Source organism: Cricetulus griseus, chromosome 7 (assembly GCF_003668045.3).
Source record: "Cricetulus griseus strain 17A/GY chromosome 7, alternate assembly CriGri-PICRH-1.0, whole genome shotgun sequence".
NCBI lineage: Eukaryota > Metazoa > Chordata > Mammalia > Rodentia > Cricetidae > Cricetulus > Cricetulus griseus.
The window spans coordinates 128,911,867-129,016,866 of record NC_048600.1 but is presented as its reverse complement, the minus strand read 5'-3'; the positions used below and the strand labels follow the sequence as shown (position 1 = coordinate 129,016,866).

Below are 105,000 nucleotides of genomic sequence, written 5' to 3'. Positions count from 1 at the left end.
TAGTTCCAGGACGGCTTCCAAAGCCACAGAAAAACCCTGTCTTGAAAAACCAAAAACAACAAGAACAAAAAGGAGTCAATCTTCCATCTAAAGGAACTTGACCATTTTTGAAAAGAATATACACAAGGGTGAGGTGACAAGCCATGCTTACATACTAATGAAAGCACAGTAGGCTGAAGCTGGGTGGCAGAGCTTGCCTGGCGTGCAGGAAGCCCTGGCTATCTCCCTATTACCACACAAGACAACAAAACTGCTTTGGGCAGTAGAATGAGTAGTCTCATTTGTATTTTGTTTGTTTGTGTGTTTGTTTGGAGGGGATAGGAGTACTATAATTATTCTCGGACACCCCAGAATTCCCATGGGCTGAGGCCATGAGTGTAGTTGGGAAGCCAAGTATAGTCCAACCCTACACATCCGCAGATGCTACCAAAATCTGTGGACATTCAACTACTTTTCTACAGCGTACTATAACACAACATAGCGTTTGAACATGACCCTACACAGCCTCCCATATACTTTAAATACTTTCTCTTTTTTTGCTGTTTTTTTGTTTGTTTTTTTAAGACAGGGTTTCTCTGTATTGCTTTGGACGTTGTCCTGGAACTAGCTTTGTAGGACAGGCTGGCCTGGAACTCTCAGAGATCCACCTGCCCTCTGCCTCCTGAGTGCTGGGATTAAAGGCGAGACCACTGCCCGGCTTAAACACTTTCTAAAACACCCTATAGTGGCTAACAGAATATAAACATGACTAAAATAGTTGTACTGTGTTGCTCAAAAAAAAAAAGAAAAAGAAAAGCGTATGCCTGTTTAAAGAGTCTGTACAGTCATGGTTGTCTGTCTGAGTGTTGTTTGGCGCTGTGGGTAGAATGCAGAGATGTGGGTACACAGGCTAGACGGTACCCATAGAGCTCCTAGCTCTGCTCTCCCAGTAATTGCCAGGTGAAAACAAGAGGAAGCAGCCGGCAGCCTGCACTGCCAAGAGCTGCCCCAGAACAAGGAAGCACTGTCATTGTGGGCTCCAGGTTTCCACAAGTACATACAGGTGTCAAACATGCCAGGGTGGTGAGTAGCAATGTCTAGCTTGGGTACAGACATTTAAAAGAACATGCCTGTAGCCTCCAGGTCTTAATTTAAAAGTTCTCACGCCCACCATGGTGGTGTATAAAGGCCTGTAATCCCAGTATTTGGGAGGCTGAGTCAGGAGTCGGAGGCTAGCCTGGGTTATGTAGGGAATTCAAATCCAAGGCTCAAGGAAGACAAAAGCTGGAAGCTGCCAAATCTGTTATTTCCTGGACATCAAGGCAACTTCTCTCTGAGGATTATCTAATGTTTTCCCTGTGCAGGACACAGCTGTGGACAGCTGGGATAGGCATAGCAGGCAAGTCTCCTAAGCCAGAGGGGCTGGGGCTCAGGTGATCTTCTGTGGGCAAAGGTCATCCCAGGAGGAGGCAGGAGAGCTGCAGAGCCGTGCCTGTGACCTGAGGTCCCGAAGGGCTTCATCAATGCCTGGGCAGGCTTCTGAGAATCTGGCTGAAGATGAATGGCTGGGAGTGGAAGGAGTGCCCAGCTCCCTGGACCAGGGAAGAATGGATGAGGTCATGTTTGCAGAGGACTTTGAGCTCTTGAGATGAAAGCAAATCGAGTGCAAGGTATTATTAACTGAAGGTGTTATTATCGTAATCTGAGAGGACAATACAAGGCCAGTGAAATACTGCAATAAAAACATGCCCATTAACAACAGACGAAACACAGTGGTAGCCTCAGAGACAACAAAATCCTTGTTGCATGGATGGCAAGCTAGCAATGATGCAGCAGCTGGGAAAGAGAAACCGTCTGTGTCTGTGTATGCATAACAGGATTATTGTGAGTGAGCCCCAAAGCAGGCTCAGGGTTGCTGGCTCACAGCAGCCCTGTGCTAAGCACTTCCTGGGAGCTAGGCACCTCTCATTTTCATCTGGGGACCACCAGGGATCCATTTCCCAGGTGAGGCCGCTGAGGAACAAACGAGGAAAGGATTCTGCCCAGCCAGCATCACAAAGCAAGTGATGCCACACACTGATACCCCCTTCACTACCAGTTGTCACTTCAGTGGGGCTTCTAAGCAAGTGTTTTCACAGGCTCTGAGCTATCCCCTGGGGAGGCTGGAAGTGCGTGGGTCCTGAGGGGCAAAAGTGTACCAACTGTTTTAGGTAATGATAAGAAAGGTAGAGAGCCCGCAGTCCCACCTTGCCTTTGTTTATTTGTTTTGTTTTTTGAGACCGAGTTTCTCTATAGCTTTGGGTTTTGGAGGCTAATCCAGGAACATACTCTGTAGAGCAGGCTGGCCTTGAACTCACAGAGATCCATCTCTGCCTCTGTCCCGAGTGCTGCTACTAAAGGTGTGCACCACCACCACCTGGCTTGACTTTTTGAGACCAAGTCTTCATAACCCAGGCTGGCTTTGAACTCACTAGGTAGCCCAAATTGAACATGTGATCCAAGTGCTGGGAGTAGAAGCCCACACCAGCATTCTAGGCTCTTCTTTCTTTCTAGCTCTTATGCCCTGGACCCAAACAGCTCCAACAAAGCTGAGGGAAAGAGAGAATTTGAGGTGCCAGATTCCTAACAAGCCTAAAGCTTTCTCTCTACTCTCCACTCCCTCTTCCCTGCCTGCCTGTGTTCCTCTGATACCACCCACTTTTTGTTTTTAGACAGGGTCTTCCTGTGTAGTTCTGCTAGGCCTGGAACTTGCTGACTTCAGGGCAGAGCCTGTGACGTGAGTCCACACACCAGCTGTGCTCTCTCCGGAGCCCTGGCTGTTCTGGAACTCAGTATGTAGGCTCCCTACGTGTATGCTGTCACCAAGCACATTCTACTTCAGTCCAGCCAAGTCAGCCTGCTGGACTCTCCCAAGACAGCAATGACAACGTAGGAAACACCTTTCCCCTGTGGTTGGAGACAGAAAAGCCAAGGCAAATCCCCCAGTGATGGGTCCATGCTGGTTTATACCAGTTTATGTTTTCCACAAACTGTCACATGCCTCACCAAGGACAAAGGCCAGACCACTCCCAGCCTAGTTAAAGGCATTTCCCCAAAGCAGCACTGTGGTCTGGACACCCTGTGCCATACCTGGCGGCCAGGTGATAAGATAGCCCCACCTCTGGTTGCTAGGTGTGTCTTAGTGCACAGGGGAAGAGAGACAAAGGGAGGGTTGAGGAACAGCCTCAGGTGCAGTCTCCTCCTTCTTGGGCAGGACTCTTACTTCCTGCTCAGAAACCAGGCTCTGCTTGGGAAAGGAACAGGGAGGCCTGGAGCTAGCCATTCCAGCTCCCCAGTGACAGCATGTGTCTACCGAGAACAGACTACAGGCCAGCCCAGTACTAGCTCTTTACATGATCATTTCATAGAGAAACACAAAGACCCAGGCCTGTGCATCACACACACTGTAAATCTAAAGCCAGTGCCTTTGAGGTCCCTGGAAAGAAATGACCCTTCCCAAATTCATACCCTGCTCTCTTTATCAGTTTCTTTCTTTCTTTCTTTCTTTCTTTCTCTTTCTTCTTCTTCTTCTTCTTGTTCTTTTTTTTTTTTTTGGTTTTTCGAGACAGGGTTTCTCTGTGTAGCTTTGGAGCCTATCCTGGCACTCGCTCTGGAGACCAGGCTGGCCTCGAATTCACAGAGATTCACCTGCCTCTGCCTTCTGAGTACTGGCATTAAAGGCGTGCACCACCACTGCCTGACCCAGTTCTCAATTCTTGACCACCTATCCTTCCAGAAATAACAGTGGGTTTGGTCTGCCTATTGTGAGACTCAGTTCCTCTCTTGTATCTACCCCTGTGGGTGAGCTTAATGGGGACCTTGAGCCATGTGGATACCTCTCTGAATGAACTGGCTTCTACTTTTTCATGATTCCATGAGGCAGTTCTTATCAAGTTAGCAATTATAGATCATAAGGAAATAGTCTGAGGAGGCTCGTTAGAGCATGGAGAACCGAAACAGGGATGGATTTGGGTAAATAAAGGAACTGGAATTGGGTTGTGAGAAGCAAGGTCATATCATACTAAGACCCATTTAGGAGCTGAGCATGGTGGAATACACCTGTAATGCCAGTATTCAAGAGCCTGAGGCAGGAGGACCACTGTGAATTTAGAGGCTAGCCAAGGATACATAGCAAGGAGACCCAAGCTCTACCACTCTTGCCTGCGTATTTACTGGAAGGACTCAAAGACAACACATCCCACACACTTACACTTCCATGTTAACTGCAGCACTGTTCACAGCAGTTGAGCGATGGACCCAACCTTGGTGTCCAACAGCAAAGGAACAGTGAAAGAAGATGTGTTGTACACTCACAGTGGAATTAAATATATTTATGTTTATCATTCCACATGTATGAATGTTTCCCTGCAGAACAGTGCACCACGTGTATGCCTGGTTTCCACAGAGGTCAGAAGACGGCATTGGATCCTGTGAAACTGGAGATACAGGTGGCCTTGAGCCACCAGGTTGGTGCTGAGAATGGAACCCAGATTCCCTGGAAGAGAAACAAGAGCTCTCTCTCTCTCTCTCTCTCTCTCTCTCTCTCTCTCTCTCTCTCTTGGTTTTTCGAGACAGGGTTTCTCTGTGTAGCTTTGGAGCCTATCCTCGCACTCGCTCTGGAGACCAGGCTGGCCTCGAACTCACAGAGATCCAGGCTGGTCTCCAACTCACAGAGACCCACCTGCCTCTGCCTCTGCCTGTGCTGGGATTAAAGGAGTGCCCCACCACTGCCTGGCTAAACAAGAGCTCTTAACTTCTGAGCCATCATGGCTCCAGCCCCTCCACAGTGGAGTGTCTGTCAGCCATAAGGAAGAACAAAGTTATATCATTCGAAGGAAACTGGAGATAATCACAGTAACTAAGTCAATTTCAGAAGAAAGAGTTCTATGTGTGACCTCTTCTTTGTGGTTCCTAGATTTTTATATAGTGCATATAATGTATAAAAGAAGGTAGAAGTGCAATTGTCCAGGGGACCGAGGGGACTGACGGGGGGGGGCGGGGGGGGCGGGATGGCGGGAGTGCAGTGGGTGAGGTGGGGTGGAAGAGAGTACAGAACACATCTGTACAGCAACTGAAAACAAAAGGCAAAGTGGGGGCTGGGGAGAAGGCTCAGTTGGTAAAGAACCTGAGATGCAACCGCAAGGCCCTGAGTTTGAGCCTCAGTCCTCACATAAAGGAACAAACAAAAGCCCCAGTGGGGATGATGTCCAAAGCACCCTCCTGAAGCCTGTGCTGGGAAGGTGATGGTGTTGGAGTAGGGACTGAGCTGGAATAGACCGGGGCTGGCAGGCTGTGTGGAGCAGTGGTTCTACCTTTCTCTGGGGGGAAAAGCACCAGTGTTGTCAAATTGGCCCCAGGATTCCTCAGGCTTACCAGATTAGACTAAGCTGGGTTGTGGTGACTCGCTTGTACAAGTTTTACTTCTCACCCGTGCCAAGGTCATTGGGTCAAGAAAAACCACCCTCAGGGCAATGACATCATTTTCTATACTGTGAACTCTTCCATTTATGTGGCAGCTTCCAAGCTGGCAAGCTAAAGCCCTGGGGCCTGTTTTTGTAAATAAAGTTTTATCCACACACAGCTGGCCTTATTTGTTTGTCATCTCAGACTCCTTGGTGCTAAGGCTGAGTCAAGCAATTGCTCCACAGATCACAACAGCCTAGGATGCTTTCAATAAGTTCACAAGTAGCTACTCCTTTCTGTCCAAAAGAGTCACGTGACTTCTCTGAAGTAGAGGAGGAAGGGTGTGGAGACATGAGCAAGATCTGTTACCAGTTTCACAGACAACTAAGCTATTGGGCAACGGTATAAACTCAAGATCGTTCACTTATCTCTGAATCTGGGAGTTTATTATTAGCTAGTTAGTTAGCTAGGTAGCTAGTTGACTTACTTTTTTTTTCCCCCCCTCTGTGTAGCTCTGACTGTCCTGAAACTCTCTGGAGACCAGGCTGGTCTTGAACTCACAGAGATCTACCTGGCTCTGACTCCCTAGTGCCGGGACCACAGGCTTGTCTGTTATGACCAGCTACTGATTCAGTCACTTTTATTTATTTATTTATTCATTCAAGACAGGGTTTCTCTGTGTAGCCCTGGCTGTCCTGGAACTCCCTCTGTAGACCAGGCTGGCCTAGAACTCAGAGATCCACCTGCCTCTGCCTCCCGAGTGCTGGGATTTAAAGGTGTGCGTCACACTGCTGAGCTTTTTTTTTTTTAAACAAAGTCTCCCTAGGTAGTCCAGGCTGGCCTCAACTGTGCAATTATTTTCCTGCTTTTGTCTCCTGAGTACCCCTGTGGGTGATGTGACCCCCTAGGCAGGTGGTCCTGGAGTGTGGCTCAGGGATGTTAAAAGAGGGGTGAAGTTTCTCATAGGACAACAAGGTTTCGTAGCTTTCAAGGACAGAGAAATAGTCATGGGATGAAGAGGGGGAGCGGGGGAGACAGAGAGAGAGATTGATTTTGGAAACTTCAGGCATGGTGGCTCACATCTGTAATCCTAGCTCTCAGAAGAATGAAGCAGGAAGACTATCAAGAGTTCAAGGTTAGCCTGGGGTATAGAGCATGTTCCAGGCCAGCCTAGACTGCAGAGTAAAAGGAAAGTGTCTCACAAAAGGAAAAGAAAAAAAAAAAAAATTCCTGGGCTGGGCGTTGGTGGCGCATGCCTTTAATCCCAGCACTCAGGAGGGAGGCAGAGGCAGGTGGATCTCTGTGAGTTCGAGGCCAGCCTGGTCTCCAGAGTGAGTGCCAGGATAGGCTCCAAAGCTACACAGAGAAACCCTGTCTCGAAGAAAAAAAAAAATCCTGAACCACAGCTTATTTAAGATAAAGCCCCTGACTGTTTTATAGTTTGGTGGTGGGGACCCTCCTGTCCCATCCACAGTGAACAAACAATGAAGTCCGGTTTCCTGACTCCAAGACAGCAGACCATACTGGTTATTCTCTGGACCCAGCGTGAGGCTGTTGATAAACACAGGGCAAGGGTTTGGCCACAAGAGGAAGGAAGTGCTTACTGTGCACGGAGCTCTGGGGTTGTACGCATCACAGATGGGAAACCCCCAGGATGTGCCCAGTCAGTTTAACATGTGCACCAGGCTTGGCCAGGCTTGCCACGCTCTGAAGCCTACAGGCGGCTAGAGAAAATCTGTGTCCTGCCTTCAGCAAGCTTCTCGGTCAGAACAGAGCCACTGACAGGGTTGTGTTTGCAGCCCAAGGTCGGAAGCAAAAACAACCCCCAAACCCCAGACCAAATCCAAATGGAAAGAACTGAGCAAAGATAGGGCAGCTACCAGGCCCGGCAGGTAAATGGTTTCAAAAGTACAGGGTTCTAAACAGCATTTCAAGGTAGTTCCATTACTCCTCTGCCAGAGTTCTTAGAGAAGGTGGTGGTAGTGCCCAGCTAGAATACCAGCCTTGGTAGACTGAGGTAAGAGCATTTTAAGTTCCAGGCGGAAAGAGGCTTTGTCACAAACAAAACAAAACAATCAAAAAAGGCCTTCCATGAATCAAGGCAAGGCAATTCTTGATCGAGATCCCAACATCTGGGACCTTCCATGAACCTGGGAGACCTAGGCGGGAAGGTCAGGAGTTCAAGACCAGTTCTATTATATTGCCAGTTGGAGGGCAGCCCAAGTGTGTTGGTTAGCTTCTCTGTCATCTTGACACAAGTGGAGTCACCTGAGAGAGGACTCAGAATTGAGAAAATGTTCCCATAAGATCAGCTTGTAGGAAGCCTGTAGGGCACTTTCTTGAGGGATCATTTGGGTGAGAGGGCCCAGCCCACTGTGGGCGGAGTCACCCCTGACAGGGGGTCCTGGGATGTGTAAGAAAGCAAGCCATGGTGAAGCAAGTCTGTACACAGTGTTCCTCCAAGGCTTCTGCTTCAGTTCCTGCCTCCAGGGTCCTGCGTTGAGCTCCTTCCTGTGCTGGCTTCTCTTCATGATGGACTGCGAGCTGCAAACTGGAAGAAATCCTGTCCTCCTCAAGTTGCTTTTAGTCTTGGTGTTTAACACAGCAATAAGAACCAAACTAGGATTCTGGGCTAGATGAGGCTCTGTCTCAAAGCAAAAACAGAAAGGAAGCCAGGTGGTGGTGGCATCCTATGCCTTTAATTCCCAGTGCTTGGGATGCTAAGGAAGATAGATCTCTGATTTCAAAGCCAGCCTGGATTACATGAAGCACTATCTCAAAACAAACAAACAACCCCAAACTAAAAAGAGTAGGACTAAGATTTTAGAGCTTGTTTTTGCCAGTGTTAGGGTTTGTGTATGTGTATTGTTGCCCTGATTTTTGCAAAGGGGTCTCATTCTGTATCCCAGGCTGGACTGGAACTTACCATGTACCCCAACTGGTCTCAAATCCACGTTCTTTATCCTACCTGCAATGCTAGGATTTCAAGTGTAACCCACTATGATGAATTCAGGACTTGCTTAAGAGGGGGCGGGTGTAAATTCAAATACAGAAACAAGGCAGCAGCAATTGAGTTAGAGAAAAGAGAAGAGCCGGGTTTCTGTCCAGCCCACAATCCCGGCACTTGGGGGCTGAGGCAAGGGCATTGTGAGTTCACCATCAGCCTGGCCCTATGGAGGCTCAGCCTCTGAAAACCAAAGGAAAAAAAACAAACAAGAAACCCCCCCTCCCCCCCTCGGCTAGCCTGCTGCTTAGGTTGGCTCTGTCATCCTACCACCTGAAGAAGCTGAGACAGAGGGATCATTTGAGCCAGGAGCTTGAAGCCTGCCTAAACTACCTAGAAAGGACCTGTCTCAGGGGCTGGAGAGATGACTCAGTGGTTAAGACAGCTTGCTGCTCTTCCAGAAGGGCCAAATTCAGTTCCTAGCGCCTATGTTGGACAGCTCACAACTTGTAACTCTAATTCCAGGGGATCCTCTGTGGGTGATGCACACACAAGTACATACCCACACATACATAAACAAAAAATAAAATCTTAAACAAAACCAAAAACAGACCCTGTCTCAAGAATGAAGAGGAGAGAGGAAGGTAACGGTCACAAGAATGGTGAGGCAACAGTGAGTTGACCTGAGTCACTGGTGGGCCGCTGGAATAGGCTTTCCCTTTGAGGCCAGTGGGACTGGCCCTGCCTGAGGAAGAGCTGGCTGCAGACCCATATGAACCTCAGGTGAGCTCAGGCTTCATGTGCCTGGATGCACTGCAGTGTCTTCCACTAGGAAATGAGAACAATAATGGGTACATGTCACTTACTCCTTTTGCTTTCAGAGGCTTGGGGACACCTACATATAACTACCCCATGAATTAGACAGAACGTAATTCCTACACTAGGCCTTCTGAGGGAGAAAAGGCGGCTGTGGGCTGAGGACTCACCGGTGGTGTCTCTGAGCCAGTGGGATTTGAACTGAGATGGGATTCACCTTGACAAACAGGTGTTTTTCCAAGCAATACCATGAGCGTGAACAGCAGGCTGTATTTGGGATTCAGGGGAAGCAGAGGGAGGACTTGCCTGGGGGTGAGTGTCTTCCGTAATATAGGGGAGAGCCACCCGAAGCTATTGGGTAAAACTATCCTAAGAGGACTCTTTTCAAAATCTTTTAAGATTTATGCTGCATGGGAGTGTAATCTGGGATTAAGGCACATGTCACCGTGCCTGGCCTTAGAGGACTCCTTTTTGAGAGAGGGTCTCCTGCTGGCCTGGGGCTCCTTGTGTAGCCAAGGATGACCTGGAATCCTCCCACTTTCTGCCTCAGCCTCCTGAGTGCCGGGATAACAGGTGTGGGCCGTGTCTTGCTCAGACTCCTTTTCATATATAGATTTCATCTTGAAATATACCAGATAACCACAGATGACTAAGCAAATAGTAAATAGACACCTCATGGTGCGTAGGAGGAGCCTAAGGCTTCCAAAAGCACCTAGATGGTAAACATTAGGTCTGTTTATTGTCCTGCCGGGCTCTGCCCAGTCTTTGAAGGCCCATAACCGGACAGTTATCGCTTCTGTAAACAAGCAATTAGCTCAGGAGTAAATGTGTCATGGTAGTGAACTGCCAGTTGGTCAGCAGTGGACTCCCCTGGGACAAACTGCCAGTTACACGATGGTGCTCACAGAGCACTTGGTGAGCCTGAAGTCCTCGTCCTCAGTGCAGGCTCACCTTTCTGTTTTCTCTTTTGCTCTTTGGTCTGGGAGGGGTTAATGACTGTGGGGTTGGGAGGATGGGTTAATGAGTTCATGTACTGCAGCCCTGGCCTTTGCTCCAGTTCCAGATTATCCCCCCCCCCCCCCCCGCCTCTGTCTCTGTGTGTCTCTGTGTAAGGACACATGCCTGCATGTGTAAGGGCACTCTCTCTGAGTCTGTGTAAGGACACATGTGTAAGGGCATGCAGGTGAGTCTGGAAGTTGCCATTTCTCAGGTGCTACTCAGGTGCTACCCACCCTGTTTTTTTGAGGCAGTCTCTCAGTGGGACCTGGTATTTGCTGGTTAGGCCAGGCAGGCTGGGATTGCCACCCTGTACTATGACGTCTGGCTTTATAAATGTGGGTGCTGGGGATCAAAGTCAGGACCTCATGCTTATTAAAGACAAGTAAGTCCCTTACTGACTGAGCTGCATCCCAGCTTCCCCTCCCCTACACTTCCTTTTGAAGACTAAGTCACATGACATAGCCTAGGCTGATCTGAAACTATATAGCCAAGGAAGACCTTGAACTCCTGATCCTTCTGCCTCTGCTTCTGAATGAACCTTTCTTCCTCCTCCTCTGCTTTCGCCTCCTTTTTTTGAGACAGGATCTCACTAGGTAGCATAGGTTGACCTTGAACTCACAATCGCCCTGATTTGACCTCGTAAGTACTGGGATCACTGGTGTGAATCACCACACACACCTCGAAGCAACCTGGCTTTCTTTAAAATGTTTACTTGTTTTTATTTACGTGTATGTGTTCCTGCATACATATATGTACACAAACATGAACCCAGTGTCCATGTCTCTGTAGTTAGAGGTGGCTGGGAGCTGCATTACTCCCCAGTGCGTGCTGGGGATCAAACCCAGCTCCTTTGCTAGAGCAGCCAGTGCTCTTTTTTTTTTTTGGTTTTTCGAGACAGGGTTTCTCTGTGGCTTTGGAGGCTGTCCTGGAACTAGCTCTTATAGACCAGGCTGGTCTCGAACTCACAGAGATCTGCCTGCCTCTGCCTCCCGAGTGCTGGGATTAAAGGCGTGCGCCACCAATGCCTGTCCAGCCAGTGCTCTTAACTGCTGAGCCGACTTTCCAGTCCCAAGAGTGGTTTCCTTATTTCAGTTTGAGCACAGGCATGGGGAAGTTGGTGGGAGTGGAATACACCACTTGCCGACACTGTGACGAGGACAGCTGGGCATGGGACACACTGGGATTGGGTTTCTGAGCTCCTCCCTTGAGCTGACCATGAAAAGGAGGGAGGAAGGCAGGCAAACAAGAGCAGTACACAGGGAGACTCCTCTGTGGCGCTTCTGTCACCTGGCTGCAGCTCTCATTTGTCAGGACTGCCTCTCTAAGGTTCCTTCCAGCCAGAACAGGCTTTTTGAAGAAAGTCTAGGAGAGCCTGGGGGCCTAAGAAGCCCTGTTTGGTGGGGGTGGGGAGAGTGGGCAGGGGACAATGGAAGGTGGGGGAGAACAGAAACACCCTGGGAGAAGGAAGAGAATTTGTTCTCACTTTCCCCCTTTGATCTTCTGAGCAACCACAGTTGAGTATTTATTTTGTTAGAGGTCTGAGCCGTCACTACACTGCCTCCCCCAGACTTGGGCTTCTCTGGGTAAAGAGAGACAGATGCTGGGCTCCACGCCTGCCTGTTCTGTTTCCATTCGAAGAGTGTGGAGGCAGATGAGTGTGGATGGATACCGAACTGAAACATTTGTAGCACATTCTTTGCTCATTGACTTGACTGTGTAGAATGTACAGCCCCAGGTGGGATTAGCCCCAAACCGCCAACGATGAGGGAAGTGAAGACAGACGTGGACACCGAGTACAGAAATAAGCTTACAAGGTCTGGTATTTGATTGAAACCATCTGTCATGCCAGTAAAATAAAACAGAACCAATCTCCTAACATTTTATTTTTCTTCCCTCCCTCCCTCTCTCTCTCTCTCTCTCTCTCTCTCTCTCTCTCTCTCTCTCTCTCTCGTGTGTGTGTGTGTGTGTGTGTGTGTGTGTGTGTGTGTGTGTGTGTGTGTGTGTGTGTGTGTGTGTGTGTGTGTATGTGTGTGTTCCAGGGCATACATGTGGAAGCCAGAGAACAATTTCCAAGAGTTGACTGTCTCTTTCCACCATGTGGGTTCCGGCGTTCACACATAGGTTGTTAGACTTTGCACATCCCCCTTTATACACACATTCCTCTTTTTGGTTGAGACAGGGTTTCACTTGGTAGACCAGGTTGGCCTGAAACTCACAATGTAGCTCAGGCTTTCCTGAGCTTGAATTCCACAGAAATCTTGCCTTAGACTCCCCAGTGTTGGATTAGAGACATGAACTACCATGTCTGGCTTTATTGTGATGTTCTCATAGATGTATTGATTACATTCACCCTTAATTTCTTCCAAGTAATCCCTGAGCAGAAATAATATCTGAGGACCCTCACTTTTCCAATGTCAGCTGCCTGGGCAACAGGCCAGAAACACAGCAAGGCAAGAGGGGCTTCATGGGGACCCTTCATGCATCATCTTCATGATGCTAAAAGTGAGGTCTACCCTGGATGTCCACCTTGGAGGCGCCTCACTTACCTCTCACTAGTCCCTGCCACTCAGAGCTGTATCGACGCCATTGTTGATTTACTCTAGACTGGAAAAGTGAGTTAAGTTACAGACCCACCTGAGGTCTACAGGCATTGGAACAGCTCTGTGCTGGAGGGTCACCCTGACCACCACACTAACCAAGATGAATTCATATCTGACAAGAGAAAAAACGGGATCCAGGTATGCGGTGCATGTTTGTAACCCCAGTGCTTGGGAGGCTGAGGCAGGATAGGATGATTCCTGCGAGTCAGGGCCAGCCTGAGCTGCATGGTGAGCTCCTGTCTCAAAACTAATCAAGCTAAAAAGGACAGGCCAATTGCTGGCATGCTGGCATCCTGCCACCCTAAAATAGTGTGCCTTAGTCAGAGGTCGTGAACCCTTTAGAATTGGCTCTACTGCCAGTGTCAGTATAGATAGGTTGCTCACCTGAGCAAGAAGTACAACGATCTGCAGACGGCACTAGGAATGTGAGTTGTGTGTGTTCCTGGCAGTGCAGGGGTGTGTGTGCTCTCGTAGGCGAGAGAACAACCTCAGTGTATTCTCAGGAGCGCCAACTGTCTCCTGTGAGATGGTATATCTCATTGGTCTGGGGTGCCTGGCTAGTTATCTAGGGTTACTCCCGTCACCTTCCTCCCTGGCACTCGGACAAGCGCTTGTCACCATGCTGGGCATTTTTATGTGGGTTCTGGGAATCAAATTCGTGTTCCAGCTTTGGAGTCGAGGGCTCTACTAGCTATACTATCTGCCCAACCTGATGTGGGCTTTAATAAAACACTGAAGCCAATCACCAGGGAAGGGGTCAGTGTGTGTGCTGCTGAACAGATCCTGGCTTTGGGAGAGATCTGTTTCTTCAGAGGGACCCGGCCCCTAATCTTCTGGCCCAGTGGCAGGGTCCTTCATGAACTCCTACGTATCTCCTGAGGCATCAGTTATCTCCTGGCCCTGCTGCCTGGGGAATGCTGTGCTCCAGGGCAGCATCTGTCAGTTCTTGCCTGCAGCCTCCCAGTTCTTCCTGTTGGGGGAACTGTTGAAATGAGGACACATGTTGTGAGTGTGGAAAATGTGTTTCTGGGCTGAAACCAGGACAGTCAAAAGGAACAGAGTGGAAACTCAAAGGAACTAGCTGTCCTAGGGTTCACTTGTACCGTGTGCCCACCATTGACCATGACTGAGAGGGATTTGGACCAGATGGAATTCTGGGCTTTTACTTCTGTCTCCCATGGATGTTTAAAGGAACCTGAGACCCTGGAAAGCTGGGTTCTCAGGAGCATTCCCTCAAGGGATGGTGAAGAATGGATATTTACACAAACAAGGCAATATACCACATACTTACTTGCTATTCAGGCATAATTTCCCTAAGCACAGCTCAACCCACCCTGGACCAGGTTTTCAAGTTAAAAGCATTTTTATGGCTCACTTGATAGCAGTCACGTCTGGGTTTTTCCTCTCTCCAGTTTTCTCCCTCAGGCATTCTCCCTGGCCCAGATCTCCAGTGAGTGGACAGAACGGAGCTAAGGAAGGTCCAGGGAGGAATGCAGGCCTCACCTTTGTCCTAGGCACAAAACTATCAGTGCAATTATACTGTAGACTAGAATTCAAACTCAATTCACAGAAACCCTTGTCGATCCAGAATTTTCTCTAAAGTAGTTATCCCTTTCTCACCATCTCAGATGATCACCTCCTAAAATGAGTTTTTAGGGGCTGAGGAACAGCTCAGTTGGTAGTGTGCTTGCCTAGCATCTGTGAAGCCCTGGGCTCAATCTCCAGCACCCCCAGCACTGAAAGACTGGACTTGACTGTCCATGACTGTAAAAGGACATGACTAGTCCTTGGGAGGTGGAGGCTGGAGGATCAGAAGTTCAAAGTCATCCTGAGCTACATAAAGAGTCTGAGGCCAGCTGAGGCTACCTGAGACCTTCAAACAGAATCCTCCTGCCTCTGCCCACCAAGTGCTGGGATTACAGGCATACACCACAATAGGCTGTGGTGTTTTTAGGCAAAGAATCTCAGATGAAGATGCTAAGTGCATAATAACATGTATCAGCTGGATTTCCATATGAGTGAAAGGTTAAAATAGGGTATGGAGGGGCTGGAGAGACGGCTCAGAGGTTAGAGCACTGACGGCTCTTCCAGAGGTACTGAGTTCAATTCCCAGCAACCACATGGTGGCTCACAAACATCTGTTATGAGATCTGGTGCCCTCTTCTGGTGTGCAGATATACATGGAAGCAGAATGTTGTATACATAATAAAATCTTAAAAAAAAATAGGGTTTGGAGAGGAGGCTACCTGCTTGTCCAGCCAAAAGGACCTCACAAGAGCTTACAATATCCCATGGGAACTGCCATACTCCTGAAATGTAATCTGATTTAATTTGCCTGTTTTCTAGTTAAGCAAAGGAAAAAACAAGCAGGCACAGGGCCTCCCTGTTAGCTATGGTTGCTGTGTCTTTCTAAGTCTGTAGGTATGGTTTCTTCATTAAAGGAGGAATTGACTTCTAGTGTGGAAAGTGGGATAGAAGGTGGGAATGGAGCCAGGCGGTGGTGGTGGTGGTTGCACACTTTAATCCCTGCACTCAGGAGGCAGAGGCTGGAGGACCTCTGTGAGTTCGAGGCCAGCCTGTGTATAGGACAGCCAGAGCTACACAGTGAAACCCTGTCTGAAAAAAAAAAAAAGAAAGATGGGAATGAATCCATGTTATGTTCCAAGCAGGCAGAGGAACAGAATAAGAAAGTTTTTTTTTTGTTGTTGTTGTCTTTTTTTTTTTTAAGATTTATTTGTATGTATGAGTGTTGTCGTGTTTTGTTTATTGGTTGTTTTTCTAGACAGGGTCTCACTATATAGCCCTGGCTATTCTGGAGTTCACTTTTGGCCTCAAAGTCAGATATAAACTGCCTCTGTCTTCCAAGGGCTGAGATTAAAGGCATGCACTACTGCACTTGCGCCTGTATGAGTGTTTTGCTTGAATGTTTGTCTGTGCACAATGTGTATTGCCTGGTGCTCAAGGTCAGAAGAGGGCATCAGATCCCCTGGAGCTGGAGTTACAGATGGCCATGAGCAACTATGTGGGTGCTGGGAATCAAACCTTGGTCCTTCTCAAGAACAAGATGAGCCATCTCTGCAGAGTGTGAGACAGAGGATCCTGTAGTCTTCAGTAGTGAGGCGGGCAGCACAGTGAGACGCCCACCTTGAGAATAAAAACTGAGGTGTTGCTTTCCTTTGTCAGTCTGTCTGAGGTTTTTGTTGTTTTGTATGAGGCAAGATTTCAAGTAGGCCAAGTTAGCCTTGAACTCACTATGCAATCTGGAGTTCCTAATCCTTTCCCCCACCTCCCAAACGCTGAAATCACATGGTTCTAGATTTCAATCCCCATTTTACTGTTACCTAGCACCTGCAAGGAAGGAACATGGCTCCAGTTCTCTCCCTAAGGTACATTTGGAAGCCTAATGGTTAGGGCCAGGGCCTGCAGGGAGAGCTCTAAACTCTCTGCCAGGGAGCCCTGGGACCTGGATGACAGTATCTGGAGCAGGGGCTTAGCCTCCTTCAGTATCAGCCATCCAGGAGACCTTGGAGAAAACCAGGACAATTGTTCATAAGTAACTTTAGCACAGAGTCAGTGGGTTACTACCAAAAAGGTTAGCGAAAACACAAAAAATACACTTGGCAGGCGAAGACAGGAAGAGTCAGAAATTCAAGGCCAGCCTTGGTAACAAGGAGTTCTGGACTGAGCCTGGTGATGGTGGTGCACACCTTTAATCCCAGCACTTAGGAGGAAGAGGCAAGTGGATCACTGTGAGTTCGAGGGCCAGCCTGGGCTGTTATACAGAGAAACCCTGTCTTGAAAAACAAACAAACAAAAAGCTCTGGGTTTTCTGGGGCAGCAAAAACTGCATGATATCTGGTCTCAAAAAGTGGGGGTAGGCAGCAGGGTAAAGATGCCTGCCATGCCCAATGAACCGAGTTCTATCCCCAAACCCACACAACTGAAGGAGAGAAAAGACTTCTGTGAAGTTGTCTCTTGACCTCTGAAATCAGCTGGTGGCCCAGGAGACATCCCCCACAACACACAAATACAATGTAACAAAACCCGCCAAAACTTACACACACACACACACACACACACACACACACACACACACACACACACACACAGAGCCAGGAGACAGCTAGATCTATAAAACAGCTTTACAAAGGTAAACAAGGGAAGCAGTCACCCCAAACTACTCTGTCTGTTGTTGAAAGTTGAAGTCATGCTGAAACAGTTTAAATTCTTGCTGATCAGTCTCCCCTCCAGGGAAACAAAAACAAAAACATAAATAAAAAACCCAAAACCTCATCAAACCCACAAATACAGAAATGTCTGTAATTAACTGAGCAATGACGTCTTCTGCCTGCCCAAGCTTCTCACTCTTTTGTGTGGTGTGTGTGTGTGTGTGTGTGTGTGTGTGTGTAAGCCCTAGGTCTGCTCTACCCTGTTTGTTGGGGAATTCTTCACCCATAGGCCACACAGGGGCCTTTCCAAGGTCTCCAAAGAACATTTCAACAGCGACAGCTGAAAGTGACAACACTGAGTCGACGCTCCAAAAGCCAAACCCTAAAGGCTGTGTGAGCTGTCCAGGGAAGCGGGCACAAACGGCATGTACAGCGGGGCGTAGCGGGCCACCCAGCATCCCCTGTGGAGTCTTGGGGACAATTTGGGACGCGGGGTTGGCAGCGCCCTCGGGGTTCTGGCGGTGGGGGCATGAGGATGTGCTTGGGGTCTGACCGGCTGCCAGGGCGGGGCGGCTCGCTCGGGGATTGGGGACAAAGGCGCGCGAGCTCGAGGCGCGCGGCCACCCACCCGGGCCACGACCCGGGCCTGGAGGGGGCCCACGCTGCTTCCGCCCGACGCAGCCGGCGGGGCAGCTCGGGGACGCCCGGGCCCCTCTGCCCGTCGCTGCGGCTCAGTCCCGGGTCGCGTCCGCGCCGCAGCCTCCGCGCGAAGCACGCGCCGCCGGCTCCCACCGCAGCTCGCTTCCATTGGCCAGCCGGGCCGCGGGCGCTCCCGCCCCGCCGTCCCATTGGCTGAGGCCGCCGCGGTCCCCCCCCCCGCGCGCCGGCCGCCTCTGACATCACGCGGCCTGAGGCGGCGGCGGCGCCCCCGGCTCAGCCCCGCAGCCCCCGGAGGCAGAGGCGCCGCCGCGGTGCCGGCGGAGGATGGTGCGCGCCCCGCAGGCCGCTGCCGCCCGTCCCCGCCGCCCCGCCGCAGCGCCTCCGCCGAGCGGGCCGCCGACCCCCGCATCGGGCGTGCGGCCGGGCGGCCGGCGCGCTGAGGCGCGGAGAGCGGAGCCCGGCGACGCCGCGGTCGCAGCGGCCATGGGGGCCCTAACGAGCCGGCAGCACGCGGGCGTGGAGGAGGTGGACATCCCGTCCAATTCCGTGTACCGCTACCCGCCCAAGTCCGGTGAGGGCCGGGCGCGCGCCGCGCGCGGGCCGGGCGGAGGGGGGCCGCGCGTGCGTCCGAGGCTGCCTGGCTGCGGCGGGCGAGCGGCCCCGGGTGGGCCTCGGAGCGGGGGAGGTCTCGGGGATGCCGGGCGCGGGGGTCCCCATTCCGGGCCCGGCGACGCCTCCCAGAGGACTGCAGGTGCCCGCGGGGTCACCGAGGACGCGGGCGGCGGCGGAGGGGGCGGTAATCGGCTCCGCGAGCGGCAGGGACGCGCGCGCCCGCCCGCCCGCCCGGGATGCCGCGTTGCAGGGACTGCGGGTCTGCAGAGGCATCCCTGGGGACAGGCACCTGTGCCGGGTGTCGTCCCCGGCTGCCTCCCTCGGGCTGGCCTCTGGGGCGCTTAGGAGTGGGTTTCTGCTGGCCTGGGGTGGGGAGAGGACGCACTCGCCCGTGCTGCCCTTGGCCTTTCCAGAGGCTGTCGGGGGAAAACTAAGTGGGCAGAAATGTGTGGGGATCTGACCGAGTCACTTGGGTTGCCCCTTTGCGAGTTTCTGGCAACGGGAAGGCTGGGGAGAGTGCAAAAGTGTTTTTTTTCAGACGCATACCGTCACTGGGAAAGATAAATGCCTCCATCCTCAGCATCGCATTCGCATTCGCATTGCTGGACGGTTTTGACAGCAGAGAGGAATGACAGTGGTTCAAGTTGAGAGGAGCTGCTGGTGATGACCCGGCTATCTGTCCTTTTTTTTTTTTTTTTTTTTACTTGCGGTTCCCAAGACCCCTGGGGACCCATGTGTACCGCCCTCCCTCAGTCCCGAGAACCTGATGGGGATTTTGATGATGGCAGAGTGAGGTGTTAGAATTGGAGAGGATCCCATTTTCCCTCTGGTAGAATAAAGACATGCTAATGAGTCGAGCTGGCATCTCAGCAGTACATCCCGTTCCTGCCAGGTGGAAGCTAGGACCAGACAATGAACCTGCCTCCCTGCAGAGTGTGTACCAGCAGGCTCTATTCCTCGCTGCTTTTGTGCCAGAGAATAAGCCCTTGCAGAAAGAAATGAGTAGGAACTGCTGTAGGCAGGCCTGAGATAAAGCTGAGGATCCTTAGAGTTTTAATAAAGCTCTTAATAATTATGACTGTATGGTTACTACTATCTGTTAGAATGATCTTAACACTCTGGAGGCTGAGGCAGGAGGCTTATGAAGTTTGGGGTCAGCCTGGGCTGCACGGTGAGACTGTCTTAAACAAAATAAAACCAACATAACAACAAGAAGGAAAGTGTAATTAGCCCTCCTTCTGGGGGTAGGATTACAGATGTGAGCCACTGTGCTTGACTGGCATTTTTCTTAAAAACCAAACTGTGCAGCAGTGTCGCCCCTCCCCCACCAGGTCACTCAGCTTTTATTGATCCGAACGTGGCTCATGTCTTGCTGAGCTTGGAGTTTTCTTCAGTAGGGTTTGCTGCCTCAGGAGAACAGTCACCCTTCCTCCTCCACGTTTGGGAATTAGCTATGGTGGATATCTGAGAGGCTGTTCCCAGAGGATGTAGGGGAAATAGAAATTGTAGGCAATAAGAGAATAATGGACGAAACTAAGACCTTTCTGGGGAGATGAGAATCTGGTTTTGAGCTAGGGTCTCACATTGTAGGTCAGGCTGGACAGCAAACCGATATGTAGCTGTGGTGAGCTACAAACCTGAGGCAGTCAGTTCTCTTGCCTAGCTAGCCCTTCCCAAATACTAGGATTACAACGTGTGGCTCCAAAGCCTTTCTGGGATTGAACTCTGGACCTCTGGAAGAGCACCCAATGAGTGCTCTTAACCACTGAACCGTCTCTCTTCCAAAGCCTTTCTTAACTAACAAATTCAGCACTTAACAGCACAAAACAATGCTCCTGGGACCTACCAGCCTTTGGAAAGTTTTACCTAATTATAACTCATTTCTATCTATTCCTTTAGGTTGTTATTTTGAAACAGGGTCTTATTTAGCACAGGCTGACCTCATACTGACTTTAGTAACCAAGGACGCCCCTGAACTTCTCTGATCTTCTCAAGTACTGAGACCATAGAATTCACCACCAACCTGAGTATATATTCTATTGGAACCCTTGAGCCCAGGATTTCAAGACAGGGTTTCTCTGTAGCTTTGGAGGCTATCCTGGAACTTGATCTATAGACTAGGCTGGCCTAGAACTCACAGAGTTCTGCCTGCCTGTGCTGGGATTAAAGGGATTAAAGGCATGTGTCCCACTGCCTGGTTGAACCCAAGATTTCTTCTTTTTTTTTTTTTTTTTTTTTGGTTTTTCAAGACAGGGTTTCTCTGTGCAGCTTTGGAGCCTGTCCTGGCACTCCCTCTGGAGACCAGGCTGGCCTCGAACTCACAGAGATCCACCCGAGTGGATCTGCCTCCCGAGTGTTGGGATTAAAGGCGTGCACCACCAACGCCCGTCGAACCCAAGATTTCTTAAATGCTGGGTGTACACTCTTACCAACTAAACTATGCTCCCAACTAGGCACATCAAATGTTTGTTTTTTTTCGAAAACAGTCTTCTTGTGTATTCCAGGTTGGCTTTAATTTTTCTGCCCCCTTCCTTTCCTCCCTCCCTCCCTTCCTTCCTTTCCTTCTCCTTTTTTTTGTTTAGAAAGGAATTCAGTTTGTAGCCCTGGCTGGCCTGGAACTCACTGTGTAGACCAGGATGGCCTTGAATTCAGAGATCTCTGTGTCTCTTCTTCAAGTGCTGGGATTAAAGACATTCAATACCTCAAATAGTTTTCCTTTTTTTGGTTTTTGAGACAGGGTTTCTCTGTTTTGCTTTGGAGCCTGTCCTGACACTCACTCTGTAGACCAGGCTGGTCTTGAGCTCACAGAGATCCACCTGCCTCTGCCTCCCCAAGGCATGTGCCACCGCTGCCCAGCTAGTCCATTGGATTTTAATGTCTCTTATGTCCTTGTGTTTTACTTCACATCCTCCAAACCCTTCCCAGCAATCCTTAAACTAGTGTTGAGCAGACCATTAGATATCATCACCTAGGCAAATTAACACAATGTAAATATGTCTTCCTCTTTAAAATTTTTTTTTTGTTGTTGTTGGTGTTTTGAGACAGGGTTTCCCTGTGTAGTCCTGACTGTCCCAGAACTTATCTGTAGAGCAGGCTGGCCTTGAAGTTAGAGATCTATGCCCACCTCTGCCTACAGAGTGGATGAGCTGCAGAGGCATTGGCTCCCTTGAAACTGGAGTTACAGGCATGTAGGCCATTGTGAGCTACACCCAGTGTGGGTGCTAGGAACTGAACCTGGGTCCTCTGCCAGAGCAGTGTGGACTCTTAACCAATGAGTGTCTCTCTTCAGTTCCTGGCTTCCTTTTGATTTTTTTTTTTTTTTGATTCAAGATCTTACTACATCAATCAGAACCGTTAATCCCCCTGCCTCAGGTTCTGAAGTAATGAGGATTACAGGTGTGTTATTGTTCTTGGCTGTTTTAATTAATTTTTGCTAAACTGGAATTTTTAGTAGTTGCAAGGGTGCTGGAACACATAAAATATTTAATAACTAGACACATCTTCAAAAATCACTATTTCAAGCCCGGCGGTGGTGCACGCCTTTAGACCCAGCACTCGGGAGGCAGAGGTAGGTGGATCTCTGTGAGTTCGAGACCAGCCTGGTCTACAAAAACTAGTTCCAGGACAGCCTCCAAAGCCACAGAGGAACCCTGTCTCAAAATACAAAACAAAACAACAACAACAAAATCATTTCAAAATTACACTTCTTCCAAAAGTTCACTGCTAATCATCAGAGGTAAGATTACCATGTGCCATATACAGGTACAAATATAAGAATGCAGACTATCTGGTGACCAAGCAGCTCTGTCCTATTAGTGTGAGTGCTATTTTGTATATGATGTCAGGCAGTGTTAATTTATCATACCAATAGCATGAACTATAGAAGCTACCTGATTGTATTAGTAGATTCAGACAACAACACAGCCGGGTGGTGGTGGCACACACTTTTAATCCCAGCACTCAGGAGGCAGAGGCAGGTGGACCTCTGAGTTCAGGACAGCCTGGGCTACACAGAGAAACCCTGTAAATGGTGAATAAACATTTGAGTGAATAAACACTCAAAGGCTTAATATTAGTTATAATTGTCCAATGGCTCAGGCATATGACTGACTAACTCTCACAACTAAATCAACCCATTTGTACTAATCTGTGTATCACAACATGGCTGTGGCTTACCAGCCATGTTCTGGCACCTTACTTCTTGGATGGCTACAGGGCATCTCCCAGACTCTGCCTTCTTTCTCTCTGTGTGTTTGGATTTCCCACCTAGCTATATTCTACCCTGCCATAGATCAAAACAGCTTTATTCATCAACCAATAAAAGCAACACATATTCACAACATACAGAAGGACATCCCACATCAAAATACTGTCATGAAAAATAAACAACAAAACAACAACAAACAAAACAATAAAAACTGCACTTGCCAAATTAGGACTAGAAAGGAACTTCAAAACTAAGGACATCTACAGGGAATTAGCATCATATACAGTGATACTGATCACTTCCCTGCTGATATCAAGAGCAAGGGAAAAAAAATCTGAGTTGACATCCAATTTTCTTTTTTTTTCCCAAGTTAGGGTTTCATGTCTTCCAGGCCGGCCTTGAATTTCCTATATGGCCAAAGAAGGTTTTGAACTCCTTAGCTTCCTGCACACATACCCACACCCTCAAGTACTAGGGTTACAGGCATGGGAGCATAAGCAAGACTTTATTTATAGGGAAGAGGGGAGGAAAGTGTTCTATCAATTAGGACACACACACACTCTCACACACACACTCACTCCTTTTCTGACAGGATCTTCTGTAGCCCAGGCTGGTCTGGGATGCAGCTGAGGATGACCTGGAATTCTTGATTTAAGAATAAATAAGGGTAGGAAAACTAGCTCAGCAGTTAACAGCACTGAATGTACATCTGAAGGCCCTGATCAATCCCAAGTACCAGTATGGCTTCTTTTTTGTTTTGCTTTGTTTTTGGAGACATGGTTTCTTTTGTAGCCCTGGCTGTCCTGGAACTCGCTTTGTAGACTTGACCCACCTGAGTCTCCTGCCTCCTGAGGATCTAATACCCTCTTTTGAACTCCTTGGGCATCTGCACTCATGCACACACCCACACACCTATCTATACTCAAAACTTCTTAAAAATTAAATCTTTTAAAAAGAGAATATGGTATGTGTGCAACCAAGGCATATTTTAGATCAATGGGAGAAAATATTGAGCCAGGAATAAATACATTTATTATCAGATGACCTTTTTTTGAGAAAGAGAAAGAAAGTCTCATGTATTCATGGAGAGAGAGAGAGAGAGAGAGAGAGAGAGAGCACATCCCGTGTTCATGTGGTCCATGCTGACTTTGAACTGATCTTTCCTCTCTACCTGTGAAGTATTTGGATTGCTGAGTTTGTCAAAAACAATTTGTGGTGAGGAGTAAGACATTATAGTGGAGAAAGTCTTTTCAACAGATAGTGCTGGGATGATTTTATATTAACAAAGAATAAAATAATCTTAGACCCTTTGTAAGCTGGAATGTAGCTGAGTGCAGAGTACTTGCCGAGTGACTGAGACTATCTGGGCACAAACCCCAGCAGGGTTGGGGACATCAGAGCCTTTATCTTTTTATCACCAAAATTTTAACTCAAAATGGGCCATGTGATGACAACCAGAGGATAGGAAGAAACATTTGCAAGTCGAGTATAGTAGAGGATTTTTATCTAGTTTTTATCTAGAATACACAAAGAACTTTACAACTCAGTAATTAGTCCAACTAGCTGGTCTTTGTGGCCTTTAATCCCAGTCCTTGGGAGGCAGAGGCAGGCAGATCTCAGTGAATTCAAGGACAGCTGGAACTATGTAGTAAAACCGTGTCTTGAAAACAAGATAAAGGTAAAAGGGAAAGTACTTGATGGACATGTCAAAAAAAAAAAAAAAAAAAAAAGGAAAAAAAAAAACGGTGACTGATAAGCACATGGAGAGATACACAGTATCTACCCTTGGGGAAATACTAATCAAAATTTTGTATGATTAGAAGCTGGGTGTGGTGACTCATGTCTGCAATCCCGCCTCTCAGGAGGCCAAGGCAGGAAGATTCTAAGACTAGCCTGGGTTACAGAATTAGATCTTGCCTTTCCCAAAAGAATGCTTCTGTTAGACAATAAGTCACACCCAATAGCACATCTGTTAGCAGAAAAAATAGTAACAAGCATTGTAAGGATGTGGAAAAGTGGAACCTCAGAATTGTACCCAGAATACAGGATGGTTCACATGGTGAGCTCTGTATTGAGGTAAGAACACTGAGTTTGGAGGACAGCCTGGGCTACAAAGTAAATTCCAGGTTAGCCTGGGCCAGAGTGAGACCCAGCATAAAAATAAAAACAGGAAAAAAGTCTTAAGCTATTTTAGAATTTCTCAAATGGTTAGTTATTGTATGATTCATCAGTCATACTGCTTCTTATATAGGCACAAGACCCCCCCAAAAAATCCACACAAAATTTACACATGAATATGATTTTTCTCAAAATAGTGAAAAGGTAGAAATTACTCAGGGATGAATGGAACAACCGACAAGTAGACATGACAAATACAGACAATGGAATTATTGCTGGGTCGTGAGAGAGTGGGGCACTGACTGTTTAAACATGAGTGACTCTTGAAAACAGTATGCTAAGTGAGAGAGCCAAGGTCAGAATGACGGAGACAGAGTAGATCACCAAAAGCTGGAGAGGTGGGACTGTTCATGGGCTTTTTTTTTTTTTTTTTTTTTCAAGACAGAGTTTCTCTGTGTAGCTTTGGAGCCTATCCTGGCACTTGCTCTGGAGACCAGGCTGGCCTCGAACTCACAGAGATCCACCTGCCTCTGCCTCCCGAGTGCTGGGATTAAAGGCGAGCGCCACCAACACCCTGCTCATGGGCTTCTTTTAGGGCAGTGAAAATGTTCTAAAGTTAGATAAGGGTGAGTGGTGCTGAGCCCTGAATATACCACAGACCACACACACACACAAATGCACACACGCACCCTCACACATGCACACACGCCACACCTACTATATATATATTTGATTATTTGTCTATCTGCATATCTATACATCTGTCTACATATACATAGTCAAACCATGTATGCATTTTTTTTTTTTAGATGAGTCCTCAAGTAGCTCAGGCTGGCCTTGAATTTGCTATGTAAGTGAGGGTAGACCTTGTTTCTACCTCCCGAGGGCCGGGATTAAAGGTGTGTGCCCCACCAACTGACAAATTAGGTGAATTATAGGTAAGGAAGTTACATTTCAAACTAAAGTTAAGAGTTAAATCTAAAATCTTAGAAGATACAGGACAAACCATTTGATTTGGGTTATTCAGAAGTTAGAAATGATAACAAAAGTATAAGCCAATGGCATGTTTTTGTTGTCTCAACACTGGGGATCGAACCCCAGGGCCTTACAAATGCCAGGGAAGGGCTCTGCCACCCAGCTATATCCCCAGCTCTCAAGCATAAGTAAACAAAGGATAAATTGCATTCCTCCAAGATTAAAAACACACATTTCTAAAAGAAGCTGAAGAAATGGCACTGGATGGAAGCACACACTGCTGCTTTTCAGGAACCTGGGGACCACAGCGGGAGGCTCACAGTCATCTGTATCTCCAGCTCCAGGATCCAACTCTCTGGCCTCTGAACTCCAATACTCACATGCACAAGCCCACACATAGGCACTCCCACATACATAGATCATTTAAAATATTACAATAAATCTTTAGAAAAAACAAAACAAAACATTGGGCTAGAATGTCCAGAGGACCTGAGTTTGGATCCCAGCACCCACGTGGCAACTAACTGTAACTACAAGTCAGACATCCAGGCCAAAAAAACACCAATGCAAATAAAAATAAATACATTATAAATTTTTTTTTAGCTGCAGGGAAATTAGAATATGAATTGCTAAGGGGAAATGTAAAATAGTACAGCCACTTGGGAAAGAATTTGTCAGTCTTGAATGTTAACCATGGGCTAGTAAGATGGCTCACTGCATGAAGAAGCCTGACATCTTAAGTTCAAGCCCAGGTTCCCACAGAGTAGAAGAAGAGAAGAAACCCCCACCAACTGTCCTTTGAAGTCCACACATAAGCTCTAGCACGTCTCTGTGTGTGCTCATAAATAAGTTGTAAAATGTAATTATATGTTAAATATGAGTTTAGCTTATGATGTATCAATTCTGCTCCTTCATATCAGTCCAAAAGAAATGAAGGTAGGGACTGGGGAGATGGCCCAGTTGGTAATGTGCTCACCATGCAAGCCCAGGGCCCAAGTTCAGATCCCCAGCACCCACGTAAAAAGCCAGTACCAGGTATATGGAATCCCAGCCCTGAGGAGGCAGAGACAGGCAGGTCCCTGGAACTCAAGCTACCTAGCATATTTGGAGTGTTCTAGGCCAGTGAGAGACCTAGTCTCAAAAAACAGGGCCATATTTATTCTGGATTGTGTTCAGAATGGATGAATCTTTTCCTGAACAGAATCTGTTGAAAAAAAAACAAGTTTGATGGTTCCTCAGCTCTATCATCTCAGATTTACCTCTGACTTTCACATATCTACAGGAATGCCCCACCCCGGCCATAACATATAAGATTTGGTCTAAAATGTCAAGATGATTTCAATAGTAAAAATAAGTCTTTAGCAAGGAGCGCTGATGGGCAAGGAGGTGGCAGGGTTCTCCTAGAAAAGAACATGTTTTTAACAAGATGTGTTTATTGTTATTTTATGTACATTGGTGTATTGTGTTTATTGTTATTTTATGTACATTGATGTATTGCCTGCCTGTTTGCGTGTGTGCGTGTGTGTGTGTGTGTGTGTGTGTGTGTGTGTGTGTGTGTGTGTGTGTGAGAGAGAGAGAGAGAGAGAGAGAGAGAGAGAGAGAGAGAGAGAGAGAGAGATTACCTGGAACTATAGTTAGAGACAGTTGAAAGGCAGTCAACACTCTAAACCGCTGAGCCATCTCTCCAGCCCACTTTTGTTTCTTTTGAGATAGGCTTCTTTTGAGATAGGCTCTCTTGCTGACCTCAAGCTCATGAGGTAACTAAGGATGACCTTGAACTGTTGTCCCTCTGCCTCTGCTACCATGCTTGGCCAATCTTACCACATTTTATAAGGAAGAAGGGACTGCTCCAAGAGCGGCATGCCTTTAATCCCCGCAGTCAGAACACAGAAGCAGGTGGGTGTCTGAGTTTGAGGACAGCCTGGTCTACACAGGGAGTTCCAGGACAGCCAGGGCTGGTTTGAATCTGTCTCAAAAAGATACATACAGCTAAATGTAGTTTTGTTTTGTGTTAAAATCAAGGGCTGCCAGATGTGGTTCACACCTGCAATCCCAGCACTCAGGAGATGGGAGGGTGGATTGTCAGTTCAAGGCCAGTTCAGCCTACTTACTGAAATCCTGTCAAAAAACAAAGGAAAATCACCAAGCTCTCTAGTAGAGCAGTGTGTCCCTGGAACCCCAGATACAAGGGAAGGTGCTTCAGGAGGGAGGCTTAGTCCAGGGGTGCAAGGACAGCCCGTCCTCCTCCTCTTACCTGCAAACCAAGTTTCACTACAAAAAACTTAAAATCAGGGCCAATAACATACAGATCCAAGAAAGGATTCTCATTTCCACAGAAGAGTTAATGCAGTGCCAGCCTGTGCAACACAGTGACACACTGTTTCAAAAGCCAACCTAAATAAAAAAATAGACAAACAAAAATTAGCTTGAATTCGTATTCAATCAGTAGGTTAATATTGCTTAGCAATATTCTGCTCTAAGCTTTTGAGGAGACATATGCAATGTATAACACTATGAATTAAAGTATAATCCATTTTGTCCTAGAAACCCTTATCAGTCAAAAGGATTTTTGCACTGGAAAGGCAGAGGCAGGCAGATCTCTGTGAGTTTGAAGCTAGCCTGTGAGTTCCAGGACAGCCAGAGCTACACAGAAAAAAGAGAAACCCTGTCTGGGGAAAAATGAAAAGGATTTGCTGAGGTGTTTATGTACTTGTTTATCAATGAAAAATGGAGTCAGATATTGGGGTAAGAACCTGAAAGATCAGAGAAGGAGAATAACAGGCACCAGAGGCCTCCCACCACTCCCATTCCTGCCTCCTGTCTATCCACAGTCCTCCAAACTTCTATGGTTAATTTTGGTTAGCTAGTGGCTAGCTCCACCCTCTCACTCCTAGTAAGTTTTATTCGTCAGAACACAATCAAAATGTCACACAGCATTTCCCTCCTTTGGTCTAAATAAAAAGAGAAGGTCTTAACTAACATAGTAAAACTATACACAATAAATAGGATAACTATGTACAAATATATACAGGTAAGAATTACATTAACATTGTCCAGCCCATTTGCTTTGGCAAATTCAGAGAAAATACTCCATTATCTATCTTATCTTGGTGAGTCCAAAGTTTTGTAACTAAATCACTTTATATCCTAACTTATATTACCAACCGGAAATTATCCTTTGTGTCTCTCAACCTTATACACTATATTACCAATAACAACTTGTAAACAACTCCCCCTAAACGATGACCAATGTCTGTAACCTACTGAATGGCAAAACCCACCCACTCCACCTCTTGGGAATGTGGTCGTTGTGTTCTTAAAATCACTTCCTGGTGTCTGGGCATGATGGCATTTTTAGGGGATCCTGAAAAAAACTGGGATAATTGTCACGTCCTGGAGAGGTAGCAGTATTTGTTGTCCAGTCTCTGTGTAATGGGAAAGTGTAGGACTTATTTCAAGGCCTGGCTAGAGTAGTCTGTGAGGCTGGACCATCTTAGTTAGCACCCTTGAAATCATCCAGAGCCTCTTTGGGTGTTGTTTGTCAGCTTAGTGTCATTACCACAGCCCAGGTGGGATCATCATTGTGGGGCCCTACCCTCCCTTTGGAGACTTCAAAGGTTGCTGTTAGGCATGGTCATGGTTCACTGCGGAAAGCTCTAACATTTTAAATGTCATATGCAGCAGATCCCGAAGAGGTGAAGGGATCACAATTTGTTATGTGCATCCAGAGTACAAGAACCGTAATTCCAGGTTACCTAATAGAGACTCAAACCAGAGACCATGTACAAGAAGCTAGGTGAAGCCTTTTTCTATAATTAGTACTCTTTATGACCATTAATATCATGATAAAAAGTAATTTTATAAATTTTGAGATAATATTTATACCTTAAAAGTTTTAAAGAGTATAAAAATAAGGCCAAACAAAGATTTATGAGATTTATGGCAATAGAATAATTTTTTTTTTTCCTGTCCCATATCAGGTGACTCTTCTGACATGAGACAGAGATTTTGGATTTTCCTTTAACAAGCATGCTTGGGTTCAGAGAAGGAGAGAGCCACATTCCAACTCCAAAGCCAGCTTTAATTTTTAATTGGATTGGGACTACAAAAAGACCATTTGCCTTATACATCTGTAGAGAACAGCAGAAACAAACATTTGGGAAGACTTATGAATTTTTGTTTTGTTTTGCTTTTTGTTTTTCCCGACAGAATTTCTCTATGTAGCTTTAGAGCCTGTCCTGGAACTTGTTCTGTAGATCAAGCTGGCCTATACCGCCCAACTCATATATATAAGTTTTTAAAAGTTGCTTTTTTTTTTTTTTACCCTTTTCTTCCTTCCTTTTTTCCTTTGCTTGTTGAGACTAGTGAGAAAGATCAACCATTTGCAGTTTGAACAGAGATTGCCATCTGCCTGTCCTGCCTTAGAGAAATCGGTCAGTACACTTGCCACTGAGCTATATCCCTAGTTTAGTGAACCATGAGTTCTTTTTAAATGCATTCACTTTTAAGACAGGTGTGGTGGTGCAAGTCTTTAATCCCAGCACTTGGAAGGCAGAAGCAGGAGTCTCTCTCAGTTTGAGGCCAGCCTGGTCCACAGAGTGAGTTCCGGGACAGCCAGGGCTACACAGAGAAGGCCAAACAAACCCTGTCTCAAAAACAAAACAAAACCAAAAGCCCATTTACTTTTATTATTCTTAGTTATGTGTAGGTCTATTTTCCAGCATCAGGGTGTGTACGAATGAGGCAGGCGCCCGGAGAGGCCAGAAGCCTATGCTGTGTGGATCCTCATGCTGTGTGGAGCCCGAGTTACAGGCAGTTGTTACCCAGCTGATATAGGTGCTGGGAGTCAAAATCCAGTCCTCTGGATGAGCAGGAAGTGCAGCCACACTAGTGAGCCATAGAGGCCAGGCAGTGGTCGTGCACACCTTTAGTCCCAGCACTTGGGGAGTCGGGCAGGTGGATCTCTGTGAGTTCAAGGCCAGCCTGGTCTACGGAGTGAGTTAGGACAACCAGGGCTACACAGAGAAACTCAGTCTCAAAAAAACAAAACAAAACAACAACAAAAACCCTCTGTGTGTGTGTGTGTGTGTGTGTGTGTGTGTGTGTGTGTGTGTGTATGCATGTTTGTGTTATTGTGTATTTATGTATGTGTGTATATATGTATACACACATATGTATATAATCAATAAAAATTGTGGTGTATTTTAGTTTTACAAATATCTCGTAGCTCTGCTCCTCTGAAATGGCTGAGGAATGATGACTGACAAGGTAGCATTGAAAGCTTCTAACATGCAGACCATGGTCTCCAACTGGCATTTCCCACTAATAGGATCTAGAGTTCAGTGACAGTCACATTCTGTGTCTAGGGAAGGAAATGTACAAGTTGGGCTAGAAGATCTTATCTGTGTCATACAGCAAGAATCTCTCAAAAACTTGGACTCCGGTCCAAAGGACTCGAAAGAACTGGGGGTGCAACTCAGGGATAGATAGGGCACTAGTCCAGCATACATCATGCCCTGAGTTCAGTCCCTACTACACACACACACACACACACACACACACACACACACAAACACAAACACACACACGTGTACACACATACACACACCTCACATGCATACAAAATAAACAAACAAACAAATACATTGAAAACTCATGAATATTTTGACAGACCAGGTTAGGAGGGCCGAGCCTAAGCTACAGAGCCTGTTTATAGAAAAAGAAAGAAAAAAATTTATTTGTGAAGATTTCCATCAACCAAAAATAGCATTCAACGTCATCTTCAAGCCGTAAGGCACCTCTGCAGAAACGCATGCACACACTCTCAGCTGTGCTCTTTCGTATGTCCACACAGAAGACAGGCTAGAGCCTACAGCCTTAGAGCATGACCCTGTCTGACTTTTCCTTTTCCTGTACCGCACTATGGAAAAGAGGGACAATGCCTGAGATGAGAAAATGCTCACACCGATAAAGCCCAGGGAGTGCTTCCTTTGTGGCAGAGGCTTGTAAACAAGGATTGTGAATCAGACCCTTTTATTCTCAGAAACATCTCGTTTCCTACACCAACCTGCAATCTTCTGTTTCTCTTATCTAATGGAGGGACCAGTAAGTTCACCACACACTCCCCTGTCCAGAATAAAATAGGAAATGAAACAGACTGAAGACTGCGTTGCCCTTTATAATTTTACAAACAAAAGCCTAAGACTTCTGAAACCAGATAGAAAATTAAGACCAAGAGATGTTTCCAACACATAATTACTGTGTAACATGCCAAAGAGCAAAACAGCACTGTATGTTTGGACCCCAAGTAATAATAAGTGATTTACTTACTGTGGTGAAATTCCAAACCTAAACCTTTAAACTTTCTCAAGCCATGAAAATTTTATATTGTATAGGACAGACATAAGTAATTTTATATTTTAGCCACTATCTCATGCTAATAGTTCTTGCAGAGAAGCCATCTCTTTGCATATTTTTCTCTTATTAAGGACACAGCATCAACAGATACCCTGCTTGTAAGTGGAAAATATTAATCTTACTATTTAATTTTGGAATAATGGAGTCATACACCTAATTATTGAAATAAATGCATCTGTATTTAAAAATAACTTTTTGTGTAATGTAGCTCAACAACAAAGCTCAGTAAATTTAATGTGGTCACAGCTGGGAGATGCCAGTGTTGGGATAAAATCTAGCTCTGTTTTATATGAAGTCTGTTTTTGTTGCCTTTATCATGAAAGAAGAAAGAAAAGAAAACCAAACCAAAAAAAAAAAAAAAATGGAAGAGGGCAGTTGTTAGCTGTCACAACACCTGGTTCAATTGATTAGTCACATAATAAATGTTCTTTGTTCTAATAAATGACAAAGAAAGAAGGATGGTTGGTGACGAGGTTTCAGAGGCGATGGAAACAGTTGGGGGCAAGAGAAGAGAAGGGATTATTCAACTGAACCAGGCGCTTGGCAGCTAACAACTGCCCTCTTCCTTTTTGGGGGAGGTTGGCTTCCTTCTTTCCCTCCCTCCCTCCCTCCCTCCCTCCCTCCCTCCCCCCTCCCTCCCTCCCTCCCTCCCTTCCTTCCTTTCTTCCTTCCTTCCTTCCTTCCCTGCTCCCACCCTCTCCCTGTCACTCTTTTGTGATAAAGTCAACAAAATACAGGTTCACTTAAACAGAGCTAATTTTATCCCAACACTGGCATCCCCCAGCTGTGACCACATTAAATTTATTGAGCTTTGTTGGTGAGCTACATTAAGAATGGGAGGACTATCTGGATCACTCTGGAGGCAGAAGCAGGCCCTTATCTATGAATTTCAAGCCAGCCAGGGCTACATAGTGAAATTCTGTCTTAAACTAAACAAACAAAACCCTAGTGGGCCATGGACCACTCCTAAGTAACACTGCACACAGCTCTAATCCTAGCACTTGGGAGGCAGGTTTTATTTGTTGTCATTTTTTTTTTTTTTTTTTTTTTGAAATAAGGTCTTGCTATACGACCTGGCACTTAACTATGTGCCCAAAGCTAGGCTTGTAAATGCAGCAATCCTTCTGCCTCAGCCTCCTGAGAGCTGGGATTACAGGGAGTGGTGGTTTGAATGAGAATGGCCTCCACAGGCTCAAGTATTTGAATGCTTAGTCAATCAGTTGATGTGCTGTTTGGGAAGGATTTGGAGGTGTGGCTTTGTTGGAGGTGGTGTGGCTTTGCTGGAGGAGGTATGTCACTGGAAATGTGAGGTTTAAAAACCTTTGCCAGGCTCAGTATCTCTCTATTTGCTGCATATCAGCATGTAAAGTTCTCAGCTGCTGCCCCAGAGCCATACCTTAATAATAATGGACTAACCCTCTGAAACTATGAGCAGGCCCTTGATTAAATGCTTTCTTTTATAAGAGTTGCCAAGGTGTCTCTTCACAGCAGAAGCCAACAGTAAGACAAAGGTGTGAGCCACCATGTCTAGTGAGGCAGTGGGAATTGTGTCAGCATACTGGAATATTTTAGAGGGATGGAAATGTTCTCAACTGGACTCATGGCCTGGACTCATGGCCATGGTTACCAAAACTACCAAGTTGTGCAAGGCATGGATTCTGTATTGGGTTACTCCTCAGTAAGGCCATTAGTCATTTTTAATAAAATAAAGATCTTGATCTCTAAAAGGATGGAATTATAGGGAGCAAATGGCATTGAGGGTAGACTTTAAAAGCTGGTTCCAGAGTCCCAAGCAGCCCAGTATAGAGAAGAGCATTCATTGTGTCCTAGAGACTGGAAATGTCTGTGAGAGACTAAGAGACTGACAGACGACTTAGTCAGTTTGGCAAAAATTCGTCTTAGAATGCTACTGAGAAGTGAAACTTGGCAGGTGGGCCAGGGGTGGGGTGTGGGTGAATGCATAAACCTATCATCCCAGTGGAGGATGGAGAGTTTGAGGCCAGCCTGAGCTACTTACCCAGTTCAAAGCCATCATGGGTACACAGGACGACATCTTGTTTCAAAAACAAACAAACAAAACAAAACAAAATAGCATATAGGAAAAAGCCAAAAGTGAGAGGAGCAAAATTGTGTTAGAAAGATTTGTTTTGTTTGCTTGTTTTTTGAGACAGGGTCTCTGTGTAGTTCTGACTGCCTCTGTCAATCAGGTCAGCCTCAAACTCAACAGAGATCCACCTGCCTCCACCTCTGCAAGCCAATCAATCCCCAGTGACCTGCCTCATATTCCTGCTGAAGGCTGCCAGGGCCTACACTAAACTCATGTTGTACAACTCTAGATACCAAGCTGGCTTCTTTTCGTTTGGGGGCTTTTGTTTTGTTTGTTTGTTTGTTTTGAGACAGAGTTTCTCTATCCCTGGCTGTCCTGGATCTCACTCAGTAGATCAGGCTGGCTTGGAACTCACAGAGATTCACCTGCCTCTGCCTCCCGAGTGCTGGGATTAAAGGCATGCGCCACCACCGCCTGGCAGAACCTTCTTTTTCTAATTTCACCTATGAAACATGCAAGCCCTGATGTATAGGGAATACATCTCTCTCAGAGGCAGCAGCAATGGCTCTGTTTATTTGAGAAGACTGCCTTCTACTGAAGGCAACCAGGCACCTCAGCTGTATCAATTATGCGCTTGGAAAATGGGGCCAGCAAGTGTGTGCCATGAATAATGGATAGTGATGCTGTCCTGGGACACTGCATGCTCCAGGTTCACCTGGCTCCCTCAAGCTGCAGCTCAGTGTTGCTTTGATTTGGGCACTGTTGCTCTCTGCACGTGGTTCCCTGATCACACTCTGGTCAGTGATCTTAGCCACATGTTGGGTTTAATAGGTGTTTCTGGACTAAAGCTCCATGCCTAGAAAGTAAAATCTGAATGTCCAGTTCCGTTTTTCTATTACAGCTGTCTTCTCCTTCCCTCTTCCTGTGGCTTCTCCATAACCAAAAATGCTAAAACAGTTTTTGAGCTTGCTGAAAGATCTCAAAAATCACATCTGACTGGGAGTTTAGATCTCTCTTAGCTTTATCCCACAAAAGGCTTCGTGGCTCCATCACTTGTCTGTATTCATCTGAGAATGAGGGTATATGAGAGAACTGACAGGGTGTTCTAGGGTTTGAAGCCTTGCTTTGGATAGATGGTCTACCTTAGAGTCAGGTCAGAGGCATCTGAGGGTGCAGGGTATGGTGCCACACACCTGTAAGCTTAGCACTTGGGAAGTAGAGGCAAGAGTTCAAGGCCAGCCTGAGCTACTTTAGCAAGTTTGAAGTCATCCTAAGCTACATGAGATCCTGTCTCAAAAACACCCCCCAAAACAAACAAACAAACAAACATCCAAGAAATCTGGAGTAAGAGGAATTTGTTAAAGTTAAAGTTAACTATCAAAGTTAAAATATACAACTAGATCAGAGGTTTTCAACCTTCCTAACACTTCGACCCTTTAATACAGTTCCTCATGTTGTGGTGACCCCAACCATAAAGTTATTTTTGTTGCTACTTTCTGACTGTAATTCTGCTACTGTTACAAACTGTAATGCAAATATCTGTGTCTTCTGATGGTCTCAGGAGACCCCGTGAAAGGGTCCTTTGACCTCAAGGGGTCATGACTCACTGGTTGAAAACCTCGGCAATGGATGATTGCCAGTATCCCTAAGCTTCTTGTTTTGAACGTTGAGGTTCTCCTTTGTAGCCTGTGCTGGCCTTGAACTTCAGGTCCTTATGCCTCAGTCTCCCAAGTGCTAGGATTACAGGCGAACACCCTCGAGCCTTGCCTGGCTGCCTCCCTGGTGCAGTGTGCGTGTGAGGAGCCTTCATTGGAAGGGTTATGGGGGTGTAAAGTTGCAGATGGGCAGGTGCTGTGTGTGGGTGAAAAGATCCAGGCAAAGATGACTTGTGTGTATAAATATGGTTGACACCTATAGTTAAGATTCTGCAGAGATGGCTCAGCAATTAAGAGCACCGACTGTTCTTCCAAAGGTCCTGAGTTCAATTCCCAGCAACCACATGGTGGCTCACAACCACCTTGAATGAGATCTGGTGCCCTCTGCTGGCATGCAGGCACAAGACTGTATACATAATAAATAAATAAAAATCTCTTTCGAGACAGGGTTTCTCCGTGTAGCTTTGGAGCCTATCCTGGCACTCGCTCTGGAAACCAGGCTAGCCTCAAACTCACAGAGATCCACCTGCCTCTGCCTCCCGAGTGCTGGGATTAAAGGCATGCGCCACCAACGCCCGGCTAAATAAATAAAATCTTAAAAAAAAAAAAAAAAAAGATTCTCAACTGCTGAGGAACCACTTCAATGCGAAGCGGAAAAATGAGGACCAGGCTGAGCCTGGTAGTATACACGCCTGCAATCCTGGCCGTGGGAGGCTGAGGTAGGCAGAAAGGTCATGAGTTCCAGGTCTGCACGGGCTACACAGATTAGAACTCTGTCTCAAAAAACAAACAGGAGGCTGTGGCAGAGGTGCATGCTTTTAATCCCAGCACTCCGGGAGGCATTTACAGGCGGATCTCTGCTTTCAAGAGCAGCCTGGTCTACATAGTGAGTTTGAGGCTTGCATGGGCTACACAGAGACCCTGTCTCAAAAACAAAACCAAGTAGGGCCCAGGGAGCTAGCTCGGTTAGTTAAGTGCTTGCTGTAGGAGCATGAAGCCCTTTAGTTCAGTCTCTTGAACCCGTGTTAAAAACTGAGTGTGAACTGCCTGTAGACTAAGCCATGGGAAGGTGGGGACAGGTGAATCTTTGGATTTGGTGGCCAGCTAGTCTAGCTGGTGGTGAGCTGCAGGCCCCAATGATACTGACCCTGGCACTACACACACACACACACACACACACACACACAGTGTACACCCATGTCCATACATATACAATGTATCCCCTCCACGCATGGTGTACACCCACCCACCCGCACACACAGTATATACCCCACACACATATGCAGTACACAATCATTCATTCATGGGCAATTCATGGACTTTCTTGCCCGACTCAAGCTTGTTGCAGGAACAGTAGTGCCCTCTTTTGTTTGTCGTTGGGGTTGTCTAATATGTTTTTGCTGATTTTGTGCCAGGGTCTGAAATCAGGAGAAGAAATTGATCTGATTCTTTGTTTGAAATCTTAACCTCTTTTTAAACTTACAGCATTGTTTGCTCCGTCCAGTCTGACATCATCTGCTTGTCTGATTCTTTGTGTTTGTCACTCTCTAGGCAGCTATTTCGCCAGCCACTTCATCATGGGAGGAGAGAAGTTTGATTCCACGCATCCGGAAGGATACCTGTTTGGAGAGAACAGCGACCTGAACTTCCTAGGGAATAGGCCAGTGGCGGTAGAGTATAATCTTTTCCCTGACTGTGAAGCTTGGGGCTCAAGTGACCAATTCCAACAGCTCTGTGAAAAACAAGTTTGTTGGTACAGCAGGGGGCTTGAGGAGCCAGGTGTGCCACTAAGCTGGGGGAAACCCAAGATAAGTTGTTGCAGCCTGGGGGTTAGGGGTGGGAGGTCTCAGAGTTTGGAACTTTGCTGAGGATTCGCACTTTCCCCGAAAGGCTCTGACCGGTGCCCTCACTTGCATCCCTCCTGGTGGCACTGTTCCTGTTTGTCTGTCACTTTCTCTGTTTATGACCTGCCTCCCTCTTGTAAAAAGCAAGGACTGTGTTTACCATTGTACACCAGACCCAGCATAAAGCAGGATACCAAGTGATAAGCCTTGGTTAGTATTTGTTGAGTGAAAGAATGAAGTCTCCCTGTTTTTGAGTTGTGACAGGTGAGGCTGAGGCAAGAGGACCCCTGAGCTACAAGGACTGTAGCTACAGCCACTGCAGCTGGCTCTGTAGACTTTTATCTCTGTGCCTACATGAGCTGTTGTAAGCCCAGCTGCCAATGGGGGCTAGGGAGATGGCTCAGGGGTTAAGAGCGCTGGCTGTTCTTCCAAAGGACCCCGGTTCAATTCCCAGCACCCACATGGCAGCTCACAACTGTCTGGAATTTCAGTTCCAGGGGACTTGACACCCTATATGCTGACCTATATGAAGGCAAAACACCAATATACATAAAATAAATAAGTTTTGGAACAAACAGACAGCTACCCAGTGCTCTTGACTGATCTCTGTGTGCTAAGGAAGGCTCCAGGCACTGTTCTCCACATGCAGACCTCCCTGAAAGAGGACTGTTTTTAAGGGCCAGAGATTGAATCTACAGCCTTACCCATGATAGGAAAGTGCTACACATCTTCAGGCCTCAGAGGACTATTTTTATCTTGCTGGTTTTTGAGACAGGGTCTCTATTATATAGTTCTAGAATTCATTATGTAGACTGAGTTGGTCTCAAACTCGCTGAGATCGCACCTGCCTCTATTCCAGAGTGCTGGGATTAAAGGTGTGGACTACCAAACGCAGGTTTGTCTTTTTGTTTTGTTTTGTTTTAAACTGTTTCACTTGGTAGTTCAGACTGTTCTGGAACTCACTATGTGGCCTAGAACTCATGGTAGGCTTTCTGCTTTGGCTTCCTGAACACAGGAGTGCAAATCTGATCCACCGGGTCTGCTTGTCCCAGGACCTCCTATCACTCTCCTTTCATCAGTGAGAGACCTGGAGTTCTGAAAGTTGAGTAATGGCAGCAGCTGGCATTCAGGAACTATGTCCTAGGCCCTGGGCTCCTGCCCTGTTGTTCTACATAAGTTCTTCTCACCATTCATGAGGAGGTCTTCCTTGTTAAAAATCAGTTCTCTCTTCACAAACCTGCCATATGAGTGGGGCAGATAGAGCACACTAAGAGGAAATGTTTCCATAAGAGTAAAGATCTGGAGAAACTGAGTCCTGTAGGAACTGAGGCTGGGGGGGGGATCCTAGGGGGGCATTGCTGGGGTGCACAAGGGCTTGGGTGGGGCTTTGAGAACTGACTGTTGAATGGGCGGATGCGAAAAGGGATCTCACCTGGAGTGAGGCACTGAGCACAGGTCTAAAGGTATTCTTGTATTTGTAGACTTGGCAGACATTTACTGAACAACTACCATGTGCCAGGTACTGTGTGGTAGGTGCTGCTGTGGACCCTGGGCTGAAGTGACGGCCTTTGCTCCTCCTGAAACAAATGAGGAAGGGCAAGCTGGCCTATGGCAAAACAAGAGTGGAGAGAGAGTGGGCCACAGTACCTGAGAGGTGTCCATTCCTTAGGGCGACCTGGTGATGGACCTCTGTCTGAGCTTTCCTTTGTTTTTGAGATAGGGTTTCTCTGTGGAGCCCTGGCTGTCCTAGAACTTCCTTTGTACACTGGACTAGCTTCAAACTCACAGAGATCCGCCTGCCTCTGCCTCCCGAGTGCTGGAATTAAAGGTGTTCCCACCACCTCCCGGCTTAAACTTTAATTTTTAAAGTTTGTTCTTGGCAGTGGTAGTTTGCATCCTTTCTGTCTTGGGCGACCCCTCTTCTAGCATCGTACTTTTAGCACTATCGCCACAGCACTACAAATAAAGGTGCAGCCAGGAGTGCAGATGCATGTCTGTCAACACAGTATTTAGGAGATCTCCATGAATTCAAGGTCAGTTTGGGCCAATGACAAGTTCTAGGTTTGTCTGTGCTACATAAGAAACACACACACACACACACACACACACACACACACACACACACACCCCTTCTGCTTCAGATCAGGTTATGCCAAGCAATATTTATTAAATGTCTTGATTTTGCTCCTGCTGCCTGAGCAGTTAGAGGAATGCTTTCTTTGTCTCTGAGAGGCAGGTGAGGGGGTTTCCTGACTCACCAAGTCAGCTTCTTCCTTTCTGTTTTCTTTCCTAAAATGTGAGGTAGGCGTGTGTGTGTGTGTGTGTGTGTGTGTGTGTGTGTGTGTGTGTGTGTGTGTGTGTCTGTGCGCGAGCGAGTGCGCGTGCACATGCACGTGTACATGTGCTTTTCAATGGCCTCTTCTGGCCGTAAAGATGACTTACAGATAAGCAAAAGTTTCTTACATGATGGCCTCCTTTCCCAAAGGTGAGTCACCTTGTTTACACCTCGATGGAGGCCCGTGAATGACTGAGCTCCTCCTGAATTACTAGGTAGCAGCCTTGACCTTAAATATGAGGCGCCCCCCACCCAAAAATTGACATTGGAGTTCTTGTTGGTATGTTTTTGTAGCAGTCACTAAGTGTATCTAATATTGAACAGAGATTTACTTTTTTGAATCTTACTAAATTGGGTATGGGTGTGGATGCTTGTAATCTGGCACTTTAGAGGCTGAGGAGGGAGAATGTCAAGTTTGTGGCCAGTCTGGGCTACATTTGGAGACACTGTTTCAAAAACCCAAAACAGCCCGGGCGTTGGTGGTGCACGCCTTTAATCCCAGCATTTGGGAGACAGAGGAAGGCAGATCTCTGAATTCGAGGCCAACCTGGAGGCCAGCCTGGTCTCCAGAGCGAGTGCCAGGATAGGCTCCAAAGCTACACAGAGAAACCCTGTCTCGAAAAAACAAAAACCAAACCAAAACAAAACAAAACAAAAACAAAAACAAAAAACTCAAAACAGGCCAGCTGTGATGTCTCACTCCTATAACTCCAACACTTGGGATCCTGAGGCAGGAGAATTGTGAGGCCAGACTGGGCTACAGTATGAGACATTGCCTCAAAAATGAAATAAAATAAAAACAGTGTATAGCCCGCTTCTCCTTTCCTTAAATGGCGTTTGCTAATAATGACCCACATGGACTGTCAGGCTGGTTGTCGTAAGTACTATATGTGTGTTGTTTCATTTTGTCTTCAACCTAATGAAGACTGCCAAGCCTGTGAGGGAGCCAGTCAGCATTAGAGCCCACTGTCCATTCTTCTGTTTTTGTCAGAAGGTCAGGCATACCTAGTCTTTTCTGAATCCCAGCCATGAACCATTTGTGTGGCTTGGATCACCAAGAGCATTTGTGGGTTTGGTTGAGCTCTCAGAGGAAGGACCCAGGATAGCCTCCTGGAGCACTCCCTCCCAGAACAAGCATGTGGTGTGTAATTCCATCTGCCCAGCTGACCTCTGGGCTTTGCCATGGTGCTCTTTATGTTTGATTAGGGGACACCCTGAAACTGAGAGTAGACTCGAAGCTTTAGTTCTGAAGATTGGCTTCTGCTCTCAAGTGACAGGACTGGGTGTCACCTAGTTAGCATCAGGTTGCAGAGGCAGAGGACAGCCTTTTAAAGCCATCCAGCAGCAGGGGCAAGAGATACTCCTTTTTTGGGGGGGAGGGCACAACAGGCAGAGAAATGTGTTGAGTGGTCATATTGAAATATAAATGCCACAGACTTCCTGGCTCCTGGGATTTGTAGGATTTAACGGGTTTTTCCTGTTGTTTCCGAATGTGCAGTTGAGAAGCCTTCCCTCTGCCAGAGCTAGCCATGGTTCTTGCTGGAGTGCTAGGAATCCACCACTTAGCATACTTCATCCAGGCAAAGTGTTAACCAAGTCTTCAGGGTTTGAGTGAATGAGCATATGTATGCATGGAAAGGTGGCTGACTTAAAGTCTTGTTTTTATCTTGCCATGAAACCATGACCTTGGTATCTCTCAGATTACCCACTTATAAAGTGGGGATGTTCTGACTTTAGAGGAATGTCATGCTTGGGAGATGTCCTCGGGTTGCTGGATGGAAAGCAGCCTGGAACAGTGACCGATATATTTGCCAATGTTTCAGCCAGTTACTCCTCCCCCTGCCTCTGATTAAGGGTGGATGGACCATCCATCCACTGTGTTTTTACTTTATTGCTGGCTTATCTTTACAGCACTCATGTTGAATGTATGGCCTCATGCACATGAAGCAAGCCACCCACCACTGAGCTGCACCCTTAGCACATGCATTGGGTTTGAAGTACTGGTTGGATTTTTTTTATTTTTGTTTTTTGTTTGTTTTTGGCAGAGTCTTCCTATGTAGCCCAGGCTGGCCTCAAACTCAAGATACTCCTGCTTTATCTCCAAAGAAGTGGGGTTACGAGCAAGCACCCCCATTCCCTGCCACTGCTGGGGCTTGTGAAGGCCTCTGGGAAGCACTGTGGAGAAATGCACAGTGAAGATCCCTCCCTGCCTGAAGAGTGCAGGCAGAGCAGCGCTGCCCCTTCTTCCCTTACTTAGGACAGGGTTACCTACTCAGTCGGGATTATTGGTCTCTGCAAGGCCTTCCTTCTCACTGCTGTATTCCTCCTGTGGTGGAACAGCCTAGAGCAGTTCCAGCACAGCCTCCAAATCCACAGAGAAACCCTGTCTCGAAAAACCAAACAAACAAACAAAAACCAAACAAACAAACAAAAAAACCCAACTTGGTCTGAGATGGGCACTGTGGTAAAAATCCGATAGTTTTAGCTACTTAGTAAACTGGGACAGGAATCACTTAAGTTCAGAAGTAAAAGACCAGCCCAGACAACAGAGCAAGACCACACATACAGGTCTGATGACCCAAATCTGATCCCTGGAACCCACGGTGGAAGGAGAGAACCAACTCCTGAAAATTATCCTCTGACCTTCATACATGTGCATGACATGCAGGCAGAAAAGATTTTAAGAGAGAGAGAGAGAGAGAGAGAGAGAGAGAGAGAGAGAGAGAGAATATGTCACCTTTAGTTGGGCATGGTAGCACACTTGACTGGGCTACAAGATACTATCATCATCACCACCACCACCACCACCACCACCATCACAACCTTGTTCTTGTTGTAGAAGTGTAGCTTGGTAGTAGACTACCTGCTTTGCAAGGGCATGGTCCTGGGTTGCAGCCCCTGCACTAAAAAACCAGGAAAAAGAATGCATGCCCCCCCACCCCACCCCCGGCACACAGTGCTAATAAGAACATGGAATCTGTGCACGGTGCATTTAGTACAGCTTTTGGGCACATCTCTACAAGAAACACATGTGCTCCTTAGTCCTTACCATCCTTGCTGCAGGGAGCATGAGGAGGAAGTCACAAACAGACTCCAGAGCCCACAACGTGGTGTGAACTGTCAGGACTGGACTAAACTGCAGCCCGGTATCAGACCAAGTTGTTTAAAGGAACTTAATTAAGTATATTAATTTGTAGTCGGGTGTTGGTGGGCACACCTTTAATCCCAGCACTCGGGAGGCAGAGGAAGGCAGATCTCTGTGAGTTCAAGGCCAGCCTGGTCTCCAGAGCAAGTGCCAGGATAGGCTCCAAAGCTACACAGAGAAACCCTGTCTCGAAAAAACAAAACAAAACAAAACAAAAAAGTATATTAATTTGTGAAGTAGGGTTTTGCACAAAATAAGGTTGTGGAATTGAGGTTGGGAGGCAGGGAGAAAGCAGGATTTTTCTGTCAGCCATTTGATAGTCCTGTAGAAAGCAGGGTTGAGTAAGCAGCCTCTCCTCTCACCGTGATGTGCTGAGTAAGTGCTATGGGAGAGGAGCCCGAGTGCCCTGGCACAAAGTGTGGGTGTTTTCTAGAGCAGGGGCATCTGAGCATCCTGCATCTAGGGGCTGGAGCAGACTGTCCAGGGAGGGAGGCCTGGGGAAGGCACTGGAGGTGAATTAATAGCAGCAGGAGGAACAGCAGTCTCAGTGCACTTGGTCTCCAGAGCAGAGCAGTCTGTAAGGATTGGACTGTGGGGGCACAGGAAGGACAGCTGGACCGTGCCTGAGGGGCTGTGTGAGCAGATTAAGGTGATGCTTAGTCACTCAGCCTCAGAGAGGCAGGGCTTTTGTTGTTGTCCTCCAGATGTGACCATATTCTAACCCTAGACTGGAGATGGATAAGTCTGGGTATATTTACTGGCAAACCATGAACCAGAGACTCCAGATTAATTGGGCCTTTGAAGGTTGCTCACTCCTATAATCCTAGCACACAGAGAAGGCTGGAGCAGGAAGATTGCTGTGAGTTAGAGGCCAGCATGAGCTACAGAATGAGACTTTAGCCCAAAAAAGCCCAAACACATACACACACAAATACACACACACACACACACACACACACACACAAACACACATACATAAACACACACACAAACACACACACATAAATACACCCACACACACAAACACACATACATAAACACACACACAAACACACAACATAAATACACACTTACACACACACACACACATAAACACACACACACAGACAAGATTCTTGGTTGACTGAAGTCAATGAAATAGGACATGGCATGCTTAGAAACATCAGGTAGTAAGTGTGGTTTTATCTGTCTGGCACATAGACTTCAGGGTTTAGTTTTGTGAATTAAAATGATAGAGGTCGCAGTGGAGCCTGGATTTAGGAGAGAAAGGGAAGAAGGTCTCTAGGAATGAATTGCTGGGTGAGTGAGGAACAGGAGTGTGTGTGCAAGCTGTAAACCTAGTGCATTGCCTTGCTCATGTAGGAATTTCAAAACCACTTTAAATTGTAACGTATTATACTCACTAGAAGAAGAAAGAAGAGATTGTGTCTGATTTTTCTTTTGATATTTGCATTGCTAGGCATTAAACCCAGGGCTCTTGGAGGCTAAGCAAGCTCTTTACCACTGAGTTATACCTGTGGATTCAGGGATCAAAATTCATGGGACCAGGCTCAAAACAGGTTAATGCAATTTTATTTGGGGAGAGATCACTTACATAAGAAGCAGATGGCCGCCACAAGTTCCCTTCCCAGGGATCCACACAGGCTGCTCTCTGTGACCCGACCAGAAGCAAGAAGAGAGCCACCTGTCCTGATCCCAGACCTAAAACCACTCTCTATCATGTCAGCACCTGTGGCCACACCCAAATGGGCATGGTCATCGCTACAGGTACAGGTGCATATCTATGTATGCATGTATGCATGTATGTATGTATGTATGTATGTATGTATGTATGTATGTATCTCTCCTGCCTGCCTTCTCTGTTTTTAACATTCTTTTTGTGTTGTTTGAGACAGGGTTTCTCAGTGTAGCCTAACTGTCCTGGAGCTTCCTCTGTAGGCCATGTTGATCTCGAACTCTGAGATCCAGAGATCCACCTGCCTCTGCCTCCCAAGAGCTGGGATTAAAATCATGCACTGACACTGTCTGGCAGCCTTTAAGATATCTTTATTTTATATGTGTGAGTGCTTTGCCTGCATGTATGTGTGCATACCATGTGCATGCAATGCCCTCAGAGGAGAGAAGACAGTGGTGGATTGATTACTTGGCACTGGAGTCACAGACAGGTATAAGCCATCGTGTGAGTCCTGGGAACTGAACCCAGAGTCTCTACAAGAACAGATGCTCTGAACAGGCAAGCCATCTCCTCAGCTCCTCACCAGTAGGTATTTAATTGGAGACCAATTAATACACATTTTGAAAGAGCTCTGATGATATAAAGTGAATTGTGGGAGTGAATATAGATGCCCAGTTATCAAATGAAGAGCACACTGATGCGTAGAGAGGTGATTCAATCTAATAACCAACAGGAGAGGTAGAATGTAGACCATAGCAGCCAGAGCATCTTCTGGGCCCTCCCAGAGCATACAGTCACCTGGTGAGTTTTCCTGACTTATAGGTCAGGCCATTCTAGAACGCTGCTGCTCTGTGTAGAACGCTGCTCCTCTGTGTAGAGACTTTTGAAGGCTTCCTCCAAAGACACATCACGTTTCTATTCCTTCAAGGCCTGCCAAAGGATGTATTATTCAGGTCCCTCAACACCTCTGGCATAAAACAAATCCCTCCTCTCTTACTGATATGTGAGCCTATGGTGGGGTGGCCAGGAGGGCAAATGGGGGCCGGTCTGTAGGGCAAGTGTTGCCTCATCAAAGAGGAGAAGGGTAAGGGCAGGTTCCTCCATTTTCAGGGAGAGCAAGTGGCCCCATTCACAGGCCCAGTGAATCTGGGGACCTGGGTTTTCCAGTAAGTATACCCAGACATCTCCATCTCAAGTCTTAGAGTTTACTCAAAGGCCCTTCACATAGCTGACTTGCCTTCACTGAGAGGCCAGCCTGTGCTTAACTGCAGCCTTTCTTTCATTCCCACTCCCTATCTGTCTGTCTGTCTCTTGTATCTCAGGCTAGCCTACAACTCACTTGAACTCCGGATTCTCCAGCTCCTCCTCCCAAGAGCCGAGATCACGGGTGTGCACCACTGTGTCTGTAACTTTATGCTGTGTCTTGCATGCAAATCAGGCATTCTACCAGTTAATTGAGCTACATTCCCAGCTTTTGGTTGTGAGCCAGGATTTCCTTGTATAGTGTAAGGTGGCCTTGAACTTCTGCGGTAGGCTTTCAGGTTCTGGGATTACAGATGTGCATCATAAATTCTGCGGTTCTTAAACACTGTCTTGGGCCTGCAGGGGATGATTGTGTTTCAGTGTTGCCAGAGAAGGCTTTCTGGATGTTAGAGTTGTCTTTACATTGTTATCCACCATATCTGAGGTTGTCATTTTCTCTTTTTGATACATAATGTCTTCTCTCTCTCTCCCTCCCTCTCTCTCTCTCCCCACTCACTTTCTCTTTTGATACATGATGTCTTTCTCTCTCTCTTTTTATTGTTTTTTTGAGACAAGGTTTCTCTGTGTAGTCCTGGCTGTCTGGGAACTGGCTTTGTAGACCAGGCTGGCCTTGAACTCACAGAGATCTGTCTGTCTCTGCCTCCCCTAGTGCTGGGATTCAAGGTGCTCAACCACACACAGCTTGCATGCATGACTTCTAATAACCACCATCCACTCTACAGTCTTGCTGTAACCATCTCTCCTATACCTCCTGTCCCAGAGACATCAAACCAACCAGTGCATTAAATGGCTGCACGGCTCCTGTCTCCCTTCACCTTGCAGAAAAATCCACAGAATGCCAGGAACTGACACCCTTCTATACCCCCCCCCACACACAGTGGGTCCTGTTTACTATCTGGTGGGTAATCCACCTCCAAAATCCCATCTGCAGGAACCACTGCTGTTTTGTTTTGTTCCCAGAAGTCTTGGTATACAGACCTGGCTGACTTTGAGCTTGGTGCTCCTCCTGCCTCCAACTCCTAAGTACTAGGATTCAAGTCTCACACTGCCATTCCAGGCAACTTCTTAGCTTGACTACAGCTACTTTCTGCCATCTAGAGTCTCACTGAGTCTTCTTTTACACAGGTCTGTGATCACTTCCTCTCCCAGTCTCCCCCGTGGGTTGGTTCTTCCTAGACATTTTTCAGCAGCTGTCAGGCACTCACATGCATGCGGGGGTGAGCTGCTGTGGTGACTGCAAGGCCTTCATGCTCAGTTCTTCAAGTTTCAGATATTTGTGGTCAGAGCTGAGAAGCACTGCTTAGTTACACTTCAAAAATGAGAGTTAACCCCATATACATCTAATTTAAAATGTAAACTATACATAGTTTATTGCCTAGATTGGGGAATGAATAAACAGTATTGTTAAGGCTTCCAAAGTACTGGACAAGGATTTTCCTTCTAAAAGATTTTGCTTAAAAATTTTAATATCTGCAGTATCATTTTCTGTTATGTTATTAATAGAAAGTAATAGGCAGTTCTGTCTTGCCACAAGTTGCTTCTTTGTCTCTCTTTCACATTCTCGTGGCTTTTGAGCTTCAGTTTGTGTTAGCCCAGAGTTGTGAAGAGTTTGGTGAGACAATGTAGCATTTCACTAGCTACAAAATAAGGCAGTGCAGCATCACTCCAAATCTCACAGGGGAGAGTGTTCCACAGAAACTCAGGCTTCTTAGGGTAGCAGAAATTTAATCTGAGGTTGGGTTAACTTTAGGACTAAGGAGGAGGCAGAGGCAGGTAGCTCTTTGTGAGTTCAAGGCTGGCCTATTCTTAGTGAGTTCTAGGACAGCTAAGGCTCTATAGAGAGACCCTGTTCCCCCCAAAAAGTGTGTGTGTGTGGGTTTAATCTGTATTAACTTCTAGCTAGCTGTAGTGATTGATGTTTGATGTTTTCTTCAAGTTTTTTGTTTATTTGAAGAAAGGATTTCTTGTAGTCAAGGTTAATTTTCATCTGCTTTAACTTCCCCAGGGCTAGGATTACAGTTGGACACCACATTTATGTGTTTTGTTTTGGTGTGTGTGTGTGTGTGTGTGTGTGTGTGAGAGAGAGAGAGAGAGAGAGAGAGAGAGAGAGAGAGAGAGGAGGGGGGAGGGAGGGAGGGAGGAAGATCGTCTATCTAAAAGGACACTTAACTGTGTCAAATGTGCCACCATGGAAGAAGACCCCAGGCTGTCTGTGTACGACAACCTGTGAAGACTGTTTTTCCTTTGGATTTAAACTCTTCAGGTCTCACTGAAAGTGGCCTGTGGAGCCACCCCAGGCTGTAGGGGACTCCCTGCCTTCTTACCCATTAGACACTGGCTCTCCTGCTTCTCCAGCTTAATGTACAGTGCTCCGTGCCTAACAAACGGGGCCTTTGGCTGTTTTATTTAAACCCTGGAAAGAATGTGTTTTGTCATCTGCAGAGAGCCAAACTATGAGGAGAGGAAACAGATCTATGGCTGCCAGTGCCTGGGGGACAGGCGAGGAGGGTGACTCAAGGTTGTTGGGGGTTGAGAAATCTTGATTTTATTTTTTTTGTTTGTTTGTCAACTTGACACAAGCTGGAGTTATCTGGAGAGCAGAACCTGGAGAAAATGCCCCCATCACACGACTTCCCTCAGTCTGACAACTGTAAAATGAAAATGAACCTTTTCCTCCACAAGTTGCTTTTGGGCATGGTTTTATCACAGTAATAGGACCCTAACTAAGACATTCTTCTCTCTCTCTCTCTCTCTCTTTTGAAATAGAGTCTCTTACCAAGTAGTCCTGACTAACCTGGACTCAGTGCTGCCTGCCTCAGACTCCTGAGTGCTGGGACTCAAGGCCCGATACCTGATGAGAGTTGGAATTTATATCTCTGTTGGAGATTTACTTCTCAAGTCCAGAGGCTAAATTCCAGCATTTTGGGGAAAACCTTCAATCTCTCCAGTCTGAAAGCCCAGTGTGTTCTAATTACATTTACTTCCGGTGCTCTGGGATTTGTAGATAAGTGTTACTTAATTGCTTATATGTCATTTGCATATTTTTTTCCCGGTTTTTCAAGGTAGGGTTTCTCTGTGTAGCCCTGTCCTAGAACTTGCTCTGTAGACCAGGCTGGCCAAGAACTCACAGAGATCCGCCTGCCTCTGCTTCCCAAGTGCTGGGATTAAAGGCGTATGCTTCCACCACCTGGTATCATTTGCATATTCTTTTTAGATTATTTTTTGTTGTTTTTAATTGTATGTGTGTACTTGCACATGTGTGTAGGAACCTTCAAAGTGGCCTTATGGAAGAGGAAAAAAAATAAAAACAAATCAGGCATTCCATGTCATTACAGTTGTTAATCACTGATGACAGCTTGTATTCTTGTGCCATGCCTTTCAAAGCATTTTTATTTGATCTCAGGGACTGTAAATTTTGTTGTATAGATGGGGACACTGATATTCAGAGACATTTATAATGGCTTGTCTGGAGTGTCCCCTGTCAAGTCAGTGAGAGAACAGAGGCAAGGGTCTGATCATCTGGCTTCTGGCATCACACTTGGGTTATTAAATCATTTAGCATAAGAAATATGAAGTACCAGCCTGTGGTGGTGGCGCACACTTTTAGTCCCAGCACTCAGGAGGCAGAGGCAGGCAGATCTCTGTGAGTTCTCGGCCATCCTGGTCTACAGAGCGAGTTCCAGGACAGCCAGGGCTTCATAGAGAAACCCTGTTTCACAACAAAAACAAAAGTATCAAATAAATTCAATAATTATTGTTCCACAGGTCCAGTTCTGGCATACCCAGAACTGAAGAGGCAGACCTGGGCAGATTGCTACAAGTTCAAGACCAGCTTGGTCTTTGTAGTGTGTTGGAGGCCAGCCAGGCTGCATAGCAAGACAGTTTGTCACAAAAACAGACAAAACTACCTGGCAACCTTTTTTTTACTTCAGTTATTCTGTGCATGTTAATTGTGCACATGTGCCCTTCAGTCTGAAAGCAAATGTTCACAGTGTAGTGAGTCACGTTGGGACACATTCTGCATTCTTCTGAAGGTCTTGTCACTTACATAGTCATTCTTCCAGCGTGTATTTTCACATGTACTGACCCCATCATGCAGGTGACACCAAAGTGAGATCAAAGTGGGTTTTCCCCTGAGGTTTATAATGCCGTACAGAGCACTCGCATGCCCTTGAGCACCCCTCCCACCCCCCCACCCACACACTCTCTCTCTCTCTCTCACACACACACATACCCCCACACTTACACACTCACACACTCTCACACCCACACACACTTACACACTCTCTCACACAACCCTCTCTCTCTCTCTCTCTCTCTCTCTCTCTCTCTCTCACACACACACACACACACACACACACACAGCTGTGGTGCACAGGGGAAGGTGGGAAGTCCAGTGCAGACACTTGTGTGGTCCGAGTCTCTCTGACGAGGAAGCACTGTTGTGAGCAGAGGGCTGCTGTGGTATTCTGCAGACTGAAGCATCTTGGCTGTTGGAGTTTCCTCGAAATGTCTCTGAAGCACACTGAAACTGAGTACACTCTCACCCATTTCCTGTTGCCGCTGGTCCCTTACGGGAAACTGTACTTATTGGGGTTACATTTCAAAGAAAATTTTGGTTAATTTTTCTGCCTTTTTTTTTTTCTTTTTCCTTTTTGGCTGCCACTCAGGCCTTGAACTTGTGATCCCTCTGCCTCTACCTTCTGAATGCTGGGATTACATGTATGTACCACCACTTCCAGCAATTTTTCTATTTTTTTAAAGGTATAGTAAAATTTAATGAAACAGTTCTACTAAAGGCTATAAAGCTAAGGTTCTGGGCCAAAAAGCCTAGCAGGTAACATAAACAGCATCCCTAAGGGGCTTACTTATTTCCTTCTATAGCTCAGGCCTGCCAGTCCTTGAGCACATGAAATAGGAGCTCAGATTAGACAGAAATTAGTCATATACGTTTTTCTTAGGGTGCAGAACTAATACATGAATTATCTATATTAGCCATATGTTCCACTTACTATAAATTTTAAGTTAATTAATTTTAATTTGTTCTTGTGTATATGTGTTTGCCTGTATGAATCAGGGTGTACCACTTGTGCAAGAGCCTGTGGGAGCCTGAAGGGGGCACTAGACCCCCTGGCACTGAAGTTACAGACAGATGGAGCAAGAGCAGCTAGGACTCTGAACTGCCCAGCCAGCTCTCCACCCCCTAAAAAATATTTTTGTGAGACACACGGTGGTGGTGCACGCCTTTAATTCCAGCAGTTGGGAGGCAGAGGCAGATGGATATCTATGTGTTCAAGGGCAGCCTGGTCTCCAGAGCAAGTTTCAGCACAGCCAAGGCTGTGTTCTGGTGTTCTTTTCTTGGAAAAGAAGGGAGAGAGAGACAGGGAGAAAGAGAGGGAGAGGGAGAGGGAGAGAGACAGAGAGAGAGAGAGAGTTGTGAATTTTTTTGCTTCCCAGCAAAGCTGTTCACTGCAGGAAACAGTGCAGCGAGTGGAGTCAGCTGAGATGGGATTCTCATCGACATTAATTAGCAGACCTTTCCCACACTCCCGCTCACTTCCAATTAGGAAACTTAAGTCATTTTTTAAATATTTTTTTTGTTTTTGTTTTGTTTTTTGAGACAGGGTTTCTCTGTAGAGCTCTGGAGACCAGGCTGGCCTCGAACTCACAGAGATCCACCTGCCTCTGCCTCCCGAGTGCTGGGATTAAAGGCGTGCAACACCAACGCCCGGCCTTTAAATAATTTTTAAAATAAAATGTATTAATTTATTTTGTGTATGTGCACACACACGTGTGCATTATCCATGAAAGAAGACATTAGAGGATCACCTTTGGGGGTCCTCTCCTTCCGTGTGGATCCTGGAGATTGAACTCAGGTCACCAAGTTTGGCATCTGAGGACTTTACCCACTGAGCCTTCTCACTGCCCCGCCCTTTTCTTTTTTTGTTTGTTTTTGTTTTATGTTCCACAGAAATGGATGATTTATTGTATTAACATTTTCATTTTTAATTTATATATTTAAGCTAGAAACAGTCTTATTTTACATATCAATCCCAGTTCCCTCTCCCTCCCATCCTCCCATGCTCCCATCCCATCCCCTTTCTGCTCCCTAGGGAGGGTGAGGCCTTCCATGGGGAAATCATCAAAGTCTGTCATATCATTTGCAGCAGGGCCTAGGCACTCCTCCCTCTATGGGGAATGGGCTCCCAGTGTCCATTTGTACACTAGGGATAAACACTGTTCCACTGCCAGATGACCCATAGACGCTCCAGGTCTCCTAACTGACACCCACATTCAGGGGGCCTGGTTGGGTCCTATGCTGGTTTCCGAGCTGTCAGACTGGGGTCCATGAGCTCCCGCTAGTTCAGGTCAGCTGTTTCTGTGGGTTTCCCCCAGCCTGGTCTTGACCCCTTTGCTCATCACTCCTCCCTCTCTGCAACTGGATTCTCAGTGCTTAGCTGTGGGTGTCTGCTTCTGCTTCTGTCAGCTACTGGATGAAGGCTGTAGATGGCATATAAGGTAGATATTAATCTCATTATAGGGGAAGAGCATTTAGGATAGCCTCTTCACTGTTGCTTAGAATCTTAGTTAGGGTCATCCTTGTGGGTCTCTGAACATTTCCCTAGTGTCATATAGGCTATAATGGCTCCCTCTATTAAGGTTTCTCTTTTCTTGCTCTCCTCTCTTCTTCCCCCGACTTAATCTTCCTGTTCCCTCAAGTCTCCCTCTCCCTTCCCCTTCTCCCCTTCTCATTCTCCTAGCTCCCTAACCCCTCTTCCTATGCTCCCAATTTGCTCAGGCGATCTTGTCTTAGGGTCTTCCTTGTTTCCTAGCTTCTTTGGAGGTATGGATTGTAGACTGGAAATCCTTTGCTCTGTGTCTAATATCCATATATGAGTGAGTACATACCATTTTTGTCTTTTTGTGACTGGGTTACCTCACTCAGGATGGTTTCTTCTAGTTCCATCCTGTTTTTTTGTTTGTTTGTTTGTTTTTGTTTTTTGTTTTTTTGTTTTTGAGACAGGGTTTCTCAGTAGCTTTGGAGGCTGTCCTGAAGCTCACTCTGTAGACCAGGCTGGCCTTGAACTCACAGAGATCCGCCTGCCTCTGCCTCCTGAGTGCTGAGACTAAAGGCGTGAGACACCAACACCTGGCTCACTGGCCTCTCACTTTAATCCCATAAATTATCAGGTAACTTCTTACTGTATAATTTACTCCTAAGGACACCGAGGCTTGGTAGGGTGAAGCAACTTGTCTAAACACACATACACCTTCCATTGGTAGATCCTGTTTTTGTATGAACTGTTTCAAAGTCTGAGTTGCAGACTTCTAATTTAAATTTTTTAAGATGGAGTTTTCACTATGTAGACCAGGCTGGCCTTGAACTCACAAAGATCAGGCTGCCTCTGCCTCCTGAGTGCTGGGATTAAAGGTGTGTGCCACCACACCTGCGGGTTGCAGATTTTGAAAAATGCTGTGATGTGCTTCTTATTACCTCACTTCAAAAGTACAACATAGTATTCAGTATTCCTGACTTACTGCTTGTCAGTCTTGATCACTTGGTGTGGAGAGCTGCGCTTTGTCGGCCCAAAAGATGGCGCTGGCTTCTGCCTCCCACCATCCCGAGGGTGAGAGGTCTTTGTGCTGGACAATTTCTTATCTGGCTAAGGCTGGGCTTTAGGCCTGTTTCCGTGTATGTGGACCCTTCTGCTTTCGCCACATGGCAGTCTGGGGTGGGCTGCCAAGGGCCTTTTAAGCAGAGGGTTGGGTTTCCTTGGGGTCCCCAGAAGAAGATTGTACAAGGCTCCTAAAATAAACTGCAGGAAGAAGAGTTCCCGAGTTGTGTCTTTCTTGCTGGTCGAGATAGGCGCAGCAACTTGGTCCAGACAGTACAGGTTTATCTCCTATAAATCATCACCGTTCCCTATTTCATTAGAGGCCAGTTACTAAATCCTCTTGCTGAACTTTTGACTTCTGCTCAATTATGGAGCTGTGTGTTTTTTACAGATTATTACCTAGCATTAAAGAACCTTTGCAGGAATGGCCAGGATGAAAATTATAAACCTAAGCAATACCACTGATGTTGGGAAATAAGTGGTATGAATTACTAGGTTTTTTTTTTGAAAGATTTTATTTATTTATTAAGTATACAACATTCTGCTTCCATGTATATCTGCACACCAGAAGAGGGCACCAGATCTCATAACGGATGGTTGTGAGCCACCATGTGGTTGCTGGGAACTGAACTCAGGACCTCTGGAAGAGCAGTCGGTGCTCTTAACCACTGAGCCATCTCTCCAGCCCCGAATTACTAGTTTTTATTACATTATTTTATGTGTGTTTATGGTGTATTTGGTGAGATTGGTGGATGTACATGCTACAGCACTCACATGGCGGTCGGAGGTCAGCTTACAGGAGCTGGTGTTTTCTCCCCACTTGCGTGGTTACTTGGGACGGGACTCCAGTTGTCAGGCCTGACAACAAGGGCTTTCACACACAGCCATCATGCTGGCCCAAGAACCGCCTTTTAAAGAATTCCCTGCTGTACCTGTCTTCGCTTTATACCTTGCTTAAATTTGGAGCATGGCCTTTTGTCTGTTTGTCTGTTTGAGAGAAGGTCTCCTTAAGTAGACCAGGCTAGCCTCAAACTGTCGACTCTCCTGCTTCTGTCTCTGAAGTGCTAGGATCACAGGCATGGGCCACGAAGCCCAGCTAAAGCCCAGGACCCTAATGGCGTGCAAGGAGTAGGTGAAAAGAAGCAGAACCACGGAGAACGGTTTACTCAAAGGAGATTTAGTGGCATTGAAGGATGTGGCTCAAGCTGGGGTGGGGGTTCCTAAGGGTGACCTGGGAGCTGATGAATGCAGAGAGGTCAAGAGTGCTCAGTGAGGAAGACGATGGACCACAGGGGTGTGAGGATGCCCACATGTCCTCAACTTTATATATGTCCAGTCTGAATTTTGTCTCTGGCTTTGACAGTCTAGAACATACAATTGTAGCTACTAGATCACACTGTACATGACTTAAACCATCTTAGACTTTTATAAAAGCCAAAGAAAATAATCCAGCTGGTTGATTAAAGCCCCTTGCTCTTGGGGGCTGCCTGAAGGGCAGTCAGGGTTCTCAGAAGGCTCGGGGGTTGCAGAACAAGTGAAGCCATCGACACCTTGTTAAATTAGCTTCAGAGTAGATTTTCATCAGCCGCCACACATATTCATCCTAATGACTTGGAAAGGCATGCTAGGAGACATAACACTGTGACTTTTTTTATTTTATCCATTCTTTCTCCTTAGTAGGGTATCTTCATTTCAGGATCAGCTACAGAAAAGACAATCTCATAGTTAATGATTTAGTAATGGCTTTCTTCCAATGGCTGCATCCCCAGACACACAGGCCAGCCATAGTAGCTGGGACTCTGCACATAATTGGCTTTCAGAATTAACTGTTTCCGAAATTTATGGTACTTCTCTTGTCTGCAGCCAGAGATGAAACTTACATCCTAGGAACTTCAGGTTATTTTGTTAAGAATTTAAGGATATCTTTGTGTATGTGTGTGTGTTCGTGTGTGCCCACAGGTGTGTTTATACATAGTATTTTAGAACCCTATCTTATCTGGCCCTGGTATTTCCCTCTCTGAGCAGATGCTTCATGTACAGTGTCTGGCATTCAGAATCGCCTCTCTGAAAGTAGATTTTTGTTTGTGAGCTGTGTGAGTCAGGAAGCGTGTGTGGAAGGGTGGCCTGTCAGAAAGAAGTGGTTCTGACTATTCATTAGTCAATATTTACCAGTCACTGGAAGGAAGAGATGACTGTGCCTGCTTTCCCAGTTTTATCTCCACCTAAAATTAGCTGGTCTTAGTCGAGAAGCCTTTGTAACTAAGAGCAGCCCTCCTCTGCATGGCAGGCCTTTAGAATCATAGTACAGCTGGGTGGTGTTTTCCTGTCTGCCTAGAAGGGAACTGTCTTCTTTTAGGGACCTGGAGGCAATGTTTTCTTTGTCATCTGAATGGTTCACATAGCTTCACTTAGTGGAGTGGAGTCAGTGTGGGGCTGAGGCAAACCCTAAGAAGAAAGAGAAGTCCCACCTGGAAGCAGGGTGTGCAAGACTTTGTTTGCCATGTTCTGAGACAGGCTCTTTGCACGTTTGTGTTACCTGGTGTGTTAACAGAGAATTGCTTAATTGGATGATTGCTTCATGAAACACTTTGGAAAAGGTCAGCATTAAGTGTAATAATGTCATATAGCTGTGACATTGGTCCTGTGTGCTTACTGCCAGGAAATCCTGCAGAGTAGCAAGTAGACAGAGTCTTTTGGGGGGTGAATTTCTTTGGTAGCTAAATCCAAACACAACATTTTTTGTGTTCAAAGGCCACCTTGATAGTTTTGAGTGAAATGGAAGTTTTTGCATCTTGTTGGTTTTGTGACTACATCTTTCTAAGCTGCTGTTAAGACTGGTGGAAAAGCTTGGCTGTGGTGGTGTCCACCTTTAATCCCAGTACTTGGGAGGCACAGACAGGTGGATCTTTTTGAGTCTGAGGTCAGCCTGGTCTACAGATCGAGTTCCAGGACAGGCTCCAAAGCTAAACCCTACAGATCGAGTTCCAGGACAGGCTCCAAAGCTAAACCCTGTCTGGGGAGCGGGGAATAAATAAATAAATAAATAAATAAATAAATAAATAAATAAATAAATAAATAAATAAAAGACTGGCTGAAAAGTAAGTGAAAAGGGGGTTATTGCAGTTGATACAGAACATGTTATTCTGGTCTGCAGCAGGCATGATAGTCTGTCTCAGGGGGATGGCTGGTTAAATAGGCAAATCCATATTCACATTGCAGTTTTCAAGTGGGGACTAAACTGTTCTCCACTGAAGCCAATGGAAAAAAATTGTAAAGCATCACCAGTCTCAAAACAAGTGGCTGAGAAGCTTTGGGGGCATCCACAGCTCAGAGATTAGAAGTAGAGGAAAAGCGGGTATTAAATAAAAATGGAGTATTCCTTTTAAGAATTATTTAATGAACTCATTAAGGAATATCACACTGCAAGGGGCAGAGCACAGGAGCAAACATTACTGCTGTCATTCCTCCCACCCCCAATAGATCTGATGTAGCCCAGGTCTTAAGCTCTTACAGTGTAGCCTTAGACACCTGACCCTCCTGCCTGCACCTCCCAGGTGCTGGGATTACGGGGCATACTCCACGCGGGGCTGTAGTATATTGGTATTGTCTGTTTGCTTGCTTGTTTCTGAGACTGTCTGTAGCTCTGACTGTCCTGGAACCAGCTAGCATTGAATTCACAGAGGTTCACCTGCCTCTACCTCCCAGTTTCTTTATTAAAGGAATGTGCATTCAGGTGATGTTGTTTACCACTACAGAACTCCTTAAACTTTTCTTATGTTCAAAATTTTGCTTATACCAATTTTGGAGGGAGAATGCAATGACAAATTTGAGTAAGAAGGATATTAGTGGGCTAAGTGGTGAAATTTGAAGAGCTGTAGATAAGTCAATGGCTTTCTGCACTTAATGACTTCTACTTACATAAGATGTTAACATTAGGGGGCTGGAGAGTCTGCTCTTCTAGAGGACCAGGGTTCAAGTCCCAGCATCACTCGTAACTCCAGTTCCAGGGGATCTGATGCCTTTCTGTGGGTATCAGGCACACATGTGATAACACATACATACAGGAGGCAAAACACCCAAAAAACACATTTAAAAAAAACCCTCTTTGAGCCTCTGCAGGCCCCAGGTATACATAGGGTACAAATACTTGGAGAAAAAACACCTATAAAGAAATAATGAGGGCTGGAGGGATGGCTCAAAGGTTAAGAGCACCTGCTGCTCTTCCAGAGGTCCTGAGTTCAATTCCCAGCAACCACATGGTGGCTCACAAACATCTGTAATGAGAGCTGGTGCCCTCTTCTGGTGTGCAGATATACATGGAAGCAGAATGTTGTATACATAATAAATAAATAAAAATCTTAAAAAAAAAAAAAAGAAAAATAATGAGCCTGGCGGGTGGTGGCCCATGCCTTTAATCCCAGCACTCGGGAGGCAAGAGGATCTCTGTGAGTTCAAGGTCTGCAGAGTGAGTTTCAGGACAGGCTCCAAAGCTACCCCGAAACCCTGTCTCAAAAAACAAAAAAGGAAATAATGAAATAATTTTAAAATATGAAAAAATGCAAAAGCGCATATGTAAAGTGGCCTTGGTTGTGCATTGATGTCCCTCACAGCACTTAGGGGGCTGAAGCAGGAGGTTCATGAGTTTTGGGCTGTCTGGGCTTAAACACGAGGGGTTTGTGTGTGTGTGTGTGTGTGTGTGTGTGTGTGTGTGTGTGTGTGTGTGTGTGTGTGGTGATATGCTTAGGAGAGGATGTGGACAGCTCCTCTGTATATGTCTGTTTTTCAACAACAGAAACATCTTTTTCTAATAAACATTCCTTGCTTTTTTTTTTTTAGGTGAGGGAGCATTTACTCTAAAAAAAGAACCTCACATAAATGTATCTTAGCCCACACCAAAACATAGTGAAACACAGAACATCAGGGTTTGTCCCTGCAGTGTGGTCTCCGACCTTTGTGCTGTAAACTCAGTTGGTATGACTATCACAATGTAATCCTTGCCCCCATCTCAGAGCAGCTACAGCAGAACCCTGACGGGACTGAAATGACCCCATGTGACCCCCAGCCCTCTAGAGCTTCAGAATTGTGGGATCGGTTCAGTGGGAAAGCACAGCGCAGAGCGGGTGCACTGTGTCCGTGGCTACACACACATAAGCAAGCTCCATGCTTTCTCACCGCCTCCTCTGACTCCTGTATTTGTGGAGTTTTTTCTTTCTTCCTTTTGCTGTTTGTGTATTTTCTAGACAGGGTTTCTCTGTGTAGCCCTGGCTGTCCTGGAACTAGCTCTGTAGACCAGGCTGACCTCAGTCTCAGAGATCCACCTGCCTCTGCACCACCAATGCCTGGCCTTTCTTTATTCTTGTAGACACTAGAGAGTGAACTGAAATTATTTTTTTTTAAGATTTATTTTTTATGTTTACAGTTTTCTCCCTGCATATATTCCTGCAGGCCACCAGATCTCACTGTAGATGGGAATTGAACTCAGGACCTCTGGAAGAGCAGTCAGGGCTCTTAACCTCTGAGCCATCTCTCCAGCCCCTGAACTGAAATTCTTTAAGTTTTAACTGGAATATAAACTTGTTCAACCATTTTTTTTAGATTTTATTATTTATTTATTATTATGTGTATGGGTATTTTGTCTGCATGTATGTGCACCATGGATAAGAGCGTGTTGGACTCCCTGGGACTGGACACCATGGGTGCTGGGAATTGAACCCAGGTCACCTTCTTAACTGCTGAACCAACTCTCCAACTCTCTAGTGCCCCCTCCTTTTAGTGATGTTGAGCTATTCACAGGGGGGCCAAAAATATGAATTATTTCTATTACGTGGGGAAAGGCCAGAACATTCTGATCAATGAAGTCAGAAAAACAAATCTGCACACTTAAGTTTTTCTGAGTACCTACGGGGGACAGTCCACAGCTCACACTGTTCATGCTCTGTTCGAGCACGCGTGTGCGCACACAAGAGAGAGAGAGAGAGAGAGAGAGAGAGAGAGAGAGAGAGAGAGAGAGAAGAGAGAGAGCAGACCAGCCTCCAAGAGCACAGAAAGTCATGAACTGCTTGAAAAAACCCTCTACTAGGGCTGGAACTTGTTGGCCACCTCAACGCTGCCTGCCACTCCAGCTCCTGGGTGTTAATAATTTAAGAAAAGAGCTTCCCTGGAGAGAAAGACATCGTGCAACTGGGTTCAAGCAGAGGGTTTTTGTTGTTGTTGTTGTTTTGTTTTGTTTAATTTAGGGAAAGGAACCATAAAAATTGGAAAGGGAAGTGGGGAGACCGGCTTCCAGAGACAGGAACAGCAAGAGAGAGAAAGGAAAGAGGGGGAAAGAGGCGAGGGGGGGATAGGAGGTGGGCGGGTCTCTTTTTAAAAGGGAAGGTAGTGAATGTGCACAGGTGGTGCTCTTAATTGCTGCAGCTGAGGGTGAATCCTGTCAGAACCCCAAGGACAGCCGGTACAGACGCCTGGACACCAACACTGGGGACATGAAACTTTATTCTGGCTCCTGCACTTACACACAAACAAAACTTTAAAAAAACTTTTTATTGAAGTGAATTATTTATTTTTATGAATGAATTATCTTGTTTTTGAGCCCACCTTGGCCTCAGAATTCCTGTGTAACTGAGGTTGACTTTGAGTTCTGGTCTTCCTACCTCTACCTCCGGAATGGTGGGATTAGAAGCCGATGCCACTGTACCCAGCCAGTTCTGTTCTTATCTAACTAGGTGGCCATATTTTCTATGACAAAAAAAATGAATTTTTCACTTGGCTTCAAGTAAGGTTAACAAGATATTCCCGGGCGTTGGTGGCGCACGCCTTTAATCCCTGCACTGGGGAGGCAGAGGCAGGTGGATCTCTGTGGGTTCGTGGCCAGCCTGTTTTACAGAATGAGTTCCAGGACATCTAGGGCTGTTACACAGAGAAACCATGTCTCAGAAAAAAACCCAGCAGCAATATATTTGAAATCAGCATAATAAAAAAGAAGATTCGGAGTGTGTGATTATTAAATTTATACGAAAGCACACCTGTTCAGATAAGGGCCTAGAATAGCAGTTCCATCTTTGGGCACCAGGTGGCACTTTGCTGATGCAAGAAGCATGTACAAGGAAGGCCAAAGAGAAACTTGCTCTACAGACAAAGGCAGTGGGGCCTTGATTGGCAGGCCCCTGGCTCCACTAAATGAGGTGTCTGGTCAATTATGCTCCTGAACTAGGTTCACAATGCTTGGAATTTCAGTCATTCTTAGATTGGGTTTGCTTTACTTACCACACTATTCTGTGCCAAGCTCAGTGCTCAAATGTGTCGAAATGGTGAACAAATGGGCAAATGCCCTTTGAAGACAGCCTAGGGGTTGCCAGGAGGTAGTGGCACACACCTTTAATCCCATGCGTCAGGATGCAGAGGCAGGCAGATCTCTGAATTCGAGATCCAGGACAGCCAGGGGTACACAGAGAAACCATTTCAAAAAATAATGCTAATATAATAATAATAATGCTAATATAATAATAATAATAATAATAAAAGCACCTTGGTGGAGAATGACCATACTTTAGATATACCTGCCAGTAACAAACACATCTTTGTGCGTTTGGGGCTAGCTGCTAGCAGTGTCTCCAGCACCACCACGCCCAAAGTGTACATCGCTGTCTTCTGGAGTTCCCATTAGAGCTTATAGACAGAGCAGCTTGGCATGCTGCACTCTAAGCAAGCTGTTCTCAGCAGTGACCTCACACATCCTTGTTAATGTGTACAAGGAGGGAGCCATTACGTGAGCTTCTTCCTGTACCTGCTGCTGTCCAAGCGCAGGGTTTGGTCTGCAGTGTTTGGACTAGCTCCTAGAACCTGCATGGGAATTGGTGCTGTTTGAAGTGATTTGATTTTCCCCACATGCTCCTTGGTTCCAATCATGGTTCTACTTACTGCTCCTTAGCTCTGGGACCTCCTGAGTCTCAGACTTTTTCTGGTAGCAGGGACTGCATCCAAGCTTGAACATGCTAGACAAGTACTCTCCCACTGAGCCACACACCTAGCCTGGTCTGTTTCTTTATCTGCCGACTGAGGGAGTTAATATGGACATTCTGCATTTGTTCAGCCAACCACCAGATTTTGAGCTTCTCTTCTGTGTTGGTCTCTTCTTTGGGAGCGCACAGGCTGGTGAGAGAGGAGACATGGCTTGTCTTAGGAATAGAAAAAAAGAGTATACTGACCTAGGGACGGATGGTGGCTATCGTTAAACAACATACATGCAAATATAATTAATGCCACTGGACTGTGAGCATGGAAATAGTTAAAATGTAAATTTCATGTTATGTAGTTATATATATTTTACCATAATTTCTTTTGTTTGTTTTGTTTTGTTTTTTGAGACAGGGTTTCTCTGGGTAGACTTGGAATTTCTCTGGTAGCTGTGCTGTAATTTGATCTGTAGACCAGGCTGGCTTCTAGCTCATGGAGATTCACCTGCCTCTACTTCCCGAGTGCTGGGATCAAAACAAGGAAGACCAAGTGCTAAGGACTGGGCCTGGTGGTGCATGCTTGTAATCCCAGTGATGGGAGCTGGAAACAGGCAGATCCCCAGTGCTCACTGGCCAGCCAGATGAGCCAAATCAATGACCTCCAGGCCAGTGAGAGTCCCTGTGGATGGCTCCTGAGGAGTACCAGCTGAGGTTGTTCCTTGGCCTGTACTGCACGCACACACACTTATGCACAAACACCAACACACATACCTGCACCGCCACAGGTGACCATGTACATGCACACACAAGTAGCTGAAGTGAGGAGTAGAATGAGGAGACACTCGGTTAGACGTTTACCTACAGTCTCCTTTTGGTTATGTGAAAATTACCCACATTCGACCTCCTAGGAGGATTTGGGTTTTTACCAATGTTTTCTGGTTAAAAAGTTAGATTGAGGGTACCTGAGCCTTTCTTTATCCTGTAATTAGGAACCCTTCATAAGCCCATTAAGATTTTACTACAGGGCAGGAGAGATGGCTCAGCAGTTAAGAGCATTGACTGCTCTTCCTAGAGGACCGGAGTTCAATTCCCAGCAACCACATGGTGGATCACAACCACCTTGAATAAGATCTGGTACCCTCTGCTGGCATGTATGCAGAAGACTGTATACATAATAAATAAATAAAATCTTTTTTTAAAAAAAGATTTTACTACATAAGGCGGGCAGTGTTAGTGCATGCCTTTCATTGCAGCACTCAGGAGGCAGAGGCTCTGTGAGTTCAAGGTCAGCTTAGTCTACATTGTTATTATTGTTTTCTTACTCTTTGACTCTTTGGTCAGCCTACCACCCAGCTCCCAGATAAATCACATACGGAAGCTTATTCATTTTTTTTTTTCGGTTTTTCGAGACAGTGTTTCTCTGTGTAGCTTTGGAGGCTGTCCTGGCACTCGCTCTAGAGATCAGGCTGGCCTCGAACTCACAGAGATCCACTGCCTCTGCCTCGAGAGTGCTGGGATTAAAGGCATGCGCGACCAATGCCCGGCGAAGCTTATTCTTTCTTGTAAATACGGGTCCTTAGGTTGGTTTGTTTTTATCCAGCTTTTCTTTATTTATCCCATCTATCTTTTGCCTTTGGGCTTTTGCCTTTCTCTCGTTCTGAGATCTTCTTACTCTGTGGCTTGCCATGTAGCTGGGTGGCTGCCCCTGGAGTCCACCTCTCCTCCTTTTCTCCTTGCTCCTTGCTCCTAGATCTTCCTTCTTCCCAGATTTCTCCTTCCTTTTATTCTCTCGGCCTGCCAGCCCCACCTATCCTTTCTCCTGCCAAGCTATTGGCCATTCAGCTCTTTATTAGGCCAATCAGGTGTTTTAGACAGGCAAAGTAACACAGCTTCACAGAGTTAAACAAATGTAAAATAAAAGAAAGCAACACATCTTTGCATTATTAAACAAATGTTCCACAGCATGAACAAATGCAGCATGCCTTAAATAACATTCCATAGCATACGTAGCAAGTTCCGGGACAGACAGGACTACCTAGAGAGACACCAGTCCAATAAATAAATAGATAAAGGTCCTTGAGGCTGTTTATATCAGGGCTCTGGGTTCCTCCAAAAGAGTTAAAAAGGGCCTAGTACTGAACAAATGAAGTGATTCACTTTTCTACTCCAGAAAAAAATGTTAATCCCTGAGTCATTTATTTTGGCTTTAGAATAGACTTAGCGGTTTTTTTTGTTGTTGTTGTTGTTGTTGTTTTTTTTTGTCAGATTTTCCTGCCTAATGACTTTCTGCTTAAGCTTCTTTAAAATTGTTTTAAATTCCTTTAGGTATGGCAGCCTAGGAAGTCGGGGTGAAGACATGGGCGGCAGATGGAAGCTGGACCAGAATTTCTGTTTCCCTGTATTAAATCTGCCTGTTAAGCTGCTCACAGAGCAATTTGGCAAAATGGCTTTTAAAGTCTTAAAAAATGCTTACTCTTTGATCCAATAATTCCACTCCTAGGAATTTGTCCCAAAGAAATAATCAAACAAGCATGCCGAACACAGGGACAAGGGCATCTACAACACACATCAGCAAAGAAGGAGAACCCACTGGTTAAATAAAGCATGCAGCTATCCCTGGGTGGTACCAATGTCTGCCATGCGCTTATAAATGGAAAGGAGACCATCTATTCATAAATACTGTGAAACAGTAAAGAAGGGGGCAGGAATAAGTTCTGGAAAAAAACATTGTCTATTAACTTTGATATTGTGAGTGATAAAATTATGACTGATCTTGTGCATTTTGTTTTTAAACTTTTCTGCTTGATCATATAATGCTTTGTCATTAAAAAGCAGCCACATGCCCCACAACCATTACATAAGATGCAATGAGATTTAAAACAGTAATCAAAGTAAGTGCTAGGTCTGGTGGCATATGCCTTTAGTTATGCACTCAGGAGGCAGAAGCAGGCGGATCTCTGAGTTCCAGGCCAGTCTGGTCTACAGATCAAGTTCCAGGACTGCCAGGGCTACACAGAGAAACCCTGTCTCAAAAATTAAATTAAAATAAGTAAAAGGTTGCCAACTAGGCATTGTGGTGCATGTCTTTAATCTAAGCTATACAGGAAGCTGGGGCAAGAGAATCAGGGTGTTCAAGGACAGCCTGAGCTACAAAGCCAAAAGAACAAAACACTGTCTCAAGACAAAAACACCTCCAAAATAAAGTTCTTGTATGTAATGCCTACAAAGTGGGCAGTCTAGTGCAAATAGTTTAGATAGATGACTTTGGAGGGTTTTTTCAGGGTGGTGGTAAAATTGATCCCCAGCTTATACATGTGTATGGCATATATTGACCATGCTCGTCCCATTGCTCTCTCTCAGCCCCATTTCCCTGCCCACTGAACCCCTTCTTCCCAACAACCTTTCCCTGTGGCCCCATCCCTGCTCCACCCCATCCTGCCCCGTACCCCTCTTCCCCTTTGTCTGTCCTCTTTCCCTGATCACTGAGTTTGGAGTTGACTGCATCAACATGGATGGATATTATTACTGCAGCGTGGACAGCGAACAAGGGCTGTATCACTGAAGAAAATTACTACTCTCCTTCTCTTCTCTTCTCTCTTCCCCTCCCCTCCCCTCCCCTTCTCTCCCTTCCCCCTTCTCTTCCCTTCTCTTTTCTTCTCTCCCTTTCTCTTCCCTTCCCTTCTCTTCTCTCCCCTTCTCTTTTCTTTCTCCTCCCTCCTTCCCTCCCTTCCTTCCTGTATAGTTTTTCTTGTTGTAGTCCTAACTGTAATGGAGCTCAGTGTATAGACCAGGCTGGCCTTGAACTCACTGAGATCCATCTGCCTCTGCCTCCAAAGTGCTGGGATTAAAGGCATGCGCCACCACTCCTGGCCCCCTTTTTCTTTTTGAGCCAAAGGCCTGACATTTGCCTTGTACCTTAAGATAATCTCCAGCTTCTTATTCTTTTGCCTCTGCCTCCCCTATGCAGGTATCATAGGCATGCTCTTCCACATCCAACTGAAAGTTTTAAAACTGTGCTGCTTTTTGATCTAGTAGTTCTACTTTTAGACATTCTTAAGTTTCTTTTCTTTTTCTTTTTTTTGTGGGGGGAGGGAAGAGAAGGGCAGGGTCTCACTATGTTGCTTTGGCTGTCCTGAAACTCACTGTATAAGACCAGCCTGGCCTCAAACTCAGAGAGATAGGTCTGCCTCTGCCTCTGAGCGCACAACTACCTGGCTGAATGTGTTTTCTTAAGTGTCATCTTCAAATATGTGAATTACCAGCAATCACACAGACAGCATTGAAAGTCAGATTACTTAATTTTGTATTGTTTTCCCAGTAAAATAACCACATTCAGTCAAGGTCTGAAGGCATGATTAGACCATAACATGATGTCCTGTTTTTTTTTTTTTTTTTTTAAGATTTTAATTATTTATTATGTATACAGTTATCTGCATGCATGCTTGCACACCAGAAGAGGGCACCAGATCTCATTACAGATGGTTGTGAGCCACCATGTGGTTGCTGGGAATTGAACTCAGGACCTCTGGAAGAGCAGTCAGTGCTCTTAACCTCTGAGCCATCTCTCCAGCCCGATGTCCTGTTTTTTTATACCAGCACTGTGGAGGTACAGTTTTCGAGCTAGGAGACCCACGATGCACTGCAAAGCTACTGAGGCCAATAGGCTTCCTGTGAACCATTATCACAGCCTAACAACAGTTCCATCAGAGACCGTCAGTGCACATGATGGGAGAGTCCTATAAGATGATGCCATCTAGCCTACTCCTAGTCTGTAGTGTGTGTAAGTATGCTCTGTGATGTCCCAGAGGTGACAGAAGTGCCCTGCACTCTCTTAGAGCACATTACATCATGAAACATTGAGAGATCCTTGAATTGTATTAGAGCCTAAAGAACAAGAGTCCTGAGAACATTTTGTCATCCCCAGTGGAAGTTTTCTGTTTCCCCGTTATCAAATCTCAGAACTCTGAATCCGGAGGTCCCGACGGGGAAACAGAAAGTGTGAAGTGATAGAGCCAGCAGTCAGCCTCCACCAACACCCCCACCCCATGCCTCTAGGTTCGAGTTAACCTCTGCTTCATGTGATCCTCTGAGGGGGCTTTGTTCTTCGGTGTTGGCAAGCCTCTGCCCTGTACACTTGATGGGGTTCTCTTTTATTCTCAGTCCCTAAATTCTTAGGGTACTGTGTGTCCTCCTTGAAGAAAAAGGGCTTGCAGGTCCTCCCTGTCATCTGAGGTCAAATGGAAAAGATTTTTGTGGTTAACTTGGCCACAGTAAGTCCTTTGGTATTTAGAATTTCGATAGGAGTTGGCTTTTTAAAAAGATTTTATTTATTTATTATGTATACAATACATGCTTCCATGTTGTGTATATCTGCACACCAGAAGAGGGCACCAGATCTCATAACGGATGTTTGTGAGCCACCATGTGGTTGCTGGGAATTGAACTCAGGTCCTCTGGAAGAGCAGTCAGTGCTCTTAACCTCTGAGCCATCTCTCCAGCCCCCCGGATTTTTTTTTTTTAATTACTTCTCCAAGAGTTGAACACTAACCCAAATAAGCTTCATATATAGGGGGGAAAACAAATAAATCTTGCTGTTTTGTACCCATATTGAATTCTGGTTTTCCCACTAGCAATGACCTGGGACAAGCTGGCTTACTATGTTACAGACCGTCTACTGACTGTCTCATCACATAGGAGTTCAGCTCCTTGCCTTTCTTAGGGCTGTTTTCCATTTACCCAGGAGTCCTGTTCCAGTTGGGGCTAGTTATGGTCTTTATAACGGCCTGCTTCTCCCACTTTGTTTCTGACAGTTTCCTTATGCTGCCCCACCTCCCCAAGAACCTGTGAAGACTCTGAGAAGCCTGATCAACATCCGGAAGGACACGCTGAGACTTGTCAAGTAAGTTCCTGAGGGCTCAGGCCAGGTCCCAGGTGCCCTTCTGCTTGCAGGGCAACAGATACTCTGTGTGAGTCAAAGAGCAGCTTCTGCTAAGCCCACAGACTCCTGCCTGGGTCTAAAGGATGCTGGCCGCCAGGTGCTGCTGGGGCCGGGGCCCTAAGATGAGGCCTTGTCATGCTTGTGTTATTTGAAATGTGGGCACTGTTCTGTACAGAAAAAACTTTCACCTGCCCCGGCATTTTAAGTATTATCTCTGTTCTGAGGGTCTCAAACAAAGGAATAAAAGAACCATCATTAAAGGAAAAAGTGAAGTTTTCAGATACCCTAACAAGCTATGCAGTAATGAGATGTTTGAATTAGGAGACCAGTGTTTGAGGCCAGCCTGGGCTTTACTGCAGGACACTGTGGGGTGGGGGGCAGTGTGGCCGTGACAAACTAAGTGGACCAGCTATGATCTGGATGTATCCAGGAGTGCAGATAGCTATCAGAGAGTTTGGATGGACATTCAGGATGAGTGTGTGAAAACCCTCCAGGGTGTTGAGCAGGAAAAGAAAGCCGACCACAGCTTACTCTGTGTCGAGCTGTAAATTGTGTTTATGCAATCACAGCAGCGTAGATTGTAGGTGCTGTGCTAATAGGGCTGTGATTTCCCTACAGTATGGGGGTGGCAGAGCTCTTCCATGGGGCAGAATGAGGAAGGAGACAAAGCATGACCATAATAGAAAGTCAGTAGACGGTGCCTAAGACTGGCAAATAAAGACTCCACAACTGGACGTGCTCCTTAGGAATGAGGGCAATGCCACATGCATGTCCAGAAGAACTTGCAGTGTAGAGGAGGGAAAGAAGCAGGACTGCTTGCTGATTTCTAACAAGCTTTGTGGGAACTCAGGCATGATTAATAACCTTGATTAAAGTAAAATGTAACAAAGTTCTGGCACAAGCACTCTGACAGGCCATTTATTCACCATGGGCTGTAGGAGTTAGTAAATAATCTAAATGTCCCAAACAGACAACACTGTGAGAGTCATAGTAAAGACATGTTAATGACATACAACCATGTATGTAATGTTGTTTTGGGGAGTTAAAGCAAAGTAAGGGTGGTTTGTTTGTTTTGTCTTTTGAGACAGGTTTTCTCTGTGTTAACAGCTCTGGCTGGCCTGGAACTCACTCTGTAGACCAGGCTGGCCTCAAACTCACAGAGATCTACCTGCCTCTGCCTCCCAGGTGCTGGGATTAAAGACCTGTGCCATCACCACCCAGCATATTCTTTTTTATTTATTTTGGTGTTTTACTTGCATGGATGTCTGTGTAAGAGTGCCAGATCCCCTGGAACTGAAGATACTGACAGTTATGAGCTGCCATATGGGTCCTGGGAATTGAACCTGGGCCCGCTAGAAGGGCAGCCACTGAGCCATCTCTCCAGTTCAAAGAGTTCCATGTTGGGCAGTGGTGACATAGGCCTTTAATGCCAGCACTATGGAGTCAGAGGCAGGCCAATCTCATGCCAGCCTAGTCTACAGAGCAAGTTCCATGAGAAATGCTATCTCAAAAAATAAAATCAAAAAGCAAAATAACAACAACAAAATCCTGATCCACTGACCCCAAAGAGGGGATTGTGATCGTGGGGTATTATGATTTCTCAGATGTGCTGAGGAAGTGAAGAGCCATGGAGAAGAGGCGGGCAAAGCTAAGGTCCACTACAATGTCGAGTTCACCTTTGACACAGATGCCCGGGTGGCCATCACCATCTACTATCAGGCCACTGAGGAATTCCAAAATGGTATTGCCAGGTAAGATAGCACAGCAAGTAAGCTACTTGCCTCCTAGCCTTCGTGGCAAGAAAAACATTCTTTCTCCACAATTGGGCAGGGTCTGGGCCTTGAATTTAGTTTTCTTTTCCAATCCTTACTCTCTATTTTAGCTTCCTTCTGTGGATGTATGGATTAAATATATGAGCTTGGTAGCAGTACCAGGCTAGAGCAAAAAGAAAAAGGTCTTTCTTTCCTGAGTTAGCACTGCTGGAAATGGAGAACAGGCCTGAGACAGAGGGAATTGTCTGGCTGTTTGGCTGAATTCTAACTTTAGCTCTGCTTCACACTGATCCACAGCTACATTCCAAAAGACAACAGCCTGCAGTCGGAGACCGTGCACTACAAGCGAGGGGTGTGCCAGCAGTTCTGCCTGCCCTCCCATACTGTGGACCCCTCAGAATGGGCAGAAGAGGAGGTAAGCTAGGACCCATTCCAGCAGCAGGGACTCTGTCCAGAGGCTGGGATGCTCTGCTCTACTATTAAGCCTGGTGGCTCCCTCATACCCTTCAAAGGTCTGCTTAGTTCACAGTAAGAATATACCTATCCAGGGCTGGAGAGATGGCTCAGAGGTTAAAAGCACTGGCTGCTCTTCCAGAGATTCCTAGTTCAATTCCCAGCAGCCACATGGTGGCTCACAGCCATCTGTGATGAGCTTTAATGGCATATATGCAAGTAGAACACTGTACATATAAATAAGTCTTTTAAAAAGATATTCCTATCCTTGTTCAGTTTTCTGCCCCAGATTAGCCTGTTAGCTGAGGGCATTGTGAGAAAGCCATGTTCCAAGAAAAAGGAGCTGCATCTGAACGTGGGTGACAGGAGGCTGGGAGTCTATGGGGCCTCTGACAGTGGAGCTGGTGTTTGTCCCCAGTGCACAAATGGCCCTTTCCTATGGAGGGCGACTGTTTCAGCCCCGCCTAGGCCCTCCCCCAAATGATGTGATGGACTTTGATGATTTACCCATGGAAGGCCTCATTATTCTTGGGGAGTAGGTGGGGGGTTCGGTGGGGAGCATGGGAGGATGGGAAAGAGAGGGAAGGGGGGATTGATATGTAAAATAAGATTGTTTCTAAATAAATTTTTTAAAAAATAAAAGGAAAAGGAGCTACAGGAAGGTTAGGGGCCTTTAACTCAATGAGGTTCTGTTTTGTTTTCTAAGGAAATAGATGGCTGCCAATTAAACAAACGTGGGTAGCTGCAGGTCTGCTGGGTGGGGTGCAGAGATGAGGGTGGTGCTCCTGAGCAGCCGCCCTCCCCCATCGACCGACGAGCATCCAAACATGATTCCTTCTGTCTGCCTTATCTTTCCTGCAGCTTGGCTTTGATCTGGACCGGGAGGTTTACCCTCTGGTGGTACATGCTGTGGTGGATGAAGGAGATGGTAGGAGGGCTTCTGTCTTCTTTGCTGTGTCCACACACCTCTGTGGGCCTCGGTTAGACCCATCCGCACTCTTTCCTCTCCTTCCCTATTCTGCTGTGAGGGGTGGGGTTTACAGTGGTTTTTATAACCTGCCCTTGCTGGTGGCGCCCAGCACCATTGGTCTACTCACCTGTGGGTTCTGTGGAAACAAATGTGTGGGATAGGGCAAGCGGTGCGATGTTTGGCCCTCTTCAAACATGTGCCTCTTTCTTTCAGAGTATTTTGGCCACTGCCATGTACTTCTGGGCACGTTTGAGAAGGTAAGTAACTTCATGATGTGCGCTGGAAGAGTGTCACATTGGGGCTGTGACACTCTTGGGAGGTTTTAGCCGTGACACCCCCACTGCCGTGATCTTCAGTGTCCTTTCCATCAAATGAGTGGGCTTAGCTGATCCCTGCTCCACTCTTGCCAGATCCCAAGTCTGTAGTTCCTCTCTGTGAATGCCCAGTGTCTTAGTTTGGGTTGTTACTGCTGTGAAGAGACACCATGAACAAGGCAGCCCTTATAAGGAAGACATTTAATTGGGGTGACTCACTTATAGCTCAGAGGCTCAGTCCATCAGCACCGTGATGGGGAGCATGGCGGCGTGCAGGCAGATGTGGAGTGGGAGCTGCGAGTCCTCCATCTGGCAGCAGCAGGACGTCAGCTGAGACTCTGGCGGGTATCCTGAGCGTAGGAAACCTCAAAGCCCGAACCCACAGGTTCACTTCTTCCAACAAAGCCACACCCCCTCATAGTGCCACTCCCTATAAGATTATGGGGGCCAAATACAGCCAAATCACCACCCCCAAGTACATATAATAAGACAGGAACAACAGAATGTACGTGCCCTCTGCCCTCCCTCCTGGTTGTGACATCATGCTTTTATTCCAGCACACAGACGGGACCTTCTGTGTTAAGCCCCTCAAGCAGAAGCAAGTGGTAAGTATTTGAAGGCCAGAAACTCTTAGCACTCACCCTCTCCTTTTCCTTTTTTCATGTTTTTTTTTTAACTTTTAAAACTACATACTCTTGTTTACTTCCCCTCTTTTTTCTCTGTCTGTCTCTGTCTTTCTTTCTTTCCTTCTTTCTATCAAAGATTTTGGAAGAGGAGCACCTTTGTTAGGAACTACTTGGGTGGCCTGAAAGAAACACTGACTTTTAGTGCCTTTATTGTTTTGGAATTATTGGTGCCTCCCAGGGCACAGTTATCTTGAGAAGTGAAAGAATAAGATTTGTCTCCTGACATTAGGGACAAGGAGAATTCTTTTTACTTAAAATGCCATGATGAGAAGCATCTCAAACAAAAGGAGAGGATTGGCTCTGATTCAGAGCTAATTAGAATCCTTGGCATAATTTATCTTAGTGTTCCTTTTCTAAAATTCAGCTTACTGGACATCTGCCCTCTTCAGGAACGGTCAGCAAGGTTTCCACATGTCTGTTGGAAGGCCCAGCCCCTACCATGTGCCAACATTTTGTACTTTTGCAACGGCAGGAAGAAATGTGGAAGTTAGGGACACGTGTGGCCAGTGGCATTGGCAGAGAGGGTAGGAGATGGCTTGTAGTAGCTTGTGCCTATAATGTCAGCACCAAGGAGGCAGAGGCTAGAGGACTACCTGGAGTTCTAGGCCACCCTCAGCTACAGTGAGTTCTAGGCCAACCTGAGCTATATAAGACCCTGTCTCAAAAAAAGGGGGAGGGGAAAGGATGATTTGAAAAAAACAGGCGATCAAGCTAGGTGTGCTGGCACACACCTTTAACCCCAGCACATGGGAAGCAGAGGCAGGAGGATCTGTGTGAGTTTGAGGCCAGCTGAGTCTACATAGAGAGCTCCAGAATAGCCAAGACTACAGAGAGGCAGACCCTCAAAGGACAAGTGGGGAATCGTGTGGTGGGGGTAGCAGGAGAGGGGTGAGAGGCAGGCTTGGCCTTTGTTGATATACAAAGAAGGCCTCTCTACGGAAGGATGATAGATGTCTAAAACCCTAAAGTATTCATTCCTTTAAGTACTGGCCCCTCTTGATGGAATTAGTAATAATTCCTTAGTATGAATCAGTTGATTTGTGTCCTTTCGATATGATTGCTATGTTAAAACAAGTTTCAAGAGAGGCAGAAAAAGCCAGACACCCTGAGTGCCTGGTACCACCTGTGTAGGATGGCCCAGCCTCGGCGAGTTGCCTCATGGTAAAGGCTACAGCTTCTGCAGAAAAGTTTTATATATTTTCCTGTTTCTGGGTTTGTAGGCAACAGACTGTCAACATCGAGAATTTGGTAGGAGATTAGAGCTAGGCTAGGTCTGTGGGAGCAGAGGTGAGGCAGAAGGGAGGAGTGAACTTTCAAAGAGAAGGGGAAAGCCACCTTTGGCACTAGCAAGACCCAGGGTCATGGGTGGGATTGGGCATAGATAATTAAGGTTTTAAGATGGCTCAGCAGGGGGCTGGAGAGATGGCTCAGAGGTTAAGAGCACTGGCTGCTCTTCCAGAGGACCTGAGTTCAATCCCAGCAACCACATGGTGGCTCACAGCCATCTGTTAAGAGATCTGGTGCCCTCTTCTGGTGTGCAGATAGACATGGAAGCAGAATGTTGTATACATAGTAAATAAAATCTTAAAAAAAAAAAAGATGGCTCAGTAGGTGAAGGTTCTTGCTATAGACATCTGATGATCTGAGTTTGATTCCTGAACCTATGGGGGAAGAGAGAGAAGCAATTCTAGGCAAAAACTCTACAACTGAGCCACACTTTAGCCGTCTATACCCTTATTTTTATAGTAGTGGCCGTCTATACCATTATTTTTATAGTAGTGGCCGTCTATACCCTTATTTTTATAGTACTTAAGCTGAAATTTTCTTACACAATGAACACTACATATACCCTTCCATCCTCTTTTGAGTGTATGCTGTTTGTAACTGTCTGCAGTAATGAGCTCCAATACAAATACTGTCAGCTTGTACAATTTTATGTTCCTTGTTGGACATACTAATGGGTAAACTAAACATTTGATTTTCTTTCCCCTCTCAAATGCAAACATAAGTAAATAAAAACATGCTTTATCTATGTGCGCCCTTGAGTTCTGTCATGGAGACTCAGTAGTCCTGGGTTACCATGGGGAAAGGCAGGGCGTCCACTCTTGTCTCTCAGTAGTAAGCCTGATCTTGGACTTCACTGTTTGCTGTTCAGGTAGACGGGGTCAGCTACCTTCTTCAGGAGATCTACGGGATCGAGAACAAGTATAACACCCAGGATTCTAAGGTAAGTTTTGTTAGAATTCAGGATTCGCTCTTCCCTCAGAAAAAAGTGAGAATCTATGCTCTAGCTGAGGCTGAGGGTCTCGTGCCAGCCAGGTCCTAGAAGATTCTCATTTTATTATCGGTTTCTGCCACTTTGGAAATGAACAAAGTAGGCTGCTTCCCATCTGCCCTCTGCTCTGGGGCTTAGCTGAGCTCTGCATTCCCCTTCACCTTCATCTGTGTTCTCCTAGGTCCCTTCTGCTTGGACCTGCAGAGGAAGAATGAGCTCAGGGGGTAGTCCAGTCTCCCAGCTTCAGGGAAGTAGAGGCAGGGGGACCAAGTATCAAAAGCACTGCACAGGGCTGGAGAGGTGGCTCAGCAGTTAAGAGAACTGGCTCCAATGCAAAAGACCAGGTTCAATTCCCAGCACCCTTGTGGCAGTTCAAGACTATCTAATTCCAGCTCCAGGAGATCTAATACTCTCTGGCATTTTGCAAGCACCAGGCATGCAAAAGGCAAAGCACATAAAATAAAAACTAAGTTTTAAAAAAGCACTGCGTAAACTGGAGTTCGGTGTCAATGTAGATCCTGTTCTGAGTGCTTATCTGCTCTTCAGCCAAGCTTCCTTGTAAATAAATTGTGTGTGTGGGTGGTGGTGGTGGAAGGCTGTGTGTCATTAGCCGAGTGTCTCTTTCTGGCCAGGTGGCTGAGGATGAAGGGAGTGATAACAGTGCCGAGTGTGTGGTGTGTCTCTCCGATGTCCGAGACACCTTGATCCTGCCCTGCCGTCACCTCTGTCTTTGTAACACCTGTGCAGACACCCTGCGCTACCAGGCCAACAACTGCCCCATCTGCCGGCTGCGTAAGTCCCGGGTGTGTGTGTATATATGTGAGTGTGTGTGTGTGACTGACTGTGTGTGTAAGAGAGTGTGTATATATGTGTGTGAGTGTGTGTATGTGTGTGTCTGTGTGTGTGAGAGAGTGTGTCTCTGTGTGAGTGTGTGTGTGTAAGTATGTCTCTGTGTCTGTGTGTGTGTCTGTGTGTGCACGTGTGTCTGTCTGTCTCTGTGTGTGAGTGTGTGTGTGTCTGTGTCTGTATGAGTGTGAGAGTGTGTGTGTGTGTGTGTGTGTGTGTGTGTGTGTGTGTTGGGGGGGAGTACGATAGCCAGGGCTGGGGAGGTCGGCACAAAACATCAGTGTTCTGTTGCTGGGTGCAGCAGATGGATGGATGCTGACCGGGGCCTGGTTTCTGCCTGGGCTCCTGCTCATCCTTAATCCTGAAACAGGATGTCCTGATGGCCTGTTTTCTTCTTCACAGCGTTCCGGGCACTGCTTCAGATCCGAGCCATGCGGAAGAAACTGGGCCCTTTGTCTCCAACCAGCTTTAACCCCATCATCTCATCCCAGACATCAGACTCTGAAGAGCACTCAGTAAGCTGGCTTGGTGGCCTCTCAGAAACAGATGCTCTCTCAGTATTTTTCTGTGGGTTTTGTTGTTGAGACAGGGTTTGGCTGAGTGAACATGGCTGACTTGGAACTTGCTATGTAGACTGGAAGGTCTCACACTCCTGGTGATCTTCCTGCTTCTTGCTCCCAAGCATGAGGGTTACAAGTGGGAGCTAGCACAACCAATTTTGTTCTGGTATTACATCAAAAAAAAAAAAAAATTAAACCAGAGCATGTTGAAGGATTTTTTTAAAGACTGTCTGGGATCATGTTGTAGTAAAACATACTGATAGTGGCCTGGAGAAATGGCTCTGCTGTGAAGAGAACTGGCTGCTCTTGCAGAGGACCCGGGTTCAATTCCCAGCACCACATGACAGCTCGTGACTGTAACTTCAGTTTCAGGGGATCTGACACCCTTTTCTGACCTCCAAAGGCACCAGAGATACCCATGGTGCACAGACATACATGAAGGCAAACACTCATACAAAAGAAATAAAAATAAATATATCTTTTCTTTCTTTCTTTCTTTCTTTCTTTCTTTCTTTCTTTCTTTCTTTCTTTCTTTCTTTCTTTTTGCAACAGGGTTTCTTTGTGTAGCTCTGGCTGTCCTGAAACTCAACTCTGTAGACCAGGTGCTGGAATTAAAAGTGTGTACTGCCACCACCCAGCCCAAAACTAAATAAATCTTTTTTTTTTTTTTTGAGACAGAGTTTCTCTGTGTAGCTTTGTACACCAGGATGGTCTCGAACTCACAGAGATCCGCCTACCTCTGCCTCCCAAGTGCTGGGATTAAAGGAGTGTGCCACCACAGCCCCGCTAAAGCTAAATAAATCTTTTTTTAAATTTTTATTTAGTATGTATACAATGTTCTACTCACACATTTGCCTGCACATCAGAAGAGGGCACCAGCTCTCATTACAGATGGTTGTGAGCCACCATGTGGTTGCTGGGAATTGAACTCAGGTCCTCTGAAAGAGCAGCCAGTGCTCTTAACCTCTGAGCCATTTTTCCAGCCCCCAAGCTAAATAAATCTTAAACATCTTACTAATACTGCACCTGAAGGTTGCATTCTGATTACTATAGCTCCTTTTCCTCCTCTGGAACCACAGTCCAATTGATGCTCATCCTCCCGGAGCCGTCCATGGAGGTTCACTCCGGTGGGATCCAACTGGTTTGGATCTGAGTCATTTTTCCTGTCTTTCCTTGGATCCTTGAAGACAGCTGCTGCCATTCTTCATCCTTTTTTTGGGGGGGGGGCATCAGGGCTTGGAACCCAAGCAGATAACTGACCTTAGTGTCACAGTGTAAGGAGACAACCAGAGTTCACTTGGAAGCAACAGTCGAGAATGGGTGTGGCTCAGGGACAGAGGGCGAGCCTAGCATACACAAGGCCTTGGGACCAGTCACCTGCACTATACAAACCCCTACCTCCCAAGTGACAACCACATGTTTGTTTTGTCTTGACTAACCCGTGGTGGGAGAAATTTATCATTCAGTTAACTGTATTGAGGAAATTGGTTAGTTAATTATAAGGGAGGAAGTCATTTTAGCATTTTAAATTACATTTATTTATAAATTTATTTTAAGGTGGGGGGAAGAGGAGGAGGAAGTGTGTAGTGGGGAGACCTTGTGGGAATTGATTCTCTCCTCCTATCTTGTGGGTCTCGGAGATCAAACTCCAGTAGTCAGGCTTAGTGGCAGCTGAGGCAGACACAAGTGGGTCCTGAGAGACACTGGTTAGACAACCTATCCAAAACGGTGAGGTTCAGGGTGGAAAGAGACAAAGACATCTGGCATCCTCCTCTAACCTCTTCAAGTGGATTCAGGGCACACACCCACACATGGATGTGTATACACTACACATACAGAAAAAAATCAGTTAAGCTCTTCAGAAAGATGAAAAACATTCATACACCGTAACCTAAATACTGAGAAAATGACCTGAAAGAGAAGGGGTTTATTGTGCTGGTGGCACCGAGGATGAACCCAAGGCCTCACATGTGCTAGGCACAAATCCTACCACTGAGCCACCCCTCAGCCTGAAAAAGATTTGTGTACAAGGATGTTCACTGAAATATTGTTACACTAGAATGTGTTAAACACAGCTGCACCCAGCACTGGCAGTCAGGAAGCTTCCAGTGTCTATACAGGGGATGGATCAGAAGCTTCCAGCTGTAGGTAAAAGCTAGGAGCACTGATGCATGCCTGTAATCCCAGCACTTGGGACATGGAGGTGTGTGGTGTGATAGTATTTATGATTTACTAAAGCTTGTCTGCCTGAGGAGTCAGAAAGCAAAGCCGGCCTCAAGCAATGGTGATACACAACTTTAATCCCAGGACTCAGGAGATAGGCAGATAGATCTCTCTGAGTTCAAGGCCACCCTGGCCTACAGAAGAGTGACAGGACTCATGCCTTTAATCCCAGCACTAGGGAGGTAGAGACAGGAGGATATTGCTGGACAGAGAAAGGATTATAAAGAGGAGACAGGAATGAAGAGCTTTTGCCTTTGAGGATTTGTGGAGACAGGATTGCCATTTCATCTTGGTAGAGGTAAGATCTACTGGCTTGGCTGCTTTGCTTCTTTGATCTTCAGGCAAGCTTTAACAAATCATAAGTAATATATAATCATAAATAAAAGGACACTGGGAGTCATGAAAACCTGTCTTAAGAAAAAAGGAGCTGGATCATGGTGGTGCATACCTTTAATCCCAGCAGAGGCAGGCAGATCTCTGAGTTTGAGACCAGCCTGGACTACAAAGCAAGTTCCAGGACAGGCAGGACTACACACAGAAACCCTGTCTCAAAAAACCAAAAAAGAAAATAAGGGTGGGGGCGGTATTTATGTTTAATTAAATAAGCAGGATGCAAACTTTTTATTTTATTATGTATATGTATTTATCTGTGTGTGAGTGCACACGTGTGAGTGCAAGTTGCCCCTGGAGGTCAAAAGGCAGCATTAGGCCCCTGGAGCTGAAGTTACAAGTGACTGTGAGCTACTGATGTGGGTACTGGGATCTGAGCTCAGGTCCTCTGCAAGAGCCATCTCTACTAGTGAGCCATCTCTCCAACCCCCAGAATTGTCATTTACAGATTAATCATAAATCATAAATAATGGAATAAAATAGTTAGAAAAATGTACTAGATTGCCACTGAAAGTTACTTTGGGTGATTTATTATTGGTAATTTTTTCATCTTTGATGTATTTTACAAATTTCCTACAGTGAGCATTTATTTATATTATCATCAGAAAAATAGACTTTGTGAAGAATCATTTAGGATCTGGGGCTCTTCACTTTACCTTCTTTATGTTTAACGGGAGCTTTTCTTACCAGAGCCGATACCTAAAAACAAAACTTCTTTTAATGTTCAGTAAGAGACATGATCACGCCCTAATACAAAAAGTACCTAATGTTTGGCCTGTCTGTGATTCTTGTAGTCCTCAGAGAATATCCCACCAGGCTATGAGGTGGTGTCTCTCCTGGAGGCCCTCAATGGGCCCCTCACCCCTTCCCCTGCTGTTCCTCCACTTCATGTCCTTGGAGATGGCCACCTCTCAGGAATGCTCCCATCATATGGCAGCGATGACCACCTGCCCCCCATGAGGACGGTGTCCCCCCTTGACCGCCTGTCTGATTGCAGCAACCAAGGACTCAAACTCAAAAAGAGTCTATCCAAGTAAGTAGTTGATGCCCGCCAGTGTTACCCTGGGTTGTCTCTGAAAGCTTCCGAAACCATCCTTCCTCAGCATTGTGATAGTCACGTTGTAGGAAAACTCTCCTGGTTCTGTCTGCTCACTCACAGAAGGCCTGAGAGGCACGCTTGCCGTGGCGAGGAAGGGGCAGCTTTCCCCAGAGAAAGAAAGAAAATGTCTATGGGCACTTAGGGTCGTGTGTTCTGTGGCAGGGTGTGGGTGGTGGTCAGAAAAGTGATGGTCAGGGAAGAGGACATTGAGTCGTATACACAGAATCCCTTGGGGCCCTGCTTAATCTGAAGTCAGAGGAACCAAATGGCCCTATATCCTGAACATTTAAATCCACAGGACACAAGCATAACACAGTTTCTGTGGCAAAGGAGGATGTCTCACAGATCAAGGTATTGAGATGAGGGAGGGAGGTTGCTAGTGTTTTGTTTTTTTCCTCAAAGTTGAGGAGCTAGAGGAGAGGAGTCTATCCTGCTCCGGTACAGAGAACTGACCTGGTGTCTTCAGTGCTCCCCTGTGCGGCCTGAGCAAGGAAAGATCAGTCCAGCACTGACCTCCTGAGTGGACAGTGCATTCAGCTGCTTTTCCTCTGGGCTTTTACAGATCTGTTTCCCAGAATTCTTCTGTGCTACATGAAGAGGAAGATGAGCGCTCTTACAGTGAATCTGAGACCCAGCTCTCTCAGAGACTATCAGCTCAGCATCCGGAAGAGGTACCTGGCTTTCCTCTCCCTCCCTGGGTACTGGCGCCAGCCATCTGCCTACATGGCTCCTTGGTCCCCCTGCTTTTATCCGTCCACTAGACCTTCCAGCACCTCACAAGGTGGTAGCTGCAGCGGTTTCCTGAGATTTATGAGTTCCCCCATGTCTGCAGCCCATTTGCTCCTGGCCCTATCTTATAGATTGAGACGACATCAGAGAGGAAACTATAAAAGGTCCTGCCCTTGCAGCACTGACATGCTTGGAAGTAGGGTGACGGTAGGCTAGACGGCTGTGTGGACCGTCATGTTAGACAGGAAAGGGAGCCCTGAAGTTAGGACTGGAGCAGCTGTCTCAGCACTGGTCCTGGAGAAAGTGAGAAAGCTGTGGCCTCTAAGAGCGTCTGACACAAGCGAGCAATGGGAATGCACTGCTAGACACGCAGGGCCAGGATGGGAGGGACAGCAGTGACGACTGGAGCTTTCCGCCTTGTAGATCCCTCTCACAGACCTTATCTAGAATTTACAGACCTTATTAGCCAAGTACTGCCCAGGGCCCAAGCTGGGTCCCAAAGGCATCCAGAGATGGGAAGTGTTCCATCCTCAGGATTTCATGTCTAGTTGGGATAGCATTTGTACTCAACCACCAGCCCTGGGTATGGTTCACTGTTGCAGCCCAGTAAGTACTTCATGAATGAATACATGGTGGGTTAGTTGAGATAGCTTGCCATGAGTTCACTGTATACCTGAAGATGACCTTGAATTCCTGGTCCTCCTGCCTCACCTCCTCCCAAATGCTTGGTAGGATTATAGGCTGCCTGTAATCCCAGCACTGGAGGCTAAAGTAAGGGGTCACAAGTTTGAGGCCAGCCTGGGACACATACCAAGTTCAGTGCCAGCTTGCTATTGAGGCTAGCTCAAGAGAGAAGGGGCAGACAGAACGCAGAAGAAACCATAAGTATCATGTAGCGTACAGCACAGTTTCCTTTAGCAGAGGACATCAGAAAAACTGTTACGGATGGGGTAGCATTCGGCTGAATCATGAAAGTTTTTAGACATAAGGGAGAGAAACATTCAGAGGGAGAATGGAGCAGGCCGAGGGAGAACTCTGTTTTCCAAAGGCCCCTCATAGTCTCGTGTGGGAAGCCAGCAGAGCCAGGAGAGTGCTCAGTAGTGTAGGCCTGACCTAAGATGAAAGAAGCCCTCCCGGGGTCTGGAGAGCCACCCTTGCACCTTTGCACCCACCCAGGACAAACCTATGGAGGGGTCCTGTAGGCAGTGAGGGCCCTGCTGGGTGGAAGGCAGAGGTGGACAGACCTATGGAGGGGTCCTGTAGGCAGTGAGGGCCCTGCTGGTTTCATGTTCTTTTCCTTCTAAGGATAAGCTGTTTGTAACCCTGGGATGTCCCCCTGCAACAGCTGCTGGATGACCTGTGTCACTGGAGCTGCAGCCTCAGGCAGGAGGTGCTGACTGAAGTGTGCACTCCCCTGGGACAAAGTCACTCTAGGCCCTGGCTGAAAAAGAGCACTGACAGAGGCTAGCACTGCCTCTCCTGTCACTCATGCCCACAAGAGAGGACCTTGTCCTTCTTGGTGTCAGATTCCTCTCTGTCCCTACCCAGCTCTGTTCTCACCCTTCTGCCCATATGCTGGGCTCGTGCTGGTTTCATGTCCCATTGTGTCCTTCGCCCCCAGGGACGCGATGTGACTCCAGAGAGTGAGAACCTTACCCTGTCATCTTCAGGGGCTGTTGGCCAGTCGTCTTGCACAGGGACTCCGCTTTCCTCTACCATCTCTTCCCCAGAAGGTACCTGAGGGATCAGGGAGAGGCTGCCTGTGCCTCCCTCCCGGTCCACAGCTCTGCTGTGACTTCCTTTGGGGATGGGAACAGCAAAGCTGGTAGTCAGGGAAGACTCTTGCTCACCTTCCTGCATGACAAGGTTCCCTCTACACTATAACAGCTGGAGCACAGCCTTGGTCCTTGAGTTTCAGAGCAGTCTTGGAAGACCTTCAGTCTAAACCTTTATCTGGAGAGGGCAATATGCGGCCTTTTTTTTCATAAGTTCTTTTAATTTATTTTTTACATTCCAATCCCAGTCGTCGTTGTTGTCTCCCCCCCCCCCCGCCCCCATCTGCTCCTCAGAGAGGGTAAGGCCTTCCCTAGGAAGTCTAAGTCTGTCCCATCATCTCATTGAGGCAGGACCAAGGCACCTCCCCACCCCCCACACCCCTGTGTCTAGGCTGAACAAGGTATCTCTCCATACAGAAAGGGCTCCACTAAGTCAGTCTGTGCGTTAGAGTTAGATCTTGCACCCACTGCCAGTGGCCTCATGTATTGTCCCAGTCACACCATTGTCACCTATCTTAAGGGAGTCTAGTTTGGTCTTATGCAGGTCCCCATCTGTCAGGCCTGAGTCAGTGACCTCTCACTAGCTGGGGTCAGCTGACTCTGGTTTCCCCATCACGGTCTTGACTCCTTTGCTCATATTATCCCTCCTCCCTCACTTCAGTTGTACTCCAGGAGCTCGGCCCAATGGTTAGCTGTGGATGTTTGCATCTGCTTCCACCTGTTTCTGGAGGAGGGTTCTAGCTTCTCTGGGGTTGTGGATTGTAGGCTGGGTAATATGTGGCTTTTGTGCCCTTTGTGCTCCTTAGTAACCACGGTCCCCTCCCCCTCCCTATCCTAACTTCTGTCTGCACAGACCCTGCTAGCAGCAGCCTGGCACAGTCAGTCATGTCCATGGCATCCTCCCAGATCAGCACTGACACGGTGTCCTCCATGTCTGGCTCCTACATTGCCCCTGGCACAGAAGAAGAGGGAGAGGCCCTGCCTTCCCCACTAGCTGCCAGCAGGGCTCCCTCAGAAGGAGAGGTAAGGGAATGTCCTTGATCTGCCTTGCTCTCTGCTTCATACATGGGTTCCAGGTAGCTTCCTAAGTGTCCAGGTGCTAGCAGGGGTGCTGCAGGGAGCATGGCATGCCCTTAGACCTGGCTTCTGTGTGCCACAGACTTTGTGCTGAGGAAATGTTGGCCTTGTGTTTGCTGTCCTAAGAGCTTAATTGGAGAGCCTATGATGATAATACACTTGGGGTTTGTTGCTCTTTTACAGGGGACACCAGCAGAGTCCCCAGACAGCAATTTTGCTGGCCTTCCAGCTGGAGAGCAGGATGCAGAGGTAACCTCAATGACAGGTAGCAGCTCCCTTTCCCACAGCCAGTTTCTCTAACTGGGAACGGCTATGTCAGAGGAATTCTGGCGAAGCCTTTCTGGATAGCACGCCTAGATCTCGAACTCTGGCCTGGGACACTGTCCTGTTACCAGGAGACACTGGTTCTAGTATGATCCACAGAGAGTGAATACAAAGGGAACCTACCCATGCCAGACCCTGACAGGCCTCAGGAATGTGCCTGCTGTCTGCTGTCATGCAGTTAGTCTGTTTACTGGGTCCACTGTGTCTCAGGTGCTCCCCACAGGATACACAGACACCTGTCCCGAGTGAAATTTCTTCTTGCCTTTTATCTCCACACCCTGTGCAGAGGCAGACGGAGTTTCAGCTGTGAGTGACAATGCCCAGTGTGCTATGTACCCATCCCTGTGCAGCTCAGGGCTCACCATTGTTGACATTTGGGTAGAAACTGGCCCCAAAGAGTTTTTGAAAGCTTTATGACCTCATGATTTGCTTTAATATTTTGTCTCATTTGCTGATTTGAGGCAGGACTTAGCTGTGTAAACCCATTAAGAATTTAGGCTGGCCTAGAATTTGCTATGGTAGACCAAGATGGCCATACAGCTGACCTTACAGGTTACACTGACAGGTGACCTTCCTGCCTCTATCTTCCAAGTTCTGGGATTACAGGCATGTGGCCATACCTGGCTTTGATTTGCTTTTTCATTAAACCTGATTTCTATTAGTGTCAGGTAAGCTATGATATGGGTAAAACCCAGTCTAAGCACATACCTGGAGTTGGCCAAGCATCGCCTGACCATGGCCATGGTGGGAAGTGTGTGTGAGGATGCAGACCATGGAAATAGCTGCCACAGGGATGACTTGTCTTGTCTTCGCTTGGCTCCTCTGACTGCTTGGTAGACTCATGGGGCTTTCCTTCTGTCCTAGGGAAATGACATTGTAGAGGAAGAGGATAGATCACCCGTGCAGGAAGACGGTAAAAGACCTGGTCTTTGCTATCTCACATTGCTTTCCTGGGTATTTGCTAAGGGGTAAAGAAAGGGGAACTACCATGACTTGATGGCGGTGCTCAGCTTTGTGACTGTGGGGGCTGGTTATCTTGATGGCGTGTCAGGTAAGCAGGGTATCAGTGACCTTAGTGACATCCTCAGCTCCTCCTGGAACTCAGCGGGGAATGCTGCTGAAGACACTGTGTTCTGCACCCACGCCTGCCTCCTGTGGCAGTTCTCTAGCTGAGCTCCCCAGCTGCCCTGGCACCCTAAGTGGAGCAGAGTTTCTTCCCCAGGAGAGGCAGGACCCTGGCAGCTGGTATGGTTTTGCTTTAGTGGTGATCATCTGGGGGGCGTGGCTGAGGAAGCACAGGCATCCCTGCTGGGCTCGCCTAGGCAGCACTGTAGCCTTTGGTTTGGTCTTGAGTGAGGCTGGAGAAAAAGGCCTGCCCTGCAGGGCAAGGAAGGAGGAGGAGGAGGTGGTTAGAGAAGTCACCGTGCCTGTCCCAGAAGCCAGGCTCCTTCCCTCTGCTTCTGGGCATGTGCGCCATGGCCTGGGCGCAGTTGCTCCAGCACATGTCATCCTAGTTGCTTCTGCTTTAGTGCCGGCCATTGCTTCAGGGGTGTCGGGTGCGTGTGGACTCGACAGCTCCCACTGGCAAGAGGCTCCAAGACAGGGATCTCAAGGCTGGCCTCTCTCATTCCTGCACATCTGCTCAGGGCTCAAAGCTTTACTGCCTCTGAAGATCACTTCAGAGCCCAAGCCAAAGTCCCCCTGAGTGATGGTTCCCCAAAGAGCACAGGGTGGCCAGGTTGCCACCCAGGTCTTCATAGTCTACACGGAAGGTTTTCTCCTTTCCTTTCTCTGAGAAAGAAAGGGGGAACTCGAAAGAAAAAAAATCACTGCAAGTTTCCCTCGCTTTCCCACATGACTGCAGTCTTCTGGACAGCTACTGAAAACACACTCAAGGTAACAACTTCAGTCTCCTGAGAGAGTAAAACATAATTTTGTGAACAGTCATTCTGACGCAACGTGCAAAATTATGGAACCAAGGCTGTGAGTTGTTTGTGCATATGACTGCAGAGCCCTTGGTCACAAGTGTACCCCACTGGTGCCTGAGGGCCACAGGCCTGAACAGGGTACTCTCTCATGGTCGTCTCCAGCCTCTGATAGCCACAGTGTCACCAGGCTGGCCTGACTACAGCTGTCCTCCACAGTGCTCTCCCTGCAGGGATCAGACTTACAGGGGAACAGCCACTAGCAAGGGGCCGCCTGAGGACATAAGCCAGGGTGCTGTGAGAACGCGGACATGCACACACAACTCGGTTCTTCTGTCCACTCTCTACTCACTTGATTTGTCGTCTTTTTTTTGACACATGATTTGATTTTTTTTTCTTTTTGTCTCCATCCTTAAGACTTTCCTTTTAAGGACAGCAAAGTAGAGGAAACATAGCTAGCCCTTGTCTAACTGCATTAACTCCGTTACAGGCCAGAGGACATGCGCATTTCTAGGCATGGAGTGTGACAATAACAATGACTTTGACATCGCAAGCGTGAAAGCACTGGACAATAAGCTGTGCTCTGAGGTCTGCTTACCCGGTGAGTGGCAGTCTGCTGAACATGAACTTGATGGGAGACATCCCTCTGCTCACCCCTGCTCTCCCCATGGTGCACTGAAATCCTGTGCTGCAGCTCTAGCTAGGAAGGCCAGGGAGGAAGCAAGGAGGCCCCAGGAAGCCTTGGGCTTTACACAAAGAGCCACTCCTGCCCCGACAGTATCCTGACAAGAAAAAAGGCAAAAATTCCCCGCTCCCACCTTACTGTTTGGTCAGCCCCTTCGAACAAGTTTTAGAGACACGTGTCAGGTGGACTGTCCTGTGTTCTTCCTCAGGAAGCCTGAGCAGTCAGACACCTCTCCATGGAGGCCTCGGAAAGGAGGACTGCGCTTTTAGAATTGAAACCATAGCTCTTCAAGGGACATATGTTTGAAGATCACAAAGAAATCTAAAAGCATCCTATAGGCCAATGAATAGCTCTCTGATCCAGGGAGCTTTAGGTCTCCAGTGATCACACAGACAAGCCTTGAATCCCAAATGAGAAGCCAGAGGGCAGGTATACTTGGTTCTCTGAGGCCCCAGCTTCTCAGCATGCCCGTATTTCTTTTCATGATTTCAAGTTGAATCTGCAAAGTAGCCATATTAATTATTCAAGGCCAGTCACACTAGCACACGCCTATAATCCCAGACTTGGGAAACAGAGGCAGCCAGATCAATGCAAGCACAGACGAGGAGCTAAATAGCATAGACCTAGTCCCCCCACCCTCCCTGAAAAAAATAAAATTAAGCCAGGTGGTGGTGGTGCATGCCTTTAACCCTAGTACTTGGGGGGAAGCAGGAGGTGGATCTCTGAGTTTGAGGCCAGCCTGGTCTACAGACCAAGTTCCAATACAACCAAGGGCTACACAGAGAAACCATTTTGAAAACCAAAACTAAAAGGAATCACAATTGAGCACTGGCCTCAGTGTGCCCACTCTGCAGCATCACAACCCACTTCCTAAGAGCCCAGCCTGGGCCAGATGCTCCCTGCTGGCTTCAGCACAGAGTGCCCCTTCACACTGCCCTTGTAATTCCCCCACTGTCACCCCGTGAAGACCTGCTTCAGCTTCAGAACAGCCACTCCTGGGTCCAGTGCTTTACTCGCTCAGCGAAGTAGCTGAAGGTGTTAAGCCACAGGACCTTCTGTGGTTGCCACTCTCCTTCAGCCTGTGCCAGATATGGTCCCAGCAGGCCCTGGCCCCATGCAAGCCTGTGGCAAGGGAAGCCAGTTGCTCAGGAGAAACTTTCTCCGGCCTTTCCAAGGGCTCTTCTGTTTAGTTTGTCCTGAAGACACTGCCCAGGTCGCAGTCTTGAGACCTGAGAGACAGCATCAGATCACCTGCTTCTCCCACACAGGCCCCAGGCACACTCCCTTCCCGCCAAGCAAGGCGGAGGACGTTGATGTGCATGGCCACCTCCTGCCCAGTTAAGCCTGGACTGGAGCTGCTGGAGACCAGGCACACTCACCCCTGCCTTCCCACTCCTGGCCTTGCTTCCATCTGTCCATTTATGTTCCATGTCTTTATGCCAGTGTAGGCCTGTCTGTCTGGTTTGCTCATCTTTTAACTCATTTATGTTCTCTGACTTGTGTGAGAGTTCATGTTCACTCTGTGCCCGCTCTGTCCTGCCTCTGCTCAGCCCGACAGCAGCTTACTGGTGTGTGCACTCGAAGGGCTCCCGCTTAGGGCTCTAGACAAGCTTCCAGTTCCTAATTGGCAAGGGCTTGTGTTTGATACACTAAAGAATCTGTGGGGATATATGCATTTCTGTTTGACAAAGACAGGCACGCTTCTGTGGCAAGGACTATGGGATAGGCATTCTTGGTTGGTCATAGGGTGAGGATGGTGCCTGTGCCTAGCTTTGCCGGTGTCTCTGTGGCTTTCTGCCGGCCAGCCTCTCCTCAAGGCTTCTACACTGAGCCCTGCTTTTGGCAGAGGGAGCTGCTGTCACTGTTGGAGCCCACGGTGCCATGGAGACCAAGCTTGCTCTTTCTGCTTCCTCCTCTCCTCTCCAAGTCTCCCTCCCAACAACCCGCTTGTCAGTGCGTCTTCATTTATGGGGAGGGGTTCAGTATGGGGACAGAAGAGTCCAAAAAAGGAAGCAAGTTTCCTGTGGTAATTAAATGGGGTTCTTGGTTTGGCCAAACGTGGATCCAGTCACCTGTAGGTCAGGAGAGAGACTCGGGCATAAACGGCACTTAAGTGTACAGATACTTGTGTATCTGTAGTCCAAGGGCTCTTGCAGGGAGGAGACGTTGTCCCCTCTGCAGCTTCTGCCAGACCACACTGAGAGCAAAGCAAAGGTGACAAGGTGCTCTGAGGTATCTCCTGGGTCAAAGCCAGGAGAGTCTGCATGTGCTCACTCTGATCCCACCCTGAGAGCCTCAGGCTAGCTTGCTCCTCGATGTTCTTGAGTGTATTTTCCCCAGAAGATCACTTCCCATAGGCCCTGCCCCTGCTTGAATCTGTTTCCCTCTTCAAACAGGTGCCACCCCTCATGGAGGGCACACTGAGCACACAGTTGGAGAAGGCCAAGAAGGGTGTGGGGGGTCATTTATGCCAGGAAATCCACCCTCACCAGGTTTGTGAGGGCCTTAGAGGGTATCTGGGCACCTCAGCTCTTCTCCCGTAAGAAGCTACCAGGCCTTCAAAGGCCCCAAGACAGAGGGTAGATTTTGGATCCCTCGTGTGAGAGCCGGTACACTCTGAAAGAGCTCCTGAAGGTTGGAAGGGGGTATGATAGGAACTCCAAGAGTATCACATGGGGGCCAGGAGAGGGATGTGGCATCATGAACAAACTCAGAAGGCTCTGGGTGATGTGTGTGATGGAAAAGGGAAAGGATAATGGCTGTTAATGAAAATAAATAGTTTTTACATGACTGAGTAACACAGGACTAGGCCTACGCAGTAAAACCTAAATATATAGAGAGAAACCTGAAGTTCAATTTACTCCTCTTTCTTCAAGCCTCATGATATAAAATCAAGATGTGGTCATGCACACCTTTCATCCCAGCAGTCAGGAGGCAGAAGCAGGAAGATCTTCTATGAGTTCGAGGCCAGTCTGGTCTTCATCTAACGTTCCAGGCCAGCGAGAGCTACATGAGATCCTGTCTTTAAAAAAGATGCTTTGGAAATGTTTGCAGTAGTAGGCTCTGAGGGGAAGTGGCCCTTAAATTTAATCAACACATTAGTAGGGACAGCAGAGAGAACACTATGCCAAGTGTCCCTACATAGGCCTCTGGAGGTCTCTCCCTCCTTTCACCTCTGAGTCCCCAAAAGGAAACCAAATGGAAAAACACCATTGTCCCTCCCCCTGGAGGGAGCTTAAGTCTCCAAGCTCTACTTTCTTGCCAGAAGGCCTGAATTCAGCCAGATGTGGTGGCACACTCATTGGGGACATCCCCGTGGAACCCAGGCTGTCCTCTTGAGTAGGCTGTGGAGAAGCAGCAGTAGCAGGGATGCTGTGGACCCTGTGGGTCCTTCCAGGCAAAGGACACCTCATTCTCTCGCCTTATCCCCTCCTGACACACAGCCCATCTGCACCCTCACCTGCTCTTCAAGGAGCAATCCACAGCACTGATGGGGTTTCCTGGGGTGGCAGATGCTACCTGAGGTCATCTGTGAATTTGGTCAGGACAGCCTCAGGCCCAGTGTCACCGGTGCTGGCAGCAGTGACCATGGTGACAGTGATGTGGCTGCTGCTGTTTTACTTGTGTGTGTATGTGTGTCTTCTCTCTTGTTCACCATTTGCTTTTGGTCTCTCCTACTGAACAGCCGCAGCTCCGGAGTCCTGCCCCATAAACATTGAGGAATAGGTATGACATCTACCAAATTATATAACGGAACAAACCACTCATTTGATCTGGGTTTCTAACTGAGCATCCTTTTGCCTGGTGTTCTTCCCTCCACTCAGAGTGCTGCCTGCCAAGGGGGAGAAGCATCTCTGACTCATGCTCCAAGGAGCAAAGAGCCCATGGGCGGTTGTGGTGTGAAAGCCCTCCCCCGCCTCCTTTCCTGGTCTCCACTGTGGTCTGTTCCTGTGGCCTCAGGAGAGATTCCCACACCACAATACTTGGGAAGAAGCAATCGATAACTGCTCCATCTTAGCGTGCATGCCATTAAAGGGCTTTATGTCTTGAGCTTGCTGAATCTGAGGCTGATTGGCCATTTTTAAGTTGGTCTCAGGACAGCACTATAGAGTTAACTGACTCCACATACTGACAAAGCCCCGTCCCCTATCCCGATCTGAGAGCCACACACCCTTCTGAGTTCCAGGATGCAAACGTGTATACACCACGGTTCCTGCAGAAGCTTGTCTAACGGCCCATGAAAGGAAGTTCCTTTCCTAAGCATGCCAACCTGGGAAGAGTAAGACTCACTGTGTAAGGAACACACCAGCTCTTCTAGAGAGAATGGAACGGAGAGCTAACTTGCCAGCTAGACGACAGCCAGAGGGACCCAGGGGTCACATGAGGGTCCCCTGAACCCAGCTGGCAGGGAACTGGTCATGGCACATTTCTGAGTCAGGTATCCTGCTGGCATACTGACATGTGGACTTATGCAGGCCTCACAGAAAACTTGTGAGGGCCACACTCACCTCGTCCGACATACGAGAAAACCAGGCCCTGAGTAAGATGGCCTGTGAAGAGCAGACCACTGGTCCTAATGAAGTAGGGGTGGGGCCCAGGTAGGTGCGGTGCAGGCGTGAGTAGGGACACAGGTATGTGTAGGTTGCATCAGAACACAAGCAGGGATGAGTTTGCAGTCGGAGTGCAGAGGCAGCCAGGGGCTAGGAGAGGTAAGTGTGATAAGTGGTGTCTTTGAACCCGGGTGCTCAGGTGAGGAAGAGATGAGAAGCAGAGGTGTAGAGGAAGGGCTCTGAACACCACATTTTGTCCCACCCAAGGCTTCTCTTCCCTGGCCCTGCCATGCTGCCAGCCCCTTCCCACCCCTTGGCTCCCACAGCGAACACAGAGGCTGTAGGTCAGAAGTGTGCTCTTTGTAATCTGCCTTCCGTGGAGGAAGCAGCTTGGCTCAGCCTCATTATCATAGGCAAAATCCAGAACCAAGTACTTAACATGCAGAATGGATGCTAGGTACGTGATGAACAAATGCCTGCAGTGTCCGTCTGTCTGTCCATGGGTCACAGGCAATGACTAGTTAGGAAGGAACAGCCCTGGCACATGGCAGCAGTCTTCCTCTCACGAGTGGCTCGCACACTCAGGAGTTTCAGATTATACACAGCCTGCTGGATTCTGTGTTGACTCCTGTGCTCCCTGCTGGAGACACCATGCAGACTTGGTCTAAGGAATGGTTCCCATAACTTTTGATTTTCTTCTCCAGGTGCCTGGCAGCATGATGATAACATAGTCAACCGTCACAATACCCGGTGCCGGCACTCATCATCTAGCAGCCTGGAGGACCCTGAAGAGAACAGGCCTTGTGTATGGGATCCTTTGGCTGTCTGAGGGCGCCTGCACCTGTCCCTGGGCTCCCCTCCTGTCCTTGCATTCCATCTGTCTCACTGGACCACAGGCCTTCTAGGCATCTTCAACAAGACATGTGGACTTTATACTCACATGGAGGCAGGACAGGACAGGATGTGGAGTGCAACCTCATCTCCTGTAGCCGTGATGCTTACCCTCTCACAAAGAGCCAGAAGCCTTCCTCCTTGTGGGCTGATGCTGTCAGTGAACTATATAGCACAGCAGCCAAGCCCAGTGGGCCAGTTGAGCTGAGGGCCAGGCCTGGTAGTTTCTTTAGCCTTTTCTCCACTCTGACCACTTGGTCAGAGAGACCAAGAAGACTTGGGGAGTTGGCAACTTTGTTACAGACAGGTTCTGGTCTCTGGCACCTCATGACCAATTAGAAACCTAACTCGAAGTGGTCAGGGTTAGCTCCATGAGGGAGGCCACCTGCACTCTTGCTCCCAGAGCACCAGGAGTCCCTTTCTCAAGCCTAAAGGAGATGGTGATAGCCAGAGGGGTGGCTGAAAGCCAGATCTGCTAACAGAGCCGGTCTCCTGTGCCTCCTGTGGCCCCAGTTAGGATGGTCACCCTGCAAGACTTGTCCTCCTCAGGTGCAGTCAGGAAGGCCTGCTGGGTCACCCCTGTGTACAATGCTAGGGCTGAGCGCTACCGTAGCCCATCTTCACCACAGCCATTGAGAGGGAGTCTCAAACCCAGCTACCCTTTCTCTATCCCCTTTTAATAGCTGAAAAACTAGGCTAAGAACTGTGGACCAGTGCTTCTCAAACTGGTGCACAGGAACACTGAGGAAGTGTCGAGCTCTGAGACCAGCTGCAGGATCACCTGAGGACCAAAGGATTAGAAGACCTTCCCACCCTAGTGTATCCCACCCTGCCTTTCAGAGCTGGTGGGTGAGAGGGACAGAGCTCCACGGGCTCACCAGAGCTTAGAGATGCCGTCCAGTCCAGTCAGCACTCAAAGCCATGGCAGCAAGCTAGCAGGAAATTGTTGGGTGCCTACCTTTCTCGTCTCAGCGGATTTCACATGGCTCTTAAACAGATCCCTGTATCCTGGCTTTTGAGAAAGGTAGTTGTTTAGTGGAACATGAGATGGTTGGGGATCCAGATTAGAAACAGTTACTTATATGAGGAGCTTTAGACTTGGCAAGTGTGGACCTACAAAAGCTCCTCCCCACCAAAAAAAACCACCCACCAGTGCCCAGGATCCTGGGGTGGGGTGGAGAGTTTGGCTTCAAACTTGCTGTGTAGCTGGGGATGACCTTGAACTTCTGATGTTCCTGCCTGGACTGCCCAAGCATTAAGATTACAGGCCTGCACCACTCTACAGCTCTCTCTCCTTTACCTCCTGTGTGGTTGCAGAGGAGTGTGGAAATCCGGCTCCTAGAGGGAGCCTGCCATCCTGCCTGAGGCGTGATGGACTTCGCCATTCCCAGCCCCCCTTGATGTCCTTCCCTCCCCCAGCAGTCACACTTGAGGGTTACAGCAGTAGAAGCTGAGCAATAACCACACTTCCTCAATGAATGAAGCAAAAGCAACAGGGAAGTTCCCTTAGCCTGGGGTGGTGCACACAGACCCATCCCCTCCCCTGGCAGGCAACGGTAAACTAAACGGTAAACGGTATTCACAGTGTGGTGTGACCTGGAAGGAGGGGGTGGGTAGTTGAGATGAAGGAAATTCAGGTAAACAGTAGCCACAGTGGCCAGGAACCCCTTCCCCCCACATCAAGAGAGCAGTCAGCCTAAACCCCATAATCCAGTACCTAGGCTAGAGCACCCATCCTGCCTTGCTCCGTTCCTGCCCCTCACTCTGTACTTTAGTTCTTGGCAAGCAGAAATAGCCCGTCCACAGAGGTGGACTCCCATCATTTGGAAACGGTCCCCTTGCCAGGATTGTTGCCACACGACTGCTGCACTTTTCCATGCTCTGGGTACTGTAGTGATCTTGGTTTCCTCAAAGAGCCTTTTACTTTACCTGAGTTTATACCACCAGAGTTTATTCCCCCTGCAGCATCTTCTGGACCCAGACACCAAGCCATCTGTCCTACTGGGGCGCTAGTCCTGCCCACCTGGTGTTGGCACGCTGGCTGCTCACTTTGTTTTAGGGCCCGCACACCTGGTGTGTGTGTGTGTGTGTGTGTGTGTGTGTGTGTGTGTGTGTGTGTGTGTGTGCTGTTTGTGCCATCTGTGTACCCTCACACTCCCTGGAGTACACTTGTTGGCACACTACAGTGGGGACATCAAGATGCAATATTTATGGATTGCTGCATGATTCTTAAAAGCGAATAAAGCTGTTTACAAGGGAAGGGGCGCTGTTAACTACACGGTGAGTTCATTTGTGAACGTCTCTGCCAGTGGCTGGGCACTCTTTAGTGTTTTTACTCTAGGATCTGGGGGTGGAGGAATGGGCGAGGCACGCTCTTGGGTACCAGACCGAAATTTCTCTATGGTCTGAATACAAGCAAGGCCTCTCGCCCAACCCCATTCCTAGCTGAGCCCTATCTGCCCCGGCAGTTGCCTTAAACCGGAGAACTTCCAATCCTGCAGTTCCTCAATAATTAAAGACCCGCAAAGCTGGTGGCAGCAGGGAAGGCGAGGGCCCAGAGTCCCTATACTTCTTAGTTCCTGTCACTTAACCAGTTCCTGGCTAAATTAGCAGAACAAATAACCTTCTGAGAGGATCTGGCAGGCCGTGGCTTTCCTGTTTTTACCCACTGGCTCTGCTTCCTTGGCTCTCTGAAAGGAGAGGCACCTTGGCAGATGCCCCTGGAATGCCAGCTTCCGGGAACTTGAGCAGGGTGAGCGGGCGAGCGGCTTACCGGGAGACGCTGGGTTACCCTACCCGCCTCGGTGTGTCTGCGAGCTGTGTGGCCGTTTCTGCGGATATGAGCGACAGGTGGCATCAGAGAGTCACACTTGCCTGCGGGCACCAGGGAAAGGCCTCAGAAACCAAACAAAGGCCACTGGCAGCCCAGTGAGGGGAGGCTCCAAGGGCACGGCTCCCCGAGACTTGGTCTCCAGAATCCGGGCCTCGGTTCCCGCAGCCGTCCTACCCGACGCGTGGGGGAGGGGTTCCCGGGGCCTCGGGCGGAAGCCGAGCACCCGCCGTGCGACCCAGCGCGGGGCTGTCGGGCGGGAATGCCCAGAACCTGGTCGCGGCGGCGGGTAGGGGGGCTGGGTGGCGCGGGAGAGGGCGGCAGAACGAGGGAGTTCCAGAGAGTTGCCGCCAGAGGAGCAGCCAGGGCCCGCGGTCTCCTTGGAGACGCGCTGGCCAATGAGAGCGGCGGAAGCTGTTTATAGGGGCGGAGCGTCGCCATGGCAGCAGGAGAAGCCTTCAGAGCGTCTACTTAATGCCGGTCCCCGGGCCGTCGGCGCTCACAGAAGCGCCGTCGGGCGAGGGGGGGGCGACGAGGGGCCCCAGCAGAGCCCTCGAGCTGGGCACGGAGAGCCGCGGGAGGAGGAAGGAACTTCTTCCAGAACCTTCCTCGGGCCGGGCCGCTCTGTGAGCCAGGTAAGGGACTGGGAGGGCTGCGGGCCGCGGCGTGGGAGGGCGGGCGTCAGGACCCGCGGCCGGCGGGCCGGCCGGTCATCCATCCCATCGGCCGCCCACCAAGGCGGCGGCACCCGTGACCGAGACCCGAGGGGCGTGGGGGAGGCCGCTGCCTGCCTGTCGGTAACTCGGCCGGGACCCTCGCTCCCTGCCTGCCTCCCTCCCTCCGAGGCTCAGGTGCCCTCCCCGCCTTAGCCGCCGCACCGCCGGCCCTCCTGCACCACCGGGTGCGAGCCCAGCTCCCGCTCTCTGGAAGAAAGTTAGACTGGGCCTCCCTGCCCTCCTCCCTCCCTCGGTGGGGCCGACGAGCCCGCCCTCGAAGGGCAGGTGGAGAGAGGAGGAGCAGGGGTCAGACAGAGCTCTGAGTCTCCTCTCCGTGACCGGGACACGGGTCCCCAGGACGAAGGTGAAGGGTGTCCCCTCCCCGGCACCGAGGTGAAACCCTCGCGGTAGGGAAGAGTGCTCAGCCCCGCGTTGCTCCCGCAGGCCCCGCATTCGTATTCGGAGGAGGCGGCCCCCGGGTCGCGGAATGGAAGTGAGCGTTCTGGAGGCTGTGTAGCCGGAGCCTCGGGTACCAGCGGGCCGGAGAACGCGGCGGGCCACCCGGCTCAGCCCGTGGATGTTGACCGCCCCCTCGGAGAGACCCCGCAGACATGGCGGAGAGCTGGCTGCGCCTCTGCGGAGCAGGGCCCGGGGAGGAGGCCGGGCCGGAGGGCGGCCTGGAGGAGCCGGACGCCCTGGATGACAGCCTGACCAGCCTGCAGTGGCTGCAGGAATTCTCCATTCTCAACGCCAAGGCCCCCACCCTGCCCCCGGGGGGCACCGACCCCCACGGTTACCACCAAGTGCCCGGCTCGGTGGCGCCCGGGTCACCCCTGGCGGCAGACCCTGCCTGCCTTGTGCAGCCGCACACACCCGGCAAGCCCACGTCGTCGTGCACATCTCGAAGCGCTCCCCCAGGGCTGCAGGCCCCGCCCCCCGACGACGTGGACTATGCCACCAACCCGCATGTGAAGCCACCTTACTCGTATGCCACTCTCATCTGCATGGCCATGCAGGCCAGCAAGGCCACCAAGATCACTCTGTCGGCCATCTACAAGTGGATCACGGACAACTTCTGTTACTTTCGCCATGCGGATCCCACCTGGCAGGTAGGGGAGAGGAAGTGTGGGTGGCGGCCATTCCCTCCTCACTCCCTGGTCTGGCTCTTGGCCAGATTCACATTCCAGATCCACAAAGCCCAAGGAGGCACCTGGCTTTGAGGTCAGACGGCTCATGAGAGGGCCCTGGCAAGTTCTGGAGCCAGGGCTTTGGGGTGCAGACGTTGAAGTTTTAGGAGAAGAGGGATTGATAGGGCACATTGGTCCTCCAGGCCCAGTGCGGCCTCCTATGAGGATGACACTATAAGGAACATTCTTGTCCCACGTCCCAGAATTCCTAGACACTGTTCTGCCCAAGGTTGATTTTGTCAGAACTGGACTCAAAAATGGAACCCAGGTGACCTTCCTGCCAGGTTCTGCACCCCGCCTTTTGCCTTCGGTCTGGAGAGTAGGGCAGAGATGAGCAGTAGGGGAGAGGTCATGAGGTCATCCTAAAGTCACTGACCCAGCTTCCCACCTCAACTCCTCCCCAGTTTCCTGCCTCCACCCTGCCCCCTCAGCCAGCCTCCCTTGGGGGCAATTACCTGAGCCAGTTGCTTCCCACAAGGGCGCTACCGCTGCTGCAAAGGCTTCAGGTTCCAAGTCTCTGGAACCTGGCACAGAGCAGCCAGTGGGCCCAGGCTGCCATGTAAACATCCCAGCCTTGCTGGCCAGAGGGGCACTTACTATCCACCTACCTGCCCCGCTAGCCTGCCTACCCTGGGCTCCTGGACACCGCCATGGTGTGAACACAACTAAGCAGCCAAACGTGAACAAGGCAAGATAAGGCCAAGTTCACACTGCTTTGAATGTCTTCCACTATCAGGGTCCAGGTGGTGGAGACAGAGGCCTCAGGTGGCCCAGTCTTCATTGAAGCACCCGTGGAGGCAGGGTGTAGGATCCAAGTCCTGAGGCATTCCAAATGGCCCTAACCCCGGGTCAGGAGACCCCCATCCTCTCCTTACTCAAGGCCTGTGCCAACTCAGGCCCCAGGAATGAGCCTTCTGCACTTGGCTGGGTAATAATCTACAGAGGTTTGGGTGGGAAGAGAAGACTGTGGGGGGTGAAGGCCTAGGCCAGCGGCTGGCTCAACAAACAAGGAGCCACTAAATATCCCACCACACACACCCATGCGGGCACGCAGGAGCGCAAGTGCGCGCGCGCGCGCGCACACACACACACACACACACACACACACACACACACACAATTCTTCCTCACCCAGCCCCCTCCCTTAACCCACCCCCTTCACAAACAGAGGGAACCAGCCAGGCAGAGGGAGATGGCTGTCCAGGCCTCCAGGCCGCGGGGGAGCTGAGGGCTTTGGCCAGGACCTGCAAGCAGCAGAGGGAGGGAGGGAGGGAGGATGACAGGGGGTGGCACTGAGAGCCACCCTGTGGCTCAGAGCTCGGATGACTGAGCAGGCAGATATCCCAGCAACAGAGAACAAAAGCCCCCCCCCAGCCTCCCCCCTCCACTCTGGGCTCCTCATGCCCTGTGGCTGGTGTCCCAGAGTCCCAGCTGCCTGGTCAGGGCATCGGGTTGATCCACCCCCCACACACACACCAGTCAGAGAAAAGATGCCCAGAGCGTTCAGGAGCACTGGGTGCCACCCCAACACCATTCCCCTGATCCCTCTGTGCTTTTTCTCTTGTTCTGTCACTGCATCCAGAATTCCATCCGCCACAACCTGTCCCTGAACAAGTGCTTCATCAAAGTGCCTCGAGAGAAGGACGAACCTGGCAAGGGGGGCTTCTGGCGCATTGACCCCCAGTATGCAGAGCGCCTGCTCAGTGGGGCCTTCAAGAAGCGGAGGCTGCCCCCAGTCCACATCCACCCTGCCTTCGCCCGCCAGGCCTCACAGGAACGCAACACCGCCCCCTGGGGTGGGCCTCTGACCGTGAACACAGAGGCCCAGCAGCTGTTGCGAGAGTTTGAGGAGGCCACAGGGGAGGGGGGCTGGGGCACGGGAGAGGGCAGGCTGGGGCATAAGCGAAAGCAGCCGCTGCCTAAGAGGGTGGCCAAAGTCCTGAGGCCTCCTAGCACATTGCTGCTGACCCAGGAGGAGCAGGGTGAGCTGGAACCCCTAAAAGGCAACTTTGACTGGGAGGCCATCTTTGAGGCTGGCACTCTGGGCGACGAGCTAAGCTCACTGGAGGCCTTGGAGCTAAGCCCCCCGCTGAGCCCCACCTCGCATGGAGATGTGGACCTCACGGTCCATGGCCGCCACATCGATTGCCCTGCCACCTGGGGACCTCCAGCGGAGCAGGCTGCTGACAGCCTGGACTTCGATGAGACCTTTCTGGCCACGTCCTTCCTCCAGCACCCCTGGGATGAGAGTAGCAGTGGCTGTCTGCCCCCAGAGCCCCTCTTTGAAGCAGGGGATGCCACCCTGGCCGCTGACCTGCAGGACTGGACCAGTGTGGGTGCCTTCTTGTAAGCGGTCAGGCCCCACCCCATCTCCGGACAGTGCCCAAGTCGGGGCCCAGAACTGCCTCCCAAGATAGGCCCATGGACATCTCAGCACCCAGGCAGGGACTGGGCCAGGTCTCTGAAGGCTGGCTCCATGAGGCCACACTGCTGCCAGCTGGGAATGTCCTCATATCCAAGCCCAGAAGACTGGGAACTGGGGGCCCAGGACCAAAATTGCTGCCTCCCCCTCATCAGCAACCCCCATACACACAGTGTTTCATTGACCCATGCTCCCCCAAGCCCAAGAACTGGCAAAGGCACGCCCCGGCCTCTCTACACTGTGTCACAGAAGCCTGGAGGGGCCTGCCAGGCCAGGGAGGAACTGAACAGGGCCTTTCTCAAAGCTCTGCTTCGTCTTACCCACTCCTGCTGCTTCCCCGGGTGGGCCTCTACCCAGAGAAAGTTCCCAGGTACAACAAATGCTAATTAGATGACAGCAAATTAACCCCCTAGAGGCCCCTCCCGGCAGAGCTTCCCCAGGGGCCCTGGCAGCCTTGACTAGAGAGAGCGGTGGCAGGGGACTGGGGAAAGGAACCAAGAGGAGGCAGAAATAGGGAGGGTGCAGAAAGGTGTGGCAGGACGGTCCGTATGGCCTCTGGGCCTTTTCCCTGGCCCATCCCCGGCAGAGAGGAGGCTGCAAACCTTTGAGGCTGACTTGAGGCTGAGAGCAACAGGAAGTTGGGTTTGGGGTGGTTGGGGCAGGGGCAGCCAGGTTGCTAGGTGGGGGGGAACAGACTAATCTAGTGAGATAGTTTTAGGGAAAGACTGAACTGGGAGGGAGGCCCAGCTTGCTGGGGACACTGGGACCAGGAAGGGGACAGCCCTATGCCCCTGTCTGCACTGGGGGGACCAGGTCTTGCTCCACCCTGACCCCTGGGGCTGGGATGCGTATCTACCCTCCACGTGGGGCAATTTAACCTTTTTCGTGTAAAGTTCTTTACAATAAAATTTTTTCAAAATAAAATTTTTAAAAATCTGAACATGGTCATCATTCCGGCTTTCTTTGGAAAGACAGAGCCAAATGTGGTAGCTTGTGGCAGGGAGGGGGGCAGTGATTGATGTCAACAGAGACGTGACCAGAAAAATGGTACAGAGAGGGTTCGTAAAAGGTCTTCCCTCAACCCAGGTCCCCAGGGAGGAAAGGGCCAAGGGGTGGCTCTCTCAGGAGCCTTGCCTCCCATGCCTCAGTACCTCCATCTGTGCAATGGGAGACTTAGGCCTGCAAGCCCAGAGGAACAAAAGACAGAGAGGAGGTTGGCCCCACCTCACCCCAAGGACTCACAAAGGCCAGTGTGCCCTGGCTTAAGCCATCCCCCACCACAAGGGCCTGCCCAGGCTCGCCTGCCTGCCCCCAAGAGTCCCAGGACTCCTTCCAGCACTACCCTCCCTCAGCTCTTTCCTGGAGGGACAGTCTGTGAGGTCAGAGGAGTGCCAGAGCCCCACATCCTACTCGGATGTGTGTTTACCAGACCCAGCCTGATGCAGGCTCCAGGAGGCAGGAGGCCACCTTAAAATAAGGCTCAGTGCTGAGACTTGTGGCCCCCTCAACTGTGAAGGTCCGGGCTACCGGAGTTCTGATGGTAAAACTGAGGCACAGGGTGTGTGTGTCTGGATGGCCCTCAGACCATCCCTTTCGACCCCCCTCCACACCACCAGCTCCTCCTCCATCCCTGCGTGGCACCCTTGTGCCCACCCCCTCCCGGTGAGCAGCTGTCTCCCACACAGGTGCGCGCTCAGGGACACATACAAAGAACAACATGGCCTGGTGCTGTCCAGAGCAGTGCGGCCCAGCCTCCGCAGGCCCCTCTTCCCCCCTGTCTCTTTTTTCCTTGTCCCTCAGTCCTTGAGTCTGGCCTGAGGCCAGCCCGGCATTCCCCTGCATAACACGCTGCTTTCATTTGCTAATTATCCCAAATATTCCATAAGGGCTCACACACAGCAGGGCAGGCGGGTTGGGGCCTCACAGAGCCCATCCCCTTCACCCAGCACGGTTGGGGCTGCCCCACCACCACCAAAGAGTCTGCTTCACACCTCCCTCTGTCTCTCTCCACCACCTACCCCATCCCCCTTCCTCTCTACAGACCACAGCACTAAAGGAACAAAGGCAGCTCCCTCCTTCTCCGTTAGCCTCTAGGATCAGCCTTCGGCCCTGGCCAAGGTGGGAACACCCTGGGTTGAGAGTGGGGCGAGTTACTGCCTGCCCCAGGCCTATGCTGGAAAGAGAGGCACTGTCTGGGGCAAGCAGAACCACCCCCTGGATGGATACTGGCGGCAGACTAAAGCTGCAGGGCAGAAAGAGGCATGCCCTGGGCTGTGCTTGACATTCACCCTGAATCCTTGGAAATTCTGATGCCCAGGTTGCACTCTGAACCAATCAGACTAGAATCTTGAATGGGACCCTGTTAGGATAAAGCTTGAGGGGGTCCCTTGTATGGGGGGACTTTGGCGGATTCCATGGCGGGTGAGGGTGACCAAGGCAGAGGGATAAATATACCAGGTAGACAGAGTTTAAATGAGAAGTTTTATTAGAAACGGGAGGGAGGGAAGGAAAGAGAAAAGCCGCAGAGAGGCCTAGAGACAGAGGACAGAAGAGAAGAGGGAGACAGGAAAAGTCCCGTCTGGCCCAGGGGAAGAGGGAAAGAGGGAAGGGAGAAGAGAGCAGAGATGGAGAAGAGTCTGGAAGAGAGGAGAGAGCAGAAAGAGTGTAAGTGGACAGGGTCTGTCTTTTGATGGGTCCGTGTACCTGTGTGCACGCTAGTACTCATGGACCCCTCGGCTGACCGGGGCACTGCCTGAGTGCATTCTGCCAGGTGACAGGGGCAGGCCAGCATAATGCCTGAGTCCTTACAGACTCAACATAGATTTTCTTTTAAGACCACACATACTTCTACTGTGAGGGTTTGCATTGGGGGTGGGGGAGTGGGGGTGGCACCTGTCTTCCCCAGAGCAAGACAGCCATGTCTTCCTCCATTGCTCTCTGCCTTATTACCTTGAGACAGAGTCTCTTACAGAACCACAGCTCACTGTTTTGGCTAGGCCAGTGGCCACCAAGTTCTTCTGCAATGGACCTGTCTCCCTCCCCCAGTCCTGGAGTTCCAGGCTCATGCAGCAATGCCCAGCTTTTGACATGGGTATTTTGGTTGTCTGTTTAAACTTTATTTTCTGTGCATTGGTGTAAAAGAATCAGATTCCCTGGAACTAGAGTTTCAGACAGTTGTGACCTGCCATGTGGGTGCTGAGAACTGAACCCCGGTCCTCTGGGAGAACAGCAAGTGTTCTTAACTGCCTAGCCATCTCTCCAGCCCCCTGGGTTTTTTGTTTTGTTTTTGTATTTTATTTTGTTTTTTTGGGTTGTTGTTGTTGTTTTGTTTTGTTTTTTCAATTTAGGATTTCGCTGTTTAACAGCCCTGGCTGTCCTGGCACTCACTCTGTAGACCAGGCTGGCCTCAAACTCACAGAGATCCTCCTGCCTCTACCTCATCTCCCGAGTGCTGGGATTAAAGGCCTGTGTCACTCCCCTATTTTTTAAGTATTAGGGGAAAGCACTTTCCCAAAGCAAGGCATTCCTGTCCCAGACTTCTAGCCTTTCCTGCTTCTCTTTCATCCCTATATCCTCTCATTGCCAGCTGGGAATGGGACCAGGAGGGACCAGAGAGGATACAAGCTTTGAGCTTGGGAGCCTCCCCCTCTCGACCCTGAGCGCTTAATGTTCTATAGGACAGGACACCTTGGGGTCGAGCGACTCTTGTGTGAAAGTCCCCAGGGAGAAGCCCTTGCCATTTATAGTGTTCTGAAGCAACCGAACTGGGTGCCCTGCAGGGTTGAGCCAGACCCCCCGCCCCCCGCCCCCGGGCAGCACTGAGGGAGAGGCACGGGAAGGAAGTGGGCAGGAGTAGGGTGCAGCTCGGGCTCCATCCTTGGCCGGGACCCAAAAGTAAACAGGTGTGTATGGACTCCAGCAGGGGGTGGTGCTGCCCCTGGGGCAGGCCTGGGCCTGTCCTGTGGGGAGTAAAGTGTGACCTGGTTAACAATGGGATGGGACAGCGGCCCAAGCCCGTCAGACACATTCTTGTGTGAGGAGAAGGAAAACACAGGTGACACAGGAGGGGAAGATGTTGAGAAGGGGAGGGGACTTGGGGAGGCCACCCTTGCCCGGCTGTGCTAAGTAGTGTGAGCTGTGAGCTGCAGCTCAGCAGGAGATGAAGTACACAGAAGCCCTTGGTGGGGGGGGGGGACAGCACGACTGCAGTCCTCCCAGGGGACGTGACCGGCTCCTGCTTTCTCCCAGGTGAGGCAGGTCACAACCACCTGGACGGGCGGGCAAGCTGGGGCCTGAATGTCCCCTGTGTGCCCTGCATCAGGAGCAGGCAAAGACACCTCAAAGGACAGTGCCCCCCCCCCGCCCGCCCAAGCCAAGCAGCTCTGCAGTCATCAAAGAGGCACAATGGAGGGTCTTCCCTGATGTCCTAAATGGGTGGTCCCAGTCCTCACCTGCTCTTCTGTCTGAGCCTGAGTTCTGGGACCCCACGTTCTTTAGGTGCAGGAAGCTCTGCTGAGCTCCAAGGAAAGCAACCCCCCGCCCCACGAACCAGACAGGGCCTATTGCTGCCGCCCCATTGGCCCACCCTGTCTGTACCTGCCTCTGCTGAGGCCTCCACCCTTAATGTGCCCAATCTCCTCTGATCTTGGAAGCTAAGCAGGGTTGGGGCCTGGTGAGTACCTGGATGGGGACTGCCTGGGAATACCGGGAACTTTAGGCTTAGCCTGGTGTGGTGGTGCACACCTGAGGCAGGAGGATCGCCGTGAGTTTGAGGACTGCCTGGTCTATATAGTGAGTTCCAGGACAGCCAGGGCTATGTAGAGAGACCCTGTCTCAGAACCAAACAACTAGCAAACAATGGAAAAACCTAGATGGTCAGCCTACCTCACAGCAGTGCTGTTTGTCCATGGAATTAAGCTGGGACCAGGAAGTTGCCCAATGTTCTCCCCTTGCCCAGCTCTACCTATGGCTCTAACTGTGGCCTTGCTCCCTTCTGCCCTTTCCCCATACAGTGTCAAGGTTCCCTCCTACTGGCCTAAAGCTAATGGCTAGTTCCTGAGATGAGCTGGGCAAGGTGGGCTTCAGACCCTGTCTGAATTAGTTTCATGTCCTGTTCTGTCTATATCAGCTGAGCCCTGTGTCAGACAACCTGCCCATACTGCCTAGTCCTGCACCGAAAACAATAAACACAGTGGCCAGTGTGCTGAATAGTGAATGTATGAATGAATGAACGAATGAAAGAATAATAGATGAATGAATGAATGAATGAATGAATGAATGAATTGTTGGGGTGAGAAACAGCAAAGTTACCTTCAAAAAATGCTTTTGGTAATGACAGGGGTTCCCGGGACTTAGATGAAGGACATCCCCAAAACTTCGGAAGCTGTGGCTTCCAAAGGTGCAGAGAGTCTGGGGCCAGAGCACCCAGGCTCAGGGAGAAAGGAAGAGACCTGTCCGTTGACCCTGCATATTTGGGTTCTGTTTTTGTGGAGGAGGCAGCAGAGGCTTTGAATGGTGACTGAGGCTGCCATGCCCAGGATCTGTGGATGAGCCAGACGAGGAGGGAGGAAGGGTCACAACATGGAAAGACCTGGTCCTTTCGTGTCCTCTAGGTCCTGGGTGCAGCCATCCTGGGTGGGAGTAAGGATCACAGAAGGCCGAAGGCAAGGCTGGTGTATGTAAGCAGCACCCAGGGCCACTGTTGCTGGATTTTCTTGTCCCACCAGGTCCTACTGCTTCATCCTCAAATGAACACACAGATGCTATATTAATTATAAAACCTTTGGCCGATGGCTAGGGCTCATTGGCTAGCTCTGTCTTAAATATTAACCCATTACTACTAATCTATGTATTTCTACATGGCCTTATCTTACCGGAGAACGCCTGGTGAGTCCTATCCTCCCAGTCACCACATGGCAGCAATTCCTTCTGGCACCTTTCTGCCTGCCTTCCCCATCATCTTCTACCATTAGCTGGTAGGTACCAGAAACTTGAAGGAGACAGATCCAGGGCCCAGATAACTCATAGGGACCATAATGGTTAAAAAAAACCAAAAACAAAACCAAGATTCTTCTAGAATTGAGACCAGAGAGCATGGCTGACACCGGGGAAGGGTCACTATTAGGCAAAGGGCTGGAAGTGATTAGGCCAGGAGAAGGAGAACCCAGCAGTGCAGGCTCAGGTGGGGAGCCGCAGGCTGTCCCCCGGCACACCAGCTCTGCCCATTGCCCTGAAGGGGAGTCACCAAGCCCAGCACTTCTGAGTGACCAGAGTCGGCCCAGCAGGAAGCCAGCCTTGCTCTGGAGGTCCCTGAGGTCTTCTACGGGACAATTTCCTTTTCCCAGAAGTAGAGGAGGGAGGAGACTGGGTACCGGCCCCCATGCCAGGCCTCTGAGCAAGCAGGAAGTGGAGAGAAGCTGTAGGGTGTTCTCAGTGGCCTTAGGGAAGGATCTGAGAGTGTCTGATGAGAGAAAAGAAGGCACCCATGGTGGGACAGGGTGGATGGGGGTACTGCAGGGGTCAGACACTCTGAGAATTGAAAATGTGCTCCCTCCTGGCAGACAAAAATCATCTCAGAAGGGTAGGAGAGGTAGGAAGGGTGAGAAAGAATGAGGATGTGAGCTGGGCATTGGTGGCGCACGCCTTTAATCCCAGCACTCGGGAGGCAGAGGCAGGCAGATCTCTGTGAGTTCGAGGCCAGCCTGGTCTCCAGAGCGAGTTCCAGGACAGCCAGGGTTACACAGAGAAATCCGGTCTTGAGAAAATAAGAAGAAAAAAGAAAGAAAGAAAGAAAAAAAGGCAGGAAAGAATTAAAAGGAGTTAAGGTTTGGGATTGAGCAAAAAAAAAAAAGCAGAGTACTTGACTAGCATGTATGAAGCCCTGCACTATAAAA

General features: G+C 48.3%; 2 protein-coding genes and 1 long non-coding RNA gene across 8 annotated transcripts; 2 read left to right on the top strand and 1 right to left on the bottom strand.

Annotated features, from left to right (window-relative positions):
- The first annotated feature begins 17,900 nt into the window (after positions 1 to 17,900).
- On the top strand, positions 17,901 to 93,209 carry Rnf157 (ring finger protein 157). 3 transcript variants are annotated; one of them, XM_027425592.2, is made up of 20 exons: positions 17,901 to 18,180; positions 37,192 to 37,310; positions 67,281 to 67,369; positions 69,013 to 69,159; positions 69,478 to 69,595; positions 70,495 to 70,561; positions 70,817 to 70,860; positions 71,475 to 71,522; positions 73,759 to 73,830; positions 74,511 to 74,670; positions 75,127 to 75,239; positions 78,692 to 78,930; positions 79,559 to 79,667; positions 81,347 to 81,458; positions 82,354 to 82,523; positions 82,761 to 82,826; positions 83,766 to 83,814; positions 85,317 to 85,427; positions 89,197 to 89,237; positions 90,766 to 90,902. In XM_027425592.2, exons 1-19 carry the CDS (start codon positions 17,934 to 17,936, stop codon positions 89,235 to 89,237), a joined length of 2,121 nt encoding a protein of 706 aa, XP_027281393.2. In that variant the 5' UTR covers positions 17,901 to 17,933; the 3' UTR covers positions 90,766 to 90,902. The 3 variants fall into 3 exon arrangements, with proteins under 3 accessions (XP_027281393.2, XP_027281395.2, XP_027281392.2); XM_027425594.2 differs by lacking the exon at positions 90,766 to 90,902 and adding an exon at positions 89,336 to 89,571; XM_027425591.2 differs by lacking the exon at positions 89,197 to 89,237 and having other exon boundaries at positions 17,902 to 18,180; positions 90,766 to 93,209.
- Positions 78,411 to 90,775, bottom strand: LOC113836693. Of its 4 annotated transcripts, none has more exons than XR_004770751.1 (6): positions 89,683 to 90,775; positions 83,889 to 89,212; positions 83,610 to 83,761; positions 83,025 to 83,179; positions 81,576 to 81,678; positions 78,411 to 81,462 (listed from the first exon to the last, which is right to left on the bottom strand). It is a non-coding gene; the product is annotated as an uncharacterized LOC113836693 (long non-coding RNA). The 4 variants fall into 4 exon arrangements; XR_004770749.1 differs by lacking the exon at positions 89,683 to 90,775 and having other exon boundaries at positions 78,411 to 78,596; positions 78,959 to 81,462; positions 83,889 to 85,322; XR_003487129.2 differs by lacking the exon at positions 89,683 to 90,775 and having other exon boundaries at positions 78,411 to 79,097; positions 79,450 to 81,462; positions 83,889 to 85,322.
- Positions 93,210 to 94,965: 1,756 nt separating the features above from the next.
- On the top strand, positions 94,966 to 98,735 carry Foxj1 (forkhead box J1). Its single transcript, XM_035447961.1, has 2 exons — positions 94,966 to 95,607; positions 97,268 to 98,735. The coding sequence occupies exons 1-2, from the start codon at positions 95,110 to 95,112 to the stop codon at positions 98,033 to 98,035; spliced, it is 1,266 nt and encodes a 421-aa protein (XP_035303852.1). The 5' UTR covers positions 94,966 to 95,109; the 3' UTR covers positions 98,036 to 98,735.
- Positions 98,736 to 105,000: the final 6,265 nt, after the last annotated feature.

Excerpts from the sequence above, each read along its gene's own strand:
- Foxj1 (XM_035447961.1), top strand. The coding sequence starts at position 95,110 with ATGGCGGAGAGCTGGCTGCGCCTCTGCGGAGCAGGGCCCGGGGAGGAG. Across the intron at positions 95,608-97,267 it reads ATGCGGATCCCACCTGGCAG|AATTCCATCCGCCACAACCT; the intron begins GTAGGGGAGAGG and ends CACTGCATCCAG.
- Rnf157 (XM_027425591.2), top strand. The coding sequence starts at position 17,934 with ATGGTGCGCGCCCCGCAGGCCGCTGCCGCCCGTCCCCGCCGCCCCGCC. Across the intron at positions 69,596-70,494 it reads CAGAATGGGCAGAAGAGGAG|CTTGGCTTTGATCTGGACCG; the intron begins GTAAGCTAGGAC and ends TCTTTCCTGCAG. Across the intron at positions 73,831-74,510 it reads ATAACACCCAGGATTCTAAG|GTGGCTGAGGATGAAGGGAG; the intron begins GTAAGTTTTGTT and ends CTTTCTGGCCAG.